The sequence below is a fragment of the Muscardinus avellanarius genome (assembly GCF_963383645.1).
Source record: "Muscardinus avellanarius genome assembly, chromosome: 1".
Classification (NCBI taxonomy): domain Eukaryota; kingdom Metazoa; phylum Chordata; class Mammalia; order Rodentia; family Gliridae; genus Muscardinus; species Muscardinus avellanarius.
The window spans coordinates 236849453-236991177 of record NC_137786.1 but is presented as its reverse complement, the minus strand read 5'-3'; the positions used below and the strand labels follow the sequence as shown (position 1 = coordinate 236991177).

The window sequence follows — 141725 nt, the reverse complement described above, 5'->3', positions numbered from 1 at the left end:
GGACCCTTACCTAATCCCATATACAAATATTAACTCAAAATAGATAAAAGACCTAAATATAAATCTTAAGACTATAAAATTTCAGGAGAAAATCTGGGTCATAAAACCTCACAACATTGAAATTGGCAGTGATTTCTTGTATATGATTTCAATGGCACAGGCAACAGAAGAGTATACAAACTCCTTAAAAAATAAAAAAAGTATTGTATATCCAAAGACAATGTAAACAGAGTTAACAGTTACTAATAGAATGGGATAAAATATTTCAAATGCTATATCTGAAGGTATATTAATATTCCAACTAGAAATCCTAAAAATTAACAACAATAAAGGCAAACAATACCATTTAGAGATAGGTAAAAGACTAACATAAATAATGAATCTCCACAGATAACCAATCTTAGTTGTCTGTTGGATGGAAACTCTTGTTTCTCTGGTTCTGGTGTGTGTTACCTATTTCTTCTTTGTAGTTAATGTCTTTGAGTATTTTCTCTAGTGCTGGTTTTGAAGACATAAATTCCTTCAGTTTCTGTTTATCATGGAAGCTTCTTATTTCTCCATCTAATTTTATAGAAAGTTTTGCTGGATAGGAAATTTTTGGCTGGAAGTTGTTTTCTTTCAGAGTTTGGAATATGTTACTCCAAGCCCTTCTGGCTCTCATGACTTGGTTTGGGAAGTCTGGAGTGATTCTAATTGGTTTGCCTCTGAATGTCACTTGTCCCTTTGTTTTTGTTGCCTTTAAGATTCTCTGCTTGGCTTCCACATTGGTCATTTTGACAATTATGTGGCGTGGGGATCCTCTTCTCCGATCCTGTCTAAAGGGAGTTCTATAAGTTTCCTGGACCTGTGTATCAAACTCTTGCTCTGTGTTTGGAAAATTTTCTGCTATTACTTCCTTGAAGAGATTGTTGATCCCTTTGGTTTCACTTTCTTTTCCCTCCTCTATTCCAATTATTCTTAGGTTAGCTCTCTTAAAATGGACCCATATTTCTTCAATGTCAGATTCCTGCTGTCGGATATTTTTTTCTAGATTAGAAACTATGCGTTCATTTTTGGAATATTCATCTTCTAAGAGCAAGATTCTGTTCTCCATGTGGTGTAATCTGTTGTTTGTGCTTTGAATTGAGGCCTTTACTTCATTAATTGCATCCTTTATCTCTCTTTGGCTCTCTCTGAATTCTTTTCGAAGCACCTCTATTATTTCTACAGTTATTTTCCTTATTTGATCTTCTTGAAATCTCTGATTTTCTGTTTTATCGGGTTCTGATGTTGTGGGGTTGTGGGCATTCATTGCTCCATTGTTATTCCTCTTTCCCATGATTTCGGAAGTTTGTGCCTTCTCTGGGTTCTTCCCTTGGGTCACTACAACTTCACTTAAGGTGCTCTGGATTTCGAGTCTGTGGTATCTCAGTCACCACTACTCCTTTACTGGGTTGTATCACAGAGTCTCCGACCCAGGGAGTCGATAGAGGCTGCTTTAAACTATGGGGGGTGCCAGGTTGCACGTTCTCCTATGGTGTGATATCTCTGCCACCGCCCCTCCCCCACTGGGTCAAGTCCCAGGGAGTACAGTACTGGGATTTCTCCTCTGTGGCCCGCAATTTGACTCACTGTTCTTGAGTACGCAGATGTAGCTGTACTGGACTCTGTGAATTCGCTGCTGCTGCCGCCAGTGGCAATATGGTGCCGTTGCTACACCCTCGGCCGTGAGGCTGGCGTATTTCTTTTTGGTTTTGATTTCCACTCTGAATCCCTGCAGCGTGTGCTGAGCTCAGCCACTGGGAGCTTTAGATGCTCCCTGCGCCGAAAGATCCCTCCTGGCTGTTCCGCAGCGGGTCACCTCGGCTTGCTGTAGCCGTCCAGTAAATTCGCTGCTGCTGCCGGCAGTATGGCACTGCTGCCGCGTCCTCGGGCGTGAGGCCGGTGTATCTCCTCTGTGGCTCTGAGCTCTGTTCTCAGTCCACTTTCTCTCTGGAGCCTGGTGATTTTTTTGTTTCTCTGGTGATGGTGTTTTCTGGCTATGAAAGGCTTTGATTTTGTGGTAATGGAGATTGGTTGTTAGCGGGGCTCTTAAGCCCCGCTTTTCTCGGTCGCCATCTTCCCGGAGGTCGTATTTCTATCTTTTTAATAAACTTCTTTAAATCTTCATCAAGAGTCCAGGCTATTGCATACCTATCCTTAGCTCAGGATAAGAACCCACACTTTTTATCTTTTTGTGTTTTTGAGGGGGATTATTCCCAGGGGTCCATCAAGTTCCCCCAGATGGTAACCCTCACCCCCAAACCATAACATCTTCTCTCAAAACTGTAAAAAGTTTCACCAATCCTTGTTAATGAATGGAGGTCAATATATAGCCTGATTTCCAGGTAATGGCTATTAAAACATTGTTAAAGTTATTTTGTTAGAAGTTGTACACCCATAATGTTAATGGACAATTACACATATACAAAGAAAATAAAAAACAAAACTATTAGTGACAAAACAAATCTAGTTATAATAATAATTCTAATAATATTTGAAATAAACACGTCCCCATTTGAATTTGACTTCACACATACATGGGTGCGTGTGTGCATGCGCACACATACACACACACATACAATCTTTAATCTGGGTGGCATGATTTGGAATACCAAGTATATAAGCACCTCTAATTATCTTTGCTTAAAGATGGTCATAATACGTTTAGGAAAATAAATATAAACCTGAAAAAGGCTATCACTATTACTAATAACAATCTTTGCTTAGAGGCACCAGCTTGGTAAAGTTTGCATTTCTAAGCTTTGCATTTCAGAGGCTACTTGGTAAACACAAATATGTTTAATTTAAGAAACCAGTAATAACATCACAGTCACACCCAAGTTAAGATATATTAACTTAGCATTTACTTTTGGAATTAAATTCAGAATTCATGACTCAGTAGGACAACTATAATTACAGGTCTGTGTAGGTGAATGGCATTGGCAAAAATCAAAGAATAGCTCTAGACCTTTTCTAAGTTTAGGGACCGGTATGAAAAATCTCTAATAGGCTGATTATCTGATGAGTAATTGTATTTTTCTATACAATAATATACTAAGGCATTTCTTCAATAAAATCAAACAGATTATAAACCAGGTCTTAAGTGACAGCAACATTTGAATGGAACTAGACTACAAATGGTATAAGTTTAATAACCTCATTGGCCATTTTGGGGTAGGAAACTCAGTCAGAGGATTACAAATATTATTAGAGATTTAGACTTAAGACAGAAAAAGGTAAGAATTCCCACCCCCCATCCCTAGGTACCTGCAAGTGAGGAGCAGACAGACAGCTTCCAAAGGAGAAAGCTGTTTCCTAGGCAACCTAGAGTAGAGACCTGGCGCTCTTCCTGAAGTCAACAGGTCAGTCTTCCAGGGCTAGTAGAGGGCTATGGAGGATGGTTTGTAACCTAACTGCCTTTCCTGCTTTCTGTATCTTGATCATGCTAGGTGTAATAAATCTTGTGCTTAACCCTTCCCTGTCCAAATTGGGAGATGGAGGGTATAAGAATCGTGGTGTCCGTTGTTTGAGGCTCAGTTCCATGATCATTGTCAGCTGGGCCATTTACTGGTAAATAAGATACCAGTTCATGATTTTTGGCTTCTGGTTCATGATTTTTGGCTTCTGGTTCATGATTTTTTCATAGGAGCCAGGGGGAAAATGAGAGTCTTGAAATAGTTTTATGCGATTTAGTGTCAGATACATATACACCGCATGAAGAGATCACTTATAGGTTACCCTACATGTATATAAAACCCATATATCAGCTGGGCATGGTGGGGCACACTTGTAATCCCAGCATTTGGGAGGCTGAGACCGGAGGATTGCGGTTCACGGACAGCTTCAGCTACTTAGTGAGGCCACCGCAAATTAGTGAGACCCTGTTTCAAAATAAAGAATAAAAAATAGGGCAGGGGTTGTAGCTTGGAGGTCAAATGCCCCTGGGTTCTGACCCCAGACCCGCAATAAATAAATAAATAAATAAAACCTATATATCTAACTTTATATGCTCTTACGTTTTGAAATGCAATTTACTAAGTACCCTATAATCATGATAAGCTGGGAATGCTTGTAATACCAGTATTTGGGAGGCTGAGACAGGAGGATTGTAATTTGAGGACAGCCTCAGCTACTTAGTGAGCCCAGACAAGCCTCATCCTGACTTGGGGAGGAGGGAGGCCGATTTAAAGCACTAGGGTGACCAGCCCCCTCTATGTGCTTGTCTGGAAAAATCTTCCCATTTATTCCCCATCCAACCCCAGGGGTTGTACCAGTATTGGGAATGGCCTAGGAAGATCTGAGAAAGCTCTGACTATTAATAAATATATTTCAAAAATAGGTCACAGTCGGGTGTGGTGGCACACGCTTGTAATCCCTGCACTCAGGAGGCGGAGACAGGAGGATCATGCAGGTTTGAAGCCAGCTGTGCTGGCTTAAGAGACCCTGTTTCCAAATAAAAATACAAAAAGTAGGTTGAGAGTGTAGCCCAGAGGTAGAAGGGCTTCCAGGAACCCCAGTACCACCAAAACAAACAAACAAACAACAACAACAACAACAAAAAATAGGGTCACAGAAGACGAAGCTCAGAGTTGTCAGGACTTGGTTACTGCTCGGGGTCAGATAGCTGTTGTAATGCAAATTAACCTAGCTAAAGGTAATTAACAAGTGGAAAGAGAAGGGGAGCTAGGACTTCCTCATTCTAAAGACAGGCTTGCATGATAACTGGCATCTAGTTAGGAGGGGATCCACTTTCAGGAAAGGAGAAAGCTGGGCGTAGACCAAAGTTCGGTGGGAAAATTAAGAGGAGGGACTTTACCTAGGTCAGAGTTGTAGGAAAACGCAAGATGGAGGATGTTGTGTCTATGAAAAGCCTGTTCCGGGTTTTGAATTTTGGTGATTTCGTTCAAAGCACCCCCTCGTGTTACCTTTTAGGTTAGCTAATATGAGGTACCTTTAGCTTTCCTGCTTCGGGGCTGGAAGAAACCTCCCAGTGGCTGCCCCTGAAGGGGAGTTTGTTCAGCCCTCCTGCTCTGAGGTCTGGGATCTGTTCTTGTTGGGCTTTGTGAACAAAGGAATGGCTAAGAGGTTACGCAGCTTTAATACAGACGGATGACAAAACGGGAGGAGGAACGAGTGGCTTTGGGTGGTGTCAGAGAGTGAGGCTGAGGGGTCTTCCCAGGAGCTCCCCTCTACCCCCTCGGCCAATCCAAAGGACCATGAGTGGAGGCAAAATTTCGTACCCACTAAGAACTCTGAACTTCTCTCACAAATCTTGCTGGGGCCTCCAAATGTTGTGTGCAGGTTTAGGGAGAAATGAGAGACTCAAGAGTCCAAGGGGAAGTGCCAACTGGAGCCTTTATTAGCTGGCCAGTGGCACAGCCCTCTGTCTAGAAATCTGGCTGGTGGGGTGCGCCGTCTGCCAGGGAGAGGGGCTCATAAAGGGGGGGAAGGAGAGAAAAAAACCACATGCAGGTGGCCGTGGGATGAGATAGCAAGCAGGCCATCTTACAGAAGCAGAGCTGGCAGGTATCTCTATCTTAGTTGGCAAGAGCTTAGTGTCCCAACTTTGAGCAGCACAATTTACTTTTGTACAGTGGGGAAGAGAGGGAGGGGGCGGTCAGTGAAACAGGGTAGAATGGCAGACAGAAACAAAATGGCGATAGTCTTGCTGTTACAGGCACAAGAATGTGTGGAGTCATCTTGAATGTAGCCAATGACAGCGAGTGCAGAGGTTAAACAGGTTTAACACAGAATATTTATTACAGATGGAGATGAACGATAAACTAACATTTTTGGAAGCCGAAAGCACGTGGTCAGCTAGCGATGGGCCTCTCCCACGGTTGGCCGGAGGGAAGACACCTGAATGCCTCATTGCAGAGTCATTGTTCTTGCTGCCATGGTTCCCAAACATTTATGGATAATAGTCAAAACAACTGACCTTTCATTTTGTTGACTGACTTAGCATAACATTCTCCAGTTCCAACCACTTCCCTGCAGGTGACACAATTTTGTTTATCCTTATGAGTAGAATCCCACTGTGTGTATATCTCATAAATTGGCAATCCATTTGTCTGTTGGTGAACACCTAGCCTGGTTCCAAAGTTTGGCAATTATGAATAGTGTGTTTGTGTAGAATGTTCAGGAAGAGAGAAAGGTCATGGGCAGTCCCATTAGAGTGGGCTGATTAGCTAGCTCATATCAGCTTCGGCTCTTGCTGCATCCAGAGATTTTTTTTTTTTTTTTGGCCTAAGAAGATAAAATCCTCCTCATACAGCGACAGGCACAAGATGCAAGTTGGTCTTAGAGGCTAAGGGTCTGACCATTCTTGGGTTTTTTGTTAACTTTCATTTTTAGCTGGGAAAAGCAATGACAGGGTCTAGTAGGATGCATTTCCCCATGCCATTGCGCTTTGGAAGAGAGCTATCGTACACTTCATGCCTATGGTTCCACTGTCATCTAATCTGGTACATGTCTTGTTCTCCCACGTGTGTTTGCTCCACAAGCAAAATAGTCACTTCTATTTAAAGTGTGGACAGAATATTTAATCCATTCGAGACAGGCGTCTGTCTCCCTGTATTCAGTTTTGGTAGCAAGGGTCTGTTGTACATCCCTAACCTTTATGAATGTTACTTCTATGGGGGCAGTGGAAGTAGGGCTGGCATCCTTTGGATTTGGGGTCCCCCTTTTTGTAACAGGCTTAGCTGAAGTCCTGTGACATCAGCACCCAGTTGATCCTCTTAAGACTGAGAGTTCTTTTTTCTATATCTTGGGGTTTATCCATTATTATCTGTATAGAGTTACATGGGAAGTTTTGACAATTTGGGGTGGAGATTCCTTGAACTACTTGGATTTTTTTCTTTTGACTCATTTTATCCCATGAGTGAATGGAAGAGTATATGTTTCCCTTTACGGTCATCACATGGCTCTGTGGACCCTCTATCTGGTCCTCTGTCCTTTGGCTATTCCAAGGGGACAGAGATACTTAGCACTACCAGATAATTGCCTCTGATTATGTAAGGAGCCACATGCCAGAGAGGAGAACAAGAGGTACATCAAATTGATTGGCAGTGGGACAACTGGATTTAGTTACATTGACCAAAACTTTGCCAAGATCCCCTTGGAACAAGGGACTAGCCCATGAGGTGAGAGTGTTTAATGCCTTTGTAATGTGACCTTGAGGAAGTCTGGATGAGAGTTGGTCATCTACTATCTTTCTTGGCTAAGAGGTTGGAACCTTTCGTGTGAGTATAATTGTCTTTTGATAATGGGAACAACAGTGTCTATCATGAGTAGGTCCGTAAGTTTCTTTTTTAAAATTTTAATATTTTATTCAAAAGACTTATTTGTTTTGAAGATTTAAAGAAGTTTATTAGAAAGATAGAAATACAGAAAATAGTTACAGCCCCATGCTAAAATGGCATGGTGGGGAGGGTAGCCCGGGCCAACTCACCACTCCCCAAAAAGACTTATTTTAAATGTCTTATTTTAAATTCACCAACCTATCATTATTTTGCTTTTAACATTGCAAATGCAAATTCAGGTGGGAGAGTAACAAGGCAGGTGTCAGAGGAACACTTCCACCGCGTCTCCTAGCACAGGGACACCAGATCCCTCCACCACTGCAGCCTTGAGCGCCAGGCTCACGTGACTGGGCTTTATTTTCCTTTACACAACACTTTTTGAAAAATCACATTTGCAAGGAAGCACCCCTTACAGATAATCTTCCCCAAACCAAAATTTAGTTTAGTACCGGCCAGTGCCACCAGCCAGGAGCCTGCTCTGTAGGTGCCGCGCCGCACATCCCGGTTCCCAACTCTGCTGACACTGTCTCACCGTGCAGCTGAGCGGGCAGGCTGTGCTGACAACTGTCTTATTGCTGAATTGTACAGAATAAATTTTCTTTGGCAACTTTATCAATTAATACCAGGGGATAAATATAAAAGTTTAGATTAGCTTAGGACTTTAGTTTCATGGTAACTCTTTATATGTAATCTCTAATAGAGGAGAGAGTAGGAGAGCCTACAAACATACCTACCGAATGACAAAAACCTGCTAAGTTATCACTACGAAAAGTCTGTTTTATGTACAAGTATATAATTCAACTCAACCTCACCAGTGAAAATAGTAAAATATCAGCTCAAATTCCCCATCAGCTCTTCTGTGATCAGGACTAAAAATAAACGAGGAAACTAACATCAAGTATTTGTCAATTTCTCTGGAACTCTGTTTCATAAAATTCAAAATGACTTAAAATTACCCAGAACTTTATATGAATTCTCACTATAATGCCTCAAAATTTGTACTTAAAAAATATTGATGGCTTATTAATTTTTTTTTTTTTTTTTTTTTTTTTGGTGGTACTGGGGATGGAACCCAGAGGCTTTCTAGTTCCGGGCTATACTCCCAGACCTTTTTTATTTTTTATTTGGAAACAGGGTCTCACTAGTTGCTGAGAGCCTCACTAAGTAGCTGAGGCTGGCTCCGAACCTGCACAATCCTCCTGTCTCAGCCTCCCAAGCGCCCGGCTAGCTTATTAATTTTTAATTATTATTATTTTTTGGTGGGTCTGGGGATGGAACCCAGCAGCATTCGACCTCTGAGCTACACCCCCAGCCCTATTTTTTATTCTTTACTTTGAAACAGGGTCTCACTGAGTTGCAAAGGGCCTAAGTAGCTGAGGCTGCCCACGAACCGCGATCCTCCTGTCTCAGCCTCCAGAATGCTGGGATTAAAAGTTTGTGCTACCACGCCCGGCTTAATTTTTAATTCTTGTTCCACAGCTTAAGCCTATTTTAGAGGCCTGGCACGATTTTTGCCAAGGAATTCCAACAGGAAGCTCAGGTCCAGAAGTTTAACTAGAAAACCCTTCCTATCTAGAACAAAACCACAAACTTAAGTGCAAAGTAAATGAAAATAGGGCCAGCACAAAGTGCAACGTGAGTGTGTTCACAGACCACAGAAAAACAAAAAATTCTGGTCACAAAGAAAACAGGCACATACGCAAACACTTACAGCTGCTGACCAATGAGAAGGGGCTACAAGACGCTAATGCCACGGCCGAGTCAAGGGCAACGCCAGGGCGTCTCTGGAAGGAGCTGCCTCAGAGCTCCCGAGAGCGGTGCCTAGGAGAGGCCCTCCTCTTGATCCATCATGTCCATCTTGGCCAAGAACACTCAGCCAGCGAGTGCTTCGGGATCTCCGAGCCCCGGACTCTGAGGGCGTAGCAGGTGTTCTCCACCTTGACCAGGCTGGGTTTCAGGGTGTTCAGTTTCTTGGAAACCTCCTAATGCCCAGTGTTGCTAATGAAGGAGAACCCGTCATACACCTGGAGCAACAACTGGCTCACTTCCAAGGGCGTGTGAGTCCCCGTGGCCCACGCTGGTGATGCACATGCCATCAGCTCTTGGTCAGGTCGGCCACGCCCATGAGGTAATGGACAGGTGTGACTTTCAGTCTCCAGGTGACAGGCCGCTTATCCGAGCATCAGAGGAGGAAGTCTTGTTTTCTTTCCCACTGTTTTCTGCTGGTTAATTTCATCCATACTGACTAGTGACCGTGCTTTACTGAAGTGTGGGAAGGAGACAGCCTCCACGTATTCCTGCAGGCCTGCAGTGATGGCGCGGTGGAACTGGTGCAGGTCCTCTCCCCACAGCTCCTGCGCCACCTGCAGTATTTTTGTCTGGCACCGTCCAATTTAATCTCCGATTCTGTCAATATTTCTTCCATATCAGGAGCACTACGATCAAGATACTGGGAACTTTCAGAACATCAGCTGGGTGCTTTGATACTGCTAATCCTATGGAGAAGAGAAAGTGTCTTTTGCTCTGACAGTGATGTCGCGACTGAGTTCCACCAGCCTCTCCTATGTGTTGTGCCTCGTGTCCAGTTCCAGCTGAAATGACTTGAAGGCCAGCATCGCGGCGAAGAGGAATTCACTTCCTCCCGTCTCCCCTTTGGCTGTGTGGGAAGTTGTCCTGCTTCTGTAAGAGTATTGAGAGGGCCATCCCATACCCCTTATAAAATTAGGATACAGAAGTAAGTTAAAGTGTCTGGAACTTGTTTTCCTGTTAACAATGTTTCCAAAGTGTGTTTCTGAGCAGCAGCGAATCCACTGGGTCCACTACAGCTCCATCTGTGTACTCAACAACAGTGAGTCAAATTGCAGCCCCTAGAGGAGAAATCCCAGTACTGTACTCCCAGGGACTTGACCCAGTGGGGGAGTGGCGGTGGCAGAGATATCACACCATAGGAGAACGCCCAACCTGGCACCCCCCATGGTCTAAAGCAGCCTCGATTGACTCCCTGGGTTGGAGACTCTGCGATACAACCCAGTAAAGGAGTAGTGGGGTCTGAGATACCACAGACTCGAGATCCAGAGCACCTTAAGTGAACTCGTAGTGACCCAAGGGAAGAACCCAGAGAAGGCACAAACTTCCGAAATCATGGGAAAGAGGAATAACAATGGAGCAATGAATGCCCACAACCCCACAACATCAGAACCTGAAAAAACAGAAATTCAGAGATTTCTAGAAGATCAAATCAGGAAAATAACTATAGAAATAATAGAGGTGTTTCGAAAAGAATTCAGAGAGAGCCAAAGAGAGATAAAGGATGCAATTAATGAAGTAAAGGCCTCAATTCAAAGTACAAACAACCGATTAGACCACATGGAGAATAGAATCTTGCTCTTAGAAGATGATCATTCCAAAAATGAACACATAGTTTCTAATCTAGAAAAAAAAATCCGACAGTAGAAATCTGACATTGAAGAAATATGGGTCCATTTTAAGAGAGCTAACCTAAGAATAATTGGAATAGAGGAGGGAAAAGAAGGTGACACCAAAGGGATCAACAATCTCTTCAAGGAAGTAATAGCAGAAAATTTTCCAAACATAGGGCAAGAGGTCGATACACAGGTCCAGGAAACTTATAGAACTCCCTTTAGACAGGATCAGAGAAGAGGATCCCCATGCCACATAACTGTCAAAATGACCAATGTGGAAGCCAAGCAGAGAATCTTAAAGGCAACAAAAACAAAGGGACAAGTGACATTCAGAGGCAAGCCAATTAGAATCACTCCAGACTTCCCAAGCCAAGTCATGAGAGCCAGAAGGGCTTGGAGTAACATATTCCAAACTCTGAAAGAAAACAACTTCCAGCCAAAAATTTCCTACCCAGCAAAACTTTCTATCAAATTAGATGGAGAAATAAGAAGCTTCCATGACAAACAGAAACTGAAGGAATTTATGTCTTCAAAACCAGCACTAGAGAAAATACTCAAAGAGATTAACTACAAAGAAGAAATAGGTAACACACGCCAGAACCAGAGAAACAAGAGTTTCCATCCAACAGACAACTAAGATTGGTTATCTGTGGAGATTCATTATTTATGTTAGTCTTTTACCTATCTCTAAATGGTATTGTTTGCCTTTATTGTTGTTAATTTTTAGGATTTCTAGTTGGAATGTTAATATACCTTCAGATATAGCATTTGGAAATATTTTATCCCATTCTATCAGTAACTTTTAACTCTGTTTACATTGTCTTTGGATATAAATTTTTTTTAGGGAGATTGTATACTCTTCTGTTGCCTTTGCCATTGAAATCATATCCAAGAAATCACTGCCAATTTCAGTGTTGTGAGGTTTTATGACCCAGATTTTCTTCTAAAAGTTTATAGTCTTAAGATTTATATTTAGGTCTTTTATCTATTTTGAGTTAATATTTGTATATGGGATTAGGTAAGGGTCCAATTTTATTCTTTTTCGTGTAATTATTATTTTTCAACAATATTTAGTTAAAAGATTATTATTTCCACCACCAAATGTTTGTGGAAACCTTGTCAAAAATAACTTGACAATATATGGAAGAATTTATCTTTAGGCTTTTATTTAACTCCAATGGTTTATATATCTGCCTTTAGAACAGTACTACACTGTTTCAATTATTGTAGCTTTATATGGTTTCAAATCAGAAAATATATATCTCTTCTAGCTTTGTTCTTTTTCGAGATTGTTTTGGGTATCTAGAGTCCATATTCCATATTAGGATAGATTTTTTTTCTGAAAAATAAATATATAAATATATGACAGTTTCAACTAAAAAAAGAAGAAAAAATATTCTCTGGTAAGAAAGAAAGCAAAAAGAAATATTGAAATGTTATCTTTATCAAAAGCTTGGTATCAGACAAATGAAACTGTTATGTGAGATTATCATTTTTAATTTTGGATAAATTGCTATAATACTAGATGTCAACCACTAAGCCAAGCATGGGAAGGAGGGATGGGGAGGGAATGGGGTGGGGATCAGGTGGGGGCTGACTGGGCGATGTATGCATGTATGTCTACAAAAGTTTTTTTGTATCCCACTATGATGTATGAATACAGTGCACCAATAAAAAAAAACAAAGTGTGTTTCTGTTAAGAATGTTGTAAAGAACAAGATAGCTGCAAAGAACAAGATGGCTGCAAAGAACAAGATGGCTGCACTTGTCAACCTATTGGCTGTATCCCAATGTGAACGCCCCTTCTGGGACTATAAAAGTGAGGTCTGTTTTGGGCTCGTGGTGGAGCTCCGACCACTTGCTTACTGTCTAAGAGGCTGAACATTAGCTCGGCCAGAAGGAATCATTCCTCTGGTAGCTGCTGGACAATTCCTCTGAATGACAGGCTTGTGAAGGAGACTTGACCCTGGCCTGCCAGTAAGAGCTGCAGCACAATAAACCCTGCTTGATTTTACATCTCTTGTGAGTCCTTCATTATTTGGATTGGTGGGCGATTCTCAGACCCTTCATATGGAGTTTCATTCAGGATAAGCCCCTTCCCCATTTAGCAAACAACTTCCAAGGGGCAGAGGTTTCACTTTTGGATTGGACCTCAGGCTGTGAGACGTCGCTGTAAGTCCTGAGAGTTTGGACAAGGGGAAAAGGCTTGGGCATCAGGACGCTGTGTAAGGCCCAGTGACCCCCAGTTTCAAGGGTGTTGGCCCTGGGCTTAGCCTTTTTAGCCCTGGGACACCTGTGACCGGCATGGGACACTGTGTCATGTTGGGGAGGAAGACCTTGGCAGTGAGACATCACATAAGACCAGTGACCTTCAATAGGAGGCTCTCCGTTTGAGCCTCTTCTTGAAAGAGGAGTTGTGTCCCCTGGGCCCAAGCAAGAGCATTTTGGATGGGGGGGTTACTGGGGTTCTGCCCTTCTACCTCCGGACTACACTCCCAGACCTATTTTAACATTTTTATTTGGAAACAGGGTCTCCTAAGCCAGCGCGCGTGGCTGGCTTCGAACCTGCACGATCCTCCTATCTCTGCCTCCCAAGCGTGGGGATTACAAACGTGCACCACCACGCCCGGCAAGCAAGAGCTTTTTGAAAGAGGAGTAGTATCCTCTGTGCTCGAGCAAAGAAGGAATCCTGGTGTCCAATGAGGAAGTCATCGAAATGATCGATATGCCATCTGTGAATTGGACTCCATTTGGCCTCATCAAGGATCCTAGCTGTAAGTGTGTGAATGTGAGAAGGACTGGTCCGTGTGAATGGAGAGCATGGAGTGAATGGAAACAAGTGATGTGTGTCATTGGAATTGCAATTCCCTTTTTTTTGTTGTATGTTATATTAGAATATAGGTACCAGCAATAGAAATAAGTAAATGTCTTATTATCAGTGGTTTATTATAATTAGAAATTGTTCTTTTAATAATAGTGATAGTTTGCATGCCTAAGTATTTATGATATTCATTTTTATAGATATTGATTGTGATATTAAGGTATTGGTGTTAGAAAGCAGCCAATTTTGGGTGGAGTTGAGCAATGATATCTGTTAAAGTTAAATTCTAACAGTCCACCAGGGGAGTGCACATAAGGGCTGGCACTCCGGATTAGCCTACCTCTGCTACAGAGGGCAGGTTTGCCTGAGACATCGTGGAGGCATACGACACTAGGATAACATCCTGGTGAAGTCCCCTCCTTAATACAGCACACTTGCAGCCCTGACATACTAGGAGAGCCCATCCCAGACTCTGGTTCAGGCAAAGGACTTCTACCAGTTGCCCGGGTGGCTTTCCGACCACCTGCAGCCCTTAAGGATCGGGGGGAGCAACTCGGGATGAAGGACTAGCCACCAAAGTCTAAAACCATACCCCTAGACTCATAACTCCTCCACTCAATTTGGCCAGAAATAATAAGGGTTTTAGTTATAACGTTTTACAAATATAGTATTAGAAATTTTAAAAAGAATCTAGAATAAGTTGTTTGGTTTTAACAATGAGACAAGCATATGTTACTCTCAAGGGTCTCATCCTCTCCCACTTCTCTGAAGTGCAAAAGGAGGCTCGGAAATAGGGCCTGGCTAACAAGAAGGGTAAGTTTGATACTCTGTGTTCGGCTGAGTGGCCATCCTTTGGAATTGGGTGGCCACCACAGGGATCATTTTCCCCCGACCTAATTTCTAAGGTCAAGACCATCATTACTCGTCCTAGTAGCCAGGGCCATCCCGATCAGTATCCATATATTTTAGTCTGGGAAGATTTAATTCCGAAGCCTCCTTCTTGGCTGAAGCCATTAATACAAGCTAGTAGCACTCCAGCACTGGTAGTCCAGGAGAAAAAGGGACCTCCAATGACTTTAATATTTATAGAGAGAAGTCTTCTGCCCCAGTGCTTCCAGAAAGCTCATCTCTAGACCTTGAGACAGTTGGGCCACCTCCCTATGCCCAGGCAGGGCAAGCAGCTGGTGGGGCCATTCAGGCAGACCATGCACCTAGTGCCGTAGCTAGACCCTCCTCTTCGGCATCTGTAGCTCAGAATCAAGACAGAGATCGTAGACCACGAACTAGGGGGCTCCATAGGCAGGAAGGAGAACAGGAGCCCACCTCCTCAACACAAGAGGAGGAAGTCTCGGTTCTCCCAGTTCATGCTATTGGGCAGGGGGGGACCAGAGGAGGATCAGCATTATCAGCATTGGCCTTTCTCCTCCAGTGACCTCTATAACTGGAGAACTCAAAATCCCCTTTCTCTGAAGATCCTAGTGTCTTATAGGGTTATTAGAATCTATCATGCATACCCATTGCCCCACCTGGGACGACTGCCAGCAGCTGTTGAAAACACTCTTCACCACAGAAGAAAGGGAATGTATCCTCAATGAAGCTAGAAAGAATGTCCTCGGCGCAAACGGGAGACCCACAACACTTCAGAATGAAATTGATGATGCCTGCCCCTCAAATGCCCAGATTGGGACTTCAGGGAAGAACGAGGTAGGGAGCATCTCCGAGTATACCGCCAGACTCTAATGACCGGTCTCCAAGTGATGCCAGACAGCCTACAAAAAATTTTTTAAGGTAAAAGCTGTTATTCAAAGAGAAACAGAAAGCCTGGCCGCATCTTTAGAATGCTTGTATGATGCTTATAGGCAGTATACCCCAATAGATCCAAAGGTAGACATACACTGATCAGCTGTTATACTTTCTTTCATTAGTCAGGCAGCCCCCAATATCAGAAAGAAATTGAACAAACAGGAAAATTTTGGAGACTTAACTGTGGGAGAAATGATGCAAATAACAGAAAAAGTATTTAACACCAGAGAGACTAAGGAAGAAAGGAAGGAAGGAAGGAAGGAAGGAAGGAAGGAGAAAGGAAAAAGAAAGGATGAAAGAAAGATTAAGAAAGGAAGATAGAGAGGTTCAGGAGAAATTTAGAAAAGAGGATCGTGACTTTCAGGCAAGGGAAAACAGAAAGCAGCAGAAAGAAGTGGCTCGAATTTTTTTGGCAGGGGTCAAGGATAGAGATAAATATAAGCCAAGGAACAAAAGCACATCATGTTAGGATCTCAGGAAGATAATCTGGGGTAGACATTTCTTGAGAGCATTTAATGGAAATGATGTGAAAGGAAGGGATGAATTAGAGGAGGAGAGGGGTAGGATGGAGGTGAGTGCATTAGAAGAGAAAGCCAGTGGCCCACAGCAAATCAGCTGGTGTTGGGCACACTTTGTCAGGATGGAGTGTGCATGTGTGGGCAGGTGTGAGGGTAGAGGATGAGAGTGTGTGGGGACAGGCTCTCAGCAGGATAATCAATGGCACATGCTCTACAGTACATTTTCAGAAGGTTTTTACTGAATGGAAACATGAAAGATGAGGGAGTTATGGCTGTAAGGAGATAGAAATAAGCCATGGCTTGGGACAACACGGACATGATCATGGGTTTCAAGGTGGAGCATGCCCGGATGGCAGTGTTTCTGATGCGAAGATGCCTGAATGTGGTGCAGCAGTGCCTCTGGGGGATCTGTCATGAAAGGAGTGCAGTTAGGAATCTACAGAACCAGTAAGAGAAGTCACAGATGGCGCAGAAAGGACGTGGGTACGAGGGTATGCCTGCGCCTCTGCATGCAGGGGAGAGTGAAGCTGGAGACAGGATCAGAGGGGTCCAGGAGATGGAGAGGAGGTGAGGAGGGCCGCGTGCTGAGAGCATGATGAAGGAGAGGTGGTCCAGTGTGAAAAATGAATGAAAGCGCTGAGAAAGGAGCCCGGTAGCTGGGAGAGGAGAAGGCTGCTGGGGGATCAGGGAAGGCACCGCACAAGGCAACATGTACTTAGAACCCAAAGGGAAAGAGCAGTGGAACAGACTAAAGTCCTCTTAGCAGGAAAAGACTGAGGAGGTTGGGGCTCAGCTCCCCTCCCCGAGTCTTGGGTAACTTGAATGGTGGAGGGAAACCAGTGGGATTCATGGTAGATACTGGAGCACAATATTCAGTGTTAAACCAACCTTGGGGAAAACTAGATAGTCAGAGAACTAGTATGGTTCAGGGGGCTACCGGATCAAAACTCTGCTTTTGGACAAGGGACCGGACTGTTAATCTAGGAAAATGCCAGGTCACTCATTCATTCCTAGTAGTTCCTGAAAGCCCAGCTCCACTATTGGGAAGAGACTTACTCACTAAAGTAAATGCTCAAATTCTCTTTGAGCCTGAAGGAATTAGTTATTGATGGAAAAGGCCAGTAGCCTACTTGTCAAAAAGATTGGGTGCAGTAGCAGCTGGGTGGCTCCCATGCCTCTGCATCATTGCAGCCATAGCTGTTCTTGTCAAAGATGCAGACAAGTTGACTTTTGGACAGAATTTGCAAATAACAGCTCCCCACCCAGTGGAAGGAGTTTTGAGGCAGCCTCCAGGCAAATGGATGACAAATGCCAGGCTAACTCATTACCAGGGACTGTTGTTAGATTCACCTAGGATCACCTTCACGGATCCAGTGATCTTGAATCCAGCCACCCTGCTGCCCACACTGGACATGCAAAAACCTCTTCATGATTGCACAGAAGTCCTGTCTGAAGTTTCCCAGGTACAAGATGTTCCACTGCCCAACTGTGAGTTGCACTGGTATACAGATGGGAGCAGTTTCGTGCACGATGGACAACGGCGAGCGGGGGCAGCAGTGGTGAGTCAAGAAGGAGCGGTAATCTGGAGCAGTGCCTTACCCCCAGGAACATCAGCCCAAAGAGCTGAATTGGTGGCGCTAGCTGAGGCTCTTGAAAGAGCTGAAGGAGAACGCGTCGACGTGTATACCGACAGCAGATACATGTTCAGAACTGTGCATGTGGATGGCGCCATCTACCGGGAGTGGGGATTCCATACTTCGGACGGCAGAGAACTCAAAAACTTGGCTGAAGTACAGCGGCTACTTAACGCTGTGAGTAAGCCAAGAGCTGTGGCTGTAATGCACGTCCCAGGACATCATTTCCGCTAACACCCCAGAAGCAATCGGCAACCGATGAGCGGACGCGGAGGCCAGGAGAGTGGCAATAAAAGAAGACCTGGCTGAAGTACAGCAACAACCTAACGCTGTGAGTAAGCCAGAGAACATCATCACCATGGCCGCTATGAATCTGCCCCTACCAGAAGTGCCGTCATTGCCGCCTCAGCCGAACTACTCCTCAGAGGATTGGACTGAATAAAAACGCATTTACAGACTAAGGGTCCTATAAATTCCAATGAGTGGCAAAGAGACTGCGATGAAAAGCTGATTTTGCCACAAGAACTAAGACATTTTCTTCTCACCAATGTTCACCAGACATCCCACTTGGGCTGGAGGAAATTATTGACTCTGTTCTCTGCAGCACAGATCCGGTTTCCCCATCAAAACAAAATAGCTCAGCAGGTAGTAGAACAGTGTGTGAGCTGTATCATGATGAAGCCGGCTTTGCAGAAGAATCCACATTCAGGTACTCGGATACGGGGGAGGGCCCCGGGAAGAAACTGGGAGGTTGATTTCACTGAGGTACGGCCAGGCAAGTTTAGGTATAAGTATTTACTGGTGTTAGTGGATACTTTTTCGGATTGGGTGGAAGCTTTTCCTACAAAGAGGGAGACAAGCCAGGTAGTAGCTAAAGCATTATTAGAAGAAATAATCCCCCGGTACGGGATCCCAGAAATAATAGGGTCAGACAACGGCCCCAAATTATCTAACAATTTTAGATAATGTTTGCTGTCTAGGGTCCAGCAAACAATTTGGCCCCTAATACAGGCCTATCATAAAAAAAGATAACCTTCCAAGCCTGGAACATGAAACAGTCCCTGGGGATATGGTATGGGTCAAGCGATACCAATCAAAGACTCTAGAACCAAGGTGGAAAGGACCTTATGTTGTCCTGTTTGCCACTTCTACTGTTTTAAAGCTTGATGGGATTGGACCTTGGGTAGAGACTGTATTTAATGGAAAATCAAGCCAGGAGATAACGAGGGCCCTTCCAAGTGCCATGGAACACTTACTGATGATTAGGATTCAAGAGACCACGAGAAAAAAAAATGGGTTCTTTGCTTGCCCCGGGTTTAAAACCAGGGAGTGGAAACGGAAATGCGGGGGAATACGAGACCTGTACTGTGCATCATGGGACTGTGTTATTGCTAGTGATGGACAAACTAAATGAAAAATAACTCCAGGCCTTATATAAATGAATTTTATTCACCCCTATGTCAAAAATTCAGCCTGGAAGGATAATAATGTGGTCAAGATCACCTTCACTGATAAAGGTAAATTAGAAACTCAGTGGGTTCACGGGCTAACCTGGGCTTAACGCTCGACCAAACACCCCGGCGTGGGGTTGTTCTCCAGATACTTGTTAACATAGAACCAGCTTATGGGCCCGTACCAATTGGCCCAAATACGGCCCTCAGACCAGCGCCTGCCCCCACCTCTAAGATCAATAGTACCATTACTATGCCCCCCAGACCCAAATGGATAGACCCATTGTGGGGTATGCTTAAGGCCATGTATAATACTTTAAATCAAATGGCCCCAAACCTTACTGAATCCTGTTGGTTGTGTTATGAGTCCATGTTACCCTTATATGAGGCCATAGGCATAAATAGGACCTTTACTATAAACTCTAAAGCACCCTCAAACTGGAAGACTCAGCCAGTCAGATTAACTATAACCAAGGTAGAAGGCCAGGGAACTTGTATAGGTATAGTCCCAGAAAATAAAGCAAAACTTTGTACCTCCATTGTCTCCTCCCCCACCTGGGGCAATAGTGCATGAATATTCCCTAAAGGAAATATGTGGTGGGTGTGTTCCCTTACTGGAGTCACCTCACATCTTTCTACTGCAGTTTTCAATGCCTCTCGGGAGTTTTGTGCCCTGCATGCTTTACTATCCTGGAAGCACTCTTTTCCAATATTGGGATACAAGAATTCAATGGAATCAACAGGGAGGGCACAATTCCATCCGAGTCCAGAGAGAACCCACAACTGCCATCACTATTGCCGTTCTATTCAGCATAGGCCTTGCCAGGGCAGGAATGGGTATTGCATCTATGGCCACCCCAAAACAAGGATTTACCTCCCTAAGGGCAGCTGTAGATGAAGATTTAGACCACATAGAACGATCTATCACCTCCTTAAAAAAAAATCTCTAACATCTCTATCTGAGGTGGTCCTCCCAAATCGACGAGGATTAGACTTGTTATTTCTAAAGAATGGAGGGCTCTGTGCAGCTTTAGGAAGAAAAAAATGCTGTTTCTATGCTGACCACACGGGAGTGGTGCGAGATTCTATGTCTATACTAAGAAAAGGGTTAGACAAGCGTAGAGAGAAACGCGAATCACAAGAAGGATGGTTCAAATCCTGGTTCAATTTCTCAACATGGTTGGTAACCCTCCTCACAGCCCTTGATGGGCCTTTAATTATCCTACTTCTCCTGTTCACAATAGGCCCATGTATCCTAAATAAGTTAATAAGCTTTGTAAAGGAACGCATTAACACCGTTCAGCTTCTGGTCCTCAGGCAAAAATACAATTTACTCCCTCCCACTGAGGATGGTTCCTCAGTATGAATAAGAAAAAGGGGGGAATGTAAGAGTGTTGAGAGGGCCATCCATTCCCCTCATAAAATTAGGAATATAAGAGTACTGAGAGGGCCATCCCATTCCCCTCATAAAATTAGGATATAGAAGTAAGTTAAAGTGTCTGGAACTTGTTTTCCCATTAAGAATGTTTCCAAAGTGTCTGGAACTTGTTAAGAATGTTTCCAAAGTGTGTTTCTGTTAAGAATGTTGCAAAGAACAAGATGGCTGCAAAGAACAAGATGGCTGCACGTGTCAACCTATTGGCTGTATCCCAATGTGAACGCCCTTCTGGGACTATAAAAGTAAGGTCTGTTTTGGGCTCGTGGTCGAGCTCCAACCACTTGCTTACTGTCTAAGAGGCTGAATGTTAGCCTGGCCAGAAGGAATCATTCCTCTGGTAGCTGCTGGACAATTCCTCTGAATGGCAGGCTTGTGAAGGAGACTTGACCCTGGCCTGCCAGTAAGAGCTGCAGCACAATAAACCCTGCTTGGTTTTACATCTCTTGTGAGTCCTTCGTTATTTGGGTTGGTGGGCGATTCTTGGACCCTTCACTTCCTCTTCCTGAACCCTCCAGATCCTTCCTTCCTGCTCATGTCGGCGGGCCTTGGCTGAGACGCGCGGAAACCAAGGCTGAGGAGCTAGCGCTGGGCAGCGGCCAGCGTGGGTGCCACGGAGGGCGCGGGCCTAGGGGCGCCCTGCGGCAGGTGGCGTCTGTGCACGCCAGAAGCACGCTCGCTGTCCTCCTCCAGCCGCGCACGCTTTTGGCCGCGCACACTTCCGGCCAGACGCCAGCCCTAAAGTTTCTTTCCAGACCAGTTCCCCTTGTTTTTCTTCCAGGGTTTAAGCGTAGTCTCTGGATGGACTAAAAATTCAAGAGGCAGGGTCTGGGCTAGAAGGCCCTTTTGTTTACGAGAAGATAGAGCAGAGGACAAGTCCAGCAGCACATCGTTTTTAAGGAAGCAATCTTTGGCTCTAAAAGTATGCAAGTCAGAGGAGTATACAAAATAGAGGAGATAGGGCAGTCCACGGAGTATTTTGTCTGTTGCTAGCCTTATGTCCTCATGAGGTGAGATTCAGATTCTGAAAAGAGCAATTGGGTGGCACTTTGCCCAGGTTAGTCTAGAATCGATTATGAGTTAAGTTGTCCTTTTAATGTCTCATTTATTCTCTCTGCCCTGCTGTATGAAGGGCAGATTTGTGGGAAATCCTAGAGTTAACGTAAAAAAAAAAAACCCCAAACTATAATTCCCCTGTAAATTGCTACCAAGACAGATATGATGTCTGGAGAAACATAGTTTAGGGCACTCTCCATCTGTTTTATCAATCAGATAATAAAGGGCTTGATCAGCCTGAGGACCCTGAGGATGACCAGATAGCCAGAAACCACCTTGGGACTACTGAGCTGAGATCATCCTTGCTTACCTCCTCTAGACCACTCCTCACAAAAGTCCCCTGAAAAAAGAGCCCTGCACTCCCCAAAGGGCCCCTCTCTCTCTTTAAATGGCCTGCATTCTTTCTTAAATGTGTACTTCCTACTTTCCAATAAACCTCTGTCTATGTCTCTGGCACCTGCTCAAATTCTTTCCCAACACATTAGCCAAGGATCCCACTGATCTTGAGTTTCTGAGTTGAGGAATAGATTTGTTACCCCCAAGATCTTTGGCCCCCAACATGGGGCTACAGATCAGAGATATCAGCTTTGGTGAGTTCACTAAAATGTTATTTTTCTCTCCTTGTTAATTTTTTTTGAACACTAGGACAAAAGGCAGAGAGAGAGGAGGGGTAGCTCTGCATTGTAGCAGCTGTTGCCCCTCCCTGCCTGAGAGCCTGTGCAGCACCTGGGCTCTGATTTTTACATTTTAGAATTGATAGTGGAACAATTTATTTTTCAATACTGGCACATATAAGACCTCATTTATATCTATTTGCTTTAATTAAATAATTTTTTATTTTTGCATAAGAGAAATACAATTGTAAGATAATAAGCCTATTTTTATGATTGTTTTGAGGGACCTACTACTACTGTTTCCTCAACTTATAAATTTCTAGAACTCGTCTTTGATTTTTGTCAATGCTTTTTTTCTGTGGTGCTGGGATGGAACCCAGGGGCTTTCTACCTCTGGAATACACTCCCAGACATACTTTATATTTTCTTTGGAAACAAATAGGGTCTCACTAAGTTGCAGAGGGCCTCACTAAGTAGCTGAGGCTGGCTTCGAACCAGCGCAATCCTCCTGTCAGCCTCCCAAGCGCGGGGATTACAAGCGTGCGCCACCACGCCCGGCCTGTCAGTGCTCTTAATGTACATAGATTTGTAATCTTACTGAACCATGGGTTCGAGATTTTACTCCAATAGTAAAAGTTAATATATATGTTAAAACCTTTATATAACTCTGATGGTAATTATTACTGGTTTCTTTGTAAGTTAAATATACTTGTGTTTTCTAATTATCTTCTTAATTCAAAACTTAAGAAAACACTTTACTAAGCTGGTGTCCTCCAAGAACAGATTGATGATAATGCTAGGCTTTTTTTTAGGTTTATATTTGTGGGTTCATAAATTCTATTAGGACGATGTTTAAGCAAAGATACTTAGAGGTGCTTAAACATTTGGCACTTCAAACTATGTCACTATGATAAAAATGGGCTGTTAATAACTATATATATTTATGCAAACATGTTAAAATTAAATGGGCATTTATTTATATAATCTAATATTATCAGAACTATTATACAAATTGGATGTCCCTATAATAGAAGTTCAGTATAGGAATCTGGTGTTAAAGTACCTCAATCTTTACTCTCCAAACTTGATCTTTTTCCTAGGCTTGTCTCTCCCAAATTTTGGGGAAATCTGTAGATTCTAGAGTTAACTAAAAGAAACCATAATTTCCCATGCTTTGTTAATAAGACAGATTCAATATCTTGAGAAAGATATAATTTAGGGTACTCTCTAGCTTTTATGTCAATCACATGATAAAAACCTCGATTATCCTGAGAACCCCAGGAATGACCAGCCCAGCAGAAACCACCTCGGGACGACTGAACTGAGGCCAGCCTCACCTGCCTCCAACGACCTTCCTACCTCTCAAGGAAGTTCTGTATATAAAAAGAATCCTGCGCTCCCCCAAAGCGCTCTCTCTCTCTCTCTCACTCTCTCTCTCTCTCTCCCTCCCTCCCTCCCTCCCTCCCTGTTGAGATGGCTCACATTCTCCCTTGAATGTATATTTCCTACTTTCCTAAATAAACCTCTGTGGCCCTGACTGATGCCTTTTGCAGTCCTTTTCCATCACGTTAGCCAAGGGCCCGCCAATCCTGAGTTTCTGAATTGAGGAATCAACCCATTACCCCCAACAGACTCACCCACACCAGGAGCAGGAGCTCCTGCCAGGCCGTCGCCAGGACAAGGATCGCAGGAACCTTGCAGTGCAGCCTAGCACAGGGGTGTCTCCCATTAAAAGCCAGGGGAGCTTGGCCTCGTGGCACAAACCTGTCTATCCCAGTACTTTTGGGGGCTCAGACAGGAGGATGGGTTACCAGCCAGCCCCAGCAAACTCTCGGCAACACAGTGAGATCCTGTTTCAAAATTAAAAAAAATAATTTATAAAAGGGCTGAGATTGTAGCTCAGAAGTAGAACATTCTGAGGTTCAGTCCCTAGTATCAAAACAAACAAGCCAAATGTGGTGGTGCACGTCTGTAATTCCAGCATTTGAGAGGCTGAGACAGGAGGATTGTGGTTCACAGACAGCCTCAGCTACTTAGTAAGGCCCTTTGCAACTTAGTGAGAACCTGTTTTTTAAAAAAATAAAGAATAAAAAATAAATGTAAATGGTACAAATGCTATGGAAAATAGGACGGCTGTTCCTCAGACACGAGCACAGTCACCACACAGTGAGACCATTCAGCTTTTACTCCTGGGCATATGCAAAATAATTGAAAGTGGAATTTTTTTTTCTTGGTACTGGAAGTTGAACCCAGGGATGTTCTGCTCCTAGCTACATCCACAGCCCTTTTAATTTTTTATTTTGAAACAGTCATGCTGTACCAGTATTGGGAAGAGGCATCAAAATGTATTAATGTATCAGTACTGGGAAATATTTTCAATTTTCAAAATATATCTTCCATAGTAAAAAAAAAAAAAGAAAAAGAAAAAGCCAGGAGCTTCAAGAAAGGGCTGCACATTTTCAGGCGCCAAGGGTAATTAGTGAGAGAATAGAAGAAGCCCAAAAGCCTAGGGTCTTTTTACATTTCTAAGAGAAGTGAACTTCTTCAAGTATGGAGGGAATTCCAGACTCTAGGTAAGCAAATTAACACGTTTTGGAGTGTAACAAAAGGCGTGGGGTCTGTGTCAGAGATGGTGCAGGTCTACAGGGAGGAATCTCCATATCAAAAGACCTGCCCTGGAGAAAGGACGGATCTAGTTGGGTCAGAAGACTGGTTATAAAATACTCTGTATGCCGGCGTGGTCGCACGCTTGTAATCCCCGCGCTTGGGAGGCGGAGACAGGAGGATCGCGCTGGTTCGGAGCCAGCCTCGCTGGCTTAAGAGACCCTGTTTCCAAATAAAAAAATTTATAAAATAGGTCTGGGAGTGTAGCCCGGAGGTAAAAGGGCTTCCAGGAACCCCAGTACTACAAAAAACAAACAAACAAACAAACAAAAAACAAACTCTGTATCCAGGAATCTTCAGTGACTTCTTTTCAAGTCATCCCACTGTGATGACATCACCCTTCTTGGCACAGTGCTTACTTTAATCTATATTCTATCTTTCTAGCTTTGTAATAATAAAGTAGCTTAAGCCTGCAGCGTTCAGACTAGAGGTTTTTTTATACCTAGTCCAGAACAAGAACCCGCAGTTACATCTCTCTCACCGTAACTGGAACAGTTTCAGGAGCCCAACAGGGTCCCCGGAACAGTTCCCTCAACCGTAAAACACTACATTGCAGAGGCTGGTGTCAAAACTGCGATTCTCTGGTCTCAGCCTTTGTATGTTGGGATTACAGTTACAAACACTCATGTTCATAGACACGTTATCCATAACTGTCTGAAGGCGAAGGCGACCCAGCTGTGAGTGGGTAGAGTGTGGAAGCAGAAGAGACTCCATTGTGTCTCTCCTGAGGTTATCCTGTAACTAAATCACCCCAAGCCCACTTCCCCTCCTGTTTAAGCTGCTAATCTAAAGTTTAACCTTGTACCTCTAGGAATGGCCTAACTAATTACAGCAGGGAGGACCACTCCCCTGCCCTATGCTACTGGCTTATCTCACTCCCTGAAACTCCTGTGTTTTGTGGTATCCCTCCCCCAACAATTCCTCCACCCTCTGACCTTGGATGGAGCCTAGGCTGCAGATACCAGCAAAAGCCACGCCCTCTCGGCATCTGCATTCATCGCAGTTAATAGGCAAAATCTCAAAGTGAGAAATAAGCCCCGAGAGAAGGTGTGCTCGCTGGCCAAAAGCATTTTCCACTTTTAGATATTCTTGCATAACTATTATTCTTCTAGTATTCCTTTAACTCCCTATACGAATTGCTCCGGTGATGTGAGAACAGGACTATAAAAAGAAATTGAGTCCATGGAAATAAATTCCCTAAAAATTTGTCTAAACGTCCTTGGCTCTGCTCAATAATAATGAAAAACTGGCCAGAACTCAGATGCTGTGATAAGCACTCCAGCTGCAGCAATCACAACTATCACTAATTTAGGTTAAGCCATTAACTCCGGTAAGGTAGCTCAGTTTAAGGTAACTTTGTTTACCCTTGAGATCCTGCCTAGAGACAGAGAAGATAAAAACCTTGTGTGTGACCTTAAAGCAATTTAGTTGATAAACAACTTAGTTGCCCAAATACAATAGACTCAAGGAGAAAGAATGTTGACTTTTACCTCAGTATGAGCATTCCTGGAGACAGAGAGACTGGCCGCATGGTTAGAAATGAATATGACAAAATAAAGGACAGACGTTCTAAGTATATATGTATGAAGGAAAGGAAATACCGTAAGAGTAAGAAAAGCATTTTTGCATGAAGAAGAGCTTATCATAAGAAAGTCCCAACTGGGAAAGAAAGGAATTAGAAAGTTAGAAGCAGGTTGCAGAGGGTTTGTGACAGGGAAGTGGATTATTAAAGATGAGTAGGCTTTTAATAGGCTTGTTGTCTAAAGAAGAGTGTTCAGCAGTTAAGGAAATACATCTGACAATTAAAACCAAGAACTTTGTGGTGTTGTTTGTGGTATTTTGTCTGCCAAACTGTGTTGTGAGTATGCTTAAGCTTTCAGATTTAGAAGATAAGATGCCAACACCTGAAGAAACCCTATCACATCCACCTGAATCACCACATCTCCCCACACTTGCTATATGAACTGAGCCCAAAAGATGGAAAGTTCCAGGAAAAGTTAAAGAAGATTCCCCGAGAAGCCCCCAAGCCTTGGGCATGCCTGTTTATTCTGGGAGGTCGCCCCCTGGAACTTCTTATCTGCAAGACCTTGGAGAAGATCAGGAGCTAAAATCTCGAAGATCAACAGCCAGCTGAAGGACTAGTTTTATTACCTTTGTTTACATGTCATTCATTATTATTTCACAGTGATTACACCCACCCCCTTTTTTCTCTTATTATTAACTTTACTGGTGAAGGGTATAAATTTCTTGGGGTTTTTGTAATAAAGTGTCATTGGCTCAAGAAGCCTTTGTCCATGTCAGATTCTTCCAAAAGCGTCGTCATTTAGGGACCTAAAGAAATTTTAGTCCCTAAAGGGAAAGAATCGCTGCAGACAAGAGGCTGCAGAACTTCACCTGCCTTTTGCCCCATCTTTCTGAGGATTTGACCGGGAGCGGACAATCACGACCCCGACTGAGTTTAGTCTGCAACACTAGGCCTCGCCCAGCACCTGACCATACGCTAACTTGCGAGCTTTCACTTCTGAAAACCTGCTTGCTTATCCCTTATAAGCCCCTAGCCCCAGCCAGTTGGGGTGCCCCTCCGGTCTGATTTTAGACTGAGGGCTCCCCCGCTGGCCGGCTAATAAAGGATTCAACTTGCACATTCCCTTGGACTCTAGAGTCCCGTTTCTCGCTAACTCTGCATACAACAGATGAATGAATAAGCTAGGTGGGTCCCTCCTTCTGCTGCCGTGTGATTCGGACATATAGGGGAGGACACTGTCTGCCAGCACCGCGGGATTGTGATTTCTATACCTGGGAGGCTGAGACGGAAGAATCCCAGGTTTGAGATCAGAACATGGTGACTAAGAAAGACTCAGCAACTTAGTGAGATCCTGCTCAAAAAGTAAAAAGACTTGCCGGGCGTGGGGCGCACACTTGTAATCCCCACGCTTGGGAGGCGGAGACAGAAGGATCGCGCTGGTTCAGAGCCAGCCTCGCTGGCTTAAGAGACCCTGTTTCCAAATTTAAAAAAAAATATAAAATAGGTCTGGGGGTGTAGCCTGGAGGTAGAAGGGCTTCCAGGAACCCCAGTACCACCACCAAAAAAAAATAAATAAATAAATAAAAAGTAAAAATGGTTTGGGCTGGAGAGGTATAATGCCCCTGGATTCTATTCCCAAGAAGAAATTCTGATACGTGCTTCATGGGTGCTGATAAGTTGGGTCCTGCACGCGTGTGACTTTGCATCACATGACCTCTGCTCGGGCGGGGTAGCCGAAACCCCCGCGAGAATTGGGCATTCCTGTGAGTAAACCCCCCATCTTGCGAGATGCATACCTTGAGAGGAGAGCCCGCGTCCTCTAGCTTTGTACAGGCGCGCGGGCCCCACGGTGCCTCGCCCTGATCCCCGGGAGAGCCGTGCAATTAAAACTTTACATTCCACGTGTACCGGACCTCTCTCGTGTTTTTCACACTCTGCCGTACTCACATATTTTTTATTTTACTTCACATTTTTTATTTTACTTAACATTTGATGCCGAAACTCGGGAGGACTTTTGGGTCCCTCTCCCCCCCTTTTTTTTCTCTTTGTATTCTTACTCTCTTTTTGAGCCCCGGACTCTCCGACCCGCCAGCAGCTCAACTGTGAGGTCCCGCACCAGCACTCCACTTGCAGGTGTTGCTCCCACCGCCGCCGCGGCCACCACCGCCGGGGCGTGCAGACTCTGCTGGCTGCCCACCTGCCCCGAGCCAGGCTCCTTGGGGGTGCTGGCGCCAGCTCTGTCCGCCGACTGCCTGTGTGGGCCAGGACCTCTGCCTGCCGCTTGGACCTCCTAAAACTGCCATTCCAGCTTGGCACTCCAGTCACTGCCTGGACCTCTGGCCGTTCTGCCCCACCCGCCCTGAGCCAGGCTCATTGGGCAGCCCACAGCTGACTTCGGCGGCTGCCACAGTGGCCACTTCGGTGGTCACTGCTGCTGCTCCGTTCCGCCCGCCCTGAGCCAGGCTCACTGGCGGTGCTCCTCGGGGCCCAGCCTTAGCGTCTGCCATGTGCCTGAAAGCCACTTTGTCTCCACGCCGCAGGCCTGGCAAGCCATACCACCTGTGCGCCCCCGCTGATCCTGCCCGTGCCGGCCACCAGTGCTGTCCACACCAGACACTGGAGCCGCGTGCCCCGGATCCACCACGCCCCCAGCAGCTTCTCAGCGCTTCTGCTGCAGCAGGCGCTGCCCAGCAATGCTTCACTCCGGTAAGCTGCCTCCTTCCCTTGGTTAGCAGACTCTGGACGTGGGTCTTCCGGTTCACTGGAACCCCGAAATCCAAGCGCTTGGTGACCCCCTGTCCCCCAGTCCACTGGGACCACCCTCCAGATGACCAGATCACCCTCTGGGTTTTTGAGAAGGGTTGGAGACGTCCTTCCCTCTCTAGACCCCCGTGTCTGAACGATTTGAACAGGGAGATCGGGGACGCCCATTTCCTGTTCTTTGTTTCCGCCCACGAACCAATAATGGGAAGTCGAACCTTTATACTAGCAGATGCCCTGAGCGCCTGTCTGGCCTTGATAGAGTTGGGAAATGAGTTGCGATGGCCCAGGAACAGTTAGGAACTTTTCTAAGCGGTCTGGTATCCCTCCAAATGCTCTCCCCCATCAGCTGCCATTTATTTTCCCGCCAGCCGCCATTTTGTGATGGCGTGTAGTCACTGCCTGGTGACGTCACAGTTGCCATCTTGGCCCATGCAAGACTGCAATTTTGCTGGGCGGCCTCCTGGCTGGCTCCGCACAGTCCTAACCACACTCGGCTTCTGGCTCCCTTTCTGGCCTGCTCGGGCGCGCCCTAGGTGCTATGGGAAACGCTGGGGCCGGGGTGGGGCCGGGGCCACACCCTCTGGCCGCCCATGGGGAGTCCATGTTGCCATTCTTGCCGGGCACCTGCCCCGGGACGCATTCTGTGTGTGTGAGTGTAGGTTCGTCGCAGCTGACAGAACCTTAACATGGCATCTAAAGTTTTAATTCCAGAGAAACAGGTGGAGAAGGAGTGTACACTCTGACTTTGCCAAAAGGCAGATCCCTGGTAGCTGCCCTTCGGCTGACAGTGGCGGCTCAGCCCTCTGGAGCACCACCTAGGTGTGGAGGACTGCAAGGACGACTACCTCCAGGAGCCTGCCTGAAGTGGGGTGAAGCCACGCCCACCAATCAGACTGTGCCCGGCATGTGGCCAGGAGGGCCACTGGAACAGAGCCCTTGGAAAAGGGTGAACCCCAGGTGCCTCAACACAGGGGGAGCACCTTTCCAGACCCGGCCCTGCCACTGGCCCTACTCAGCCTCACTGAAGAATGACGGCTCCTGGATCCCTCAGCCTCCATCCTCTTTGCCAGCTCAGGGTAGCTCCCCAGGTAGTGAGTAAGCCAGTCTCCTTTTTGGTCGCCTGCTCAATCTCACGATTTGTTTTTTTTCTTTAATAGCCCTCACCTGTTCAAGCCTCCTCAAGCGCACATCACTAAGCTGTCCAGGGTAACCTCCAATTCTCACTGCAGCTATGCACCCACCTGCCCCCTTCCTGCGGACTCCGACTTCTCCCAGCCTGGGGCCCCTGACGACGCCCCTTGACAGCAGGAAGAAGCTAGAGGGTCCAATCGTCATATCTTATCCCTACCACCAAAAGGCCGGGATGATAAGTTGGGTCCTGCACTTTGTGTCACATGACCTCTGCACGGGCAAGGGGGGGCTGAAACCCCCGTGAGAATTGGGTGTTCCCGCGAGTAAACCCCCATCTTGCGAGATGCATACCTTGAAAAGGAGAGCCCACCTCCTCTAGCTTCGGACAGGCATGCCCGCCCCACGGTGCCTCGCCCTGATCCCCGGGAGAGCCGTGCCATTAAAAATTTACATGCCACGTGTACCGGACCTCTCTCGTGTTTTTCACACTCCACCGTACTCACATATTTTTTATTTTACTTCACATTTTTTAATTTTACTTAATAGGTACACCTTTCAGCCTTGAGAGCATGGTGCTGAGAGGAGTAAGCCAGTTGAGAAGGGCAGGTACAGCGTGGTTTCAGCTGTGAGTCAGCAGATCCAGAGGCAGACAGGAGGATGGAGCCAGGGGTGGGGAAGGGATGGAGTCAGTGCTTATGGGCACTGAGTTTTAATTTGAGAACTCATGGAAGACCTGAAGGTGGACCCTGGTGATAGTGAAAGAAGCTGTGGGACTGTTCAATGCCCCTAAGCTGTGCATTAAAAGTGGCTTAGATGGCTTTACATGGAGGACATTGTATATGCTAAGCATGTTGTGTTTGTGTTGGGGATGGAGCCTAGGGGTAGAGCCCTTGTCCACGTGTCCCAGGTCTGGGTTACATGCACACACACACACACACACACACACACACACACACACACAAACACACACACAAACACACACAATTGTGAAATGTGTCCAGGGAAGGAGCTGGAAGTCTCCACCCCAGAGCCTGTCCTGGCATCCCCCTGCTGCAGGGTCACGCCCTCCTCTGGTGTGTGAATTGAGAGCCATCAGTTCTGCTGTCTCTTGCTGGATGGTCAGTGCCTGAAGTTCAGGGGCCTCTGCAGGACACCCTGGTGGTGAGAGGCTTGGAGTCTTAGCTTTAGCTCCTGCCACAGATGTCTGAAAGCACTTCTGGCTCTGCAGAATGTGGCTGCCGCTGTGCGAGCCCTGGGCCTCCTGGGGAAAGCCGTAGAGCCTCAGGGGTCAGTCAGGAAGCCTCAGATGAGGATAGACCTGGAAGTCTCTCCCGTGGCTTCAGCTCTCCTCCCTCCCCCCTTCCTCCCTGCCCTCGGCTGCAGAGGCAGCAGGGAGATTCCTGCTCACTATCCATGAGGCACTGCACATGATTTAATGGTGGGCCTAGGACTCTGAATTGCCCTGGGACCATTGGGACAGGGGTCTTGGAAGGTGGGCAAGGATTCGGCTGAGGGACAAACAGACACAGACAAATCAAGGATGTTGTATCTGAGTGTAATTTGCAAGGTAGTGGGCAAGGAATATATACAGTATAAAGAAGTTGATTACATCATTGGATAACTTTGGCTTACATACAAGGTATTGTTTTTAGATCAATGGTTTCTATCCACAGTCTAACTAGGATACCCATCACTGCACACGTCTCGATTTGGCAGCACACGCTGACCAGTTACTAGACTTGTGGTACAGCATTTTTCCTGTATGAAGTGATCAAAGCTATAACTAGAAAATATCGTTAAGATTTCTTTTTATATATTTTTCATATATTGTAATAAGCTCCTTTCCATTATATATATTTGAATATCTATTCATTCTATTCCCAAACATTGTAAAAAACCAAGTCCAACGTAACCAGGGAGTCTTGTACGGCCTCCTTTTCCAGTAAGTAAACACCTTCTTTTTTTAATTGTTTTGTTATGCTTTACTTTTGGGCACTTGTCGATAAACGCCAAACCGGTCTTGCTCTAGTTAATTTAAAATAGGATACCTTTTTACCATTAATGTTAACCCATCTATCTCCTATCTCTGTGAACTCCAGTAAATGGTACCGATTAGCTCCTTTCCCCCTAGGAGGTTGCCGCAGCCTATTCCCCATAATGTCAGCAGGACCAGACTTAGTCATAGTAGTGGGAGGCGTGGGCCTCAGCCTCCTTCTTTCTTCTAACTGCTTAAGCTTTTTGTATGACTAAGTTCTCTTTTGGGCTTTCCTGAGGTGTATCTTGCTGTTGTAATATATCCACTAATGTCCTGAAGTCCCCCTTTTTCTTCTCTAGCCAATTTTATTACAGCTTGGAGCAAGGCAGGGGGCGTTTGAGGGCTCAGACATATTACCAGAAAAATTATCTTCCACGGAATCAGTTTCACCTGTTCCTACTGTCTTGATTCCGGGACCTCGTCCTGCATTCATACATTTTAAATCCATTTTCCAATACGGGTACAGATCTGTCTTACAGAAGGAAGTTGAGGGTTTTAAAGTTTGTATTAAGGAAAGACTCAAAGTTATGCCAGCAAAGTAAACCATACGTGGCCATTCTGGCCACACGAACGGATAAAAAATTGTCATATCACCAGAGCCTAAAAATACAAAAGAAAACCCAATAAATAAAAGGAGGTATCTATAATATTAGGTGATATTATAATAAAGAAAGCTAAAAGAAAGAGAAAAATGCTTAAATTTTAAGTAACTTATAAAGGATGAAATGTATGATAACGCTTAAATATGTGATAATTTTGGTTACAATGAAGACAAATTATTATGTTGCTACGGTTCTCTGATTTTAACCCCTTTGGAAAGATACCCAGGAGTAGTACAGCCGGATTGTATGGTGGATCCATTCCCAGTTTTCTAAGGACTCTTAGATATTCTGTGTCTTTTCTTTCTCCTTATGAAATTCATGACTGGTTTTTCTAGGTCTATGAAAAATGGCATTGGTATTTTGATAGGAATTGCACTGAATCTGTAGGTCACTTTTGGTAGAATGGCCATTTTGATAATATTTGTTCTTCCTCTCCATGACCAAGGGAGATCTTTCCATCTTCCAAGGTCTTGTTTAATTTCTCTCTTTAATGTTTATAGTTTTCATTGTAGAGGTCTTTTATGTCTTGGGTTAGGTTTATTCCTAGGTATTTTATTGGTTTTGAGGTTATTGTGAATGGAATTGTTTTCTTTATTTCTTTCTTTGTGGATTCATTGTTGGCATATAGAAAAGCAACTGATTGTGTGTGTGTGTGTGTGTGTGTGTGTGTGTGTGTGTGTGGTACTGGGGGTAGAACCCAGGGGCTTTTCTACCTCTGGACTATACTCACAGACCTATTTTATACTTTATTTGGAAACAGGTTCTCACTAAGTTGCTGAGAGCCTCACTCAGTAGCTGAGGCTGGCTTTGAACCTGTGCGATCCTCCTGTCTCAGCCTCCCAAGCGTGGAGATTACAAGCGTGCGCCACCATGCCTGGCTGCAAATGATTTTTTAAGGTTGATTTTGTGTTCTGCCACTTGGCTGAATTGGTTAATCAGGTCCAGTAGTCTTTTGGTTAAGTTTTTTGGGTCTTCTAGATATAGGGTCATGTCATCTGCAAACAAGGATAATTTTAATTCCTCTTTTCCTATTTGAATTTCTTTGATATCTTTCTCTTGTCTTAATGCTGTGGCAAGAGTCTTGAGAACTATATTGAAAAGGATTGGTGATAGTGGGCATCCTTGTCTTGCTCCTGATTTTAGAGGGAATTCTTGCAGTTTTTCTCTGTTTAATATGATGTTGGTTTTGGGTTTACAGTATATTGCCTTAATGATGTTGACATACATTCCTTCTGTTCCAATTTTCTGTAGAGTTTTTAACATGAATGTGTGTTGGATTTTGTCAAATGCTTTTCCAGCATCTATTGATATGATCATGTGATTTCTGTTCTCAGTTCTATTTATGTAGTAAATAATATGTATTGATGTGTGTATGTTGAACCAGCCTTGGTTATCTGGGATGAAATCAACTTGGTCGTGGTGCACAAATCTCTTGATATGGTATTGAATGCATATAGCTAGTAATTTGTTTAGAATTTTTTTTTTGAAGATTTAAAGAAGTTTATTAGAAAGAAGATAGAAATACAAAAAATAGAAATACAGCCCGATGCTAAAATGGCTTGGGGGGGGGGACTTGACTGAATAACCCTTGTTTAGAAATTTTACATCTATGTTCATCAAAGATATTGGTCTGTAATTTTCTTTTCTTGAGGAATCTTTATTTGGTTTTGGTATTAATGTGACACTGGCCCTGTAGAAGGAATTTGGAAGAATTCCATCTCTTTCAATTTCCCGGAACAAGTTGTGAAGTATTGGGATTAGTTCTTCTCTGAAAGTTTTGTAGAATTCAGCTGGAAACCTGCCTGGGTCTGGATTTTTCTTAATGGCAGAATTTTTATTGCTGTTTCTATTTCTTTGCTTGCTATTGGTTGGTTTAGGCTTGCTATGTCCTCTTGGTTCAATTTAGATGGGTTATATGTGCTTAGAAATCTATCGATTTCTTCCATGTTTTCCAGTCTATTGGAGTATAAATTTTCAAAGTAGTTTCTGATAATCCTTTGAATTTCCCCACTGTCTATGGTGACGTCTCCTTTTTCATTTTTGATTTTAATTATTTGAGTTGATTTTCTCTTTCTTTTGGTTAGGTTGGCCAGGGGTTTGTCAATCTTAATCTTTTCAAAGAGCCGGCTTTTTGCTTTGTAGATCCTTTGTGTTGGTTTTTTAAAAAATTATTATTCTCTATTTCATTTGTTTCTGCTCTGATTTTAATTATTTGCTGCCTTCCGCTGGCTTTGGGATCAGACTGTTGTTGCTTTTCTAGGTCTTTGAGCCGTGTCATTAGGTTGTTTACTTGACGACTCTCTGTTCTTCTTATGTGGGCAATCAATGCTATAAACATGTTTTGAATTTGCTGGTGCTTGCTTTGTGGCCTAGGATGTCATCTATTTGGGGGAAGGTTCCATGGGCAGCTGAGAAGAATGTGTACTCTGCTGTTACTGGTTGAAATATTCTGTATATTAGGTCCATTTGGTTTATAGTTTTCTTTAGCTCTGAAGAGTCTTTACCCATCTTTTGCCTTGAAGATCAATCTAGTAGCGTGGGTGTGCCAGTAGTACCCAATAGGCCTATACTTCTAAAATCACGACGGCCTATCTCCCCACCTGAAATTTCTGTGATTTGTGGTAAACTAAAGAATCCCTCCCAAGAGTCTGATGCTAGGCGAAGCCCAGGCATTACCCAGCACCAGACCAAAACAGCACGGTCCTGCATGTCAGATAAACTTGTAAACCTGCTTGCTTATTTTAGTGCAATAGAGGAATCACCCATTGAAATCAAGCTGGCGATCTGCGGAGGAGAACACCAACCAGGTTATTAATAAAGGCTTAATCAGCTTCCTAAACCGGCTCGTTGGGCGGGTTGCAAGCTGTGTGGGAAGGGACGGAGGAGTCATGCGGTCAGCAGAGGAGTCATCCAGTCAGCGGGCAGAGCCATGCGGTGGGGCAGAAGTATTGATTTTTTTTTTTTTTTGGGTGGTACTGGGGTTCCTGGAAGCCCTTCTACCTCCGGGCTACACTCCCAGACCTATTTTTACATTTTTATTTGGAGACAGGGTCTTCTAAACCAGCGCTCGCAGCTGGCTTTGAACCTGCGCGATCCTCCTGTCTCTGCCTCCCAAGCGCGGGGATTACAAGCGTGCGCCACCACGCCCGGCAAAGTATTGATTTTTAGAGCGGAGGACGGGGCTGGGGTGGGGCTCGTGGAGTGGGAATGCCGATTATCCTGTAACATGAGGAGTCTCACAGTGCCTGGAGTCGGTCTCATGGTGTTTGGGGTCTCACGGCATCTCCGCTCCGGCTAACGGGGTTCTGTCTCCTGTCCCCACTGCAGGGTCCCATGGGGAAAGGAGGGACCTGACAAATATTCTCCATTACAAACCCCTACCCAGGCAAGTCAGTGCACCCCTCCAGTCAGATTTCTAGACTGAGGGGACTGCCACTGGACATTGCATTTTGCCATTGCACAAGGACACCCCCGGGAAAACCTTCCTCGATGAGAGGCCAGCCGAGATGGTCCGGCAATCTTGCTAAAAAATAGGTACATTAAAGTTTTTGTAATTGCAAAAGTAAAAAGGATGCAAACTGGAAAGAAAGGAGAAAAAAATAGTTTTTTAAAATTTAGAAACTTCAGGCTGGGTGTGGTGGTGCATGCTTGTAATCCCCCCCGCTTGGGAGGCTGAGACAGGAGGATCGCACAGGTTCGAAGCCAGCCTCAGCTACTTAGTGAGGCTCTCAGCAACTTAGTGAGACTCCGTTTCCAAATAAAATATAAAATAGGTCTGGGAGTATAGCCCGGAGGTAGAAAAGCCCTGGGGTTCCACCCCAAGTACCACCAAAAAAAAAAAAAAAAAAAAAAATTTAGAAACTTCATTATATTCTGCAAGGTGTGCTCTTTCTTAGGTAAAAGCCCTTCGTGGACTGTCCCTTTAATGCAGTGGCCCGTCTGGCCTGTTCTTTCTTAGGCTCTAGTACTCAATAGGCCCATCCATTTAGAATCACAATGTCATATCTCCCCAGCTGAAATTCCTGTGATTGGTGGTAAACAAAGGATGCCTCCTAGGTGCCTGACCTTGGGTGTAGCCAAGTCATCACCCAGCACCCTCCCTGACCTCGAACCCCATGTGACCAAGCAGCAAGAGAGCACGGCCATAACCTCTGTAAACGTGCTTGCGTATTTCAGCTGGATTGTCCCTTTGTGATTTTCTCCCTTACAAACCCCTACCCCTGGCGAGTCGGTGCACCCCTCCAGTCAGATTTCTAGACTGAGGGCTCCACCGCTGGCCAGCTAGTCAAGGCTTCAGTGGGCACGTTCCCTTGGACTCTCAAGTCTCTCATTTCTCGCTGAACCTGCAGACAATAGTTTCTTCTTCAGGCCGGACAGAGTGTCTCAGGCTTGTAATTCCAGCATTCAAGAGGTATAGCCTGGAGGATTGCGGTTTGTGGACAGCCTCAGCTACTTAGTGAGGCCCTTTGCCCTCAGTGAGACCCTATTTCAAAAATAAAAAGACTAAAAAAAATAAAAATAAAAAGGCGGGGGTGTAGCTCACAGATACAGTGCCTCCGGGTACCATCCCCAGTACCACACGCAAAAACTTATTCTTCTTCCCCCTGAAGCCATTAATGATTTATTAGACAGCCTTAAAGCGGGAGGGGATGATAGGCAAGGGAGGATCTGGCTGCTCCAGAATAAACCAGAAATGTTATTCCTTTTTTATATATATTTGTATTGGTGCATTGTAGTCATACATCTTAATGGAATAAAAAAATTGTGGAGATATACATGCACACATCACCCAGTTAGCCCTTGTCTAATCCCCATCCGGTTCCCTCCCCGCTCTCCTTCCCATGCTTGCTTTAGTGATTGACTTTGATGTGTTTAAGTACATCCTGTGCTTTAAAGAGTTTCCATCTTCCCCCCTCCCATCCCCTCAGATAGGTGTCGCCTTATTTGCAGATACTTGTGCATTGGTTTGATAGTTTGGTTTTCATTCTTTTGGGTAAATACACATAGGTGGTATTGCTGGATCTTACGGTAATTTTGTTTTCATTCTTCTGAGGATTTTACATACTGTTTTTCAAAGTGGCTGCATTAATTTGCAATCGCACCAATAACGTCTTAGAGTTTCTACTTCTCCACATCTGATCAATTACAGTTTATCTCTTCCTCGGAAGTCCTTCTTTTATTTTCCACACTGATTCCCATTTGCTGTGCAGCAGGCCTGAGCCTGAGCACCGGTCTCGCAGCTTGGCAGGCCCAGCACCAACCTCGCAGGCCCCGGCACCGTCCTCACAGGCCCCATCACCGGCCTCGCTGCTCGGCAGGCCATGGCACCAGCCTCGCAGGCCCCGGCTCCGGCCTCGCTGCTTGGCAGGCCTCGGTCCCAGCCTTTCTGCTCAGCAGGCTCTGTTTTCGGCCTTGCTGGCCCCGATCCCAGTCTCACTGTATGGCAGGCTCTAGTCCCCGTCACTGTGGGCAGGGTGTCTACAGAAGTTCCCCTTTTTTCCATATATTTTTCTTTTTTAAAATATATTTTTATTGGTGCATTGTAGTCAAACATCTTAATGGAATAAAAAAACTTGCGGAGACATACATGCACACATCACCCAGTTAGCCCTTACTCAGTCCCTACCCCATTCCCTCCCCCTCCCTCCTGCCCATGCTTGGTTTCGTGATTGACTTAGATTTGTTTGTTTAAATACATTCGTGGGGAGCCATTAAGGTTTTCCCCTAGATTAATGTTTCTGACTCAGCTGACTGTCCTTCTCCCAGAGTCAAAAAGGTTTTGGGAGAATATTAAGTGGTGATGACACAAGGGTGCTGATGATTCATCTGCCTGTAGTGTATGTGCTTTGGATTGGTCTGTATTGTATTCTGGTGGTGATGGCACGAGAATGTTGATTGACCTGTAGCTGTGTATGAATACCTCTGGAAAAACAAACCCAGCGTCGGCGCAATAAAGATGAGATTGACTCAGAAGTAGGCGTCGGCCAGGAGCGTTGGCGAAATAGAGAATACTGACCCAGGAGTAGTCATCGACCAGTAGGAAATATTGACCCAGGAACAGGGATCGGCCAGTAGATATAGTAGGCTGGAGGCTCCCCCACGTTAGAATTAAAAATTCTTCATCCTCACGCCTCTCTTCAGAACCCGTACTTGTGCCGGCTGGCTCCGGCATGCTTTAAAGAGTTTCCCTCTTCCCCCCTCCCATCCCCTCAGTTAGGTCACCTTAATTGCTCCTCCATAGGGCCCCTTCTTCAACCAGAGTTCCTCCTATTACTCATTTCTCCCTAGTTTTTGCATAGTAGGGAAAGCATCTGGTTTCTTATATTTCCCCGTAGATGCTCTAATTTTGTTCTCCTTTATGGCTGAGTAAAATTTCATTGTGTACATATCCCATAGTTTTGTAATCCACTCATCTGTTGATGGACGTCTTGGCTGGTTCCGTAGTTTGGGAATGATAAACTGCATCTATGAACAATACTCATGCATTGGTTTGGTGGTTTGGTTTTCGTTTTTTTGTGTAGATACCCATAGGTGGTATTGTTGGGTCATATGGTAAGTTCCTTTTCATTCTTCTGAGATCTTCCATGCTGTGTGTGTGTGTGTGTGTGTGTGTGTGTGTGTGTGTGTGTGTGTTTTACTGGGGTTTCTGGAAACCCTTCTACCTCTGGGCTACACTCCCAGACCTATTTTATATTTTTATTTGGAAACAGGGTCTCTTAAGCCAGCGAGGCTGGCCTCAAACCTGTGCAATCCTCCTGCATCAGCCTCCCAAGCACGGGGATGACAAGCGTGCGCCCCCACGCCCGGCTTTCCATGCTGTTTTTAAAAGTGGTTATTTAATTTGCAATCCCACCAATAATGTATTAGAATTTCTACTTCTCCACACCCAATCAATTACAGTTTATCTCTTCCTTGGAAGTCCGTCTTTTATTTTCCACACTATTTCCCATTTGCTGAAATCCTGACCTCCAGGAGGTGAGTGACTTTGACGAGATGATCCACTCACACCCTATTTTTTTTTTTTTTGGTGGTACTGGGGGTGGAACCCAGGGGCTTTTCTACCTCCGGGGTATATTCCCAGAACTATTTTATGTTTTATTTGGAAACAGGGTCTCAATAAGCCTCAGGAAGTAGCTGAGACTGGCTTCAAAACTGTGTGATCCTCCTGTCTCAGCCTCCCATGTGCGGGGATTACAAGCATGCGCCACCACGCCCGGCATATATATTATATATTATATTATATTATATTATATATATTATATATTGTATATATATTATATATAGTATATATATAGTATACATATATAGTATACTAGTATATGTGTGTGTATATATATATACATAGTATGTATATATATATGTATATGTATATGTGTATATATATATATGTGTATATATATATATATATATATATATATATATATATATATATATTTTAGTCGAAGAAAACAGTATGTGTCTTTTGCAAAAGCTGGGAGCCCAAATACCTTGTAGCTGTGAATTTTGTCTCCCTTCCAAAGGCGAAGATCCACAGCTTTACCACAGAGAGGCTTAAGCTCAGACTCTCAGACCCCACTGACACAATGAGCAGCAGCTAGCAAAGCTTTTATGTGGTTAGGGTAGGGGTGGGGGAACTACTTTGCTACATGATTGGGTGACTTCTGAGCAAGGTTGGTCTGGCAAAAGGGGATTGGGCCGTACTGACTATATCAGCTTAAATGTTTTAAGAGCAGGTGTTTGGGTTTCAACAGTCAGTACTCAGCTGGGCTAAACAGCCAATTCTTAGCTGACCAAGGTCAATCCTGGCTGCAGCTCTTGGCTGATAGCTTAGAGACAGAGAGAAGGATTTTGTTCTGCCTTAGTCTTATTGACAATTTACAGTTGTCAGGGTTGTTCCTTCCCCCTAACTCTTGTAAAAGGGCCCAATCATGGGTCTTGGATATCAACTGTCTCTATGGGTTTGTATCGTGACCGCAGAACCAATAGCTGTACTGCATTTACTAGTGGGTTCTTTTTGTTAACGGGGTTTTTAGGGGATTGGTCTGGTCTTTGACGAGCTGCCATCGCCGTAGGTCATCCACCTCGGTGTGGGGTCAGCAGGTTGAATGTGGGTATGATGAACCCGGGCAGCGATCCCGTTGACTTTGACTGCAGTGGGTGTGGTCAGGATCACAAAGCTGGGTCCTTTCCAACGTGGCTCGAGGGTTTCTCGGCGATGTCTGCGTACGAAGACTCAGTCTCCTGGCCGATAGTTGTGAGGGGTTGGAGGAGAAGCTGCTTCATATATAGCTTTAAGACGTGGCCACAAATTTTTTCTGGCATGAGCTATCATTTTGAGAGAATCAAATAGTTGTTGATTATCAAATTCAGCAGCCAATTCGGCTTTTAAATTAGGCAAAATGGGTGGTGGTCTCCTGAACATAATTTCGTAAAGAGTCAAACCTAGTATATAAGGCCTAGGGGGAGAAAAGCCACCCAGTCCCCGCCAGTCTCCATGGTAAATTAAGTAAGGGTCTCCTTTAGAGTTCTGTTCACACATTCTACCTGTCCTGAACCCTGGGGCCTGTATGCACAATGTAATTTCCAATCTGTCCCCAAAATTCTGGCTAATTCTTGTGTTACCTGAGAGGTAAACGCTGGTCCATTGCCTGAGCTCAAGAGTATAGGCATACCATGCCTTGGGAAGATGTCTTCTAGTAATTTTTTGGTCACCGTCTGGGCCGTCTCATGTTTGGTAGGGAAGGCCTTGGTCCATCCTGAAAAAGTACCTACCAAGACTAAGAGGTATTTATATCCATACTTGCCAGGCTTAATTTCAGTGAAGTCCATCTCCCAGTGGGCTCCAGGCTTAGAACCTCTCAGCCAGGTTCCTTGTTCTTGGGTCCATTATCTGCGTTGTGAGTCTGCAGCTTGGGCACTTGCTAGCTATTTGTTCACCAAGTGGCCTAAGGTTAAGAACCTTCAGGCGAGCTTTGCGTCTTCTGTCTTCCTGATTCCCAGATGAGCAGATCGATGCGGGTGAAGGAGAATTCTTGTGCCAACCACTGGGCAAGATTATTCTACAGTCTCCGGTCAACCATCAGTCTTTAGGCTTCTGAACCATTGGAAGTCTGTGTATTAGCTTTAGGTCTTCTGGGCTGTGTTCAGGCAAGTCTGGCAGGGCAGGGTGCCAGGGTTGCAACGTCAGTGCCACCATGGTTACGAGTTTTTATAGAGCTGCTTCTTTGACCAGAGAGGCAGTGACTGCGATGATTCACAGACAAGGGGCCCACTGCCGGGGTCCAGCCCTAGCAAGAGTGGAGGCTCGTGTGTTGGTGAGAGGAGAGCCGAGGTCAAATGAGAGAAGAGCTGTCACCCGAGACCAGGTTCAAGCTTCTCTGCTTTATTCAGGATTTGTTATAATATATATATATATATATATATATATATATATAATTTTTTTTGCACAAAAACAAGGACATAGCCATGCAAGCAGGAACTCCAAGGACAGGAAAAGTTTTATTTTTTACAGAGTGCAGAGCAGGGTGCCAGATATTTAAACAATCATAGAAAGTATGCTTTGTCTCACTTCGCAAGGCCGACTTGAACTCAATCTTATACATTGGCCCAAACTAAGGTCAGTTAGAACTTAATCTTTGGCCCAAACTTTATCCTTGGGAAAAAATCTTTGCTGCCTGAGTCTCTCACAAGCCGCTACCCATCAGTTTTAGTTATAATGTTTATACATAAAATTCCAATTATACATATTGATCCAAATAATCCTAAAATAATTCTTTTTTTGGTGGTACTGGGATTCCTGGAAGCCCTTCTACCTCCGGGCTACACTCCTAGACCTATTTTATTTTTGGAAACAGGGTCTCTTAAGCCAGCATGGCTGGCTTTGAACCTGTGTGATCCTCCTGTCTCCGCCTCCCAAGCGCGGGGATTACAAGCGTGCACCACCACGCCCGGCGCTAAAATAATTTTTTGAAGGAAATGCTAAACATACATCATGGGGGATCTACGCGTTTGCGGGTCCCCTAATCGAGCTTTGTCAAGATCTGCATGAGACGCTCAGCTGCCACTGGGCCTAGCTTCTTCAAAACATAGGCCACAGGCCTGTTCCAAGGCCCAAGGGTCTGCGTCAGGACTCCCGCGGCTACCCCCTTCCTCTCAGCAATATTAGAGATGGAAAGATTTTGTTAAGTCTGGAAGTCTCAATGCCGGGGCAGACAGGAGAGCCTGTTCAATCTGGGAAAAGGCTTTTTCTTCTATCTCAGTCCACGTAAGTGGCGCTTTATCCTCGGTGGCCTCATATAGGGGTCAAGCCAACTCAGCAAAGCCAGGGGTCCACAGACGGCAGAATCCTGCTGAGCTCAAGAACTCTCACACTTCCCACCTGGAAGTAGGGGCTCGCCCTTTCTTTCTTTCTTTCTTTCTTTCTTTCTTTCTTTCTTCTTTCTTTTTCTTTCTCTTTTTTGCAGGTCTAGAGAAGGAACCCAGGGGCATTCTACCCCCAAGCTACACCTCCTGCCCTATTTTTTATTCTTTATTTTGAAACAGGGTCTCACTAAGTTTCAGAGGACTTCACTAAGTAGCTGAGGCTGTCCGCGAACTGCGATCCTCTGGTCTCAGCCTCCCGAATGCTGGGATTACAAGCGTGCGCCTCCACGCCTGGCTGGGAGTAGGGATTTTCAAAACAGTCCTTTTCTGGCTTCAGATAGCCATTTCTGTCCTTCGTTTAGTACATATCCCCAGTTGGTTACCTCTTTTTGACATATTTGTGCCTTTGTAGCGGACGCCCTGTAGCCCAGTGCTTCGAGCGTGGTGAGAAGGTTCTCTGTTCTCTTTGGCAATCTCTGGCAGTATCGGTATCGGCGGCTATTAAGAGATCATTTGCATATTGTGGGAGGGTGGCATGGGATGTTCTCGCCGGTGCTCACTGGAATCCTCGTGTAGGGCTTCGTCAAGGATGGTAGGCGAAGTTTTGAATCCTCGAGGTAGCTTTGTCCTATCAGTAGGCGTCGAAGTTGGCGTTCTCTCTCCCGCTGTGTCGGCGGTCACAGCCAGCAAGATCCTTGCCATGTTGTGATTCTGTTTCTCATTTGTTACAGTTACAGCCCTAACCTGTCTATCCTCAGGACTTTATTATTATATACCTTTTGGGCCACTGTCAGTAATTTCTGTAAAGTCTTATCTGCCAATCTATCTATTTTCTGTAATTTTTCTCTAATATCTGGAGTGCCCTGGTTTACATGGGCCATAATAACCGCAGACTTATGTTAGGAGCTTTTTGGATTCATACGAGTGTAGGCTCGGAAGACCTCCATAATTCTCTCTAAAAAAAAGTTGCAGGAGACTCTGTCTTTTCCTGTTGTATATTATTTACCTTAGCCAAATTAGTGGGTCGCCTGGCTGCGGCCCTGAGGCCCCATTAGAGTCTGGTGGTGGACCCGGAGCCTCTCCTTACCTGCTGCGGTGTTACGGCCCCAGGTTGGTCTGATCGGGAAACACCTTCGTCTGTCACAGCTTGGTTGATTGTTGGAGTCCCATCAATGCCCGGAACCAATTTTCGAGCTTCGGTCTGAATTCTCTTTCTCTCCTTGGTGGTGAAAAGAATCTGTAAGAGCTGCTGACAATCATCCCCGGTGGGCTTGTGGGTAAACGCTGCAGACCCGAATAAATCTATTAACCCCCCTCCCCCCGGTTTCTCAGGAAATTTAGGGGCCTGCAATTCCCAGTTATATAAACTGCTGGTATCAAAGGGCCAATGTTGCGTTGGCTGGTTCCCTGCCTCATCTTGGGGCCCCACAGCCCGCAGGGGAAGAAGAGTGGAGTCAGCCGCGGTGGGCTGTCTTGGCTACTCTCATGGTGCCCTCCTTCTGGTGTGTGTGGGGGCCCCATGTGGGATTCCCTGTGCCTCTCCTGGGGTCCCCTCTTGTAGCTCTGGACCCCCAGCAGTTGGGGGTAGTTCGTAGGGAGGGGTTTCATAGAAAAGATCTTCTGCAGTGCCGCCCTGCAATATGCGATAAAGCAGGGTGAAGGTTTTCTTGCCGTCATCTTCGCGGAGCACAAGAACCATCTCATTAGAACGTTTAAGAGGTAAGAGCGGTTTGAGCCAGGAAGGGGTCCTCAACCAAGTCCTGCCGGGTCATGATGTAAGGGACCTGACTGCGGTGCCCCCGCAAAGGAACAGGACTTCCTTTGCCTTGTAGATGGTGGGCAGATCAAAAGTGCCCTCTGGTGGCCAGCCCACACCAAAGGTCGGCCAATCACTCCTGCAATAGACATTCAAATGGCCTTTTTTTAACTTTTAAACTTAAATTTCTTCCCCTGGTCTTCACATCCTTAAAATTATCCAGAAAAAGAGATATAACAAAATGGCGACTCCAGAGCTGCCTGCCTGCCAGCCCCACTGCGGCACTGTGCACTCCGGCCTGGGGCTGGCCACCAAGCAGGTAGGGGCTGAGGGGGTGTCGTGGGGGCCAGCAGCAGTGGCTGCGGAGGAAGGAGAGAAGAGGAGGGAGGAGGGAAGCGGAAGGAGGAGGAAAGCGGAGGGTCAGTCGCAGCAGCCTCAGTCAGGGTGAGCTCTGGGCCAAGCAGATGGGGGGGTGTGGCCCCTGCCGGGAGCCATGGCCACTTCACACCCCCCCCAAGCCTGCACGATGCGGGAGATGGAGGAACAAAGGAAAATTCAGAGAGGAGAGAGGACGAGCGCTCTCGCAGATCTGGACCTAGAAAAGAATTACAGGCAAGATATACCCATGAAAAACAGGCAGATGACGATGAAACTGAATGGGAGAGGTCAGCGTTCCACTCGCATCCTATCCAATGGGCTCGCTGTGCCCAAGCCTGCGGAGAAAAGAAAAACAAATAACAAATAGGACCTAACCATGGAGACCGGAAGAAACATCAGGCGCACACACACACACACAGACACACACACACACAGTGACACAAATTAACCAATCCTCCTGGTGCTCACTCCGGGAGGACCCGCTTCCTCTCCTACCAAACCAAAAGGGACCTGCTCCCTACCAGGTGGGTTGGGACGTCTCCCGGATCCCACGGCCTGGGGTTCTCTGGAGCATCCACCTAGACAACCTACAGGCAATTTCCAAAAGGGCCGACAAGAGAGAAGACAATGTAGAAACCACACCACCAAGACAACAAAACAAGTCTCCTTACTGATAAGTCGGGTGCCTCCCCCCATGTGATCTTGCAGCTGGGATGGGAGGCGGAACCCTGGAGGTGGAAATATCTCGAGTCCAGGTGCTTCGAGACTCCAGGCCTCGGGAGACTACAGATGTTGTCAGAGAATTGGCGTCCCCACACTTAGTCCCACCCCCTAAAATACGGCTTAAAAGCAGAAGTACTTCCAGCCGGGTGGGCGACTCAGCTGCCAGTCCGGACGGCGCAGCGTCACTCTCCGGGAGGGTGGCTCGCGGGTCCCTCCCCCGACCTGCTGACCTCCCTCCGAACCCCAAAGGGGCCGAGGTGCCAAGTTCTTTGATTCTTCTGATTAAAGGCAAATTTTTCCGAGACCTCGCTGGCTGCTTGCCTCCTTCATAATCTCGATCTCCGCAAATCTTTATATCTGGTGCCGACCCTGGGACGATTATTTTTTATTATTAGTTTTTACCTCTCTGACCCGCTGCCGACGCCACCTCAGCGTGCTCCATGCAGGCGTGGCTGGAACCTCCACCTATAAGACTGCCTCCAGTCCAGTTGCTGCAATCGCTCTTGCTGCCTGCAGCCGCAGTGGGCACCTCTGCCTGCCTACCTGCCAGCCGCCTGGCCATTGACCGCTGGTTGCCAGGCCACCAGTGCTGCACACCCTGTGCCTGCCATGGCCACAGAAACCGCCAGCGCCTGCTCTGCCTCACCGACTGCCTGCACGGGCCGGGACCTCTGCCTGCCACTTGGACCTCGCACAACTGCCATTCTGGCTCGGCTCCGTTCTGCTCGCCCCGAGCCAGGCTCGCCACAGCCCGGCCTCGGTGTCTGCCACGCGCAGCTGCCGCGTGCCTGGCAGGCATTTTATTTCTGCACCATGGGCCTGGCAGCCGGAGCCACCATTTTAATTCCATGCCACCCGCCCAGCAGCCGAGTCGCTCGCCCCGGCTCCACCGCGACCTCAGCGTCTTCTCAGGCTGCTGCCGCAGCCGGCGCTAGCCAGCAACACTTCGCTCCAGTAAGCTCCCTTTCCCTTGGCCAGCGGGTCCTGGCTTCTTACTGCTGTATCCCAGCCAGCGAGAAAAACTTCCGTCATGCCACACTTTATTACAGGTTCGAACCTGGACCCAAGCGCATGTGTCTCCACATCAGCGGCAAAGGTGCCGTCTGCAGTTAACAACCCCCTCGAATAGCATCGTGTTACAAGGTCATTAGTCATTTCCATGGTATCAGCCTGGACATTCTCAACATTTACAGCTTGTATACTTAAAAGCAGCCATAAGCCACACAACTGACATGGGAACGGGGTCCCACATCTAGGGTATGTTTACCCAGATGCTGAGGTGGGAGATAGTGGGGATGTGTGAGCGGCTGTGGCTATCATCTCATCTCTCCCAAGGACTGCCCGAGTTGTCTTATAACTGTTAATTAAATAGAGGAGATGAGGGAACGCAGGCTTGGGAACGGTGTTTTAAACTAAGCTATAATATCTTAGACAATTTTGAAATTTATAACTTCTATGTTTAAATTGCCTGACAAAGCATAGATGTTTAGGGGTTTGCAGGGGCTCACAGAAGAGGGTCTTTTATCTATGGAATGTTTGTTCAGACACAAGGGAAGTGGAGCTGGCTCCGGGCTGGCGCTTCCTTACTCCCACCCGGTGCCTGGTTCTTCTCTTAAAACTGTTAAGAGGAAGACGGGCTTTAAGATGGAGTCAGCATTGTTTATGGCTGGGCTAAAACTCTATTGAAGTACAATCTCTAAAGGTAGGCTAGTTCATCGGTCCTATCTTAACACCTCTATACTATTAATTCAGACTAAAACCTAAGCATTTGATTAAAGGCATATCATAGCATTTCTTCACTTTAGAGCAACTTATACAGACAATTAACAGGGGCCTGGGGCAGAGGATCCCTGATCTGAGGTATGCAGCCTGGACACAGGGGATTGTTAAAACTTAAACTAAGCCGGGCGTGGTGGGCACGCTTGTAATCCCTGCACTTGGGAGGCGGAGACAGGAGGATCGCGCTGGTTTGAAGCCAGCTGTGCTGGCTTAAGAGACCCTGTTTCCAAATAAAAATATAAAATAGGTCTGGGAGTGTAGCACAGAGGTAGAAGGGCTTCCAGGAACCCCAGTACCACCAAAAAAAAAAAAAAAAAAAAAAAAAAAAACCTTAAACTAAGCCTTAATACCTAACTTAAAACAAAACACTTGAAGTAAGGTACAACATTACCTCCTCTCTGGACTTGGGTCCTCTGCTGGTCCACTGGCACCCCCAAAATCCAAACATTTTGGTGCCCATTGTCCCCCGGGCGGCCAGGCCGCCCTTTAGTCATGTAGAGAGTGGAGACATCCTTCTTGACCATGACCCCTCGTTTCCGGACGCTAAGCAGGATTATTGGGGACGCCTGTTTCCTGTTTTTTGTTCTCTCCCGCAAACCACGTATGGGGAGCCAATCTTCCAAAATCAATTCCCAGTCCTCACTGGGTCTTGTTCTTGTTAATCTTCACACTCCGGGTTTGTCAGGGGAATTGTGTCCCGAGCAGCTAATTTTTCCTGCACAAAGGTCTGGCGTACTTACAAGTTAGGTAATGGTTCATGGTGGCCGGTATTTGGTAGTCTGGATTTTAGGCTATTGGCTGATCTCGGTAACTTTTGCAAAAGGTCTGGTAAATGGTTGGAAGTTCTTTACGTGCGGCTTTTCTTTGTATGCGCTCCTGACCGGAGCAGCTGCAGTTCCTTGTATGCGCTCCTTCCTACCACCCGTGCTCTATTGCCCGAGTCATGCGGGCGGGGGAGTCCCACCTGTCACTGTCGACATCTTGTTCATCATGTGGCAGCTCACAGGTGCCACCTGGAGGTCTTTCTGGGTTACAGGCCCCATTTTCTGAGGATCCTGACCCACAAGCTCTCTCCTCACCGCCGCGGCCACCATGTCATCCCGGGGCAGCCTCCCATTCTAACCCACTCCTTTCTTCCTCACCTTCTCCCTTAAGGGACCAACTGTTACCTCCCCTCGCCTTCCCCTGTAGGTCACCATACCTGTTCCAGAGACCCCCCTTCTCTCTTGGCCCCGCTCCGTGAGGTGGCCGGTGCAGAAGGTATAGACCGCATCCATGTTCCTTTTTCCCTGCCTGAGCTTGCTCAAATTTAAAAGAAACTGGGTTCCTTTTCTGCCAATCCATATAGTTTTATTAAAGAATTCCAAGATATCGTACAAGCATACGCTCTAACTTGGCGGAGTCTTCATTTTACTTTAACTTCTGCTTTAACTCCAGATGAATGTGATCGTATTATAAAGGCTGCCTGGGAGTGAGTGGGCCAACCAGGGTCACCTAACCAACCCACAGCTCCCTACCGGAGCAGCTGCAGTTCCTTCCGAGGACCCTCACTGGAATTATACTGATAGGGGTGAGGGTGTAAAAAAGAGAAATCACATGATACTACGCCTTCTTGATGGCATGAGGGATGCCTCCCATAAAGCGGTTAATTATGATAAGCTTAAGGAAATCACCCAGGGTCCAGATGAAAACCCAGCTGTTTTTCTTAATTGGCTGCAGGAGGCTTTTACCTTCTGTACCCGCTTACATCCATCTTCTGAGGCAGGCTCTGTAATATTGGCATATCGTCTTGGGGATCCCAGATGAGCCCCCAAATGTAACACCCAGTTTGAGGAGTCCCCAAAGACCACCAAGAGACCGTCACCATATGCAAAAGCAAAGAGCCTTTATTCGGGCATAAACTCAGATTCTCAGACCTCACCAACGCAGCAGATCCATACCGAGAGCCCTGAGCAGCAACTAGCAAAGCTTTTATGGTGGTTAGGATAGGTAGGGGTGGGGGAACTACTTAGTAGCTACATGATTAGGTGACTTCAGAGCAAGGTTGGTCTGGCGAAAGGGGATTGGGCCATACTGATCACATCAACTTAAACTTTTTAAGTGCATGTGTTTGGGTTTCAAAAGTCAGTATTCAGCTGGGTTAACAGCCAATTCTTAGCTGACCAAGGTCAATCCTGGCTGCAGCTCTTGGCTGATAGCTCAGAGAGAGAGAGAGAGAAGGATTTTGTTCTGCCTACGTCTTATTAATAATTTACAGTTGTCAGGGTTGGCCAAGCCTACTTTCAGGGCGATTTCTTCAAAAATTCAAGGTGGATTGGATTGGATCTGTCTGCCTCTCCTGAATACTGGCCGCCACCTCCACTGACATCTTGGTCTCTCCTCTTCAATACTTTTTAGTAAAAGAAAACAGTACATGTCTTGCGCAGAAGTCGGGAGCCCGAGTACTTAGCAGTAATGGATTTTATCTCCCCACCGAGAGCAAAGGCTCACAGCCTCACCACTGAGAGCAGGATCTGCAGTGTGAGTGTACCGTGGCCCCCAATGTGGCACAGGGGAGTGCGGTGGCCAGGAGTGCTGAGCACGGCTGGGTACCCCGGCCCGGTCATGCTGGGCTCCCTCCAACGCGTCCCAAACATCTCTCTTACAGTCTGTTGTTAAGCGTTCTGAGCATGTGCAGCAGCAGCAGTCTACTTTCTGATCTCTTCTGGAATGTTCTTCCAAAAATCACTTTTCTTGCGGTGGTGGGCGCCACACTGCCATATTGCCCCTAATCCTGCCATTTCCCACTCTCTCTCTTATATTTTAGATAGGCAGTCGTGACTGGAAATGTCTCTGTATGTTGTCCCAATCAGATATTAAACCAAAATCTGTTGTCTAGGGTTTCTCAGAGGAATACACGTCCTATTCAGGCACTGCCAACTGTGCTGCTGTGGCCGCAGTGTCGCTGTGGCCGTGGATGCCAGCATCTCGGCTGGAACTATTAATCCTTTCCTTTCGGGTCCCATGTGCAAATTTATCAAGGGCTCTTGTCAGGACCCATTTGCATAAGAGAGACCCTGACTTTCCTAGTCTCCATCAGAGGTACTAAGGAATACACTTTCTTCCTTTTTTTTTTTTTTTTAAGTCTGGGCATTCCTTTAAAAAATGGCCCTCCCTTCTACCCCAGTCAGAGTTATCTTTTCCTTTCTGTTTTGAATGGTCCCTGAGTCTCTCCTCCCTTTGGGGGTCCCTGGGTTGAAAATCTTTATCTCTAGTTTCTAGACCCATTTTTCCCCTGGGTTACTTGTTCTATAGTGGAGAGCATTATTTTTGTGCCGGTATTGAGAAATGGCTTCAAAATTTATTTGAAAATAGGTTTGGTATTCATTTCAAAAATATAAAAAATAGTCAGACCTTGGGTGATGCACAGGCACTCAGGCAGAGAAGGAGCCCTGCCGAGTTCCCAGCACCAAAAGTGATTAGCAAGAGCACAACAGAGTTGTGGCCCAGGGCCTTTAAGAGACAGGTTTACCTAAGAAATAACTTCTAGCAGATAGGCTGAAATTCTCCAAGGATTTGGGAGGATGGTATAGGTCTTTGTCGTAGGGGGGCAGATATCAGAAGGGGGCAGATACCACATTCCGGTCTTAACAAAGACCTGGGCCTACACCTGCATCAAGGTAGGAAGAAGGCTTTGGGCCCCCATAATCATAATTCCCATAATCATAAAAAAGGGGCCTGCGTGGGTTAATGGGCGGGCTCACCTAGGTAAGAAGACTGTTGTTTGGCAAGATGAAGGATAATGAGTCTTTATAAAAACCATTTGGTATTCAAAAACTTCAGCGTCTTGTTTTCAAGTCCCTCCACTGCATTATTTTCTCTAACACGGTGCTTTGTTCTGTCCCTTCTTTCTGCCTTTGAAATAATAAAAACTGCTTACGCTTACAGCAGTAGAGTTCTAGCTGTTCTTTTCTACAAATTGCTAAGAACAAGAACCCTCGGCCACATCTCCCACCATTACATTTTAGCTTTTTGTTTTTGTTTTTCTTCACCCCCCCCCTCTCTCTATATATATATATAGATATCATTTGAGCTTCCATCAACAATTCCTCTAGGGGCCAATCTCCCCAGTTTTCTCACTTTTGTAGCTTTCTTGCAATGTCTGGCCAACTTTCAGTAACAAGATGTAACTTAAGCATTCCCTACCCTGGAAGGTCCTCTGGGTTTAACCCAGAATATTTCCACATCTGATTCCTCAGTCTGTTAAGAAGATCAGCTAGCCCTACCTCCCTTCCCTGCTGTACAGCAAAAGCCTTAGTCATGTTCTGGGACTGCGGTATGGATTCTCTAATCCCTGAATTATTAGTTCCCGAAGGTCCCTCATATGGCTTCTGGGTTGTTATTCCATGGGCTCCTGACTGGGACACTTAACCTCAACAGCTAGGATGTCAGGGTCTGCTGGGCACTCATGTTCCCACGTGGCTGCCCGTCCAATGGCTGCCCTCTCCTCTCCAGGAAAGAGGATGCCAAGTGGACATTAGTTCAGTTCATAGATCTGGAGCCCTAGAAATTGATGTAGGTAGTCTGTGACCTTGGGGGGTCCTCTACAAGAGTCTTGGGGTCCTTGCTTAGAGCTCCAACCTTGGAACTAGTCAGGGGGATGTTTACAAACCAGGGAAACGTCTTTAATATAGAAGAACCTGAGGCTAGTCCTTTTTAGAAGGAAAAGGGAAGCTTTGAATATCCTGTTTACCTTGCTGAACCTTTCTTCTCAGGCGAGGAAAAGAGGTACCCAGTGCCTCATCGGGGGGCTCTGAGGTCACTGCAGTCCACTCAGATGCCCTCCTTTCTCTCCCTCCCTCCTCAATGAAATAAGGACAGCCTGTTGATCCCTGAATTATAGGAGGAGGTAAACATTCAAGGGGTCCCAACTGCCATTTTTGTACCAGTATTGGGAAAGGGCTTCAAAATGTACCAATGTGCCAATATTGGAAAAGGGCTTTAAAATGTATTAATGTGCTGGTATTGGGAAATGGTTTCCAAATATATGTGAAGATAACTTGGGTATTAGAGTGATTAGCAGGAGAATAGAAGAAGTCCAGGGTGTTTTACATTTCTAAGAGAAGGAAACTTCCCCAAGGCGGTGGAGGAGGATGGCTCCTGAGGAAGCCCAGGGTCTTTCACATTTTAAAGATAAATGCAAGGGTGTGGGGGATGCCATGAGCCTCCAAGAGACCCCAGACTCTGATAATCAATTAACACCTTTTGGGGTGTAACCAACAACTTGGGGCTGTGCCAGAGACAGGGCAGGTCTACAGGAAGGAATCCCCACATCAGAAGACCTGCCCCAGAGAAAGGGCGGATCCAGTCTGGTCAGAAGACTGGATATAAAATGTTCTGGGTTCAGAAACCTCCAGTGACTTCTTTTCAAGTCATGCCACTATGTCACCCTTTATGGGACAAAACTCTGTTCTATCTTTCTGTCTTTGTAATAATAAAATTGTTTAAGCTTGCAGAGTTCGGGCTAGTGTTTTCTATACACAGCTCAGAACAAGAACCCGCAGCTACACATCTCACTGGAACAGTTTTAGGAGCCCAACAGGGTCCCCGGAACGCTTCCTCCCACCGTAACAATTTTGCCCTTGTTTTTTGTTAATTTCTGCTTTCATAGGGAATAAGATTACAGGTCCCTTCCTCTAGCAGAACACATAGTCTGTTCTTCCTGGGTAACAGGACTTTTATCATTGACATATTCAATTAACAATTGGCAAACCCAATCCTCACTGGAACCAAATTTTGGCCAGAATACCAATGGTTTGAGGATAGGTTATTGTGATCAAATAAAAGAGCTGTATTTTGCCGGGCATGGTGGCGCACGCTTGTAATCCCCACACTTGGGAGGCGGAGACAGGAGGATCGCGCAGGTTCGAAGCCAGCCGCGCTGGCTTAAGAGACCCTGTTTCCAAATAAAAATAATATAAAATAGGTCTGGGAGTGTAGCCCGGAGGTAGAAGGGCTACAGAAATCCCAGTAAAACACACACACACACACACACACACACACACACACACACACACACACACAGCTGTATTTTATCATTTGGCGTTTCTTTTCTCCTAATACCCTGGGATTCTCTCTCAAGACATACGCCCCGGGGGACTTTCTGAAGGAACTTTGTTTACTGCTTCCCGGGCACCTTCCCTCTGGATGAAGAGGTCGTATTTCCCGTCTTGGCTGGCCTAGTTGTAGAACCTCAACTAGATACTTGGCTGAGACCTCGTCTCCCCCTGCTGAGGTTTTTAGTATTCCTTCCCAGATGTTTGTCTTTCTGTCTCCCTTGTGGGAAATATATCCATGGTAGGTGCTTCTCGGCGGGCCAGCTAAAGCCCCTGGCTGGCTCCCCCGACAGGCGGCCCTCTGCCATGTGGAGTGTCACGGACATAACAGAACGGCAGAGTCAGTCCTGCACCTGCTGGGTCTCATATACAACCTTCCCTTCCCAGCCCGGCCTTCCTGGGAGCCGTGAACCGCACTGGATTCTTGCCTGAGACCTCGCCCCCTCTGCCGGGGTTTCTGGTATTTCTCTCCCAGCATTCTTCATCTTCCTCTGTCCAGCTCTCTCGGGGAGGCAGGCCAGTTAAATCCCGTTAGCCGCCTCTGCAGAGGAGGCCTGGTCCCATATGAAGCGCCAAGGACACACACTCGCTCGTTCAAGCACACACACGCAGGCCCCCAAGATGCCCCGACCTCCCGGGTGTTACCTGCTTCTCCCTGGAGTGCTCACACCTGGGTCCACGTGTGGAATTTCTGGTCACCGCAGAACCTGTTAAGGTCCTTTCCACGTTGCTTCACATGTTTTGCCTGAAGGCTTGTCGCCCGCTCCAGAGATGGCGAGTTCCCTTCTCCCCAAGGCTACTGCAATAGGGTGGCAGGATCGTCTCCCTTAAGAAGGAGGGATCCTAACCACCTTGTGCCCAACTCTGTGCCCAGCTTTGGGTGCCAAATTTGTTAGAAACAAATGTCAAGACAAGGTATGTGTTTGAAAATTGCTTGGCAAGATGATTTTATTTTTTGCAAAAAAGGTGCTTGCAGGCACGCGGTGGGTCTTATATCTCTGACTCGAAGTGCCTGCTCTGAACTATCGGTGGGAGTTACAGCCTCACATTCTACCCAGGTCAGCTGCAGGGGAAGGCCGGGGAGGCCGGACACCTGCAATCTCTCAAGAGATGCTAATTTTTCGAAGAAATGTAAGTCCCACTGGGCTCCAAAATGGCGGTTTAAGTTAAGCTACTCTTTTGACAGAAAAGAAAAGATAGAATTATTTTCTTACATAGGTACGTTTTTCTCTTTCGGTGCTGGGCATGGAACCCCGGGCCCTGGGCACGCTGAGCTGCAGCTCAGGCACAGGAAGGGCTTTCTTGGGCCTGTCCCCTGAGGGCAGCCAGTCCCTTCTAGAAGGTTCACCTACGCCCAATTCCCACCGCCTGGGCCTCCTGAATAAGTGGTTCCCCGCTGCAACCCCTAAGACTGGCCAGGGATCCTGGCTTGGCCTTCATAGACCTCTCTCTCTCTCTCTCTCTCTCTCTCTCTCTCTCTCTCTCTCTCTCTCTCTCTCTCTCTCTCTGTTGCTAGTAGGAAGGCTAAGACGCAGTGAGAGGGTGCCTGGGTGGAGTTCTGCGCTCGGAAGGCTGAGGGCCAGTCTGCCAGGTCTTTCTCCCTCCAGCTCGCTCCCTCTCTGCCTCAGCTACTTCCTGCAGGATGGAGAGTCCAGTGAGACGGACAGCACTGCTGCCTGGCTTCTCCGGCACAGTGTGGAGCCACCCACCTCTGTCTGGCAGTTGGGGTGGCCCCAGGCGCCCCTGTGTCTGGCTCTGGTCTCAGGCCGGCCTGGCAGTGTGGCTGAGGTCTGAGGTTGGGGGGATTCAGGCCCCTGGTCAGCTTTTTCCAGCCCTTCCTGGCCCAAGACTCGCAACCTGCGTCCTTGTCAGTTCGAAAGCAGCTGGAGGGACATTTCAGCTGCCACCCCTCCTCCCAAGGTGCACCCCAAGTTTGCCCCCGGAGGGTCCTGTGCATCAGCCCAGCTCAGCAGGAGCAAAAGAAGAGGCTCCCCCCTGGGCAGACCCATGCCACTGGTCTTGTCTCCCTCTGCCCCACAGCTGGACGGGCATCTACTTCAGCGTGGGCGGCCAGTCACAAGCCGTGTCTGTCCCGCTTTCCAGTGTCCTCTGGGCTCCTCAGAACCACGTGCGGGGCTAGGAGGAGGGCTGGGATGTTTGGGGCCTCAGTCACAGCCCAGGGCCTGAGCCTGCACCTCTCAGCCCTGTCTGGGAAGCCAGCCCTGGCCCCTCTGTCCCTAGATGTTCCAGCTGCCACACCGGGGGCGGGGGGGGGGGGACACAGAGGAGGCCGGCCAGCCAGACCAGAAGGGAGTGGATGCCCAGCTCTGGCCACCCAGGTGGGCAGAAGCACCAGTCGGTCCTTCTCTCTCTATCATCCCCAACGTACCAGCCAGCCTCCCCCTCCCTGGGGGATCCTCTCCTGATGGGCCTGATGGGTGTTATAATTTGAATCTGGAACATTCCCCCTAAAGCTCATATGTTAAAAGCACAGTCTACAGTGTAGCAAGGTTCAGGGGTTCAGAGATGATTGGATTGTGAGGGCTATAACCTTATCAGCAGATTAGTCCATTTGATGGGCCAATACTTTGAATGGAAGCCGGGCGTGGTCTTGTAATCCCAGCATTCGGGAGGCTGAGACCTGAGGATCGCGGTTCGCGGACAGCCCCAGCTACTTAGTGAGGCCCTCTGCAACTCAGCGAGACCCTGTTTCAAAATAAAGAATAAAAAGTAGGGCTGGGGGTGTAGCTCAGAGGTAGAATGCCCGTGGGTTCCATCCTCAGTACCGCAAAAGTAAAATAAAATAAAGCCAAAAGGGCTTGGGGGTGTTGTTTAGAGACAGAATGCCCCTGGCTTCCATTCCCAGTACCGTAAAAACAAACAAACAAACAAAAACAAAAAACAACAACCTTGAATGGACTTACTTCAGGGTGGCTAGTAGCTAGGACGGGGCATGCGTGGAGGATGGGTCACTGAGGCCTGGCCTGGGGACGGATCTGCCCAAGCCCTTCCTCTTCCCCTCTGCTTTTTGGCTGTTGTAAGCTGAGCGTGTCTTCCACCACGCCCTGCCGCCAGGGTGTGTCTCCTTGGAGCGGCTGACTGTGGACTGAACCTCGAAAGCGTTAGCCAAACAAACCTTTTGTCGCAGTGATGCAAAGTGAACACGCCAGGTGGGGAAAATCTGTTTTATTTTATAGCTATCTTTAAAACCACAAAGACCGTCGGGTGTGGTGGCGCACGTTTGCAACCCCAGCATTCAGGAGGCGCAGACTAGAGGATCGCGATTCCCGGACAGCCTCAGCTACTTAGTGAGGCCCTTTGTAACTCAGGGAGACCCTGTTTCAAAAAGCAAAAAGACTAAAAAACAGGGCTGGGGTTATAGCTCGGAGGGACAGTGCCCCTGGGTTCTATGCCTAGTAGTGAAAAAAAAAAAAAACCCTACAGATACATTGTTTTCTTTATATGAAAACATCAGGACAGACCTCTATATTATCTGGAGAATGATTAGATGTATTCTCCCAAAGAGAAATGCACCCATCCCATGTCTCAGTGAGGTTGCCTGGGGGAAAAACTCGCATCTAGACTAATTCCTAAAAGAGTACCACTCCACCACTCTGCCAGCTTGGGGTTCAAGGACAGATGATTCATCAACTCGTGTTCCCGTACCCCACAAGCGTGTCCACACGTGTACGCCGGCCTAGCACCATCTGTCCTAGCTGTGTGCTCTTAAGGGTGGGCAGTAAGCCAGGTGCAGTGGCGCACACTTGCAACCCCAGTACTTGGGAGGCAGAGACAGGAGGATCGCAGATTCAAGGGGAGTCTCAGCAAGCAGTGAGACTCTCATCAACCTAGTGAGACCCTGTTTCAAAATAAAAAAATAAAATAGGGCTGAGGGTGTAACTTAGGAGAATGCCCTGGGTTCAATTCCCTAGTACTACCACCAAGAAAAGAAAAGAAAAATAAAAGGGTGGGCAGGAACCTCGCACAGGGTCTGTGGTCTGGGCCCTGCTTCCTTCAGGGCACTCCGGGGCTCCCGTGCCCAGGGCGCCCACTCATTTCTGCGGTTGAGGGTGAGGAGCGGGCTCGGTAGAATCAGAGCGAGGGTTGGGCTTGGCAGGCCAGCCTGGAGTTCCCCTTTGTGGCAGAAGGGCAGTGATCTTAAAAAAATGGGTTGCAGGGCACAAGTTGTGCCAATATCCCTGTCCGCCCCTGCCCGGCCCTGGTGGCTCCCTGGACTGCCTCCGTGGACCGCACCCGTCCTGTGTCCTCCGCGGGCTCCCTGGCTGTTGACAGGCCCTGGATCCCAGCTGCTCCATGGGTGGGCCATCTCCGCATTTCTCTCCAGAGGACATCCTGCCCTTCCTGGGTCTCTTGCTTGGTACCACCAGCCCGCCAGCCCCACGCTGGTCTGGAGTCTGTCCCTGGAAGACCCCCCGCACTTGCAGAAGTCTCCCAAGAAGAGAATACCCAACAGGTGTGTCCATTTATTTCAAGGCATGGAGCTTACACGTGTGCCCAGGTCAGGGAGAGGGAAGACACGAGAAGATGGTACAAAACCTGGAAAATGGAAGGATCGGTTACAGTCGAGATGGTACCCACGAAGTTTAAGGCTCCAAATGTAAATACATGTAGATGCTTACACACGCGCGCGCGCACACACACACACACACAGGCGCACACGCACGCACATACACACGCACGGTGCCATTGACGCAGAAACTGGGGCCAAACGCCAGAGCCTTACAGCTGCTCGTGGCCGCCCAAGATATTGCAATTACATGGATTAAAAAAGTGTAAAACGAATGGGAAGACTGTGTCGGTGCGGGCAGCGTGGCGGCTGGAGCCTCCCCGCCCGTGGGGCTGCGGGCTCTGCCCACGTGCCCACACCAGTGGTGGGGCGCCCACCCCCACGGCAGCAGGCCCGTCTGGCCGGGCAAGGAGGGTCCGGACCTCCCTGTATTGGGCTCCCTCCAAACTGGGCAGTGGCAGAAGAACACCCCAAGTGTCTTCCCCGGGCAGCCCAGCCTGCCCGGAGCTCCCAGGGTGACCCAGCAACGTGGGCGGGGCTCAGGAAGGCAGTCTGCCCACCTGGGGGCTCCTGGGAATTTCTCACTCACTGCTGCTAGGGCGTGGCTGCCCCTCCCGCCCCCGAGTCCACCGATGCCCCACGGCACGCGGGGGAGGAGGCGCCATGACCGGGCGCGTGCCGCACTAAGGAAGCTGCATTTGGCTTTAGCGTTAAGGCCGGTGCTGGGCGGCGGCCCCGCAGGACAGGCAGGGCCCCCAGAGGGCCTGGCACACCGGGCCGCAGCGCCCGCTTTCCTCCTGCTCCCGGGCCTCTGTCACAGTGGCCTCGCTGGCCGGGCCTCTCTGCCTCCTCCGCGGAGCTGGCTTAAAGTGCTGGGTGCCCGGCAGGGAGGACCAGGCTGCCGGAGCTCTGCAGGTGGCACCGCTGCCCCACGGGCTCTTATTTGAGGATGTAGTTAATGAAAAGCTGGCAAGTGAGGAACAGGGAGAGCAGGAACCAGGAGCGGGGGCTCTGCAGGAGGCCTGGGGCCGGCGCCGTCTGCACCGCGGAGCTCAGCACGGCCGCGAGCTGCCTGCAAAGACAGGGACAGAGATGTGCCGGCCACCATGGCCGCCGTCCCAGCCCAGAGCGCAGGGACAGAGCGGAGCTGGAGACTGTGGCCTACGCCTGGGGCATGGCTGCAAAACAGGGAGGGATGTGGAGGGACCGTCTTGGGGAGGACCTGGGCGCTGGGCTTATGGGTACATGTTCTTGGGAGAGGGGGCCATGGCTGGGGGGCTGGACCTCTGGCACCCTCCTTGCCACCCTGTGGTGACGGTTGTTGTCTCCCCTCTCCCCAAATTCACGTGTTGAAGCCCTAACCCCTGCAACCTCAGACTGTCTTTGGAGACAAAGCCTTCGAATGAGGTTAAGTTAAAATGAGGTTATCAGGGTGGGCCCTAAGCTCCTCTGACCGGGCTTTTCTAGGAGGGTCAGGACACAGACAGGACAACCAGTGTAGACACAGAGAAGACCCTCTGTGAGCCAAGCCGAGCTGCACAGAGAGGCCTCAGCGGGAGCCAGCTGGCCGCTCCCGGCCCAGGGGTGAGACGGCGACTGTCTGCTGTTGAAGCCGCAGGGCTGCGGTGTCTGTGATGGCCATGGGAGCAGCCCTGGGCGCTGCCGTGTGTGTCTGCTTTGCTGCAGAAGCTCCGAGCTGGCTGGCTCTGGACCCCACGCCTAGCAGGAGGCCCCTTCTTTTCTGCACAGCCTGGCGTGGGCACGGCTTCCATGCTGGGCCACGGGCAGCTGCGTGGTTGGCTTGAGATGCCGACTTGGGTTGACTCGGGGAAACCTACGAGCTGGCCCGGCACTGCTGCGGGCATCCCGAGGCAGGGCCTGAGCGTGTGGACACGTTGGCATCTCTGCCAGCAGGGTGGGTGGCCTCCTCTGTCTCCTGGAGCTGGTTTGCACTCCGATCCTCCTTTTTTTTTTTTTTTTTTTGGGGGGGGTACTGGAGATTTAACCTTCTGAGCCACACCCCCCCCAGCCCTAGTTTATTTTTATTTTGAAACAGGATTTCACTAAGTTACTAAGGCTGGCCTCAATTCTGCGATCCTCCTGTCTCAGCCTCCCAAATTCCGGCATTACAGGTGCATGCCACCGTACCCGGTTCCTCCTGCTCTGGGACACCGGACTCAGTTCTCTGGGGACTGAGAGTCACACGGTCCTCTCTGCGGGTGTCCTGGAGGCTCAGCCTGTGGGCTCCTCAGCTTCTAGTACCTGGGAGCCCAAACCATTACCCGGCCTGGTTCTGTCCCTGGGCACCCTGATGACCCAGGCCTGGTGCCAAGGAAGGAAGGCCCTACTCGCGGGCCTTCGCAGTCCCCACACTGGTATCCCTCTCCTCCATGCCCACTCTGATAGGCACCCCCTCTCCCTTGACCGGTCCTCCTGCCAGGAGCCAGGAAGGAGTCACAGGGACAGTAACAGCTCCCGAAGGCTCGCTGGGTGCCTGCAGCCGGGAGACTGGCCTGGACACTGAGCGGGAGCCTGCTCTGGCCCATCTCTGCAGCGTCTGCTAAGAAGGTGGCTCCTGCTCACCAGGGTCACAGAGGTGGCTCCAGACATCCTGCCCGCTCACCCAGCCGTGCCTGAAGGCACTCTGCACAGCACTGCTGGGGTGCGGCGGTGAGCCTGGGGGTGCTCTGAGGGGTTGTCTATACCATCTCTGAGCTGCCACCTGTCTCTATGCACCTTGGGGTCCCACCCGGGACCCCAGACTTAGGCCACGGCCCAGCACCTTCCTCTCTCCAGGCCCCTTGTAATCTCCAGCTCAGAGTCTGCCAAACGCTAAAAGCTCTGCCTTATTCCAGACACTCCCCTGGCAATGCCCAGCCTGGCCAGGTCCTCTCAGTGTGACCAGGCTCACATACTGGGCCTCCCTCCCGCCTGCGGTGCCAGCATCCCGGCCTACCTGTGCAGCTCCTGCTGGGCATCCCGGATGGACAGCACGGCCTCCTGCAGAGCCTGCAGCCGCTGCGCCTCCCTCCGGCACCGCCGGCACGGGCTCTCGCTGCCTGGGGGTGGCACCGGGGGAGGGGGGATGGAGAGCCGAGGTGAGCTGGGGTGGCTGTCCAGCGTGGCCCCCGCCCCACCTCGGTGAGCAAGCCGCAGGCACAGAGACAGGGCTGAGGTACTGGCCCAAGGAGACCAGTGGCCGGGGCGCAGCTCCTCCACAGCAGAATCAGACACAGCTGGGGAGACCCAGGCCACCAGTGACGGCCAAGGGGCAGAGCTGGGGCAGGACAGGGCAGGGCCACGAGTGCTGCCTCTGCAGCCGTTCTCCCCTCTGCCCCTGGCCCCGGCTGCCCCCTCACCCCTCCTCGCTGCCCCAGACTCAGGGAGGGCAGCGCGCTCTGGGAGGACCACCGGGGCAGGAGCGCAGACGAGCTTCTACTGGGGACAGGGCCCCACACCCCGTGCAGGCAGCTCTCTGGCCCTCACCGGCCTGCAGAGGGGCCGGAGACAGAGGCCAGCCCCGCTCACCAGAGACAAAGTCCTCATCGGAGAGCTCCGGGCAGGACTCGGGGGTGGAACCGCTGCTCTCGGTCATCTGGCTGTGGCCCGAGGGCTGGTCGCTGGACTTGCGATGTCTCCGGTCTAGACCGGGCCTCTGCGGAGAGACGGGAGGCCTGTAGCTGGGAGCTCGCACGCGGGGCACACTTGCTAGGGCAGGGCAGGGGAGGAGGGGTCCCGAAGCTTTGGAGCTGGGCAGAGGCAGTTTGACTCTGCCCCGGCATGACTGGGCCTCACGACCTCTCTTAGGCCTCAGCTTCCCCAGAGCTGCTGCCCCCTCTGCCAGCCAGCTGGCTCTGCACGCGCTGGCACCTGGGTGGCACAGGTGGGTGCCATGCACATGTGGAGCGTGTGGGCCTGTGGCACCCGGTAGAAGCTCTGGGGGCACCTCGGGCAGCCTGTAGCCATGCCTTGTGCAAGGAATCTCCCTCCTACTTCCTCCTGAAGCCTCCCTGCTTCCCAGCCTCAGATGTAGACAGTGCCGGCTGTTCCTTTTCCTACCCAGGTAAACCTCCATCTATAGAAAAGCACAACGTAAAGCCGTGCGTGGGGGCGCACGCTTGGAATCCCAGCGCTTGGGAGGCGGAGACAGGAGGATCGCGCAGGTTAGAAGCCAGACTCGGCTACTTAGTGAGGCTCCCAGTAACTTAGTGAGACCCTATTTCCAAATAAAATATAAAATAGGTCTTGGAGTGTAGCCCAGAGGTAGAAAGCCCCTGGGTTCCATCCCAAGTACCACAAAAAAAAAAAAAAAAAATGCCGGGCGTGGTGGGGCACGCTTGTAATCCCCGCTCTTGGGAGGCGGAGACAGGAGGATGGCGCTGGTTCGGAGCCAGCCTCGCTGACTTAAGAGACCCTGTTTCCAAATAAACAAAATATATAAAATAATAGGTCTGGGAGTGTAGCCCAGAGGTAGAAGGGCTTTCAGGAACCCCAGTACCAAAAAAAAAAAAAAAGAAAAGAAAAGAAAAAAGAAAGGCCCACTGTGGCTGCGAACATGGTGGGGGGTTGGGCAGTAGTCTAGGCCCCAGGAGAGCTCTGAGGAGTGCACACACGTTGATCAGCGGGCTGCCCTGAGAACAGACCACCCGCAATCCAGGCAGCCTGGGTCCCTCGCCGAGGAGTCGCCGAGGAGTCGCTGGGAGGTGAGACGGCAGGGGGTGTGGCAGCGCGCGAGGCTGGGCCACACCGGTGGCTGGGAGGGTCTGGGGACTGCTGACCTCTAGGCCGGAGCCCGGGCTGCCCAGGAGGCGGGTCTGGCGGGCCATGGTCTCCCGCTGCAGCGTGTGCAGGATCCCGTCCTGTTCAAACTGTGCGATGTCCTTCAGGGGGTCCCAGGGCCTGTGGCTGCAGGGGCGGGGGGGGGGGCATCCGTTGGCAGAGGCGGAGGCCCTCTGGGAGGGGCTCTTTCTGGGCCAGCCCTCTGCCCCCCAGGGTGACCGCTGGCCGGGGGGCTCTGTCCGGGCCTCCCTGTGTGCCGCTTCTCCGGCCCAGCCCCAGGCGGGCCGTGGCTTACTTCTCGTATCTGTAGCGCCACTCCTGGGTGAGCGGGTCCAGCTGGAACAGCTGCGGCTTCCAGGCCTCGAGGTTCTGCTGGCGCGCGCAGGCCTGCTGCCTCTGGGCCTCCTCCAGCACGAACTTTTCCTCGGTGGCCTTGTGCTGGTCGCCCTCCCGTATGGCCCTGGTAACATGCTGCCAGAGCCTGCAGGCGGGGCACTGGCCTGAGTGGGGGTCCCGGGGACCCCCCCCCCCCGGCAGCTTGAACAAGGCTCCCGCTGCGCCGGAGGGAAGGGAAGTGCTTCCTCGGCTGGTTGCCCTGGTGACGGGGCGCTGGCTGCCTAGCAGGAGCCCGTCGCCCGGGCTCTGTATTCTTCCTCCTAGACATCTCTTGCCCGTGTTGAATTCCCACCTCCCAGCGGCCAGCTGCTGCAGGATCCCCACCCTCCTGCCTGCCCAGCCTGGACGGTGGGGTCCCCTGGGTGCCGGGCGGGCCTCACCTCTCCGACTCCAGCTCGGTCTGCTTCTCAAACAGCACCGTGTGCCGCTTCAGCCGCTGCCCGCGGACCTCCTTGCTCGGGGTCCAGAAGAGCTCGGTGTTTCCACTGCCTTCCTCCTTGATAAACACATCTCTGTCCTGCCCCAGGGGGCCGGGCAGGGTCAGAGCGGCTGGCCTGTATGACCACTGACCACCCTGGCTCCGGCTGGGCTTGCCCAGGGCCAGCCTTACCCAGTGTCCAGTGAGGCGAGCCAGCACCTCCGCTCCAGATGTGATCTTCCCCGAGATCTGGTTGATACTGCTGCTACCCCCAAAGAAAGGCTGTAGGGGGACCGGGACAGGTGGACACCCAGTGAGCGGAGAGGAGGCCCCGTCCAGAGGCGCATCCTCAGGGGTCCAAGGCCGCCATTCTCATGACCATGGCTGGGAGGAGACCCACCGCCGGAGCAGGCCACCCTCACCCAGAGTCAGAGTCAGAGTCAAGGTCGCCTGGCTCTGCTCTGTGGCCCGTGGACAGCCCCTTCCCCTCTCCGGGCCCCATCTGTTCCATGAGGAGATAAAGGGCTGCTCCCCTATGTGTACTTGTTCGGGAAGCTCTCCATGGGGCACAGGGGGGACCCCCAAAGCCTCGCTCCCTCCCTGGCCTGAGCTCTGGCCCCACCTCCCCGGCTTTGACCCGCTACCTTGAGCTTAAAGTCGAGCTCTGCTTGCAGCTTGGTCTTCTCGCAGACAATGGTCACCTTTCCCCCAAGCTCCATGGTCATGGTGCCGTACAGGATCCCTGAAAGGCAGCCAGTGTCGGGGCTGAGACCCAGGAGCACGGAGCCCCGTGAGGCCCATGTCGGATCCCAGGAGTGTGAGAAGGGGGATCCACCCCTGTCCACGCCTTTGCCGGCTCAGCGCCTCTGGGAGTCCCTGGCCAGGTCCCAGAGCCGCTGGCCCTGTGACACATCCATCACTGGACACGTTGTGACCTCACGCTTGGTCCCAAGGACAGGCTTCTCCCTGCTGACCGCTGGGTCCCAGGACAGCACCTGGGACAGGTTAAAAAATCACTACATAAGCCGGGCGTGGTGGCGCACACTTGTAATCCCCGCGCTTGGGAGGCTGAGACAGGAGGATCGCGCAGGTTCGAAGCCAGCCTCAGCTACTGAGTGAGGCTCTCAGCAACTTAGTGAGACCCTGTTTCCAAATAAAATATAAAATAGGTCTGGGAGTATAGCCCAGAGGTAGAAAGCCTCTGGGTCCCACCCCAGTACCACACACACACACACAAATTACTACATAGCCAGGCATGGTGGCACACGCTTGTCATCCCAGTACTTGGGAGGCTGAGACAGGAGGATCATGGGTTTTTACCAGCCTCAGCTACTTAGTGAGGTCCTCCGTAACTTAGTGTGACCCTGTTTCAAAATTAATAATAAAAATAGGCTAGGCTGAGCGTGGTGACACACACTTAATAATCTCAGTACTTTGGGAGGCTGAGACAGGAGGATCATAGGTTCCTAGCCAGACTTAACAACTAAGGCCCTCAGCAACTTAGTGGCTACTTGTGGTCCTGGGGGGGGGTGGAATTCTAGATGCTCCTGGGTTCAGAGCAGAAGGAAGGACACACGCCAAGCTCAAGGGTGAGGACGGACACCAGGAGCCAACTGCGACCCCCGGCCAGACGGGACAGTCTGAGTATAAGCAGGACGACAGCAAGGTGTTCTGCAGCCACCAGTCCCCACTCCATGACGCAGCAACAGGGAGAGCTCATCTGGGGGAGGGAGGGAGAGGGGGGAGAGGGAGGGAGGGAGGGGGAGAGTGAGAGAGGGAGGGGGAGAGGGAGGAAGGGAGGGAGGGGGAGAGGGAGGGGGAGAGGGAGGGAGGGAGGGGGAGAGGAAGGGAGGGGGAGGGAGGGAGGGAGAAGGAGGGAGGGGGTAGAGAGAGGGAGAGAGAGGCAGAAAGAGACAGACAGGGAGGGAGAGAGAATGTATGTGTGCTGCCATTTCTCTCTCTTTTGTAGTACTGGGGATGGAACCCAGGGACCTTCTACCTCTGGGCTACACTCCCAGCTCACTATGGTGAACCAGGAAAGATTCCCATCAAAATTACATCATCCTGTCTTGGGCCAGAGGGAGCCAGAGATGGTCCCTGGGCCCTGCCCACACCTGGAGTTCTGTGAGCGTCCTTCCTCCTGATGACCCCATCCACACTTGGCTGTTCCCACCCCAGATCTCTGTCCCCAGGCCTTACTAAATCGAGTCATCCGCTAAACCAATATTTACTCTTTTTTACTGGTACTGGGGAGTGAACCTACATTTCTCCTGTCTCAGCCTCCCAAGCACTAGGATTACAGGAGCGTGCCACCATGCCTGGCTGAACCGATATTTACTGAGCATGTTTTAGGGTTTACTACTATGGGCAGCGGGAATACAGCAGCAAAGGCATTAGAGTATTGTAATTAGTTATGAACAGTGAGTAGACATGAACTCATCAGGTGTAACGAAAGCACACATAAATGTACCCCAAGGCTTATCAACTGTAACAAACGTATACACCAATGCTCATCAATTATAGCAACTGTGTACACTACTGTTAATCATGGGGAAGCAGGGTGTGTGTTGGGGATACGTGGAAACTGTACCTTCTGCTCCTTTTCTGTGTATACCTACAAAGCTCTAACAACAGCCTAGTAGTTAGAAAATAAAGAAGTCCAAACCTTGACACCGTAGAGAGACTTTGAGCCCCCAAGACAGACCACAAGCACAGTCACAGAGCAACGCAAAGCAGGGACAGGCCAGTAGCTGTCTGATCCCAACCAGTGGGGGCCGAGGGGGCAAAAATACCATCTACCTGGGACGACACACGAGGCCTTAAAAAATTAACAGACAAGTGAGGTACAGTAGGGCTGTCTTCAACAAACAGAAACAGAAGGGGTTGGCGCCTGGTGCCGTCTTTGGGGGGCCTGGCCGCGTCCTCAGGGCGGCGCCACCTCTCACCTCTGCAGTGGGCGTAGGGCATGGTGAGGGTATACTCCTCTGCACGGCTCAGGAAGGTGAGGGTGGCTTTTCCATCCAGCAGAGCTGACAGCGAGTTCCCTGCAGAGACAGGGAAGAGGGACCCTTGAGTGCCGACAGCCCCTGGCGCCCGGGGCCATCCCGAAGCCACAGGGCCTGAGCTCCCTCCCGAGAGAGCCCAGAGCCTCCAGCTGAGCCACCGTGGGTGGGTGAGTCACTTCACCTCCCTGGGCTTCCCTGGAAAAGGTGCCCACTTTCAGCTGAAGAGGGCCAGGTCCCTATGCCAGGTCTGCGTGCTCTACCACCCACATGGTCACTGATCACGAAGACGGGCAGGGACGTGCAAACAGCTGCCACTTGGGAGGGCCTGGGTCCACCGGCTCCCGGAGCCTGGTCCCCCATTTGTCCCAGCCCAGGAAGCACCTCGGGGAGCCCCTCACCGTAGAACTTGGACTTGGCCATGATGCTCCCGCTGATGCTGAAGCCGTCCTTCCGGTTGCTGACGTGGAAGGCAGACACGGGTGGGTGGTGGGACACCTGTGGGAGAAGGGCGGCTCTGGAGGTGACCCCACGGGGGAAATCCTAGGGGGGGCCCAAGCCTGGCTTCAGAGCCCTCTCGGTCCTGGGAGCAGGTGGGTAGCTTTCCTGGGGATCCCAGAAAGTGGGGCTGGGAGCAGATGGGAATCCCTGCGTCACCCCGAGTGTCCACCTGGGAAGCCAGGCATGCCGTCCCCTCCCTCACAGCTGCCACAGCCGTGGGCTGTATCCACCTTCTCAGAGAACCCTCGTGAGCAGTGGCTGGGTCTAGAGCCCTCCTGGGTGGCAGAATTCAGGGCCACCGAGAACCCCATGCGCAGGGTCAGGTGTGCCCTGCCGCTGCGGGGCCGCCCGGGGCTCTGAGCTCACACCCCGGGGTGGGCTCTTGCCTGCTCTGCTATGTAGAAGGTGTGACTGTTGGTCTGCGGGTGGGGCCAGCAGCAGCGGAAGGTCTCCCCCAGCACGGGGTTGTAGGGCTTCTTGATTCCCTGCGGAATTCAGAGACGCGTTGGAGGGGCCAGGTGGGAAGGGGCCGGGCCATGGCCCCAAGCAGGTGTGGGCCAGGGGATGGTGTGATGGGCTGCCCGGGTCTCTAGGAAGGGGCTTGGATCGCCACCAGCACCTGGGGTTGGCACCCATCTCTGCTCGGGGACACATTCTTTGCCGTGGTTTACACCCTGGGGGGTCACCTCAGGGTCTCCTCCTCTCACAGAGGCTAGAGACTCCACTCAGCTCACACGCCCCCTGACTTTGGGTGCAGCCCATGCATGCATGACCTGCTCAAAGTGCAGCTTAGGGGGCACCGGGCAGCCGGGAGACCCTCTCTACCCAACCTGCTGTGGTCCCTCCGCCCTCTGGGCCTCGGTTTTCCCATCTGCACAATGAAGAAATACATCCAGTGTTGGTTTGCAAACTCGTGTCCAGCTCTGCTGTGAGCCGAGTCCTGGCTTGGGGTTCTCCGAACAGATCCCAGGAGTAAGAAACTAGCAACAGGTGCCCTGATGCCAAAGGCACCTTGAGGCTCTGGGTCAAAAGCCTGTTTCTGCACGTGGCCGGCTCTCCAACATGGCCCGAGGTTGCTATCTTGGGGCGTATGGAAGGGTCCAAGATGGATCCTTTGGGGATGGGGACCACCCTGGAGGCCTGGCCTGAGCATCCAGGGGGCCCTTCCATGGGAAGTCAGGGCACTGCCCCCATCTCCGAGGACCCGGCCCATGGTGGGCCGACCAGAACCCTTCAAAGCCGGCCCAGGGACTCAAAATGGTCGGCGGTCGAGGGCTGATGCCAGAGCGTGGGCCGAGGCCCCACCCTCCCCACCCCTCTGCTCACCTTGGGCTTCTTGTAGAAGCCAGACAGGTACCACCGCAGCACAAGCTTGATGCGGCTATAGGCGTTGTCCTCCGCGGCGGCCCTGCAAGGGGGGGGGGGAGGGAGCTCTAGCTCCAGGTGGGGTCCCTGACCACCCCCCAACCCCACACCATCCCCACCTGCACCTACTGAGCTGAAACAGGCTATCTTGACCCTGGGGCTCTGGATATGGATACATCACTGCCTCTATCCTGCCAGGCAGCCCCCAAGCAGGGTGTCCCCCTCCCCCAAGCAGGCAGCCCCTCCCCCTTCCCCAAACAAGTGACCCTTCCCCCTAAACAGAGGATCCCCTCCCCCAAGCAGGGGACCCCTCTCCCTCCCCAAGCAGGGGCCCCATCCCTCCCCCAGCAGTGGACCCTCCCCCTCCCCCTCCCCCAAGCAGGGGATCCCATCCCCCAGAGGCTAGGGCAGCAGCTGCAGGGACCCCCTGGGCTCTGCCCGTACCCCTCCCCAGCCTGCGCAGCAGCGGCAGGGCTACGGCCACCCTCGGGCCGGGCACCTGGAGAGCAGGTCTGCGTGGTAGTAGTAGTCGGAGAGCTTGTTGAGGAAGGAGCGGGGCTCCAGGACGAAGGTGGGCAGCACCACGCGGGACAGGTCCATGCCGGGCCGCAGCTGCCGCAGCAGCGTCCACATCAGGCTCTTGTTCTCCTCCGACACCGTCTCCACCTGGGACAGCTCACCTAGCTGTGGCAGAGCGCCGTGGTCAGGCACGGGGGATGCCGGGACGGCGTGGCCAAGGGAGCTGGGGTGGGGCGCTGCGCCTGACCATTTTCCGGGGACCTGGGCCTGGCCCTGCAGCCGCAAGAGCCCGGCTGGAGCACCTGTCCCTTCTCCCCTGCCCAGTGTGTCCGCCTGCCTGGAGGGTGCCCCCCCAGGCCTGCTTTGGTCCTTGTATCAGCCCTGCCCCTCCAGCTGGTAGACCTGGGCCCTGCCTCCCGCCTGTCCTGAACCCTGAGGCAGGGGCACTGGTCTCACAGCCCAGCTATGAAGGCCTCAGCCCCTCCAACCCTCACAGCCGTCCTCTGAGGACAGGGCTTTCAGCCTGCTCCTCTATTAAAAAAAATTATCTAAAACAAGTTTTTGAGCCGGGCATGGTGGCACACGCTTATAATCCCAGGTTTTAAGAAAGGCTGAGACAGAAGGATCATGGTTCGCAGCCAGCCTCAGCTACTTAGTGAGGCCCTCTGCAACTCAGTGAGACCGTGGTTCAAAATAAAGAATAAAAAATAGGACTGGGGTGTAACTCAGAGGTAGAACGCCCCTGGGTTCTATCCCCAGTACAGCCAATAAATAAATAAATAAATAAAGTTATTATTATTATTATTATTGGTCCATCTTATTTCTGTTTCTTGTAACTGAGCAGCTGCGTGGTCTGAGGTAAGTCATTCAGACGCTTACAGACGAGCCGGGGGTAAGCGGGTATCTCAGAGACGGGGAGAAACGACATGGAGCTTGAGACTCTGGGAAGTTTGCAGCGGAGACAGATGGAGGCAGAGAGGGCGTGAGACCGCCCGGCGGTGCCGCACGCACACCCCGCCTGCGCACACACCGACGTCTCAGATCTAGAGAGAGGAGCTGGGATGTATGCGGTCATCGCAAAACGGCCTGGAGAGTGGTTTATTGCTGCGATTACTGCTGTTACTGCTGGTTGTACTGGGACCCAGGGACATTCCACCTCTGAGTTACAGGGCCAGCCCTGTTTTATCTTTTGGCCTTGAAACAGAATTTTTCTACCTACGCATTTGCTGTGCATTGGTCAAGGCTGAGATCCTCCTGATTCGGCATCCGAAGTACTGGTATGAAGGCACGCACTCCCAGCTTTTGTTATTTTTATTTACTTATTTATTTGCTGTACTGGGGATGGTACCCAGGGGCATTCGACCTCTGAGGTACACCCCCAACCTTATTTTTTTATTCTTTATTTTGAAACAGGGTCTCACTGAGTTATGCAGGGCCTCATTAAGTAGCCGAGGCTGTCCGCAAACTGCGATCCAGTGCTGGGATTACAAGCGTGTGCCACCACGCCCAGCTAGTTTTTGTTATTTTTATTATTTTATTTTATTTTTTTGCAGGTTTGGGGATGGAACCCAGGGGCATTTGACATCTGAGCTACACCCCCTGCCCTATTTCTTATTCTTTATTTTGAAACAGGGCCTCACCGAGTTGCAAAGGGCCTCACTAAGTAGCTGAGGCTGTCCGTGAACCGCGATCCTCCTGTCTCAGCCTCCCGAATGCTGGGATGACAAGCGTGTGCCACCACGCCCGGCTTTTTATATATATATTTTATTTGGAAACAGGGTCTCACTAAGTTGCTGAGAGCCTCACTAAGTAGCTGAGCCTGGCCTCGAACCTGTGCGGTCCTCCTGTCTCAGCCTCCCAAGCACGGGGATTACCAGCGTGCGCTACCACGCCCGGCTAGTTTTTGTTATTTTTAAACCGCTATTTATTTATTTATTTATTTATTTATTTATTTATTTATTTATTTATTTATTTATTTACTGTGGTAATGAGGGTTGAACCCAGGAGCATTCTGTATTCTACCTACAAAATATACCCCTGGCCCTATTTTATTCTTCCTTTCCGTCCTTCCTTTCTCTTTCTCTCTCTCTCTTTTTTTTTTTTTTTTGGTCCTAGGGATTGAATCTAGAGGTATTCTACCTCCAACCTACACCTCCAGTCTGATTTTATTTATTTGGAAACAGGGTCTCACTAGGTTTGCTGAGAGCCTCACTAAGTGCTGAGGCTGGCTTTGAACCTGTGATCCTCCCTTCCCAGCCTCCCAAGTACTGCGATTACAAGCGTGCGCCACCACGCCCGGCTTATTCTTTATTTTGAAACGGTCTTGCTAAGTTGCTGAGGGCCTCACTAAGTTGCAGAGTCTGGCCTTAAACCTTGGATCCTCTTGTCTCAGCCTCCCAAGTACTGAGGATTACAGGTGTGCACCACCACCCCAGCTTTTGTTTTGTTTTGGGTTTTTTTTTTTTTTTTTTTTTTTTGGTGGTACTGGGGTTTCTGGAAGCCCGTCTATCTCCGGGCTACACTCCCAGACCTATTTTATTTTTGGAAACAGGGTCTCTTAAGCCAGCATGGCTAGCTTCGAACCTGCGCCATCCTCCTGTCTCCGCCTCCCAAGTGCAGGGATTACAAGCGTGCCCACCACGCCCGACACCACCCCAGCTTTTAAACCACCTTACTGAAGGATGGTTGGCGTATCAAAACCTGCAGATATATATATATATATATCCAGATGTGGGGGCGATAAGTGTCTCCACGAAGCCTTCACTATGACCGGTACCAAAAGCTGACCCTCAGCCTCCAAGAGCCCTCACCGGATACGGGGTGGGAAGTGGGGGCACCCTGGACGCCTGCCCCCTCTCTTTCCCATGACATACAACCCTCGTCGTGGCTGCCACAGACCTACTGGGCGGTGTCTAAGTCTTTAGTTTCTTTCCTGTCTTAGGTATGAGGACAGGCCTCCGTCTGCCCCTCCGCAAACCCTCAGGTGAGCAGAAAGATCTAGAAAGGGGTTCAGATCTGGGGACACCCAGGACACAGGGGCTCTGCGGTGCTTGTGGGGCAGGGCGTCCAGCAGAGACCCTCTGCCGTGGGAAGTTGCCCTGAGCTGTGGAGCCCGGGCAAGGCGAGGCCCCTCTCCCTGGGACCGGTGGGGTGCTTCAAAGCCAGAGGCCAGGGCACGGCCGGGCTTGCCGGGGACCCCAGAGCTTCTATCCCTTCTGCTGGACTTGGGCTGGAGGAGGCCAAGGTGTGTGCAGCCCGGGGACTGATGTCCTCTCCTTCATGGGGGTCAAGCGGCCTACCCAAGGTCACTCGGTGGGGTGAGGCGAGCGGGGTTTGAACTCAGAGCTGGCTGCCCTGCCTCTCTGTGCAGCAGTGGAGAAGGCCTGGTGGACAGATGGGTGGGCAGCGAGGGATGGGCAGCCCCAGAGGCAGGACCGTGTCTGACCCCCAAGAGGAGCTGTGAGGGAGAGTCTGCCCAGAGCTCAGCTGGGGCCCGGGCCGGCCCTGGGGTTCATGGGGGCGGCTGTCACTGTCGGGAACCCCGACTCATTAACCCTCTTCTTCTGGCCTCCACCTCCTGCTCCACCGAGAGTGCCCTGGGATGGTCCCCACCCCACTGCTGACCCAAGAGTCCCCGCATCTCACCCCGCCTGCCTCGTGGCGCTGCAGGTCCTGTGACACCGGCCCCCCAGCCCACTTCCCTGCACTCCTCTGTGGAGCTTTGTCTGTTAGACCCTGGAAGCTGGGGTGCCCTGGACCCCTCTGCTGCCCCTCCATGCCCCAAGCCCGGACCCTGGTGCAGCAGCACCTCCCTGGGACCTCTAACAGGCCCTAAATGTCACGTGGGTGCAGGGTCTGGTCCTGCGCTCTGTCTGGCCTGCTCTTTCTCCAGAGGTCCGTCTTCCAGCAGCACCACCGGGGGGCAGGGACCTGCCAGGCGGCCCCCAGGGTCACCCGAACCCACCCAGACCCCCATTTCAGGTGCCCTCTGTGTTCTGACCACAGCTCCCCCACCCAAAGCCCAGCAGTGGCTTCCCCAATGCCCACAGCCTAGGGCTCTTGTGTCCTGCACCGCAGGCAGCCCAGCCTGGGTGGGAGGGCAGCGGCGCGGCACGGCACACTGGACGGCTCTCTGCCCTATGAGGCAGCCATGGGGCCTCACCAGAGGCCCAACCATGGGGCCACCCAGCCTCGGACGGCTAGCCTCCAAACTGTGAGGTGAATAAACCTCTTTTCTCTATACAGTACCCAGCCTCAGGTATTTTGTTACAGCAACAGAAAACAGACTAATACAAAAATGATGTCTTAAGGTGATGGGACCCACCCACACCTCCTTTTCCTGCTAAAACAGGGGCTGTGCCATTGACCAGAGCCTCAACCTTTCTCCTGTCCTCTTGCCTGGATGGGAACGGTCACAGAGCCCCAGCCCCAAACAGCAGCCAGTTCTTAGCGAAGTCCGGCTTCCCTGATGCGTCCTCGCACTGCCTAGCAGGCTGAGATCCTTCCTTTGGGCTCTCCTTCCCGACATGCACCACGATGCCCACAGCGCGTTGCCGTGGCGACTCGGGCAGCCCAGCTCTGTCCTCTACGGCAGTGGCCCTGGGATCGGGCGCTGACACCTCTGCACCCCATCACAGCCCTCCTCCGTTTTCCTTTCTTACTGGCCCAGTTCTCTGTGTTTTGTGTGTGTTCGCCAGCTTTCTGGTACTATGACAAGTAGCTGGGGTGATGAAATTATAGTGCGACAAGGTTTACCTAGGCCTCTGGTTTGGGAGGGTGGGGCCTCGGCTGGCCCCGTTGCTTTCGGGCCTGTGGGGAGGCCGCTCATTGTGGCGGGAGTGTGGGGGGAGGATGGTGCTCACCCCATGGCCGGGAAGCAAAAGAGAAAGAGACCCTCTCCGAGGGCACGCCCCAGGACCTAAAGACCTTCCCCTGGGCCCCTCCCGAGGCTCGGCCCCCAGTATCACCCAGCCGGGGGTGAGCCCTTGGACCAAGCCCACAGCAAAGGGCCTTGGCAGTCCGAATCCAAGCCACGGCACCAGGATCCCTGCGGATGCCTGCTGGGTCAAGTGGAGGGCAGGCCCATCTGGTCCAGGGCCATCTCCCCTGGACAGGGCAGTGTCAGGAGCGGGCAGGTTCCCAGGAAGTGAGGTCCCCTCCTGCTCAGCACTGCCTGGGGCCGGTCCCTCCTGAACTCTCGATTCTCCCATGGGGGACTTCCAGTTCGAGAGGGTGCGGCCTGTTTACGGAAGGACTTCTATTCTTTTTTTGGTGGTATTGGAGATATATATATATAGTGTGTGTGTGTGGTACTGGGGATGGAACCCAGGGGCATTCTACCTCTGAGCTACACCCCCAGACCTATTTTTTATTCTTTATTTTGAAACGGGGTCTCACTGAGTTTCGGAGGGCCTCACTAAGTAGCCGAGGCTGTCCGTGAACTGCGATCCTCCTGTCTCAGCCTCCCGAATGCTGGGATGACAAGCGTGCGCCACCACGCCCGGCTTGGAAGGAATCCTAACCCTTCATCTGCACACCAGCTGGGCACTGTGCACCTGCCTCACCCGTACGCGGCCGCTCTCACCTCCCCGAGCTCCTCCTGGGCCTGCTCCACGTAGGTGGTCCCTCTCCGAGGCCCCCCGGGGCTCTCCGACTGGTCGCTCCCGCTCTCCGTCTTCCGGCTGTGGTCCTGGGTCTCCGCGTCAGAGTCCTCTGCGTTCTCTCGCTCCGACTTGTCCGAGAACGCGTCATTCTCCAAGTGGTTGTCCAGGGGGGACCCATTCATCCTGGAAGGTGGACGCGACGTGGGGGACTGGACACGGGTGAGCCCCAGCCGTGCACACCCACGAAGGCCCCCCTGGGGACCCCAGCCGGGTACAAGTCCTCCACCTCCACTCGGGTATGGGGGGTGCTCCCTCTCCCCCTCCCGCCTATGAGGCCCCCGCCCGCCCTGCCCAGCTCACGGGAAGAGGTCCTGGTCGGGGTGGATGGTGGCAGAAGCGGGCAGCCCGTAGAGCGAGGAGGGCGAGGCGTCGGGCGAGGACCCCGGCTCGCTGTCGCGGCCCTGCCTGCAGGAGCTCAGCCGGAGCAGACTGGAGCAGCGCAGGGCCAGCTCCAGGGCATCCAGCCAGCAGCGGCCTGGGGACAGAGGGACGCCTGGCCTCAGGAGGGGCCCAGGGGGCACCCTGTTCCGCTCCTCCAGGAAGACCACCTTCTCTTCCCACCCCATCCATCAGAGCCCTGTGCCTGTGTGGTGGGGGGGGGGGTAGGGGGACAGGCGTCGGGAATCCTGGGTAGCCCTGGCTTTCCTTCAGGGGACCTCACAGGGTGCGCATTTTCACGCACTGATATCAGAGACAGGCGCCACGGCCGGGATGGGAAGGGACCCCTCCAGGTAACATGCCCTGCCCTCAGATGTGAGCCTGCAGTTTCCCATGAGAAGGAGGGAGACGGGTCCCCCTGAGCCGGAACTGCGCCAGGGTGCTGAGGCTCCTGCGGGCCTGAGTGGACAGGAAGTGGTGGACAGGGGTCACGACAAGGCCCTGCTGTGGAGGGCCGCTGCCCAGGCTGGATGAGCCATGGTGGGCACCCTGGACCCTGCTGGGGTGAGGCCCAAGCTCAGACCCTGACTGGCAAGAAGGGTGGCCAGGGCCCTGCAGGGGGCTCAGAGCAGCAGCACGCCACTGTGCCCTGGGTGTCAGTGTGCCCACCGTGGCCCAGATGCCCTGCTGTGGCCAGCGGCCTTCCCACCGAGAGCGTCTCAGGGCCTATAGATGGCGGGTACGTAGGGTGTCATGTGGCGAGGGGGCTCTGGCTTAAAGAACGGTGAGTGGGGATGGTTTTAACAGGGAAGGGCCTTGGGACGCTGCTCTGGGAGCCCAGGTTCCTCCCCCTAACTCCAAGGCCCTGCTCTTGGTGGAGACCTCAGGGCCGCGCTGTGACTCTCAGGGGAGGCCTCTGAGGCGGGGGCTCCTGGGTCTCTGGAGCTGCCCGTCTCGCAGGGGGGCATCTAGGGGCCTGCTGGCGTTTGCTGCAGGCTTGTGGAAACAGAGTAGCCCCGGCCTGGCTGAACATTTTGTGGGAGTGGAAGGGGGTCCTGTGGGCGGATGCTGAGTTGGGTATGGCCCTGAACACGTGTCTCTTGTGGTTTCCGCAAAGGACTAGACGTCGTGAATGTTTTACATCCTTTGAAGCCTATTCCAAGGCTCCTCCCGTTCCTTCCCCTCCTCCTCCTCCTCCTCCTTCAGGAAGCCCACCCTGATAGCTTCAGGGGCTATGGACACCCTTCCTGCCAACCAAGGACTGAGCTCGGGCTCCAGCCCGGTCTCCTTGTCTGGTGGTTTGCTGATCACCTCCTCCCCACCCCCAATTGCAGACTCCCCCGGGCACGGGCTCCCGTCCACCCCCAGGGCCCGGGGCATCAGGCAGAGTGCGGGAAGGTGGTCATCCTAAGGAGCTTGGGATGGCTGGGAAGGGAGTGTGGATGACGCTGACCACCAGGGGGCGACCGGCACCAGCACACAGGGCACCTGCTAGAGACTGCAGGGGGCCTGCGGACCCCAGCAGGACACGCCAGCCCGGAGGGCCTGGGGGAGCGGCCACGCCCTGGCCGAGGGTGGTCGCTGCAGGGGCCTCATCCAGGCGCTCTGAGAGCTGTGGCCGCAGAGCAGCAACCGCGTCTGAGAGTCAGACACGTAGGCGCTCACGGTCCTGAGAGTGACCCAGGCTGCCTGTGCCTCAGTGTCCCCGCCTGTCCCATCACACGAGTAGATCCTGTCAGCTCCTGGCCCCTGGTGTGGGGTGGAGCTCAGTAACAGTTACACCCCTAGCCCTTTTTATTTTGAAACAGGGCCTTGCTAAATTGTTGAGGCTGGCCTCAAAATGCAATCCTCCTATCTTAGCCTCCCAGGTGCTGGGACGACAGGTGCACGCCACCACAGCTGGCAGGTCCTTGGGTTCTTCTAGCAGGATGAGAGCTGACGAGCCGTATTTCACTCGTGGGAGGCCCAGGGGGTACCAGTGTGAGGCAGGCCTGCCCACGACTTCAGGTGGCCTCCTTGGGTGATGGCGGAGGGCCTGAGCTGTGTCCTGGCTACAGCCTGCGAGGGCCCGCGTCCGGGGTGGTCTCGGGAGACGGGCTGGAGCACTCACCATCCAGCTCCGAGGCGGCCCTGAAGATCAGGTAGCTGCTGGGGAGGGGCTGCGTGATGGAGCCCACGCTCTCGCCTTTGGGGCCCTGGAGAGCAGAGACCCGTGGGGTCAGCGCCTGGCCGGGCATGGCCGGGGGGCGGGCGGGTGGGGGCCTCGCCCTCTCCAGCTCTGAGCATCTGATTTCAGGGCGGCCAGTATCAGCACATGCAAATCAGGAGGCCCGGGGCGTCTGAATCTCACGGAAGCAGTGAAGAGCTTTTCAGGGTAGGCATATCCCATGCATAATCTGGGATGTGCTTATAAAAACCGTCCCGACGTAGGACGGTCTGACACACGGTGCGTGGACTTTGCCATGGTGTGAACGCGTGATCATCTGACCACGTTTTGTACTTTCAGCTCAGCACTTGTGAAAAAACGGCACGGGACAGTCGACACGTTCTAATTTTTTTTTTTTTTTTTGCAGTACTGGGGATGGAACCCAGGGGCATTCTACCTCTGAGCTACACCCCCAGCCCCATTTTTTATTTTTTTATTATTGAAACAGGGTCTCACTGAGTTGCAAAGGGCCTCACTAAGTAGCTGAGGCTGTCTGCGAACCGCGATCCTCCTGTCTCAGCCTCCTGAATGCTGGGATGACAAGCGTGCCCACCACGCCCGGCTCAACCCGTCCTGTTCTCACGAGATGAGCTCTGTGCGAGAGGATTCTTCCCGGCTGCGGGCCGATGCCAGTACTGTGCGCTAAGCACCCTCAAGGCGGGCGAGGCCAAGCAGTACCGTTTGGTCAGTGAGCTGTGCTAAGTACTCTTTTGGTATGGGTATTTTTGCTGAATTTATCTAAAAGTGTTCTCATCATAAAGTGAGAAGAAGCAGCTTTACTTTAAAAAAAAAAAAAAAAAAAAAAAGCTCTGGCCTCTTTGAAATTCAAACGTGCCTGGGCGGCCTGGACTTTCCCTCGGCCCTGGACAGCCCTGTCCTCCCCTCTGGACAGCGGCTAGGGAGTGAGGAACCACAGTGTGGATTCACCCACGCCGTCACCGTCCCGAGGCCCGCCCTGAGCTCCCCAGCGAGGGCCAGTGGCCGGGTCTGATCCCGGGGCTCGGAGGATCAGAAGACCCCCCGGAGGCCTTGGGGCCCGTGGGAACACCCCATTCTGGAGCCGTCCCCGCCGCTGTCGCCCCGGCAGAGCCTCCTGACCCCGCGGGACCCCTGCCCTCCCCCCGGGGTACCTTCACGGCCCACACGGACTGGTCGAGCGGGTGGAAGAGCTTGAAGCAGAAGCCGTCCTTCTTGGAGGGGCGCTCGATGAGCTCGCAGCAGTGCAGCAGCACGGTGCCCACCCACTGGCCCACCTTGGGGGTCTTGTAGATGAGCAGCACGCCCGGCTTCAGCACGCACCACAGCTTGGTCCAGCCCTTCAGGGTCCCGCGGATCTGGGGGGGAGCGAGGCGGCCACTGAGACGCCCGGGTGCCAGGGCGGGGGCAGCGGGGGCCCCTCTCCACCTGCATGTTCTCTCCTCCCATCCCTCTGGGGCATGCCCGCTGTGCCCAGGAAGGGCTGGTACTGCCCGGCTCGAGCAGAGCCACTGTTAATGAACCCAGCACAGAGTTCAGGGCCTGTTCGGGGGTCTTTCGGTTTTTATTTTTCTTTCTTTCTATTTATTTATTTATTTATTTATTTATTTATTTATTTATTTATTTATTTATTTATACTGGGGATTGAACCCAGGGGCATCTTACCTCTGAGCTATACCCCAGCCAGATTTTTTACTCTTTATTTTGAAACAGGGCCTAAGTAGCGGAGGCTGGCTGTGAACCTAAGATCCTCCGGTCTCAGCCTCCCAAGTGCTGGGATCACAGGCGTGTGCTACCACGCCTGGCTCCCCTTTCAGTTTTTAAAAGAAGCCCAGACTTGATGGAGGACCCAAAGAAGTAGAGGGCAGCCAGGGGGAGGTTCACAGAGGCCAAGTTCAAGGTCATGGCCCCCCCAGGGTCCTAGGAGAAACCAGCAGTAAGTGGTGTCAGCTGGAATCTGCAGCTTTATACATTCTGGAACTTTTTTTTGAGGGGGTACTGGGGATTGAAACCAGGGGCATTGCTACTTCTGAGCTACACCCCCAGCCCTTTGCATTTTTATTGTGAAATAAGGTCTCCCTAGGTTGCGGAGGCTGGCCTTGAATCCGCAATCCTCCTCTCTTAGCCTCCCGGTACTGGGGTCACAGGCTTCTTTATTCATTGTAACTCAGTGTTCCCTTTTTACCTCGTTTTCTAGTGGGACAGGAGGCTAGCACAGTAGTCTGACCCGTGGCCATTTGTTACAGCGCTGACCCAGGCCGGCAGGGACAGATGCGTGGACCGTCTCCCACACGGCCGCAGACCCCCCCCCCCCAGGCCCCGGGAAGCCCGGCAGCAGTGCCCGCCTACCTTCAGGCTGTCCGCCATGATGACCACGCTGGGGTCCGTCAGCGCGCTGAACAGCTGCTTCGTGGCCCGCTTCTTCTCTTGTCGGTAGTTTTCCTTCTGCGCCTGGGTCCGGGCACGGTGGGCGGTCAGCAGAGAGGCCCAGCTGCGGCTCCTCGCACCCACTGCCCAGCCAGATGAGGCCCAGGCAGGGAGAAGGCAGCCGGTGTGGAAGTGGGGGTGGGGGTGGCGGATGCCCTCCCTGGCCTGGGCCCCCTCCCCTGGGGGTATTCAGCGGCAGGCCCACCCTCTTCCCCTTCCCCGTCCAGGCCCACCTTGAGGGTGTCCTTCTTGGAGGCCCTGGCTGTCGGGGACACGCACTCCTTATCCGACCCGTTACAGAGCTTGTATTCTGCCTGCAAGACAGAGGCCTGAGTCAGGGGCACTGTGCAGCCTGGGCTGCGGGGGCCACTCCGTGGAGAGGTCGGAGAAAGGCGCTCCTTCCCCTTGGTGCCCACTACCCCCAGGGTGCCCCGGGGGTGGCAGAATGAGGGCGGCTGAGGCGAGCCTCTTCTCTGGGGGTCTGTACTAAGCACACGGCAGGGAAGAAGAGATCCCGGCACACACAGGAACTACGGTTATGGGTAGAGGCTAGAGCAAGGCGTGGGCCGTGACGGGTGGGCCTGAATCCCCCAGGACTGACCCCCAAGGAGCAGCAAGGTGAGGGCTCTGGTCGGCCGAGGGCAGCAACCCAAGGGCCTGGGAGCTGGAAGGGGCCACTGTCCTGCAGACAGAGAAGCGGAGGCCTGGGGGAGAGTCGAGACCCAGAACCAGCCCTGGAGGTCACAGGGTCTGGGATGGTAGACCATGGCTGCGTCCTGCCAGCAACCGTTACTGTTAGACCTGTTACACCGTTGGGCTGCCAGCAGTGGCTTCACAGTTTTAAGCGGTCAAGGAAAAAAAAAAATTAAAGGAATAGTATTCTGTGAGATGTAAAAATTACATGAAATTCAAATTTCATGCTAGGCATTGTAGTCCAGGCTTGTAATCCTAGTACTTGGGAGGCTGAGGCAGGAGGATCTCAGGTCCAAGGCCAGCCTTGGCAACTTAGGGAGGCTATTTCAAACTAAGCAAGAAAAAGGCTGGGAGTGTAGTTCAGGGGAAGAATGCCCCTGGGTTCAACACACACATCCTCCCTCTCTCTCTTCTCTCCTCTTCTCTCTCTCTCTTCTCCCCTCTCTCTCCTCTCCCTCTCTCCTCTCCCTCTCTCTCCTCTCTTCCTCCTCCTCCTCCTCCTCTTCTTCTTCTTCTTCTTCTTCTTCTTCTTCTTCTTCTTCTCTCTCTCCCTCTCTCCCTCCCTCTCCCTCCCTCTCCCTCTCCCTCTCTCTCATTTTGCTGAGCACACATTCATAATCCCAGTATTTGGAAGACTGAGACAGGAGGATTTCAGGTTCAAGGCAAGTTCCAGCAACTTAGCAAGACCTTTACCAACTTGGTGAGAACTGTTTATTTAAAACTAAAATAGGCCTTGAGGTGTAGCTCAGAGGTAGAACGCCCCTGGGTTCAGTCCCTAGTACCACATTCAAAAAATTTCAGGCCGAGCGCGGTGGGCACGCTCGTCATCCCGGCACTCGGGAGGCTGAGACCGGAGGATCGCGGTTCGCAGACAGCCTCAGCTACTTAGCGAGGCCCTCTGCAGCTCAGTGAGACCCTGTTTCCAAATAAAGAATAAAAAATAGGGCTGGGGGTGTAGCTCGGAGGTAGAACGCCCCTGGGTTCCATCTCCAGTATCACAAAAATAAATAAATGAATAAAACTAAAATATCTCTGGAGGGGTAGCTCAGAGGTAGAATGCCCCTGGGTTCAGTCCCTAGTACCACATTTAAACAAAACTGCAGTGCCCGTAAATAGTTTTCTTGGAGCGGGGCACGGGAAGGCTCCATGCGGGTGGGCATCGGCTGGGGCCCTCGTCCCGGGCTGCCCAGGATGCTGGCTGGCCCAGCTGGCACCGGTGCAGGGCTAACGGGTGGCGATGCCGCACACAGGGTGATTCACGGCCCAGGAGGGACGGAGTGGGCTGGGAAGGGATTTCGTCATGCCACGCAGAGCAGGGTACAAGTCGAAATGGAGGAATTGTTGCTGGAATTTTCCACTGAGTATTTTCAGACCCCAGCTGATCCTGGGTGAGTGAAACCGCAGAAACGACACTGCGGGGAGGCCCTGGCCTTGGCCCAGGGGCTAGGGAGCGGGCGATGGAGGCCGGGCCCCCACCAGCACACAGAGCTGTCGGGGCGAGGGTACTGTGCTCGGGCTTTACCCCCACTGCTGCTGCAAGCACGTCCAACGCGCCAGCTCAGCTCACGGCCAGCAAACGCGTTCTGCAGCGGAGGAGACTGCGGCACAGAGAGGTCCAGAAACCTGCCTGAGGTCACGCAGCTCGTAAGGACAGAGAAGGGACCGGACGCAGGCTGCCGCACTCCAGTGCTGTGCTCAGCCACGTGAGAACGTTCTAGATCACTGGAAGAAAGGGACAAAGGAGGGGATGGCTGGGGGTCCTGCCCTGGCAGCGGTCTTTGCGCTGCGGTCATGATGACGAGGATCCAGGTCCGCCATATGCTGGACCCTGGCCAGGGGCCAGGCCTCGGGGCCCAGGCTGATGGCCCCCAGCTCCCTCCTAGGAGTCCTCTGAGCTGGGTGCTTGTGCACGGTACCCACGGATGCCGGGCGCTCATGCACAGTGCCCTCGGCTGCTTCAGCACCTGCTGCTGCCCTGTCCGGAGCACCCTTCCCTGGGCCCGCGAGCGGCTCGCCCACAAGTTCAGCTCGGCCCCCGGGCATCAGACCCCGTGGCCCGGTGCGGGCTTCGAGGCCTTAATCCACATCACCCGTTTCAAAGATGGCTCGATATTCTCAATTCTGCAGCGGAACGTTCAAAGTAAACGATAGACGCGGCTCCTCAAAGCAATCCAAGTATGTTAGCGCTTTGGGTGTTTATGTTTTATTTCTGTGTGTAGTACTGGGGATTGGACCCAGGGGAGCTCTACCTTCAAGCTACACTACTCTGGCCCTATTTTATCTTAAAATAGTTTTGTTGTCGGGTGTGGTGGCGCACCCTTGTAATCCCAGCGCTTGGGAGGCTGAGACAGGAGGATCGCGCAGGTTCGAAGCCAGCCTCAGCTGCTTAGGTGTTCAGCAACTTAGTGAGACCCTTTGTTTCAAAAAAAGTATAAAATAAGTCTGGGAGTGTAGACCGGAGGTAGAAAAGCCTCTGGGTTCCACCCCCAGCATTACAAAATAAAATAAAATAAAATAGTCTTGCTAAGTTGCAGAGGGCCTAGGTTCTGAAGATGGCATCGAACCTGCAATCCTCCTGTCTCAGCCTCCCAAGTACTGAGATGACAGTACTGGCTTTTTTTTTTTTTTTTTAACCTTTTCACTCTGTGTCCCAGGCCCACCCGGGGCTTTGGTAATTATAGCCACAGAACTGTGTCTGTGGTCAACTGTTACAGTTACACCCCACACCCTGGGGGGCAGGGCTACATTCTGAATAAATAAACAGGTGCTAATTAGTTTAAATGAAAACAAATAACTTGTGAACCTGCTGACAATTCCTGCCATCCAACCTTCCCTAGATGGCTGAGTGAAGCTGTGCTGTTTTAGACAACAGAGGACCAGAGAAGGCCGATGGGGGACAGGGCACCCCCTGCCCCTGCGGGGCAAGGCCACTTGGGGTGCTGTCACCGCAGCTCCTGCCCACTGCTGCGGAGAGGGCGCCCCGACTCCTCCTCCTGCGGGCTGTGCCGTGCACCCCGCCAACGCGCCGGGTCCCCTGGTCACCCCGGCCACCGAGTCAGGCCCGGTGCCTGGGCCCCTGAGGAAGGAGCGTGGCGGCTCAGAACTAGGGGTTGCAGAGCCTGGCTTGATTCTGTAACCTCTAAAAATGTCTGAAAATACAATTTAAAACAACCTGCAGAGTGAGACAAAATATTTGCAGATCAGACATCTGAAGGAGTCTAGGATTCAGAATATATAAAAAGTTGTAACAGCCGGGCGCGGTGGCGCACGCTTGTAATCCCCGCGCTTGGGAGGCTGAGACAGGAGGACCGCGGGTTCGAAGCCAGCCTCAGCTACTTGGTGAGGCTCTCGGCAACCTAGTGAGAGCTTGTTTCCAAATAAGAAATAAAATTGGGCTGATGGTGTAGCTTGGAGGTAGAATGCCTCTGGGTTCAATCTTCAATAACACACACACACACGCACGCACACACGCGCGCACACACACACACTCACACGCACGCACACACACACACTCACACACAAATGGCTGAAACATCTTATATGTATGAGACCATGATGAGAAACTTTTTTTTGGTAGTACTGAGATGGAACCAGGGGCTTTCTACCTCCGAGCTACACCCCTGCCCAGTTTCTTTATTTTGAAACAAGGTCTCACTGAGTTGCAAAGGGCCTCACTAGGTAGCTGAGTGTGGCCTCAACTGTGATCCTCCTGTTTCAGCCTCCCAAATCCTGGGATTACAAGCGTGCGCCACCACGCCCAGCCTGAGAAACTTCTTAATACCCAAACAAGCACTGGGAAACATTGCCACACGTGGTGCTCTCTCTAGCCTGGTGGGGGACAGGCAGGCCCAGGCCCAGGGGTAGGCTGGCTCGGGCTGGCCTCCTGGGCTGATCTCAGGGGCTCTCAGACACTTCCTCGCGAGTGACAGGTGAGGAAGAGGTGCTGGCTCAGTCACAGTGTGTAGCCAACGCCACTGCGCAGCCCCTCATCAGGACCAGCCAGGACCTCAGCGTGAGATCTCTGGGAGAGGGAAGCAAGGGGGTAGCCCCGCCCCCACTGCCCCTAGACCAAGGGCTCCCCAGGGGCCTGTGTGGACCACAGCTCTCGTGTCCAGGGGGAGCGTCCTCCAGCCAACGAGGGTGTGCTTCCCTGCAGCAGGGACACCTGTCTTCTTTCCTAGGTATTTTCTGAAAACCCTAGCACCCACATCCCTTCTTGAGTCCCTTGATGCTGAGAAGGGGGCTTTAACAGTCCTGTTGGGCAGGCCGCCTCGGAGCAGCGCCATCCCTGAGCCAGGGGCCCTGATAGCTCCTCCCAAGGCCTGTCTCTTACCGGTGGCACCTTTGTGGCGGAGCCTGGGGTCAGGGGCTCTTCCTCCCTCGGCAGCGATGAGCCATTGGGCTCCATGTCCTTTCCTGAAAGAGAGCCATCAGTTGGGGTGAGGACCGGGGCGTGGCCAGCCCAGACTGTTACTCAAAGTGGAGGTGGGCGTGGCACAGCCTCCACACAGGGAGGAAGCTGGGGCGGAGCTGCAGAAACCAGCGCCCTGGGTCTGTGTGGTGTGACTAGGGGTCTGCAAGCGCCCAGTTTCAGAGAGGAGCTCATATCCAGGGGCACAGGCACACCGGGCTCAGGGTGGCGGCCCACGATCCCTCTGGGAGGTGGCCAGACCCTATCCTTGGTCCCGTCACAGCTTGGCTGGGGAGGAAGGAAGGGGCCTGAGGCATCTGCACCCCATCCTGGGAAATGGTCCCTCTTGCCTGGGTTCTGCTCTGAAGCCGGTTTCAGAGACTACCTTTATGGACAGGAGGAGGGGTAGGGAGGCCCCCCGTGTGGACACCTCTGCCCACTTCCTGCGCCTGCTGGGCTGGGTTTACAGCGGAGTTAGGGCTGGAGGGACACTCCTGCGGAAGCCACAGGCCAGCAGCAGGGGTTGCACTGAGGGAGACGGGTGGTGGAACACACACCCACAGAACCAGCTGGAACCCAGGGGCTCTGCAGACCCCTTCCCTGAGCCCGGGAAGGAGCTGGGTGGTGCTGGGAACCAGGAACCACTATCTCTGGAAAAGCCAGGGCAGTGACCCGCAGAGGTGGTTCTGCCCAAAGGTCTCGGCGCAGCAGCCGCTTGGGATTACACAGCGTCCCCGTCCTGATGGGGTGGCGGCTTCACGGGCGACTGAGCCCGGGGCCGTCCAGTACCCCACACCCAGACCAGAGCCTCGGGGGTCAGCAGGGCTCTTTTGACTTCCTCATCAGGCGCTCTCAAGGCGGTCTGGGGAGCTTGGCTTGCAGCCATCGGAGGCCACCTGCAGCGATGTGCTGGGTTCTGGGCTAGGAGGACTTGAGCCCTCAGAGTACCGGGCAGCTGGGGCGCCCCCTGCAGGCTGAGGCCTGAGCTGGCTCTTTGTCTTTCAGCCCGTCTCTGCCCAGGGAACCCATCACATCTTTCATTGCTCTGAGAAAGCCCTCGTCCAGCCTGGGCCCTGCACTGCCTTGCCCAGGGGCTCGGAGCACCAAATCCCCAGGAGCTGACCACCAGCGGGGACCTGCCCTCCCTCCCACGCCTGCCCCGCAGTGCTGCGTGCAGGTGAACATGGCCGCCGAGAGCAAGGGTTGGATTTGCTCAGGGGGGAGGGGGGTTCCCGCATCCTGGTTGGTCTCCATGAGACTTTCCCCACGGCCCTCCCCATTCTAGGCCTTGGCCCCCCGCCGGAGGGCTGAGACTAGATGAGGCAGCCCCTCCAGCCAGCCCTGCAGTGGGCTGGCCGGTGCCCTTAACTCTCCCTCGGGGCTGGACAGGTAACCGCTGCCCATTCCAGGAGGGGTCCTGGCTCCACGAGCCACAGCAGGTGGTGAAGAGGTGGGGCAGGTGCCTCTCACCTCCTGCCCCTCAGGGACCCCTGGAGGGCGAGGCCGTGCCCTCTGGGGTGTGTGGGTGCCTGCATTCCAGAGCTTTACCCACAGTGGCAGGGCAGTGGGCCTGGTCTGAGCCCCTCCCTGTGGACTGAGGCCTGGGACCTGGGCATAGTTTCTGCTAGTGTCCCCAAGGCCCAGAGCAGGTCTGGAGGAGCCGGCAGGGAGCGCTGACGGGCTGTGGCTGCCTGTCCCTGCGGGTAGTGTTGGGGTAACTGTGCCCCCCAAGTGAGAGGTACTGCCCGCCAGAGGACAGGCGGGGGCAGAGGAATGGCTCCGCCTGGCCCCACGGGTCATGCCAGGAAGCCGCCTGGCCCCGCGACCTGCAGACCCCAGCGTGGGGTGTCGCAGACAGGGGCCTCCCGGGTGACAGGGCGCCCACCTGCAGCCAGCACCAACCTGCGCTGATGGGGCCGAGCTCACTCTCGCAGCCCAGGAGCAGGGTGCGCGTGAGCTTCCGGGGGTCGGTCTTCTGTGGGGTGGAGGCTGGAGGACACAGGGAGAAGCGTCGCCGGAGGAAGGCCTCCTCCTTCATGGCGTGGGTGCTGGAGGGCCTCTGGAAGTAAGCAGGACATTGGTCACATCTCACACCGACACCAGGGGCAGTCCTGGTGCCCCACACCCTCCAGGGAAGGGACCGGGGCCCCTTGGGAGGAGGAGGGCCTGAGGGTGGCCGGGGAGCACCAAGCTCAGGCAGCAGCTTTGTCCACAGCTGGCTCCTCCAGGCCAGGGAGGAGAGTCCGACAAAGACATTAGCCCCAGGAGTGGGGCTCATCACTGGATATGGTGGACATCTTCCTCTGAGAACCTCCCAGGCCCCAGGTCCGGGGACCCTGGCCACAGCAGAGGGGACTGGAGAGGGGCCACCGGCCCTTCACTCCTGGTGATGGCGCTCCATGGCCAAGAGCTGATCGGTCCGCAGGGAAGACAAGAGACATCAGACCCGGGGTCCCCAGAGTACCAGGAAGTGCCCGGCAGAGCTGGGTGTCCCTGGGCCCGGCCGCTCCCTCTCACCCCTGGATAACTTTGCTCAAATCTTCATCCTGCCTTCCCTGGCAGGCTGCTATGGCACCCGCGGTGGCTTTGCAGAGAGAGAAGGCTCGGCCGTGCCGGAAGCCAGGTAAACTTGGATCTATGCCCAGCTCGAGAGGTCACATTTGTGCCTCCCACCAAGCCAGGAGCATGGCGGTCGCCAGGGACCCAGGGACAGCCTGTCCTGCCCTGGTCCACCACGGCAACCTCTGCCTCTCCTGCCGGGTCTCATCTCTGCAAGCCTCTGCTCCTCCTCTGGACCAAGGCTGGCTGTGGGCAGGAGGCGGGCCCTCTCCCGGCACCCACCCAGCCCCACCTAAACAGGGTGCTCTCCACCCAACAGAAAGAACCAGCCATCTCAGTCACCTCTTCCCCAGGACACCAAGCTTACCCGGTCTCAGTGGCTCTGAGAAAAAAGGCCCCGCCCTGCACCACAGCCTGGGCGGGGGGCGGAGCACACCCTGGCTTCTAGTCCTGCATCTGTCTGCTCCCGAGGACGAGCTCCTTACAGACCCACTGGCCAATTAACTCCTCATACAACCGCATGGGGATAAGGCCTGCAGCCTCTCTGGGTGGTGGGGCTCCCCACCGGGCCCAGCACAAAGGCCCAGCCTGGGAGTCTTGTAGACTTGGGGCAGGTAGAAGGGTTCCTGTCTACACAGCCTGAGGCTGCCCCCTGGCCATCTGCCCTGGTTCCAGCTGGGGAGCAGGAGGGTGTGGAGTGGCGGCTGCCTTTCTTCTCAGGCTCTCGTGTACCTTCTCCCAGCGCTTCTAGTGACCAGTGGGGCTTCTTAGTCACTGTGCACCACCGTCCACTCATCTATACACCATCCTGTTCCCTCTGTCCCTCCATCTATCTGCTCACTTGCCCGCCCATCCATCCATCCATCCATCCATCCACCCACAGATCTTCCATCCATCCATGCACTTATCCATCCATCCTCCATCCATCTACCCACCCACCTTCCATCCATCCATACATCCATACATACATACACCTATACATCCATCTATCCACCTACCCACAGATCTTCTATTTATCCATCCATCCTCATCTACCCATCCATCCATCCATCCATCATCCATCTACCTACCCACAGATCTTCTATCCATCCATGCACCTATCCATACATCCTCATTCATCAACCCATCCATCTTCCATCTACCCACCCATTCATACATCTATCCATCTACCCACCCATTTTCTATCCATCCATCTACCTATACATCCATCCATCCATCCACCTGCCCACAGACCATCCATCCATCCATCCACCTATCCACCTATCCATCCATCCATCCATCCATCCATCCATCCATCCATCTATCCATCAATCCACATATATATCCATAAATCTATCCATCTGTCCATCCACCTATACATCCATCCATCCACCTGCCCACAGGTCATCCATCCATCCATCCATCTATCCATTAATCTACATATATATAAATAAATCTGTCCATCTGTCCCTCTACCTATCCATCCATCCATCCATCCACCTATCCATCCATCCATCCACCTGCCCACAGGTCATCCATCCATCCATCTATCCATCCATCCACCTGCCCACAGGTCATCCATCTATCCATCTATCCATCAATCAATCCATCCATCCACATATATATCCATAAATCTGTCCCTCCACCTATCCATCCATCCATCCCTCCATCCCTCCATCCATCCCTCCCTCCATCCCTCCATCCATCCCTCCCTCCATCCTTCCATCCATCCATCCATCCATCCATCCATCCATCCATCCCTCCATCCATCCCTCCATCCATCCATCCCTCCATTCCTCCCTCCATCCCTCCATCCATCCATGCCCTTACCTACGATCCCATCTTCTCACCATCATCCATCTGCTCGCCCATTTCTATCTACCCACTCACAGATTCTCCATCCAGCCACTTGTTCATCCACCCATCCTCCGTCTAGTCATCCACCCATCTTTTTACCCATTCTTCCTTCCACCCACCATCACCCATTCACCACCCACCTCCTAAACCTTCCCAGACAGCCAGCCCAGCAGCGGGGTCCTCCTTCCTCCCCAGTGACTCCACAACCAGACACACTGAATGAAGCCTGAATGACGAAGAAATCTCTGCGTGGCGTTTGCTCCTGGCTGTGATGATTGTTCTGCCCACTCCTGGTGTGAACGCCCCCCACACCAAGTGCAATTCAGGTGTGCACCAGGGAGTAGCGGTCCAGGCTGACACCCGCAGACCCCGGCCTGCGCAGAGGGAGGCTGCGGCCCGTGACAGTGGATCTGTTCTGCAGACCTCTGGCCTGAAGGCCACGTCACACACTTCCTAGGGGGAGGTGTTCACGTCAAAGGTAAATCCAGGTCACCTAGGAACAATCCAGTCCCTGTCTTCTCGTCCCAGCCCTCCACACCCCTGAGCCCGTTCTCTCTGCCCTTGTTCCCTACCTCTCTCACCCACCAGGCTCCAACCATACTGGTCTTTTTTATGATCCTCAAAAACACCAATCCTAGCTGGGAATGGTGGCGCACGTGTAATCACAGCATTTGGGAGTCTGAGACCGGAGGATCGCGGTTCTGGGCCAGCCTCAGCTAGTACTTAGTGAGGCCCTCTGCAACTCAGTGAGACCCTGTTTCAAAATAAAGAATAAAAATAGGGCTGGGGGTGTAGCTTGGAGGTGGAATGCCCCGGGTTCCATCCCCAGTACTGAAAAACAAACAAACAAACAAACAAAAAGCACAGCAAGCCTATTCCTGACGAGAGATCTCTGCCCTGGCCTCTCTCCTGCCTGCAGTGCCCCTCGCCCACAGCTCCCAAGACCGGGCCCTCAGATTCTGCAGCCAACAGCCTCGCTGCCAGGGCTGGCCACTCCTTGGCCTGCACGACACATTCTCCACGTAGCTCTGGGGTCCTGGAAGCGCGTGCTGACGTTTCTTCTTCCTTAGTTAAAGCCCCTCGGTGTCTGTCTTGCCCGCTGCTGCCAGATCCCGGCACCCAGCACAGCAACGTTTCCCGAGTGAGGAGCCTGGGGCAGGGCTGTGGCCCCAGATGGAAGGGGTGGGCTTTCCGGGCCTCCGTATCCTCCACGTTAGCCCCTCCGAATCTCTAGATCGAAGGAAGGACTTCAGAGGTGTCTGGGGCTGGTTCTGGGCCAATGTCTACGTTCCTGGCTGGTGGCCAGCCCAAGTATAAGGGCAGGCGTAGGAAGGGTTTGGTGTTTGCAGAGAACCTGGGGTGGCCGAGAATCGAGGTCCTGTCCCCTGAGCACTGGTGGAAGGCAGAGGGAGCCCGTACCAGGAGGGCCTGCAGATCCTGGGGCTACCAGTTGGGGGACTGTGGGACCAAGCTGGGTCCAGTACTCTCCTCCTTCCCGTGGAGGCCAACGCTGGCAGGCGGCCGTGTACCCCCAGGAGGGGAGGGACAAAAGGAAGAGGAAGAAAGGGTGTGTGTATAGGAGGAGGGGAGGGGAGAGAGGAGGGCAGGAGAGAAGGAAGGATAGACAGAAGGACAGAGGAGGAGGTGGGTTGCTGGTTGCTGGTTGCTGGGATACCGTGGATGCTGGGCTACTGTGGGAGCATGGAGTTGCTGCCCACCTCTGGCAGCTGAGAAGCCCCTTGAGCCCAGGCTCTAGCCCCACGGGTCCCAAGTGACTTTCTGGCCCTGGATTCTGCTGGCCCAAGCCTGCCAAGGGCTGACGTGTGGGCTGCCTCCGCTCCTCCTTGACCCAAGGGGCTGGCCTGCACCCGATGCCAACACCACCTCCCTGTCCCCCGGTCACTTCATGCTCATCTACGCACAGGCTAGGACGGCCATAGCCCTCCCCAGCTGCCACGCCCGATGCCTGATCTATGTCCAGCTGTGGTCTCGCCTGGCCCTATGATCTTAAAGTCCCGGTGCGGGAGGGAACACTGCTGGGACAGGAGAGGGAGCCCCAGGCAAGACTCAGGGGACCAAGCCCGGCCCAGCCTGCACGGACACACCTGCATGTGTGCTGTGTGGGCCGGAGCAGGGCTGACCTCCAAGTCAAGTTTCTGCCCAGCGGGCCTCACGGAAGGCCAGCCAGGAGGCAGCAGGACAGGGGGGACCTGTGGCTAAAGAAGGGAGCCCTGGATACACGTGGCCAGCACTGCCTGGCGCCAGCCCAGGCCTGTGGGGAAGAGGGCTTGGAGGCCCGGAGCTCAGCAGGAAACTCCACAGGCCAAGGGCAGGCCGGGAGGCCACCGACCCCCTCCATGCCCCAGTCCAGCTGGCCACCTCAGAGCTGGGGGCCTGACTTGTGCTGCCAGCCATAGGGTGAGGCCAGCCGCTTCTCCTGGAAGCCAAAGGAAGCTTTCTATCCCACCACGCCAGGGTTCCAGGTGGGCCCTGTGGCCCCTCCCTCTGGAAACTAGAAGGTGGTCCAGGACGGACCTACTGGCCCCTCCCTGGACTTGTGGCTACCGCTGTCTATCCAGAAAGCAGGAATTCCAGAGCTGGGGCACACGTGTCTCTGCACCCCTGCCTTGGGGACTGGGTAGGGCGGTTTCCCTGTCCAGCGTGAGCCAGGCCGGGGTCCAGGTGCAGCAGGCCTGCCGCTCACCCTCCTCTTCCACTGGTCTCTGCAGAGTGACTCTCTCCTGGACGTCTCCCACGTGGCTGGCCACCCTGCTGTCTGAGTCCACAGTCAGACCCTGCTGGAGGGAGGGGCAGGCAGCCGGCCTTATGAAGGAAAACTTAGAGCTTGGCTTCGAAATGGAGTGTCCCCGGAAGAACGTCAGTCCAAGGCCGCCGAGCGCTGGCTTCCAGCCACACACATGAGTCTCCTCCAGGGCTTTGCTGGCACTTGGGGTGGGGTCTGGGGAAGGCTGGAGCTGATGCCATAGGGGAGGTCCCTGCAGGGCCAGGAGCGAGGAGGGCAGAGACCTGGATGCCTGGCAAGGTGCTGGCTGTCTAGGCAGGGCAGAGATAAGACGTACCCTCCTGGCACCCCGGGGTCCTGCTCCCAGGCCCACTCCTGACTCGGCCACATCTGCATCCAGGGCTGCAGAATGCCCACAGCCAATGGACACACAGGCTCCTGAGCATGTTAGCTCCTCGATGGTATCCAGAGCTCCCTCGGCTCTTTGGGGCCACAACCAAGATATACGCGTGGGGCAGCCCTGCCCAGCAGCAGGGGCCTGGGCAAGCTGACTGCCTCCCATGCTGACCTCCCCACTGACCACAGCTCCTCCTGGTCCCCGTCCCCAGACTCCCTGTTTCTTCCTGCCCTAAGATTCCACAGCCCCTGGGGGGTGGGGCAGAGAGGGCGCACATGGTGGGGGCACTCGACTCTGGGCGTGGCTACACTGTGTGGGCCAGAGTGGGCTCCTGGGGTCTGGGAGCTCCTCTTATCAGGAGGTGATGTTACCACCCAGAGCACCCCAGGGGAGGCCCCGTGCTCATCAGCGGCATCCCTGAGGGCTCTGGCCTCTGGCGCCTGGGATGAGCTCTCTGCTCCCCTGCTGAGGTTGGCCGGTTGGCAGCAAAGTCTGGGAAGTGGGGACAGAGACCAGCCACCCAAGTGGGACACCCCACCCTGGATCCAGCACGCACCACCCTCCACGGCCTCCCAGGCCTCCAAGTTCGCCCCTCCCTTCACTGCCCAGCAGACGCCCACCATTTTCGGGCCAGAACAATGGGATCCTTGTGGAGAAAGGTCAGCGGGGCCTTATCTGGGCCTCACAGGGCTGCAGGGAACTGTTAGGTTTGGCCAAGGATTCTGAGACAACACAGCCTTGGCTCCCTGTGGGCACCCAGAAGGAACCTTCAGGATCCCCAACCCACTTGTGAAGGAGTGAAGTGAAGGAGAGGTTCTAACCCAACCCCTCCCTTTACCCCGCAGAGGACGGAGGACCACCGCACAGGGCGAAGGGCCCAGCCTACTGGCTTGTGGCCTCAGCTGGGCATGTGTCTCTCAGCCCTATCTGTAAGCTGGGGTTTGCTCTCAGTGGGAGGACATGGCCTGCAGCGGCCAAGTGTGCGCCCATGCCCAGCACCCACGGTGGCTGGTTAATTTCATCACCCATAGCCCAACATGAGAGTGCGGAACGGCTGTGCTGCAGGGGGCTGGAAAGGGCCACCGGGGCTCTCTATCAGTTGGTGGGGGTCAGAAAGTAGAGAGCTGGCAGGCGGCCACTGTCATCAAACCTGCATGACACTTCTGCCTGAGCTCACTGCATCCTCATTAAAGGCTGTGGGAGGAAAAGGGCTCCAAAATCACACTCAGGCTCAGAGATGAAACAATGTAAAGCTATGTGCTCAGCTCTCTGTATGCCCAATGAAGGTCTAAGGAAAGACAGCAGCCATCAGTTAAAGGAGAGCAGCCACTAGCAGCCTTCAGTTAAAAGGACAGCAGCTACCAGTTAGAGGAGGGCAGCCACTAGCAGCTCTCGGTTAAGAGGACAGCAACTGCCAGTTAAAGGAGAGCAGCCACTAGCAGCCCTCAGTTGAAAGGACAGCAGCCACTAGTTAAAGGAGAAGTCACTAGCAGCCCTCAGTTAAAAGGACAGCAGCCACCAGTTAGAGGAGAGCAGCCACTAGCAGCCCTCAGTTAAGAGGACAGCAGCCACCAGTTAGAGGAGAGCAGCCACTAGCAGCCCTCAGTTAAGAGGACAGCAGCCATCAGTTAGAGGAGAGCAGCCACTAGCAGCTCTCAGTTGAAAGGACAGCAGCCATCAGTTAGAGGAGAGCAGCCACTAGCAGCCCTCAGTTAAGAGAACAGCAGCCATCAGTTAAAGGAGAGCAGCCACTAGCAGCCCTCAGTTAAGAGGACAGCAGCCACCAGTTAGAGAAGAAAGTCACTAGCACTCCTCAGTTAAGAGAACAGCAGCCATCATGCCAACATCATACATTTGCATCCAAAAATTTGCTAAGGTTCCAAGGCCAGTGGTCATGGGGACCCTGAGAAGAAACCACCCAGATACTGAGCCACCCCATAAAGACGCTGTAAGTCCATGCCCAGCAACAGCGGCCCTTAATGGGACTAGAGACACAGCCCAAGGAACCAGAAATGTGCCAGTCTGCTGTCTCTAGGCTGGGCCAACTACCTGAGGCTCAAACTGGGCAGCAGAGAAGCCCCTGGGGGAGCAGCAGCCCCTCCAGAGCACCCTGGCATACATCCCAGGTCTGGGGGCTGGACTCCAAGGGGCACTGGAACAGTCTCTTCCCTTGAAGGGCCCAGCTTTCCCCCACACTCCTGCTGTGGGACTTATAACACCTGTAGTACCACCATTTTGTTTAAAGATGTAGAAACCAATGCCCAGAGAGGGAAAACGACTGGTCTACGCTCCAGGGGTCCCTCGAGAGAGGATAGGTCCAAGCCCTAAATTGCCCTTGCACCTTAGAGATGGCTGGAGAGAGGGAGAAAGAGGGCCAGGCTCCAGGTAGAAGGGGAGGGAGTCAGCCTGGCCCGGAGACACTGCCATGGAGTACTGAGCCCAGCAGGGCAGGAAGTGGCGTGGGTGCTGTCTGGATTGCTCCAGGCTGACTCAGCCCTGGCCCTGGCACCTGCCCAGTGGGCCTCCTGACCGGCAGCAGGCCGGCTGCCCCTTCAGCACAGCTTCTCGGCGGCAGGGCAGCTGCCCTGCACATCCTCAACACACTCCCCAGCCCGTTCCAGGAAGCCCCAGCAGGCCAGACCGTGTCACACCCAGATCCTGCCTGTCCCCCCAAACAGAAGGAGACTCTGCACTTCAGACCGCAGCCAGGGGCTGTGTGAGCTGCCAGGGACTTGGGGGGATGAGGGGGAAGAACCTGGGAGACACTAGCCAGGAGACAGTGGGCCCCGGGCCAGCCGTGATGAGCCACGGCATCCTCGGCTGAAACGGGGCTGTGGCCCTGGGCTGCCAGGGATGCCTGGACTCCACTAAAGGCCATATATCCCTGGAGGTGCCGGCATTACCCAGATCCCCCTTTTCCAGCTCTCCCACCCCTAGGAAGTCACCCCCAGAGGCTGCTACCTACCCAGCTCTGGGGGACGGATGGAGAGGTGGAGGCCAGGGAGCGCCTTAGACTGTGTGCTCACCTGGCCGGGCCATCCATCTTCGCTGACACAGAGCAGCCGCCAGTGTGGCAAAGCGGACTGGACAAGACGTGAGCTACAGGGCTAAACCACGTCTCTTGCTCCTTCCCCGCAGGGCCAGGGACCTACAGGCTCCAGGAGCAGGGCCGGGTTAGAGGCCTCTGGTGCCTGGGGGGCTCAAGGAAGGTTCCACAATTCTCCAGACCCCTCTGGTCTCAGTCTCTCCTACAGTCCATCCCATGGGAATTTTCTGGGGCCGTTCCTGCATGGGTGACCCTGCAGTGGGTCTCGGGCGGTAGACCCAAGGCTGGTGGCTGAGCAGCCTGGGAAGCAGCTGGGGTCTGGAGCCTGGGGCCAGCGGGCTGGGAGCTGCTTGTGGCTTGTGGAGGTTGGGAGGCTGCCAGATTGAAGACGGACTCCTCCACAGACCAGGCTGGGACCAGCCAGGAGGAGCCTCTGGGAAGTGGGGTGAGGCTGGGCACCCAAGGGCATCCATCCCCAGCCCAGCACCCAGCGCTGCCCAAAGGCATATGGGAACAGGGTGGCTGGTCCCCAGATGTGCCTCTCCCCCAGGAGGCCTTGCTTCCTAGGAAGGAGCCACTGAGGCCAACGTCCAGCCCCCACCTCTCACCCTGCCCGGAAGGTGCAGGCTGGACGGGGCTGAGTGGGCGTGGCCCGGCCTGTGGTCAGTCACTCTGCCCTTGAGTGGCAGCCAAGCACGCACCAACGCTCTCCCCGCAGCTCCCAGCAGGCTGCAGCATGGCCGCCCTGCTGCAGGAGGGGTCTCTTGAGACACTCCCTGAGGTCCTTTGCCACCCGGCGTGGGAGTGGGCATGGTGTGTGGGGGTCCACCAAACCATCACTGTCCACAGAGAAGAATGTGGTTCCTCCCCGGCAGCAGCCCCTGACCCCCAGGAGGAGGGCGGGGGAGGTGTCGGTGGAGCCCCCTGGCCAGACTTGGGGTAGCCCTAGTGTCTCAGGGAGGGGCGGCCCCTAGGCAGGCTTCTCAAAGGGAGCAGGGTCAACCAGGGCTGGTGCCGCGGCTGGGCTATCCCTGGCCGAGTGTTAACGGTGGGACCTCAGGCAGGGTGGGCCTGTAACTGAGCCTGGGCAGCCTCCCCAGTCGAGGATGCCAGCCAGGGATGTGGAGGCCCAGGGCCATGGCCCAGGGAAAGTCTGCTGGTCCTCTCCTCCTGGGAATCCTCCAGGAGGCCCAGGCTGACAGGAAGGCATGATCTCACATGCCCTGGGCATACGGGAACACCAGTGCTCTGGGTCTGGCCTCGGGGACTCCATCAGAAGAGGGGCACCGAGCAGGCGTGGTGGCACACGCTTGTAATCCCAGCATTTGGGAGGCTGAGACACGAGGATTGCAAAGACAGCCTCAGCTACTTAGTGAGACCTTGTTTCAAAATAAAGAATAAAAATAGGGCTGGGAGCTAGTCGTGGTGGTGCACGCTTGTAATCCCCTTGCTTGGGAGGCTGAGACAAGAGGATTGTGCAGGTTAAGCCAGCCTCAGCTACTTAGTGAGGCTCTCAGCAACTTAGTGAGACCCTGTTTCCAAATAAAATATAAAATAGGTCTGGGAGTATAGCCCGGAGATAGAAAGCCTCTGGGTTCTAGCCCCAGTACCACACACACACACAAAAAATAGGGCTGGGGGTAATTCAGAGGTCGAATGTCCCCTGAGTTCCATCCCCAGTACTGTGAAGAAGAAGGAAGAAAAAGAAGGAAAAAAAGGAGAGGAAGGGAGGAAGGAAGGAGGAAAAGGAGGAGGAGGGCACTGAGGTTGCTGGGGTCCCTGAAGGGGTTGTGTGGGGTACCCTGGCCCCCTTCCCAGGCTCATGCACCCAGGCTGGCTGGGGGATTTCCTTCTGAGAACACAGAAGGATACCAGAAAGATACCTGCCGCCCACGCCTCCCAGCCTTGGGGTTCAGGAACAGGAGCAGCCCCTCACTTTAGGGTCTCCTGCCTGGGGGCCAGTGGGAGGGGCCTCCCGCCTTCCTAGGCAGGGCCGCAGCGGATGTCTCTGATTGGTCCACAGAGCGCATGTCTCTGATTGGTCCACGGAGCTCAGCCCCGCCAGGAGCCCTGGGGTTGACTGTCCGCTGGAGACAGATACCCAGAGTCACCTCTTCTCAACTCTACCTGCCAAGGGCCCCGGGTCTCTGCAGAACAGGAGATACCCAGCCGGGTCCCTGGTACCCGGGGAGCAGCAGAGGGAGGGCTCAGCCCAGCACCTCACATAGAGGCCACAAAAGCAAGACCAGAAATGACGCCCACGGAGACAGTCAGCTTACACCCTTTGTTCCAGGCCCCTCTCAAGCACTTCCTCCTATCAGTCACCGAATCCTCACCCTCCGGAGCAGGGGTGCTGTCTGATGGAGAAGAAAACTGGGGCACCGAGAAGGCAAGTAACCTACCCAAGATAGCACAGCTACTGGGCAGGTGAGGTGGGATCGGTTCCTGGGCTACCCGGTGGGTTGGTAAGTTTTAACATGCCAACTTGACTGGGCCCTGAGGTGCACCAAACAGGGGGAATCTTCCTGCCTGGCGGCCTTGAGCTGGGACATCTGTTTTCTTCCTGCCTTTGGACTTGAATTCAGGCATCAGCTCTCTTAGGTCTCTGGCTTGCCGACGGCTGATCTGGGGCTTGTCAACCCCACAACCATGTGAACCGATTCCCGGAAAAATATCTCAGTGCACGCACACATCCGGTTGGCTCCGTTCTCTGGACACCGAGCACACGGGCCTCCATGCTGGCCTCCTTCCTTTCCATAATTAGACCACAGCCAGGGCAGGGGGGCCACACCAGAGCAGGACAGTGGTGCCAGAGATGGAGCCGCTGGGGCAGACCTGCTCCTCTGTTTCCCCGGGCCTCAGTTTCCTCCTGTGCCAATGGGTAGAAGACAGCACATGCTCACAGGGTCACTGAGGAGCCTTAAAGACTAGGCTTGAGAAGGCCTCCAGCAGTGCCAATGAATGCTGTTATTGCTTACAGTAGCATCAAGCCCTGAAGAAACCTCACTGCCAGGCGTGGTGGCGCATGCTTGAAATTTCAGCATTCGGGAGGCTGAGACAAGAGGATTGCAGTTTGCAGCCAGCCTCAGCTACTCAGGCCCTTTGCAACTCAGTGAGACTCTGTTTCAAAATAAAGACTAAAAAATAGGGCTGGGGAAGCCGGGTGTGGTGGTGCACACTTGGAATCCCAGCATTCGGGAGGCTGAGACAGGAGGACTGCGGTACGGACAGCCTCAGCTACTTAGTGAGGCCCTCTGCAACTCAGTGAGACCCAGTTTCAAAATAAAAAATAAAAAATAGGACTGGAGGTGTAGCTCAGGGGTAGAATGTCCCTGGATTCCATCTCTAGTACTGCAAAAAAAAAAAAAAAAAAAAAAAGGAAAAGGAAAAAAAGAAAAAGAAAAAAGAAAAGAAAGAAAGAAAAAGAAAAAAAAAGGAAACCTCACTCACTTTAGGAGGGCAGCCAAGTGCCAGGCCCTTCCTGGGAGCTGTGCCTCCTACGTGGTATCTGTGTCTGAGCTCTGAGGTCGCTGAGTAGGGACATGTGTGATCACAGGTCTGACCTAAAAAAAACAGACTTCAGCCAGGCGTGGTAGCATACGCCTGGATCCCAGTGCTTTGGAGGCTGAGACTGGAGGATTGCAAGTTGGAGGTCAGCCTCAGCAACTGAGCGAGACACAGCTTTGAAATAAAAAATCAAAAGGGCTGGGGCTCAAAGGTAGAGCGCCCCTGGGTTCGATCCCCAGTACTATACAAACAAAACATGAATGAAACTTCCACAAGAACCAACTATTTAAAATATGTAAGATACATGTCCCAGGGCAGCCCCGCGCTCTCCAGCTTCCGCCCTTGGGCCCAGCCGGCTGAAGCCTCCACCTCGTCTTCCTGGCCTGGTCCTGGGTCAGGTGAGCGGCCCCTCTGCACCCCAGAGTTCCTTCTCTGTAGGGACAAGGTTCTAGACCTGGGAGCAGGCCGTCCCCCAGGAGGGTGCTGAGCAACAGCCTGGGAGTCGTCTTTAGTCCCTGGGTAAACTGAGTCCCGCTGGGACTCTTACGATTCTAGGTTCGCTGAGACTCTGCCGCCCCTCTGTCCTGGCTGCGGAGCGGTCCCCTGGCCCCCACCCCCGGCTGCTCCAAGAGGGTGCGGCACCTGAGTCCCACGGGTGGGGCCACTAGCGCCGTGGGACTCCTCATCCACCCCCGAGGAGCTCTGTAGGGGCGAGTGGCTGCCCCTCGCCGTGCCCTGGACCCCACACACAGTGGGCATACGGCCCCTCACCCACCCCCAGGCCCCGCACACAGTGGGTAGACAGCTGCTACACCCACCCCCAGCCCCAGGTACAAAGGGTGGATAGCCCCTCACCCATACCTCTGACCCTGCACACAGGAGGTGGGCAGCCTCCTCACCCATACAGCAGACCCCACACATAGTGGGTGGACGGCCTCTTCATCCACCCCCCCACCACACACAGTGGGCAGACAGCTGCTTCACTCACCCCCAGGCTCCGTGTATAATGGGTGGACCACCCACACCTCAGACCCCACACACAGTGGGTAGACAGCCCCGCACAACCCCCAGACCCTGCACACAGTGGGTAGACAGCCCCCTCACTCACATGCACCCCAGAACCCCACACACAATGGCTGGGTGGGCCCTTACCTGTACCCCAGGCCCTGCCCCCAGTGAATGCATGGCCCCTCATATCCCCAGACCCCGTACACAGCAGGTGGACGGCCCCTCATGCCCCCAGGCTCTGCACACAGTGGGTAGACGGCCCCCTCAGCTTCATGCACCACAGACCCCCCCACACACACAGTGGCTGGGCCCTCACCTGTACCCCAGACCCCACACACAGTGGGTCAGCCCTGGGCTGTGAGGACCAGCTATGACTGACTCTGCAACTCGACCCAGGGCAGGAGCACTGCTGAGCACCTACTGTGTGCTGTTCTGCTGGAGCAGGCCTCTGGCTCTGAGGCTCGCCTGACTTCTCCCTGTTGAGGCCGACAGGACCCCCAGAACCCCAGGCCCTCCCAGTATGGCCCTGCCCACAGCTGAGGGCCCGGCGGCGCAGCTGCGGGTGTCCGAGCAGGCCAGAGGCGACGGCACGCTCCAGAGCTGTGCATTCCGGGCCCTTCCGGGACAACCAGCTGCACAGTCCTGGGCCTGGCTTCCGCCTCCGGCGCCGCTCCCTGTGGCTTTTAGCGAAGCGGGCTCTGTGAGAGTCACCAAGTGCCTGGCAGCCAAACCTGCCCTGCCAGTTGGGTGGGGCCTGGTAGCACCAGGCTGTGTTCTCCTCCCCGCCCTTCTGGTGGGGCAGGTCCTTGGGGATGCAGAGACTGGCCCACGCCTCCAAACCCAGTCACAGGCCCCGCTGCTCACTGGACCCTTGACCTTGTAGCCCTAGCCCACCATACCCACAGGAGGGCCCAGCTTCTCAGTGAGGTGTGGGCGGCACTCTGGTCTGACCACCTACTGCGGGCCTCAGTACGCTCCCCAGCTGGGGGGCCAGGGCCCAAGACTTGTCTCCACTACCCTCTCCCAGCCCCAGCTGAGCCCCGGGTCTGCACTCTAAGCAGAGAGGCCCCTGTGTCCCCAGGCTGAGCCCTGGGCCTGTGCTCTGAGCAGAGGGGCCCCTGGAACCCTGGACGAGCCCTAGGTCCACGCTCCGAACAGAGGGGCCCCTGGAACCCTGGACGAGCCCTAGGTCTGCGCTCCGAGCAGAGGGGCCCCTGGAACCCTGGACGAGCCCTAGGTCCACGCTCCGAACAGAGGGGACCCTGGAACCCTGGACAAGCCCTAGGTCTGCGCTCCGAGCAGAGGGGCCCCTGGAACCCTGGACGAGCCCTAGGTCTGCGCTCCGAGCAGAGGGGACCCTAGAACCCTGGACGAGCCCTAGGTCTGCGCTCCGAGCAGAGGGGCCCCTGGAACCCTGGACGGAGCCCTAGGTCTGCGCCCCAAGCAGAGGGGCCCCTGGAACCCTGGACGAGCCCTAGGTCTGCGCTCCGAGCAGAGGGGCCCCTGGAACCCTGGACGAGCCCTAGGTCTGCGCTCTGAGCAGAGGGGCCCCTGGAACCCTGGACGGAGCCCTAGGTCTGCGCTCCGAGCAGAGGAGCCCCTGGAACCCTGGACGAGCCCTAGTCTGTGCTCCGAGCAGAGGAGCCCCTGGAACCCTGGACGAGCCCTAGGTCTGCGCTCTGAGCAGAGGGGCCCCTGGAACCCTGGACGGAGCCCTAGGTCTGCACTCCGAGCAGAGGGGGCCGTGGAACCCTGGATGGAGCCCTAGGTCTGCGCTCTGAGCAGAGGAGCCCCTGGAACCCTGGATGGAGCCCTAGGTCTGCACTCCGAGCAGAGGGGCCCCTGGAACCCTGGACGGAGCCCTAGGTCTGCACTCCGAGCAGAGGGGCCCCTGGAACCCTGGACGGAGCCCTAGGTCTGCACTCCGAGCAGAGGGGGCCGTGGAACCCTGGACGGAGCCCTAGGTCTGCGCTCTGAGCAGAGGGGCCCCTGGAACCCTGGACGGAGCCCTAGGTCTGCGCTCCGAGCAGAGGGGCCCCTGGAACCCTGGACGGAGCCCTAGTCTGTGCTCCGAGCAGAGGAGCCCCTGGAACCCTGGACGGAGCCCTAGGTCTGCGCTCTGAGCAGAGGGGCCCCTGGAACCCTGGACGGAGCCCTAGTCTGCGCTCTGAGCAGAGGGGCCCCTGGAACCCTGGACGGAGCCCTAGTCTGCGCTCCGAGCAGAGGGGCCCCTGGAACCCTGGATGAGCCCTAGGTCTGCGCTCCGAGCAGAGGGGCCCTGGCTTCCTGGGCTGAGCCAAGACAGAGGGGCTGTGGTCTGCCTGATGTCCCCACAGGCCTGGGTGTCGAAGGCGTGGTCCCCAGCTTCGTGCTGGTGTGATGTGGGAGCTTTGGAGGTGTGGCCTGGGGGGTGGTCTCGGGTCACTGGGGGAGTACCATGGCAGGGGATGATGGACCCCCCCCCCCGCTTTCTCTCTTTGCTTCCCTGCCCTGAGGCGAGTGGTTTTTCTCTGCCACCTGCTCTTTACCATAGGCCTGCCTCAGCACAGGCACAAAGCAGCAGGACCAGCCAGGCATGGGCTGGGACCTCCACAACCCAGAGCCCAAATAAAACACTCATATATATTCTTTTCTTTTCTTTTTTCCTGGTAGAATTGACCTCAGGTCATTCTACCTCCCTTTTTATTTGAAACAGGGTCTTTCTGGTTGTGAAAGGTCTCGCCAAGTTGCTGAGGCTGGCCTTGAACCTGTGATCTTCCTGTCTCAGCCTCCAGAGCACTGGGATTGTAGGCCCGCACCAACGCCCGGCTAGACCGCTCATCTTTACTAGTTCATCAGCTCGGGTGTTTGTGCTGGTCAGGGCTAGCTGATGGACGCAGGGGAGTTAGAGGGGCCCTGGGGTGGGCACCCAGAAGGGCCACGTGGAGACGGCCGCTCAGAGCCGGGCTGGAACGCAGCCTTCAGCTGACAATGCGGGAAGAGTCACCCTGTGTGCCACGGTCCCACTGGCCACGGTGGAGCCAGGAGCTCCCTTCTCTCCTGAATGGCTCCGCCTTGGCACTCCTCCCCGCAGCACAGAGACCGCCCTCTGCTGCCCCGAGGGGCTGCAAATACAGGATGACAGCTGCCCCCTGTCCAGGGATGTCTAGCCACGGCACACTGCTGGCTCTCTTCCGCCCCTCCCCATCAGAGTCCACCGGGAGCAGCTGGGCCCAGCCCCACGAGCCGTCCTGACCTGGAAAAGCCTCTGAGCCCTGGGAGGCGCTGTCCAGACCCCAGAGGCCTTGTGTGGGGCCCTGGTGACCTAGCATTACTGAGCAAGCACTGGGGCAGAGACAGAGCTGTGTCCCTCCTCTGGGGCATTCCCAAGGACCATGGCCCCTGTCCCTCTGCTCTTCGGCAGATGTGCCCTGGTGGGGTGGCAAGGCCGGCCAATCAAAGAGCCCTGAGGAACACCCAGGTTCCTTGTCCCGGGCTGTCTGGCCTCGTCCCTAGTGCTGAGACATGGAGAAGGGTCCAGAGAGCCCTGATGACCCCAAGTCCCCAAGGCCAAGTCCACTGGGAGAGCTGAAAAGCTCACCCTGTCTTTTCAGCTCCCATCCTAACTTTGGGGCATGATGTGCTGGTCACACTCTGCAGTGGCCATTCAGGCAGCAGCTCCCCGGCTGCCTCGTGAGCAGGTGACCACCAAAAGGAGACGTGAGTGACCGACACCTGCTGCTGAGGCCGGGCCCTGACAGCCCGCCGCCTCGTCCTGTCCCCCGCCTTTGGGGACGCTTGTTGTGCTGGCCGAGCCCTCCGGCCACCCTGAAATGCCTTGCCCGGGAGCAGAGGCATGGGTCCCCTGGGCCACAGCACGATTCCCTGTCACCGTTGACAGGAGTGGTCTGTGGGGACAGGAGGGCTGGCCCATGGGGGACAGAGAAGAGGACTAGCAGGCTCCTCCGAGAGGGGCTGCCTTTCCAGGGCCAGCTCCAGCCAACCACCACAAACCAGTGGCTTGGCCAACACACATTTGATTCTTTGTTTCTGGAGGTCCCGAATCGGAACTCAAGGTTGGTCAGAAGGACACACTGCCTCGACAGGCTCCAGGGGAGGGTCCCCCACACCTCCTTCAGCTTTGGCTCCGGTGACCCTGGGCTTGGGGCCTTCCCTCTCTGTCTCTGTGCCCCGAGCACCCTTCCCCTTCCCCGCTGAAGTCACTGGACTTAGGTCCACCTGCAGACCCAGGATGAGCTCATACCAAGACCCTCACACACATCTGCAAGGGCCTGCATTCCAAGTACGGCCATATCCACAGGTCCCAGGGACAGGGCTTGCGCACTTTGGGGGGCAACACTGTTCACCCACTTGGGGGAGCTGCAAGGGGACTTTTGGAATGGGGCAGGTCGCCCTGGACCCACCCACAGGGCACTGCGTGCCCTGGCTGTGGCAGAAACCCTACCTGGCTCGGCCCTCTACTACCACCTGCAGGCCCTGCTATCCAGGTCCGCCATGGCCCCATCACCCGGAGGCAGGTCCCCTTTGTGCGTCACCCCAACCTCCCCAGAGGGCTCCAGCTCCCACAGAGCCCCACCCCGTCCTGTGCACCTTGTGAGATCAGTTCTCTGGACCCCGCACTCCCTCTGCCATGGGGTGTGCCCAGTGTAGGATCTACAGAGACGGGGGTCTGCACGCGGGGCAGGGGGGTTCTCAGGACACTTCACAGCATCGCACCCCCGCATTCCACACCCGGAGGGACCACTGCATTTAGAGCAACGTGTGTATTTTATAAATGAGGTCAAGGCCGAGCTGGAAGGGGGCCTGTGGTGGGCCAAGCCAGGGTCAGACCCAGGCCCGTGGACCTGCGGGAATGCTCCAGCCAAGGGCACCTGGCGCCCACCACGCACTCATTTGACTTATCACAGGGAAGATGCTGGCTACCCCCCCACCGACCTGGGGTGCACCCCGAGGAAGCAGGGCGGGTCGAGACCCACGGGAATCCTAAAAGTCCAGCCCAGGCCTCAGCATAAAACGTCTCGTGGATCTTATGGTCTGGAGGCGGCCATGCTCAGAAATGGTTCCCTGGGTGGGGTCGAGTACAGAGCGTTCATGTGTGTGTGCATGTGTGTGTGTGTGTGTGTGTGTGTGTGTGCGTGTGAGCGTGCGTGTGCGCCTGTATGTGTCGGCCTCAGCCAGCTGTAGCGTCTTAGCTCTGACCCTCTTTCTCCGGCCTCTGCTCTCTCTCTGCTCCCCGCCCTCGTGCCCCAAGGGCCTGTAGCCCCGGCTCCTGCTGGGTCGACTGTGTAAAATGGACTACATACACTTGGACCAGAACCCCCAGGGCCTGAGCAAGTGAATCACTCTTCCCCTAGGCGGTGCTTGCCAAGCATCTGGGGTTACAGTAGTGGGAACGCACTGAGGGTCAGCAGGTGCAGCTCTGCCTGGGGACAGGAGCATTGCCACCGTGGGGGCTGCGCAGCTGAGGCCGGGCCAGAGCCAGGGGCTTCAGCCCCAGGAGCTCAGAGGACCTGACCATCATTTCTATCCAGGGCGTCCATCTTGCCAGACTTGTTCAGAAGCCATAGGTCTGCAGCCCTCGGGGGGCTCCCAGGCCTGGGCGGGGCAGCAGGATGGACAACTGGGGACCTCACTGCTGCCATCTGATGCAGGGGGACTCCTTCCCTCCGGAAAACCCTCAGTTTTCAAGACCCATGGGGGACCAGAGCCCACTCGGGGGCTGGTGAAGGGAGATGAAGAGGCGTACCCGTGGGAGGTAGAAGGGGGTGTGCTAGCGTATCCCTTTTTCGGATTCGGGGAGACCTTTGAGAGTGGGGGCAGGGAGAGAACACGGGTGGAGATTTCTGCCAGGGCAGAGCCCGGGCGGAGGCATGGAGACCGGACGGCCCTGTATCCACGCACGGCTGCTGGGCCTGGGGCCTGAGACACTGTGTTCTCACAGTTCAGGTGGACAGTGAGGCCACTGTCCCCTCACTAAGTCCTCCTGTCTCTTGTCACCAACCCGCTGCTTAATCCTCTCTGGCCCCTCGATGACCCCCGCTGGCTCTGGGGACAGGTCAGATGGCAGAGGCCGCCTTGGCTCCTCTGCTGCGTGCCCAGGGCCTCCCATGGCCTCCCGCGTCCGCCCCCTGTGACCTCATTTGGTTTCTCACCCCATCCAAGGTAATACCCCATGGGGATACCTATTACAGACAAGGGTGGAGCGGCCAGGGTAGACCCTGGGGTCTCCAGGGCCCCGGGCTCCGCTCCAGCATGGAGGTACTCCAAGGCAAACGGTTCCCACCCTGTTCATCTGGCCTCCGGATCATCTAATGACCCACCTCTCCCAGATCTGTCAATGGGTCACTGCCCCGGACAGGAGCCTGGCAGCCTGGGGAGACAGAGGCAGCTGCGGTCATGCTGGTGGGTTCTGTGTGCCAAGGCCTGAACCAGGGCAGCACCAGGTCCTCGCATCCCCTCTCCCACCCTGACGGCTCATAGCCCCTTCCCAGACACACGTACACATGCCCAGACCACGCCCATACATACACAGAGATCCCATGGATGCAGACCAGCTCACATACACAGACCACATGTACGTGTGCGGGCGCACAGACCCACACATGGGCAGAGATACGCAGACACACACGTCCACATACAAGCAGCAACTGATGGCGTGCCAGGCCTCCGCCCACCAGCCGCACTCTCCTTGGCAAACACTGCCTCCTTTGGGGGCCTGCTGCCCCGGCCTGGAAGAGGCTGCAGGGCCGTGGAGAAGCACCCTGAAGGCCGGGCGTGGTGGGCACGCTTGTAATCCCCGGCTTGGGAGGCGGAGACAGGAGGATCACACTGGTTTGGAGCCAGCCTCGCTGGCTTAAGAGACCCTGTTTCCAAATAAAAAAATATAAAATAGGTCTGGAAGTGTAGCCTGGAGATAGAAGGGCTTCCAGGAACCCCAGTACTGCAAAAAAAAAAAAAAAAAAAGAAGAAGAAGCACCCTGAGACAGCTTCCTCCGCGCAGGAGCAGTGAGGATGCTCCAGGGAGCAGAGTCCTGAGCCCCCGTGGGAGCAGACATGGCTTTTCTTTTTCTTTTTAAAGACTGTTCTTGGTTCCCAGGTACACAGACCTGATGCCATGACAGCTCCCCCAGACATGGGTCTCAGAGCTAAGGGAGAAACCCAGGAGGGCCCCGCGGGGCAGCACCCTGGCACCCAGCCCAGGCGGGGGCAGCACCCTGGCACCCAGCCCAGGCGGGGGCAGCACCCTGGCACCCAGCCCATCTCCCTGGGAGCCGAAGCAGCTCTGGGCCACTGCCCCAGCGCCCCACCCTCTCGGGTGTGGATGGTGAGTTAAGTCTCCAAATAGATAAGTGTGCCTGGAAGAGGAGGTCTTCGCAGACACGTCATGCTGGCCTTGGGAGGGGCTCGGCCGGCCGTGCCCACACTCCAGGCTTCTAGGCCCCAGATGTGTAAGAACTGATTTCTGCCTTTTTAATCCATGCAGTGTGTACACACTAGGATACTGAGGCAGGGGGCTGGGGCCAGGACAGGGAGGAGCCAGAGATGGAGGGGACAGGACAGCTGGGGACACTGGGTACAGGAGAGCCACCGTGCCGCACAATCCCACAGAGCTGGCCCACGCTTCGCTCAAACCCAGCTGCGCTCCGGGCCCCTCCCGGGCGCAGAAACCACCTGTCCTGCCCCCACCCCTTCAAGCTGCCTCTCACGCTCCTCCTGGCGTGCCGCCCGACACCAGCCTGGGGTAAACCCACAAAGAAGACCCGAGACTCCTCAGAGCACGGTCAGTGACGCCGCAGATGCCGGCCTGTCCCCGGGGAGGGCTGTCCAGGCAACACTGGGCCGGACACCTGGGCTTCCCGAACCAGGGGACTTTATCCAGCCCCCACAGGCAGCAGCCCACCCCCTTTACACACTCCCAACGTAAAGAGCCGAGCATGGTGGCGCATGCCCGTAATCCCAGTACCTGAGAGGCTGAGACAGGAGGATCACAAGTTTGAAGCTAGGCTTGGCTACTTAGTGAGACATTTTCTTTTTTTTTTGCAGGTCTGGGGATAGAACCCAGGAAAATTCAACCGCCAAGCTACAACCCCTGCCCTATTTTTTATTCTTTATTTTGAAATAGGGTCTTGCTAAGTTACAAAGGGCCTCACTACATAGCTGAGGCTGTCCGTGAACTGTGATCCTCCAGTCTCAGCCTCCCGGCTGTGAGACTCTGTTTTAAAATAAAAAAAAAAAAAAAGCCGGGCGTGATGGCGCACGCTTGTAATCCCAACATTCAGGAGGCTGAAACCAGAGCATCGCAGTTCACAAACAGCCTCAGCCTCAGCTACTTAGTGAGGCCCTTTGCAACTCAGTGAGATCCTGTTTCAAAACAAAGAATAAAAAATAGGGCTGAGGGTGTAGCTCATAGGTACAATGCCCTTGGGTTCCATCCCCAGCACCGCAATGAATAAATAAATAAATATAAAATGGGGCTAGGGGTGCAGCTCAGAAGCAGAATGCCAATGAGTTCAATCCCTAGTACCACACACACACACACACACACACACACACACACACACACACGTAAGTAGAGAAACCCACAAACGCGGGGCTGGCTGAGCTGCTGAGACGCCGTGCTTGTTACGGGCCTATGGCTGTGGTCTGGCCACCAAGACTCAGCCTGTGGTCTGTCGCAGCCCAGGCCCTCCCAGACTAACGCAGTCTCTGTGCGGAGCCGACTCCTCAGCTCCGGCGTCTGGACGGTTTCCTCACTCCACACACAGTCGATTCCCGGCCCACAGGAGTCTTGCCTGTCTGAACCCTTCATCTTTCTTCCAGTACTGGGGATTGAGCCCAGGGCTCTTCTGCCTTTCAGCTACACCCCCAGCTCAACCTTTCTGATTTTTCATTTGAAACAGTCTTGCTAAGTTGCCGAGGCTGGCCTTGAACCCGTGATCCTCCTCTCTCAGACTCCCAAGTACTGGGATAAAGGTGTGCTTCACTATGCTTGGCCAAAACCTCTGCCTTTTTGTTTTGTTTTGTGGTACCAGGGACTGAACCCAGAGGCATCCTATCTCCAAGCCACACCCCCAGTCCGATTTTATTTCATATTTGGAATCAGAGTCTCCCTAGGATGCTGAAAGCCTTGCTGATTGGCCAAGACTGGCTTTGAACCTGAAACCCTCCGGTGCCGGCCTCCCAAGTGCTAGGATTGTAAGCGTGTGCCGCTCCCCCGCCTCATCAGCGCTCCCTGCTTGCTCTGCAGTCTTGCAGTTCACACAGGGCTTGCAGGGCTCCCAGCCCTGGTCCCACCCTGGAATAGCAGCCCTACGAGCAGGGGCTCGTCCTGAGACTCTGAAACCCCAGGGAGGCGGGCCCTGAGCACACGGCAACTGGGCTCTGATGGAGAACTCTGGAGGGGATGGTGGTCTCCACGGGTATACGTGCCAAACGGTTCTCTGTAACTTCTATGAAGATCCAATATTATGAGAGATAAGTAAATAAATGTGACGCTGATATTATTTGTCTTTTATTCGAAGAGTCTCATTAAGCTGCAGGTGTCTGCCGGCTTTGACCCTCCTACCTCAGCTTCCCAAGCGCTAGGATTATAAGCAAGTACCCCCACACTGAGCAGACATAAATATTTTTAATAAAGAACAAAATTAAGCCAGGTGTGGTGGTGCACACCTGAAATCCCAATAGCTAGGAGGCTGAGATGGGAGGATTGCAGATTCAAGGCCAGCCTCAGCAACTTAGTGAGACCCTGTTTCAAAATGAAAAATGGGTAGGGTTGGGGGGGCATAGCTTGGAGGCAGAAAAGAATGCCCCTGGGTTGAACCCCTACTACAAAAAGTGGGGGGAGGAAGGAAGGAAGGAAGGAAAAAGAACACAGAACTCAGCTATGAACAAACACAGGGGGAAGAAAGCTTTAAAGCAGACAAAGGAAGCCAGCGCGGTGCGCACGCTTGTGATCCCAGCACTCGGGAGGCTGAGACCGGAGGATTGCAGCGTGAGGCCAGCCTCGGCTGCTTAGTGAGGCCTCCGCAACTCAGTGAGACCCTGTTTCAAAATAAAAAATAAAAAATAGGGCAGGGGATGTAGCTTGTAGGTAGAATGCCCCTGGGCTCCATCCTCAGTACTGCAAAAAGAAAGAAGAAAGAAAGGAAGGAAGGAAGGAAGAATAAAAGGGAAAAAGGAGCGAAAGGAAACAGAAATCTCTCCATCTGGGGTCTTGCTGTGACTCTAACAAGCCTTGGGCCTCTCAGCACCTGTTCCCTTCTTTTTTTTTAATTTTTTATTTCTTCTTCTTCTTTTTTTTTTTTTTTCAGTACTGGAGGTGGAATCCAGGGGCATTCTACCTTCGAGCTACACCCCAGCCCTAGTTTTTATTCTTTTATTTTGAAATAGGGTCTCACTACATTGCAAAGAGCCTCCTCACTAAGTAGCTGAGGCTGTCCTCAAACCACGATCCTCCTGTCTTGGTCTCCCAAATGCTGGGATTACAAGCGTGCGCCACCACGCCTGGCTAGCACCTGTTCACTTCTGACAGCTCTGCTCAGATAAGAGGAGACTGGGAGACTGGGAGGGGGAGAGAGACAGACAGACAGAGACAGAGAGGAGTGGTGTGTGTGTGTGTGTGTGTGTGTGTGTGTGTGTGTGTGTGTGTGTGTGTGTGTGTGTTTGGTGGTGTTGGGATGGAACCCAGGGTCTTGCACGTGCTAGGTAAGATTCTGCCCCTGAGCTGCAGCCCAGCCCTGTGAAACAAGTTTCTAAAATCAGGCAGTGACAATTAACAACCCCTCCGACCAGAAGTTAAGAAGGGCGGTCTAGAGCCACTTAGCGCAGGGCCACGGCCCTGCAGAGCGCGGCTCCCTCCAGGCGCGGGGCGTCAGGCGGAGGGCATCAGGCCGGGCCCCCGCGGCTGGCCGCTTCCAGCCCCAGCCCTGTCCTGTCCTGGCGGCCGGCTTTGGGCAGGCTTCCACACCTCTCAGAGTCTCAGTGTCCCCCCTCTGCAAAACGGGGGACGACAGAGGACCTACCGCACGGTGAGGCCTAGAGGAGATAAGCCAACGAAAGCCCTTCCACAAAGTGCAAACGTTATTAAAATTAATCACTGAAACGACCCAACGCATCAGGAAAAGGGCTGGATGATTTCTCAGCACTCTCTAAGGCTGCAGAGTTGAACCTGTGACGTGTTTGGAAAGACTCCTCCGAATGCGGCCACGGCTTTCAAACACCTGATCCTTGGCGGGGTCCACTGTCCTGCCGGAGAGTGTCTGAGGCCCGAAGAAACGACGGGGGCCCCTGATCCTTGGGACCGTTCCAGCTCTGGCCGGCTGGCTGGGGCCTGTGCCACTGGGCCGATGACGCCGGCACCCTAGCCGGCTCAGACCCGGGGATGATGGATGGCTAGTCGGGCACCAGCCAGAGACAAACAGTATGTTCTTTGCGCTTTCATGATTGCAAATAAACAGAAAAGCAGACAGTTTAAAAATAACAAACAGACTGGAAGACAGCTACGAGACTGTGGTTATTCATTCACCTCCCATTTAAACCAGCTGCAGGCTCAGCCTGCGGGGGTCACGCCCCAAGTTGGGACACCTCCTGAGTGACCCCCGTGGCCCGGTGTACGTGGGGACAGGCGTCCACGATGGCTGGTGCAAGAAGGCTCCATCTTTTTATTTTTTCTGCACTGGGGTTCTCAGCAGTGCCTCGTGGACACAGCCCAGACGAGGCCCAGCTATTTGGGAGCTCCTGGGGGCACTCTCAAAAGCACCACGCAGCCACACACCTGGGATGGCGTGTCATCAAAGGCAATTTACCACCACGCCCGGCAAGACTGTTTTTGTTGGTGGCGGTGGTGGTTTTTGGTGGTACTGGGGTTCCTGGAAACCCTTCTACCTCCGGGCTACACTCCCAGACCTATTTTTATATTTTTTTATTTGGAAACAGGGTCTCTTAAGCCAGCGCGGCCGGCTTCGAACCTGCGCGATCCTCCTGTCTCCGCCTCCCAAGGGCAGGGATGACAAGCATGTGCCACCACACCTGGCAAGACTCTGTTTTAAGATTAAAAAAAAAAATAGCCGAGCGTGGTGGCGCACGCTTGTAATCCCAGCATTCGGGAGGCTGAGACAGGAGGATCACAGTTAGCTGACAGCTTCAAGCTATTTAGTGAGACCCTCCACAACTCAGTGAAACTCTGTTTCAAAATAAAGAATAAAAAATAGGGCGGGAGTGTAGCTCGGAGGTAGAATGCTCCTGGGTTCCATCCTCAGACCCACACACACACACACACACAAAGATTTTAAAAAATAAGTAAAATATTATAAAAATACTTATAAAAAATAAGTAAAAAAGGGATGAGGGTCTAGTTGAGATAGATGGCCCCTAAGTTCAATTCCCAGTACAAAAAAAAAAAAAAAAAAAAAAAAGGCCAGCTGGTGGATATCTCTCCCTTTCTACCTGTAGGGTGAGATTTCCAGAGGGCCATGTTGTGGGTGTTGGCTGACACCCCAGTTGAGGGGGCAGCTAATACACGCTCTGGCCTGCTGATCCTGCTGAGAATGCTGGGATGGAGAGAGGGCGGGGCTACGGCGGGAGGTGCTGGTGGAGGCTCCCTGGCCCTGGCCCTGACCAGGCGGGTGGCCCGCGGCTTCCTGCCAGCCCTGTGGCCTCCCCCACAGAGTTCAGAGCAGGTGAGCCTTCAAAGCTCAACCCCCAGCCCGGCTGAGCCACGGCTCCCTGGAGACCACACGACAGTCAAGCCTTGAGTGGGTGGAATCTGAAAATATCTCCATGCGGTCCTGGGCAGGAAAGCTGCGACCCAGCTGCAGACGCCGGGCTGGGCCAGGCCCCCGCAGAGCCTGCAGGCCCCTTGGCCTGACCCCAGCCCTCCCCGCTGCTCAGATCTCAGGGTTGAGCCTATTTTGGTGTTTATAATTAAGAAAAAAAAATTTTTTTCTTCTTTTTTTGATACCGGAGATTGACTCCGAGGGAGTTCTACCACTGAGCTACACCCATATCCCTTTTTTTTTTTTTTGAAATAGGGCCTCTTTAAGTTGCTAAGACGAGCCTTGAACCTGCAGTCCTACCTGGGCCTCCCAAGTACTGGGATTATAGCATGCCTGGCTTAATTAACAGAATGTGTTGGCCACTGAGAGACCGCTGGGGACCCTGGTGAACGCCTTTGAGGGCAGCTCTGTCTCCTGCAGGCCAGGCTGAAGGCAGAGCCTCCCTCTCATGGGATGGGAGAGCCTGGGCTCTTTCGGCAAGACCCCCAAGGCCAGGAGGTCAGCGGTGGACCCCAGAAGGGATCTGGCCACATTCTGATGGGCTACAGATGGCACCCCTGGACCCAGAGGCTGCCCCTTGGCCTAGACCCCCAGCCCAGGAGCCCTGACCGCAGAACTCGCTTCACTGATGGAACGGAAACAAACGGGATGTCTTCCACAGGACGGGAAGCAACTGCGACGGTGTGGGCCGAGCAAGGCAAACAAAGGCGGCCGGCCTCCGTAGCCAGGCCGGCAGGTGGAGCCGTGATGGCTGCACGCGGCAGCGTCTGCAGCTCCTCCGGTGCTCTAAAAGATTCCCAGCGAGAAAGCACGTGAGCAGAACGGTCCGCAGCACCCGCCGGCGGAGGCTGCGTTTGTTTAGGGATCCGTCCATATATAGTAAACGCGTAAAAACCCAGCTGGGAGCTTGCCCTTGGAAACCCTGGACGGGGGCTCTTGGGGAAGGAGTGCGCCAGGCCTCGGCCAAGGGCCGGCTCCCGGCCTTCCTTCTGAAGCACTGTGGTCCTCCGCGCTGGAGGAGGACGAGGCCAACACACAAACCCAAGGATCTTGACGGGGCGGTGGGCTTCGGCTTGTCACAATGCTCAATTATTATTTTTTTTTCAGTACTGGGGATGGAACCCAGGGGCATTCTACCTCCGAGCCGCACCCTCAGCCCTATTTTTATTCTTTATTTTGAAACAGGTTCTAACTGAGTTGCAGAGGGCCTCACTAAGTAGCCGGGGCTGGCTACAAACCGCGATCCTCCTGTCTCAGCCTCCCGAATGCTGGGATGACAAGTGAGCGCCACCACGCCCGGCCACAATGCTTAATTATGCATCGACGTTTTCCTTAAGGAGAGGAGATGGTTCCTCACTGATCTGACAGCCCAAGCCACCTCTACGCAGGCCTCAGGGCCGGCTGGGTCCTGCGCCCACAGCAGGCCTGGCTCCTGGTTTTGGCCGAGTCCTCGAGCATGCCCGTGAGGCGGCAGCACAGTGGCCCGTCTCAGACGAGGAAACCGCGTCCCCAAGCCCTAGAGGCTTGCCCAGGGCCACGCAAGGTGAGGATTCCTGACCTGTCTGCTGGTTACTGAGCCCATGTTCGAACCACCATGGCACCCAGACGGCCAGACAGGAGCACTGGGGAGTCCACACGGGCTGGAAGCCCCCGCCTGACTCGGTAGGAAGCGTGGAGCGCCAGTGGGGACATCTATGAACCCCAAACAAGAGCCTAAATCCACAAACAGAAGCAGCAGCTCTTGACCCACTCAGGGAGGAATGAATGACCCACGCAGGGAGAAAAAGAACGTTTCCCAAGGTAGAGGGAGGCAGGAGTGGGCATCAAGGGGCCCTGATCGAAGGAAGTGGGGCCAGCAGCAGAGGGACCCCGGCCCATGGGAGAGGGGCAGAGGGGGATGAGGGCAGTCAACGTGCTCCACAGAGGTGACGGGCCAGGGGTCCAGAGGAAGAGAGCCAGGGCCTGGGTGCCCAGTGCCCTGCAAGCCTGCCATTCCCATACTCCTTCCAGATGCCAGGCGCTCCTGGGGACACAGAGTGCCCAGATGGAGACAGGAAGGGCAGCTGCAAGCAGAGGTATGGGTGGCGCAGAGCCCCACTGGGTGCCCGTGCCCCAGGTGGCTCTACAGAAGGACCCCAGTGCGCAGTCAGGGCGAGTGGCCACGAGGACACCGGCCTGGATGCCCAAGTCACATCAGAGTGAGCGCCCAGCAGACCTGGCGAGCAGGGACCAGGGTGGCCCTGGCTGGCTGGCGGGGGTCCTGCACACCGCTCCCCTCTGGTCTTCATATGAGAGGAAGGAAGAGTGCACCCAGCCCGCCAGGCCGGGCAGCTGGAGGGTTCTCCTGAGAACAGGGGCGCTAGCTGGTGGTGGCACCCACCGTGAGGGACAGGCTGCTGGGAGCTAGCCAGCCGGGCTGCATGCAGGGAGGCCAGCGCCTTGAGGACGGGGTCCCAGCGGCCCCACCACTGAGGGCCAGACCATGGCAGCCACCTGCTCTTTTTATTTATTTTTATTTATTGACTTATTTATTTACTTATTTATTTTTGCAGTACTGGGGATGGAACCCAGGGGCATTCTACCTCCAAGCTACACCCTCAGCCCTATTTTTTATTCTTAATTTTTAAACAGGGTCTCACTGAGTTGCAGAGGGCCTCACTGAGTAGCTGAGGCTGTCCGCAAATCGTGATCCTCCTGTCTCAGCTTCCCGAATGCTGGGATTATAAGCGTGCACCACCACGCCTGGCTCTTCTTAGTGTGTGTGTGTGTGTGTGTGTGTGTGTGTGTGTGTGTGTGTGTGTGTATTTATGAGAGTATGAGAGAGAGACAGACAGACAGACACTGGGCACTGACCTCAGGAGCGCTACAACCCCAGCCCTTTTATTTTGAGACAGGGCCTTGCTAAATTGCTGAGCCTAGCCCTCAGTCTGCAATCCTCCGGCCTCAGCCTCTGGAGCAGCTGGGATCCCTGGCCTGAGTCACTGCACCCCGCGGCCACATGCCTGAGCACACCGGGGACCACCGCTTGGGTGTGTCCAACAGAAAACAAATCCAATTGCACCTCCAGGAACCTCCACGAGAGCTCACCTGCCCGTCCGTCCAGCGAGGATGACCCACGGTGGCCCCTTGGGTGGACCAGCAGCCGGCCCTGTCCCCAAGCAGCCTTGCCCTCGGGTGCCACACTAGGGCTGAATTTTACATTTCTAGGTCAGTGCCCCATCTTCACACCCCAAACTCTCCCCGCCTGTGTGGCGGGCGCCCTGCGTCCTCTACCTGGGGGACCTGCTCTTCAGGGATCTGCTATTCAGAGGCAGAATCTAGGCCTCGCCGCAGCGGGGGCCACGCGTTCCCGCAGGAGCCAGGCCCGAAGTGGAAAGCCGAGGAGGTGCTGCCGACCCAGGGCTCCCTTCAAAGCTGCCGCCCACGCTGCCGCCCGCTTTCTGGGCCTGGGCTGGTTCTTTTTTCCCTGCCCTGCCCCAGGACTGCAGGAGAGCAAGGGGCATGCGTGGGGGAAGTGGTCATCGGTCACCCCAGGACCCGCTCCTGGGGTCACGGTGCAGAAGCCGAGGCTCCGGGACACCCAAGGAAACACGTTTTCTATGTGAGAGTGGGAGGGGGAAGGGAGGGAGAATCCAGCCACCCAATACTACAGCTTCCACGCTTTTTAAAAGTACTGAAAAAGTTGGGTGTGGTGGCACATGCTTGTAATCCTAGGACTTAGGAGGCCGAGACAGGAGGATCAAGGTTCGCGGCCAGCCTTGGCAATTTGTGAGGCCCTCCGCAACTTACTGGGACCCTGTTTCAAAATAAAGAATAAAATAGGGCTGGGGGTGTAGCTTGGAGGTAGAATGACCCTGGGTTCTATTCCCAGTGCCACAAAAAAAATTAAAATTAAAAATAGTGTCAACTTTTTCCCTGTATTAAATGAAGTGGTGTCCCGGATGTGAAATGGCTGGAAGAACATGACGGGAGCCCGGACACCTGGGCTGCGGGTGGTGAGCAGCCATTCTGACGGTCGCGGGGCCTCGGAAGCTTCTCTCTGGCGCCACTGCGCAGGAGGCCCGGGACCCACAGGCTGGGAGGATGTCAGGGTGGGGGGCCCAGAGAGGGGCAGCTCGGGGCCCTGCCATCTCCCCCCTCCTCCCCCCAAACAGAAGCCCGCAGGCGCCATGGGCTGGGGTTGACCACTGGACCACCCCAGATAGACGCCGGCCCATGTTGGGCTGGAGAAGGAAAAACAGGTGCTCCAGAGCTACAGAAAATGAAGGTAGGTGTGTGTGTGTGTGTGTGTGTGTGTGTGTGTGTGTGTGTGTGTGTGAGACAGACAGACAGACAGACAGACAGGGGATTGAATCCAGGACCATTCTATCTCCAAGCCACATTCCAGGCCTTTTTTTAATTTTAATTTTTTTAATTTTAATTTTAATTTTTGTGGTACCGGGGAAGGAACTCAGAGGCATTGTACCTCCAAGCTACGCCCCCAGCCCTATTTTGAAACAGGGTCTCACTGAATCGCAGAGGGCCTCACTAAGTAGCTGAGGCTGGCCGCGAACTGTGATCCTCCTGTGTCAGCCTCCCAAATGCTGGGACTACAAGCGTGCGCCACCACGCCCAGCTCTTAATTTTTATTTTGAAATAGGGTTTTGTTAGGTTGATGAGAGTCCCATTCATTGCTGAGACTATCCTCGAACCTGCGATCCTCCTGCCTCCGCCTCCGAAGGGCTGGGATTACAGGCGCGCACCACTCCTATGCCCACCGAGCCACGGGATGAGACTTGTGCAGGCCTGTTTTTAATCCAGGACACAGGGCACACCAAAGGCCAAGGCGAAGCGGGCTGCTCTCAGGCCAGCCCCCCTGCCCCAAGCACCAGGCCTGGGGTTAACGAGGTCGCCCTATAACCAAGAAGGGGCAGAGGGAAGAAGGCGGGCTAGAGAGGGGACCACTGGATCCCCAAGCCCCAGGCCAGGGGCCTCATGGATCCGTTCCACCAGGGACAATGAACTATGATCCCAACCCTACGAGTAACGACGCACGTGCTCGGAAGACCAGCTACAAGCTGACCACTTCCCCCGGACTCGCTGCCCCTTCAGAGGTCGGGGGGTCCACCCACGGAGGGGACAGCTCGGCCCAAGGAGCCGGGGATAAAAGCCGTGTTCAGAAGAGGCCTGCAGAGGTGGAGGGGAAGAGTAGGGTCCACCTGGGGTTCTGCACCCAGGAACGGCTAGGGATAGAGCAAGGGGTGGCCCCGGACTGTCCATCCCGGGGACATGAAACGCGGCGGCGGACGCGTGGAAACTCCTAAGCAGTGCCCTCAAGCCGTCTGCTACTCACCCACTTACCCTGGGCTTGGGCTTTCAAGGCCGGCTCTGAGCCCCACGTCACAGAAGGCGAGGGAGGCGTGGAGAAGAAGGAACTTGGCCGGCCAGGCGTCTGGGGAGAGGAATTCCGACACTGTCTCCCTTGGCCTGGCCTCAGGTCCACCGGCCCCTGACGCCATCAGCAGCTTAGGCCCTGGCCAGCAGCCCCCGCCCGCAGCCCCGGGGCCTGGACTAGGCATCGAGAGGCCCAGCAAGGCGTCTCTACAGCCCCAGCGACTGGAATGGCAGCTGGCTGCAGTCCTAACAGCGGTCACTTTGCTGCCCCGGCTCGGCTCTGCAGGTGGCCCGGGGGGGGGGGGGGCTCCCTGCATGACAGGGCCGCCTGCCCCGGCCCTGGTCCCTCCCCCTTTGGCCTGAACCCACGGGATTTTGGATAACTCCCTGGCGCAGCTGGGGGTGAAGTTTGCTGTATCAGCTGGGAATCTGGCCTTCTTAGCACTCTGCCCTGCGCCCCACTGGTCAGCCACCCCACCCCGCTCTCCTGGGGAAGGGGCTCTGGCCACTGTCCAGAGCTTGGGCAGCACGTGGGGCTCTCCTTTCTATGTGCAGGGGGCAGGTGCTGTGATGAGACCCATGTGACCGACGGTAGCCACCCCGCAGCGGGCAGCTTGTGTAGGGGACACTGCTGCCCAGCCTGGCGGGCATCCCTGCATCGCGCTCACAGCAGAGATGGGTACAAAAATCCCACTGTCCAGACCCATGGGCCACAGCCAGAATGAGGCCCAAAGACACACGCCATATATTTACTTATTCTGGTACTAGGGACTGAATCCAGGGGCCTTTGATCTCACACTCATACCCTCAGCCCTTTTTATTTTTCTGCGGTATAAGGGATGGAACCCAGGGACACTGTGCCTCCGAGCCACGCCCCCAGCCCTATTTTTCAGTCTTTTTTAGTTTATGAAACAGGGTCTCATGAGTTGCAGAGGGCCTCACTAAGTAGCTAAGGCTGTCCACGAACCGCAATCCTCCGGTCTCCGCCTTCCGGATGCTGGGATTACAAGTGTGCGCCACCATGCAGGGTCTCAATTAAGTTGCTGAGGGCCTCACTAAGAAAACTGCTGAGGCTGGCCTTGACCCTGCGGTCCTCCTGTCTCAGCCTCCCAAGTACTGGGATTACACACAGGTGTGGCCACACCCCGCTATAACCACAGACCCTTTCCTGGATGCACTGCCGTTTATTCACTCCAGTAGTGGGGCATGCAAAGTCCCACCGGAGCCCGGTATATGGAGCACAGAGCTGTCAACGCCCCCCGCCCGCCCTCCCCAGCCCCCACATGCCGTATTCACCCAATAGGTGGGCACATGCGGTCAGCCTGCAAGTTGCTGCTCCCCCAGGCTGGGCAAGGGCACTGCCTGTAGAAGAAGACACTGATGGTGGGTTTGTCCTGAGCCGGTGAGGGTGGGAAGAAGGCGGGGGCCATGGGCACCCTCTGGCTCCCCCTGGTGGTCCCAGAGCCTGGCTTCCCCTGCTCAGGAGCCCTGGGGGCCAGGCAGTCCCTCCCTGGAGGGCCTCCCGGTAGCCCGAGGCAGGTTTATCAGTCAGTGCTCTTACAGCTATAATCCAAAAGACCTGGCCACGTAAGTTAGAGAAGGAAGGTTTATTAGCTCGGGGTTTTCCCTGCACATACCGGGGTTCAGTCTCTTGAGGCCAGGGCCCCGGATCTCAGTGCAGGGAGACAGGGAGAGCACGGCTTCACTCTCACCTCACTAAGCAAGAGCCAGAGCGGGGGAGGAGCCGCGTGTGTGATCCCCAGGCTGCACCCCGGACCCGCCTTCCCAGCCACACCTCCCGCCCAGGCCACCCAGATAAATCCTTACAATGGACTCAGCCACGGCCGAGATTCCAACCCTCAGGGCTCAACTACAGCAGCTCCAAAGGCCGACTTCGGGGCGCTTCAAGGGGCTGTCCCCTATCTAACTCTAACAAGAGGGGGCCCCGACACACCCTGACTCCCCTTCGGTCTGCCTCTGTGCCGGCCAGGGTCAGGGCGGAAGCAGGAGCCAGCAGAGCAGACCCGTCATAGCCAGGGAATCCAACATCAGGCGTCCTGTGAGCAGCGGCAGGTCCTGTGGCAGAGCGGCCAGCGAGGGCCACGCCGGCGGCCAGTCTCCTACCGGGACAGATGCTGGCGAGGCCCGAGTCAGCGGGAGAGGAGACGGGATGGCTGGTCTCAGTCCACCTTCCTGGGCTGTCCCAGGAAGAGAGAACTTACTGAGTACCAGGCCCTGGGAGCAGAGCCTGGAGCAGATGTTCAGGCAACAGAGATGGAGGCCGGTGGTATTAAGACATTCAGTTAAATGAGAAACTGAGATAATTTCAGATAGAAAACAATGACTCTAGCTACTCTGGGACGGGTGCTTTGGGATAGGAAAAGACGGACGGCGTCTTGAACAGGTAACCGACGGGGTGAGGCCTGATTAGATGAGGCCACCGCATGCAGACCTGCAGACCCGGAGGAGGGCTGCAGGCAGAAACACAGCTGATGCAAAGGCCCTGGGGTAAGGAAGGCCAGGCGTGTGGCTGGTTCTCTAAGGTCAGGGACCAGGACATTGAGGGCCTGGTGGGGCATGGTGAATCCCCAAGGGCTCTTTGGGGACTAGGTATATGGTGTGTGTGTGTGTGTGTGTGTGTGTGTGTATTTTTCTTTTGCGGTACTGGGGATTGAACCTAGAGGCATTCTGCCTCGGAGCTACACCCCCAGCCCTATTTTTTAGTCTTTATTTTAAAACAGGGTCTCACTGAGTTACAGAGGACCTCACTAAGGAGCTGAGGCCGTCTGCAAACCGCAATCCTCCTGTCTCAGCCTCCCAAATGCTGGGATCACAAGTGTGCACCACTGCACCTGGCTTGTGGTTTATATACATATATATATATGAACCACATATATATATATATAGTGTGCGTGTGTGGGGGGAGGGATGGAACCCTTCTATCTCCGGGCTACACTCCCAGACCTATTTTATATTTTATTTGGAAACAGGGTCTCTTAAGCCAGCGAGGCTGGCTTTGAACCTGCGCGATTCTCCTGTCTCCGCCTCCCAAGCGCGGGGATTGCAAGCGTGCGCCACTGCTTGTGGTTTATATTTTTAAAGACCATGCTGGCTGCCGGCTGGAGAAGGGCCGGGCAGGCAGGAATGGAGGCCTGTGAGTGCTTCAGGCAAGAGCGGGCAGTGGGAGGAACTGCATGTGGGGTCGGCTAGGGAGGCTGAGCAGCGCATCAGCTTGGGGTCTCTTACGTTGGAAGCAAAGGCCCCCTGGGTATTCTAGGCCCTTCCCCGCCCGCCAACAAGGCTCACGCTTGAGTAGCAGGGAGCCTCTCCTCATGACCTGGATGACCTTGGAGAGGCTGTGATGGGCAAGGCCACCCCAGGGGCCTGGTTGGGTGGCTCCCAGGCCTCCCTTGAAGGTCTTCAGGCCCCGCACCCCACCCCACAGGCTGTGATTCTGGTTGCAGAATACCCTCTTGGGATCCCCAAGGCAGGGCCAGCGTGCCCACATCCTGGACCTGCAATATTCCTGACCTTGCAGGCGGATTCCCCCGCTGCCTGTCTCCCCCGCCCCCCGCCATCCCGAACCCTGGCCCTGGGGACAGAGCAGGGCCCCCTCGGCTTGGACTCCAGCGCGTGGCCCTTCTGCACTCTCGTGGACACGCTCCAGAGGCCCTGGCTCGGAACCACGCAGTGCCGAGAACGCCACCATCCAAAGTCCAGTCCTCGGCTGTCCCCAGCCCCAGCAGCCTTCCGACCTGCACACTTGTCTGGGCCACGCTGCCCACGCGGCCGGCCCAGCCACCACCCGCGAACCCCGAGGGGTCCCGCCCCCCTGACTCTGAATTCTTTTTCCTTGAACTGCAGGTCATTCAGATCCCCTGGCCTTAAACAACGTGCTTTTACCACCTGGGGAAGCGCTCCACCTGGGCAGAGTCCCAGAATCCACCGGGGCCACGCTCCCCCAAACCCAGCTGCCAGAGACACACAGCAATCTTCAAGCCACTGGCTCGTCACCGCGCGTCTCTGCCCTCCCCCAAGCGAAGGATGTCAGATCCCTATCGGAACTTAGAAAGCTTCCAGGAAGCCTAGATTTCAGGAGAAAAATGGGTCCTGGACATTTCCTGCACAGTAGATACAATCTGGGGGTGGGGGCTGGGGCGGAAGGCGGAGCATCTTAAGGAGCCCCCAGCAGTGCCGGGAATGCCTTCCCCTATCCCAGCCAGCCAGACCACCGGGCCAGGAAAGCACCTCCATCTGCTATCCACAACGCACTGCTGGGGTTCGGGGCAGCACAGAGATCTCCCTGAGAACCCGCCTGGCTGCTGTGTTAAGCAGCCTGGCAAGACAGACCAGACAGACGTGTGGCGCTCGCCTCCCTGGCACCCGGGCCCTGCGTTAAAGGGCCCGCCACCCTGCCCCGCACACGTGCCGGCCAACAATGCGCCTGCAGGTCCAGCGCCTGGAGCCTGCAGGGAACCAGCCAGATGCCACTGTCTGGTCCGCAGATCTCCCTGACCTGCCTGCCATCTGCAAGAGCCCTCCCTTTCTCAGCTGTCAAGTTCAAGGGATCAGCTGGGGCCTGCGTAAACAATGAAGTGGGGTGAACCCATGGCAGAGATGGATGGGGTGGCAGTTCAGCCCGTTATCCTCTGAGGGGCAGGGTTTTTGCTCAGCCTGGGACCTGGGTCTACTCTGGCGCAGACAGACCCAAGACAGCAGTGTTCATTCCGCAGGCCAGGCCCACTTCTCCGGGCCCTGGCGCCCCTTCTTGTCCCTGGTCTGTGAAAAGTATCTCACGACGGCGTGGGCCCCAAAGCAGACACATACAAATCGAACCTCAGGCAGACAAGTTAGTAAGAGCCCAAGACAGTGGAAAAAGAGAAATCTAACCTTGCCAGGCCCTGCTCCGCCCAAGGCGGGTGAGGAAAGAGAAACCCATTGGGCCTGGGGTGTGCTGGGGAATCTACTTACACCCCTAAGAGCAGACCCAAACCCTAACTCCAGCAGGGTTCTGCCAGCAGCCAGCCAGCTGTCTGGGTTGGGCCGGGCAGCTGGGAGACCCAGGCTGAACCTGTGGCTGGAGGGCTGCGCCCAGCCTCCTGTGGGATGCCACCCTCCTTCCTCCACCAGTCCACAGCTGCACAGGACCCTCTGGGAGACTCAAGTCCTCCCACAATACTCGAGGCTCCCTGCCTTTCTTTAGGGGGGCCAGGGGTCTAGTGAGGACACCCTGGGTGGACAGAGGGGGAAGGCACCCCTGCTCTGGGGCCAGACAAAGTCCCCCATGGAAGCCAGGGGGCGACTGGTATGCCACACATCTGATCCCAGCCCCAGGATCCAGACAGCACCTCACCTGCCTCTGCAAACACCCCGCAGCCTCCGCGCTGGCCTGGGGGTGGAGGGAGAGCCCCCCACTCTCACGGTCTGAGCAGCCACCCCCCTGCCTGGTCCTGGCCCCTTTAATAAGCCCCACCAAGCGCAGGGCACGGAGCTGAGCTAGCTGCTCCCACGCCGGCCCCACCCTCCATCGCCACGCGGGCGGGGCCCCAGCGCCGGCCACTGTCGGGGTCCAGGGGGCTGCGTCCAGCCCTGCGCCCGGGGCTGCGGCTCGGGGACCTCGCTGGACGCCCGGCCTGCTCGGGCGCTCCGGGCCTCCCCGCCCCGGGCTTGGCGCCCTTACCGTGCCGCTGCGCTGGCTGCTCGGAGCTCCGGCCGGGCGCGGGGCTCAGCTGGCGGCTGCAGGAAATGCCCGAGGACGGACCCAGCGCGAGGCGGAGCGAGGGAGCGGGGAGGAGGCGGAGGAGGAGGCGGGAGGAGGGCGCGGCGGCCGCAAAACCCGGGCGGATCGCAGCCGCGCGCTGGAGCGGCGCCGCGGGACCCCGGTGCAGCCGTCCGCGCACCTGCGGCTGGGCGTGATGGCCAGCTGGGCAAGACGGCCAGAGGCTTGGCCCGGCAGGTGGAGAGCACCGGGGTCAGTCTTGTGGGGTTCACACGTTTAGGGGTGCGGGAAAGTGCGGTGGTCACAAAGTTACGCACACCCCAAAGCTTGCTCTAGTCGGAGCCTGGGTGCCCCTTCTCCGACCCCCCCCCAAAAAAAATAAAATAAACCTGCCGGCCTCCCATCCCTCAGTCACTAGAAGCAGCCCGAACACCAGAAGGTCCCCAGAACTCAGAGCCCCCTGCCCTGGTCTTCTGTCCGTGCTCAAAGGTACCTGTACCACATTCCACACTTCCAGCTATACCTTCCTCAGGACTGTGGGAGAACGGGCTTCCACGGCTAAGTCCTGTTTCCGTTCCTTCCTCTCTTTCTGCCTTCCCCCAAGATCTCTCTAGACCCCTCTCCTCAGGCTTCTTGCATCCAAAAGGCTCTTGTCCTAATTATTTCAAAGGATGGCCACACAGGAGCAGAGGGGGCCTCCCCAGCCCTCCCCTGGAGGCTTGGTCACAAGCCCCTGGCTGGCCCCAAGCACCTCCCCCCCCCCCCCCGCCAGCTGTGTTCCCAGGATGGGGTGCTCAGGGGCCCTGCCGGGGCCTTCCTACCATCCATTCTCAAGATAGGAACCCTTTCCAAACCTCGGTAGCAGGGCCTGGGCAGGGCCGGAGCCTGTTTTGCAGCTGACAAGTCTCACTCCAGGTTTGCAGGTGCCTTTAGGGCGGAGCCCGAGGCTGGAGACCTTGAGGTATTGCAAGGCCACCTGGCAGGGCTGTGGTTGGGGTGTTCAACTGCCCCCTGGGGCTCCTTCCAGGGCCTGGAGTTGAAGTGGGCCCTTGTGGCCAGCCAATCCCGTCCCCGCTCAGCCCCGGCCTGGCCACCCTGTTAGACCAGGGTGTGCTGAGCACCAACTCCTGGCTCACTGGCTCCTGCCAATCAGAGGGGCCATGGGACCAGGAGGCGGGGGCCACCTGCACCTGCCCTCAGCTAACCCCAGGACCAGCCATGGCTGACCCCATAGTCACCTTGCGAGGTCTCCGGATGCAGAACTGTTCAGACAAGATGCTCAGGGCCATGGTGGGACCGCTCCGTGTGGCCTGGGGCCTGTGGCCTACGCCCCTTCCGGAGAGGGTGTGGGGAATGTCGGTGGAGGGTGGATGGGGACCAGCCGAGGTGCTCCGCTGCTCCGAAGCCGCACAACGCCGGGCGTGGCCGCCTAGCACCCTGTGAGTTGCCAGTTGCTGGAGCCAGCCCCTAGGGAATTGGGGAAGAAAACAGCCCCTACTCCCTGGAGCAGAGGCCTCCGGAGCCACAGCAGGAAGACTGCCAGTCAGTGGATGTGGTGGGACCTCCTCCACCAGGGGCAGAGGTCAGAGGGGACCAGGGGGAGGTAGGAAGGGCCCTAGGACAACTGCAGGGTGGGGGCTAGGGAAGGGGTCTGGACCAGGTTTGGACACCCCTGCCCCCTTCCCAGCCAGATTGGAAGAGAAATGAGGAGCGCGCCACCTGCTGGGCACAGGTGACCGGAGTCCTTTAGGGGCACCGCGGGTGCAGCTGCTTGCCTGGTTTTGGAGAAGCAGAGAGATGGCTGGAGGTAGGTCTGAGTCCTGCGGCGGCCGGCCGGGAAGTGGCTCCTCACTGGGCAGCGACTTGCTTCTTCCAGATCTCAACCTTCTCACCTATAAAATGGACACAGCACAGGCATGGTGACTCCCTCAGGAAACCAGGGCAAAGAGCCGCCGAGCTGGGCAGGGCAGCGGGCTAACAGTGCCGGCTTTGAGGACGGACGCCCTGGGTGCTACTGGGTCCCCGGCAAGTTCAGGCAACCCTATGTGCCCCAGTTTCCTCATCCGCAAATCGCACTCAAAGAGGAATTCCCATCTGGCCAGCTGCTGCTGGTACCCAGGGAGCCACGAGGCTTCTGATGCACTCACTCTGGGTGACCACGGAGGCCGCGAGGCGCACTGTGGGAAGGGGAGGCGTGCACCACCCAGACCACCGGTTCTGAATTGACCATATTTCAGATGGCTATGTCTTTGATCAATAAGAATTTTTAAAAATGTCTTTGCACAGATATAGAGGAGCAGAGAATAGCTCATAGGCAGGGCCGCTGGAAGCCGAGTCTCTCAGGTAGCATCGGGCCATGTCTGCAGACAGTCTTGACTGCCACAATCAGGGGTGCTGCGGGCACCCAGAGGGCAGAGGCCCAGGATGCTTCAAAGCACCCTGTGAATCACTGGACAGCCTCACAGAATGGGGGGGCTCTGGGTGCTTGTGGTGCCCGGTGGTGCACCTGCTCAGGACCCCTCTGACTGCTCGTAGAACCCTTTGTTCTGGGTATCCCAGGGCCCTGAGGCCTCCTGCTGCTGGGCCCCAGACTGTCCCAGGCCCTGAGCATCCCATTGGCTCCAGCTGCTGTGGACACCTCAGGGCAGACTCTTGGGTCCTTTAGTCTGCCCGGCAGCCCTGCCAGGCAGGCTCCGCTCCGCCTCACAGATGGGAGGCAGGGCCAGCAGGTGCCAACGTGGCCCAGACCCCCTGGTAGTCAGGATCGGCTTCCCAGTGGCCTGGCTCCGGAGCTAGGCTCCACGCTCAATTAGTGACACCCCAGGGGAGCCCTGGAAGCCCCGCCCCTCCACAGCACCTGGCTCCCGCCCTGGGAGAGGCTGGGGCACCCATGTCTGGTTGGAGCATGCCCTAGGTTGGACGGTTTAGAGCAGGCACCTCTGAGGAGCCATCCATGGATCTTTGGCCCAGCATGGTCCACCAGGGACTGTGCCAGGCTCTGAGCTAAGCAATGCATTGGTTCGCTTGGGGCTGCCCAGGCCACCCGAGGCAGCAAGGACCTCTGCCCATTTCACAGACGAGGAAACCAAGACCCAAGCAGTAAGGGGAGCAGCTGGACTCAGCCCCTGACTCCAAGAGGGCACCTGTCACCCTGGGCAGCAGTGGGGTGACCAGAGGGGAGACGAGGCCCCAGGGTGCGGGCTTTAGAAGTTCCCTGCTCTAGACTCATTGCTCTGAGTCTCTGTCCTTGGCTATGCAGAGGGGGCTGGCTTCCCCACGGGTGGCTGGGCTAAAGAGAAACTTAAAATTCCGTAGTCTCATCGTGTGCGGGCACCTGGCACTGACCTGGCTGTATCTGCCCCACAAGCTGGAGGCCCAGCTTTGCAGACTTGGTGCAGAGCTGGGCGGCGGCCGAGGCTGACCCAAAGGCCCGTGGGTTCTCAGGCTGCTGGGGGCGGGCTCTCCCTCCCAGCCCTCATGGTGGGGTGGCGGTGGGCCAGGGAAGGGCTGTTCCTGTGACCTCAGCCCACAGTATTTCCAGCTGCGCAGAGCTGCCAGCCATGGGTATTTGGAGGGAGCCCTCTCCCTTCTCCTAGGATGGTAGGGGACTGAGAACAGTCCCAGGGAGGAGCAGGGAGCCCTGAGCACCGCCCCTTTGGGGAGAGTGTGTGGCACCCCCGGCTGAATCACCAGGCCGGGTTTGGGGGTGGAGAGCAGAGGCGGCGGCTGTTTTCTGGGGAAACCTTCAGAATTGAGGTACTCTCCCTTCCGGATCTGGACACCCCCACAGAGCTGGGGCTCCTGGAATAGATCTGTATAGCTCATTCTGGCTTGCCATCATGTACACACACACACACACTCATACGTGCGCGCGCGCGCACACACACACACACACACACACACACACACACACACACCTGTCTTCTAGAAAGACACTCTAAACCCCTGGTTCATACGATCGGAATTTCTCACCTCCCTGGGTGACAGTGCTGGACTCCTACTTGAGAAGACCGAAGGTTCTATTTATAGGAGCTCGCTGGTGGCTGGGGTGGCCCCGTGGGACCGTGTGCACCACTGCGTGGTGTTCACCATGCCAGAAATGCCCGCACTGGACAGCACCACGATCACAGGCCTCATCCTCAGAAGTGGCGTCCAGGGTCATGGCCTCTGCCTGCGGCCATGCTGGGAAGAAATGCCCGGGGGTCCCGAGTGCCTGCCAGCCCCTCGCTGGGCAGGGTAGCTCGTGGTGGGTACTTGTGATTGCGCAAGCCTGTCTGTGCCCTGCAGTGTCTCTCAGGACAGGCTTCAACTCTACATCTGGGTCTCAGAAGCTGGCGGTCTCCTTGCTTGTTCAAGGGCTTGTGGGGCCCTATCTGCCACCGCCGTGAGGTCTGCTCCCGGCTCCGTGCTAAGCTGCAGGAGCAGGCAGACGGGACTGAGGGTGGATAGGGGTCCTGGAGGCTTGTGACTTGGGGTTCCTCTAAAAAATTACCTGCTTCTTCCTGCCCAAAAACGAGCATACACAGCTCCAGCCCAGGCCTGAGGAGAGCCGGGCGAGGATGCGGAGTCTGGAGAACAAGGCTCCCTCCTCGCCAGCACCCAAGGGAGCAGACCAGGGACACCTGGCGAGTGACCCTGTTTTAGGTCTCACCCAGAAGGCCCGGGCCTCCAGTTGAAAGGCGCCAGCCACGGGCGGAGGGGTGACCGCGCTTGTGCCCACTCAGCTGCGGGTGGTGACCTGGCTTCTTGGTGTTGATTCCTTGGGTCTCAGCTGGGTCGTAAGCCGCCATGTCGGGATGGGGCTGAGGACTGTGGCAGGCCAGAGGAGGTCCAGGGCACACACCTGGGGGAGGAGGCTGTGGAGGCGAGGCCGAGCCCTGTGCCCTCCATCAGAGGTGAGGCGTTATCACTCACATCCACCCTCCGGGGAAGGAACAGGCACACGGGCTGTCCACTCTGCTGTGAGCCAAAAACACAGGGCACCAGGGCTAGTTCTGGTTCCAAAACAATAAGGTATGCACCTTCGTCCCAAGAGGACACGCTTGTCCTGGACACACCATGAGGACCAGATGAAGCTGCCTGGACAGGCTGACTGTAAGCAAACCCCACCAAAACCCTGGAGGCATAAAAAAACAGGGCCCCAACCTCACAGCTCCAGTGCAGGACTGTGTGATGGAGGCGGGCGCTGGCTGCTTCTGGCGTTCCGGGGGAGGCTCCTTCCTGCCTCTTCTGGCTACGGTGCCCGCGGCCGCTCCTGGGTTTTCCTGGGCTTAAGAAGCGCTGCTTTGCACGTCCGCCTCCACCCTCACATGGCTCTGGACCTGACCTGTCCGTGTCCCTAGATCTCCACATCCTTCTCCTAATACGGCCACAGTCCTGGGTTCATAGTCCACCAGGATAATCCAGGATGAATTATTTTTTTGAAATCCTTAGCTTAATGACCTCCACAAAGACCTCATTCTTTATCAGGTCACGCTCACAGATATGGGCATATCTTCTACAGTTCAACCCACTGCAGCAGCTGATAACATCAGCATTGCATCGCTTCCCGGGGTAGCGCGGAGCCGGCTATGGAGAGCGCGCCCTCTTTGGCCTGGACGGCTGCCCATTCTCAGTGCTCTTGTGCTCACTCTAAGCAAAGCAGCTTCAGAGCCCTAGAAGCCACTGAGCTGGTCCTGGCTCCGAGCCCCGGGCTGGACACCGGTCCTGGCCCTTAGTAACAGAGGCTCAGGGCCTCCCCCCAGCAGCGGACCCCAAGCGGTCACTGGGGCTGTCCTGGTTTTTCGTCTGCCAGCCAGGAACAACTGGGCATCTCAGAGTGGCAGGGCTTTGGGGCTGGGTTTCCTCCGGGGACCCGTGGCATGCCTCTGGGAGGGCCGCCGGGAAGCTGGCGCACTCTGTCTGGGGAGGGCTAGGGGCTGCAGTCTGGTGTCACGCAGTAAGCCAAGTGGAAAGAACCAGCCGGGGACAGGATGTACCCGAGGAGTGGCCAACAGGTGGGGGGCCCAGAAAAGATGCGGCTCTTCTTTCTGGGGAGCCATCACCCATTACAAAGCCATCCCTGTGGGTCTGTGGGCGGTCCCAGACCTTGCCCCAACCCCAGGCTATTGCCAAATGGTCACTTTCTTGGGAGACTGGGTTTGGTTAGCACATAAGGAGGGAAAGACCTTCAAAGATGACCAAGAGCCGGGCGTGGTGGCGCACGCTTGTAATCCCCGCCCGCACTTGGGAGGCGGAAACAGGAGGATCGCGCAGGTTCGAAGCCAGCCTCAGCTACTTAGTGAGGCTCTCGGCAACTTAGCGAGACCCTGTTTCCAAATAAAATGTAAAATAGGTCTGGGAGTGTAGCCTGGAGGTAGAAAGTCCCTGGGTTCCATCCCCAGCACCACACACACCAAAAAAAATGATCAAGACCTCCAGGAGGAAAGTCACCAGGTCATGCGACAAGACAGTACTGGGGCATACCGGACTCTGAGGCTATTCTGCTACTCTGCAGCAACACCAGGACGCTCTGTGCACTGTGGAGGACCCCGCGCGGCAGTCCTCAAAAGGCAAGACCTAGCCTCCGAAGTGAAACGCCTCGGCTCCAGGGTCCTGAGACCCACCTGTGGGTCTAAGAGGCCAATGATACGAGGATGCTCCTCCCCTTTTCTCCTACATCACGCAGCAGCGCTTTCTTGAGGCTGTGTGTGTGTGTGTGTGTGTGTGTGTGTGTGTGTGCTAGAACATAGGATGGAACCGAGAGAGACGGCTGTGCCAACGCAGAGACTCGGAGTGTCAAACAGTGACACTCTTCTCAGTAAGTTGTTTTGGAAAATATATTTGGTTTTCATGAATGAGGTATCATTTGTGTTAACAATATAATGGGTTTATATATATTTGTTATTATTATTATTATTATTTTATTTTATTACGTGGTACTGGGGATTGAACCCAGGGATACTGGGTTCAAGATACACCCAAGATACACTGCAGCTGGGCGTGGTGGGCACGCTTGTCATCCCCGCGCTTGGGAGGCGGAGACAGGAGGATCGCGCAGGTTCAAAACCGGCCGTGCTGGCTTAAGAGACCCTGTTTCCAAATATGAAGGTATAAAAATAGATCTGGGAGTGTAGCCCAGAGATAGAAGGGTTTCCAGGAACCCCAGTATCACAAAAAAAAAAAAAGATACACTGCAAGATACATCCCCAGCTCTTTTTATTTTTTGTTTGAAGCAGGGTCTCTCTAGGTTCTCAGGAGTCTTGCTACTTGTTGAGGCTGTACTCAAACCCGCAATCCTCCTGTCTCAGCCTCCCAAGTACTGGGATTATAGGCATGCGCCACCATAGCCGGCTGTCCTTGTTACTTTTTTTCTCTGTGTGTGTGTGTGTGTGAGAGGATCACCGTCATCACCACCACTATCACCACCCTTCCGACCACCACAATGCCACCACGTCCTCACCCTCCCCGGCGCCCTACCACTGTTCTGCTCACCACCCTCGACTGCCTGTGGCTGAGCCTCTGGTGCGTCTGGTGCATAGAAGGAGCTTTGTAGTTATTTCTGGTCACCACAGAGCTCTAGCAGGGAGGCAGCGCTACCCGCATTCTGCAGGGGGGACGCAGACGCATTTTAAAGTTTAGTGAGGTCTCTGAACACCAGCTACGGGGCTCCGTGCTCTTTTCCCTCTAATGCTGGGAAGTAACTCACGCTCGCTTGATTTCCGCTCGTTGGTAGCTAGTTGCTAAAGGGCGAGTTACTAATGACAATAGTTCCTGCTGCAGAGTCCCAGGAAGGGCATGTGTACACTCTGACTCTCACAATCACGGAAGGCAGGCTTTAACCGGACACCTGCCTGGGGGCGCTGCCTCCTGTGTGAGCCGTCAACCCGCGCCTGGCCCAGGGTGGCCCTGGGTGAAGCCAGCCCATCTTCAAGATCCCCCAGAGGTGTGAGACCAGCACGAGAGGGTGGGCTCAGCCTGTCGGGGGGCGGCGAGGCGGGCAGGGCAGGGGGAGCACAGGACGGTGAGCGCGGCCTCCCTGCATGTTCTGTTCATTGGTCTGGGGATACTGGCAGCGCCAGCCACTCTCCCCTCCCCCGTCACCTATATATGGAGCATCTGCTAGGTGCTAGGTGCTAGGTGCTAGGTGGTGTTGCGGGCTTGGGGCGTGGCTGTAATGATACACACGAGGCTCCTGCTCACACCTCGCTCCCTGTTTTGGGGGGAAGACAGAGACTCTTGTTTTTCGTGTGGATGCACTGCTTGGTGATGCCACCTGGGGAGGGGTGGGGAGATGGCTCAGGATGCGGGATGGGGTCGGGAGCCGAGCTCTTGGCGAGGAAGGACTCTCCGAGAGAAGACGTGGGAGCGTGGGAGCGGCTGCAGCATGTAGCTCAGCGCAGCGGCCCCGGCAGAGGACGCAGCAGGAGCCCTGAGCTGTGTGCAGGAGGAGGGCGGAGGGCAGGAGGGAGGCTGCGGGGCCATTGCGGATGCTCCCTGTGCCACGTGTGGATTCTGATTCCATTTCAATTGTGATTAAAACCATTTAAAAGCTTCCGAGAAGGAAATGTGGTCTTATTTATTTATTTTGATATTGGAGATAAAACCACAGAGGTGTTCTACCTCTGAGCTACACCCCCAGCCCCTTTCATTTTTCATTTTGAAAGAGGGTCTCGCTAAGTTAAGGGTCTTGCTTAGTTGCTAAGACTGGCCTCGAACCTGGGATCCTCTTGTCTCAGCCTCCAAAATACTGGGATTGATTACCGGAGTGTACCACCATGCCTGGCTCCCTTTCGAGTTTTGTTTTGTTTTGTTTTTTGAAGTAGGGTCTCGCTAAGTTAAGGGTCTTGCTAACTCACTGCAGCTGGCCTCAGATCTGGGATTCTCCTATCTTATCCTCCTAAATACTGGGATTACAGCCAGTTTGCCATGGCGCTGGGCTCTATGGTTTCGGTTTTGTTTATATAGTATTTCTCTTGCTGCAGAAGGACGAGAACAGAGCAGGGAGTTTGCAAAAAGGATCCTTGAGTGGGAGACCGGGAGACGTGGGCCTGTTGAGGTACATTTCAAAGCACCAAAGAGGACATCCACCCACACCTGTGACCTTAGGACAGGAGGAGTTCTCTAGAGAGGGGCAGGGAAGGCAGCAGGGCCTGGAATACACGAGGTTCTGGCTAGTTCTGCCCCATCTAAGTGGCTGGGATCTGCTGGCGCCTCGGTTTCCCCTTGCCCTCCCATGGTAATCATCCCAGCTCTGGAAGGGGTGCTGGGACTCTGCTGGGGTCACGGGCAGGACATGCCTTCTGTGTGGAGGGACATCATCTTCTTCAGCGTGGTCACACGCTGCGTGACCCCGGAGGTCAGCTGGGAGGTCCTCAAGGTCAGAACCTGCACCCCTTTCCCAGCGGGTTCCCCCGTGCCGTGTTCAAGGCAGGGACTTCAAAAGCAAATGTCGGCCGGGCGTGGTGGCGCACGCTCATAATCCCCGCGCTTGGGAGGCAGAGACAGGAGGATCGCGCAGGTTCGAAGCCAGCCGCGCGCGCTGGCTTAGGAGACCCTGTTTCCAAATAAAAATGTAAAAATAGGTCTGGGAGTGTAGCCCGGAGGTAGAAGGGCTTCCAGGAACCCCAGTACCACCAAAAAAAAAAAAAAAGCAAATGTCGAACTGCAAACCACAATCCCTTGTGCACACACACCCCAAAATCCTTGGCCACGTCTTGGCCAGCCAAACCTAGCAACGAGTAAAGAGATGAATGTCTCTACCACGTGCCATTCCTCACAGGAAAGCGAGTCTGGCTCAGCAGTGGAAATCAGACAACGTCCTTTACCACGGCAGCAGACTGGAGAAGAGACAGCCACGTAATAGCTTGGGAGAGGCAGAAAAATATTTGACAGAGTTTGGGAAGAATCACAAGGCTTGGAAAGTTAGGAAAGGCTTTGCGGGGGCCCCAGAACCCAGCAAAGGCATCCAGACACCTGCCCAGCACCATGCTTAAGGCTCAAAGACGCCAGCCGCCTCCCTCAGCCTGGGGCCAAGCAAGGTGTCCCCTCAGGCCTGCAGTCCTCAGCCCCCTGGGGGCCCGATGGGTCTATGGGAGGGTGTAAAAGACATGCCTACTGGGAAGGAAGGAAATGCACCATCTTTATTCGCAACGTACACAAGTGTCTATGTAAAACACCCTAAAGAATCACTAGAGCCGGGCATGGTGGCGCACGCTTGTAATCCCAGCATCCGCGAGGCTGAGACGGGAGGATCGTGGTTCGCAGCCACCCTCAGCTACTGAGTGAGGCCCTTTGCAACTCAGTGAGACCCTGCTTCAAAACAAAGAATAAAAATAGGGCTGGGGGTGCAGCTCGGAGATAGAATGCCCCCGGGTTCATCCCCAGTACCAAAAAAAAAAAAAAAAAAAAGAATAAGTAAAAAAGCTACTGAAACTAGTAAGCAAGCTGAAGATGGTGTCCTGGCGACGGCGTCCTGCCCCACAGCCGGTGTACAAGAGTCACCGGTGTTTCTGTGAATTAGCAAGGAACACTGGAAACTAAATTTAAAAAGTCCTACAGGACTATTACAGGAGCATCCAAGGCGGAGCCCTGGTGGGAAGCTGAAACGGGAGGAGCGAGGGTTTGAGGCCGGCCTTGGGAACCTGGGGACGCCCTCAGCAACTCAGTGACACCCTGTTTCAAACTAAAAAAGGCTAGGGCGTAGCTCAGAATGTCCCTGGGTTCTAGCTCCAGTAATCCTCCCCCAAAAAAAGAACCAAAAAAAAAGAAAAACACACAGTTGTTAGACCACCTGGCACCTGCCCCCGTGCAAGGATCGTTGTGTTTCTATGTGGCAGCAATGAAGGCTTGGAAATCAAAATATTAAAACCCTATTAAAATAGTAGCAAGGTCCTCGAAACACTCAGGGTTAATCTGACAAAAATAGCTAAAGCATCCGCTTGCATCAAATATAAAAGATTCAGGTTCAGAGGAGACCTAGGCAGCCGGGTGCGGCGGCGCGCGCTTGTCATCCCAGCACTCGGGAGGCTGAGACTGGAGGATCGCGGTTTGTAGCCAGCCTCAGCTACTTAGCGAGGTCCTCTGCAGCTCAGTGAGACCCTGCTTCAAAATAAAGAATAAAATATAGGGCTGGGGTGTAGCTCGGGGGTGAATGCCCCTGGGTTCCACCCCCAGGACCACAAAAAAGAAAAAGAAAAAAAAAAAGGAGACCTAGGTAAGTGGAGGGCCAGGCCACATTCATGAGCTGGAGTCCCAGAGCTGCAAAAGCGTTCATTTTCTCCACGTCAGTTCATAGATTCCATAGAATCCCAGTCAGATCCCAGCAGGGTGGAAGTGGGCACGCTGATGCCAGGGCTCGGCACCCTTCCAGCAGGGCCGTGTTGGCAGGAGACGAGGGCGTGGAGCACGGGCAGAACCAAGTCCAGGAACACACGGGCACTGGTTCTCCACAAAGACAGGCAATGCAGCAGGGAGAGGCCAGGCCGCTGAACAGTGCTGTGATGACTAGTCACGCTGCGCAAACAGCCAACCTCAGCCCGTGCTGTGGCCGGGGCCTGGAGACTGTCTCCAAGGACCCCTGTGTTGAAGGCTTGGCGCCCAGCGGTGGGGCCCTTAGGAGGCTGGGCCTCATGGGAGGAAGTGAGGTCACTGGGGCGTGTCCTTGCAGGGGGCACTGGGAGAAGCCCCTTTCTCTCTCTGTCTCTCTCTCCCCCAATCTCTCCTCTCTCTCTCTGTCTCTGTCTCCCTCCCTCTCTCCTCTCTCTCCTCTCTCCCTCTCTCTCCTCCCCCTTCTCCTGTCTTTTCTTCCCTCTCTCTCCTCTCTCCCTCTCCCTCTCCTCTCTCCTCTCTCTCTGCTTCTCTGCTACCACAAGCTAACAGCTCCCCAGGCACACCTGCCCCTTGATTTTCGGCATCACCACCAGCCCAAAGCCACAGGGCCAGCCAACCGTGGAGTGAAAGCTTCCAAACTGTGAGCCAAAACAAACCTTTTTGCTTTCAAAGCAGATTCCCTCAGGCATTTTGTTAGAGTAATGAAAGCTGCTTACACGGCGGGATCTTTCACCCTAAGCCACAGTGACCTCACAGTGAATCACAGACCTCAGAGTGACACCTAAAAGCATGTAGCTTCTACACAAATACACAAGAGAAAAAAAAAATCCCTGTGGCCCTGGGCTCTGCAAGAGTCTTCTAGGCATGACACCAAAAGCGCAGTGTATGCCAGAACATAATGACACTCTGGGCTTCATGAGTGTTGGGGACATCTCTCTTGAAGACACTGGGAAAATCTCTGCAAAACACTCATCTGGCAGGGGACTTGTCTCTGGAGTACGTGACGGGCTCTCAAAACCCTTCAGCCGAGTCAAAAGCACACGAAAGACCCGAACGATCGCTTCCCAGATACACACACGCTGCAGCTAGCTTGGGCAAGTGGCGCTCAAGGCCCCAGCCGCCTGAGTCTTGCAGGTGAAGGGGTGAAGACCTCGGGCTCCCCCCAGGACGGCGAGGACCCGCTCGGCCCCTCGCAGGCCGCTGGGGGGACGCGAGGCCCCATCCTTCCCGGCTGGCCGCCGACGCCAACTGAGGACGCTCATCGTGGAGAAACCCACGTGCCCAGCTCTCCCAGTTTTGCTCATAGTCACTCAAGAGAGAAACAAGCCAACGCTCTCCAGGGCGAGGGACAGACAGCAGGCGGTAAGCGGCACACATCTACGCGGCAGGCGGGACGACGCTGACCCGCGCGCCGGCACACACGCATCCCAGGCAGGCTCTGCTGCGTGCGAGGAGCCCGCGGGGCGTCTCCGCTCCACGAGGCTCATGCCACGCTCCGGAAAAGGCGAAAGTGTAGAGACAGAAACAAGCCAGGCTCCCAAGGGCAGGGGCTGGCCCCACGGAGACTCGGCACCGGTTGCAGAGAGTTGGAACTTCCCTGAGGTTCGCTGCAGCGGGGACGTGACGGTGCACTTGTTAAAACCCACACAGCCACGAGCAGAAAGGGTGAGCTCACGGAACATGGCCTTCTCCAAGGAAAGCCCGTGGCTAGAAACGACCAAAGGACACCCAAGACAGAACGCAGATGTTGGGAATGCTCCAGAGAAGCCCAGCTGCCCCGGGTCAGACCCGGTCCCCCAGGCCACTCAGGTGCCCTGTACTGTCACCCGGGACCAGCTGGGGCCCAAGGCCTCCGAAGATATGGCTGTTGGAGCATGAGGAGGGGCCCACAAACACTAGCCAGCAGCGGACGCATTGGGCCAACTCAGAGGCAGAAATAGCTGCCCAGGGGCCGTGCAGGATGGCAGGCGCTGGGGGGCACAGCCCTCAGCACTTAAGGAGCCCCTGAAAGTGAACATGGAGCCTCGAGCGAGCGTCTGGCAGGGCAGTGACCACGCCTTGTCCCCGGCTGGGCGAGGAGGCCGCTGCCGCTGCTACAGGGGCTTGGCCGCCAACATGGGTCCATCCCTGGCCTGGCCCAGGCGCGCAGACAGGAGGTCGCTGGCCTCCGCACTGGTGGGGCAGCGTGTGCTGGGACAGGCTGGAGGCGGCTCCTCAGCTGACACCTGCCCGGCTGGCCGGGAAGGGTGAGGCACAGTGGCCTGGGGGCCCTGCCGGTCTCCAGGCTCAGCTGCAGGGCGGGCAGGGTGCCGGCCTCCCTGGCTTTCCCAGGGCCTTCTCTCTGCCGCAGTGAAGGGACCCTCACTAGCTCCATGGCTGGGGAGGTAGAGGCCAACGGGGTTACACAGAATGGCGGAATGAGGACTGGATGACTGTGTCCTCCCTGGGAGGCGAGGGCCCACCCAGCACCGCCAGGGCCCGCTCCCTGCTGCTTCCTGAGGGACCCTCAGCTCCTGCTGGAGTCCACACTCCCCAGAGGACAGAGCTGCCCTCCACCTGGCAAGGCAGACTGTTTTGTGGAAACATCTCAGCCCATTCATGCCTGATAGGAATTTGGGATTTTTTTTTTCAGTGCTGGGGATAGGACCCAGGAACATTCTACCTCCAAGCTATACCTCCAGCCCTATTTTTATTTATTTTCTTTCTTTCTTTCCTTTTTTTTTTTTTTTTCAGTACTGGGAATGGAATCCAGGGGTGTTCTACCTCTGAGCTACACCCCCAGCCCTATTTTTTTATTCTGTATTTTGAAACAGGGTCTCATTGAGTTGCAAAGGGCTCACTAAGTAGCTGAGGCTGTCCATGAACCATGATCCTCCTGTCTCAGCCTCCCAAGTTCTGGGATGACAAGCGTGGGCCACCACACCTGGCCCTATTCTGTATTTTAAAATAAGGTCTCAGTAAGTTGCAGAGGACCTCACTCAGTAGCTGAGGCTGGCCACAAACCGCGATCCTCCTGTCTCAGCCTCCCAGGTACTGGGATTGTAAGCGTGCATTACCATGCCTGGCTAGAATTTGGAATTTTTACATTCCCACTTTTGGCCTCTTCCAACTCAAGTCTAAGATGGCGTGGTCCCATAGAACTTTCTGGAATGGCAAAATGTCCTGGCAGCTGCGTGGCCTGATGCAGCCGGCGGCGGCCACATGTAACTGACCAGGACTTGCAAGGCATCTGGTGCAATCGAAGAGCAGTTGAGTTGATTAGGGCCGGTTCAAGCGGCTGGCGGCCGCAGCAGTCAGCCCAGGCCTGGACGCTCTAAAGCGGACAGTCTGCTCGGCTGGCGGACGGTCTCGTGGCCTCTGGATTTGGACAGGTCGCCCGGCCCATGGGTGGGATTAGTCTAGGATAAATCCAAGTTACCCTTTCAGGTGGTGTCAGTGTGGCCCAAGGCAATCTATAGACGGGACAGGATCCCCGTCAAAAGTTCAGTGTCTGGAATAGAAACACACATCCGGAGCTCAAACCCTAACCCACAGAACCAAAATGCCCTTCAGGAACAAAACTGGAGCCACGTGCAGTGGTGCACACCTGTAATCCCAGTACTTGGAGCCTTGAAAGACTGAGGCAGGAGAGCGCAGGTTCAAGGCCAGCCTCAACAACGGACTGACACTCTCAGCACCCTAGTGAGACTGTTTCAAAATGAAAAATAAAAAGGGCCGGGGGTGCAGCTCAGAGGTAGGGTGCAGCCCTGGGTTCAACCCCCAGTAACACACACGCACACACGCGCGCACGCGCACACCAAGTAGGAGCCCAACTCATTCACACAAGCCTGTAATCCCGGTACTTGGGAGGCTGAGACAGGAAGATTATATGTTTGAGGACAGCCTCAGCAACTTATTAAGACCCTGTTTCCAAATAAAAATATAAAAGAGGTCTGGGAGTGTAGAATGGTTTCCAGGAACCCCAGTACCACCAAAAATAAATAAATAAATAAATAAATAAGACCTGAAACTAAAAGACTGAGGAAATCACACAGGGAAAACCCTCGTGCTCTTGACCGTGGAGGTGACGTCTTTGTTGCCAAAGGCGCAGACAACAAAATAAAACAATCAAGTCGAACTTGATCCAAACAGCAAATGCGTGCGCAGCAAAGGTCAGCGTGAACCGAGAATGAAAAGGCAGCCCCCGGAAGGGGAGGAAAGAGACGCAAATCTGCTAAGCACTTGACATCCAGAACCTATTTTGAAAACTCCAAAAATTCAGTAACGACACAAACCGAACAACTTGATTCAAAAACTGTGGGGCCGGGCGCGGTGGTGCACGCTTGTCATCCCAGCATTCAGGAGGCTGAGAAGGAGGATCACGGTTCACAGACAGCCTCAGCTACTTAGTGAGGCCTCTGCAACCCAGTGAGACACTGTTTCAAAATAAAGAATAAAATAGAGGGCTGGGAGTGTAGCTCGGAGGTAGAATGCCCCTGGGTTCTATACCCAGGGCCGCAAAAAAAAAAAAAAAAGTGGGTTCCTTGGGCTGCTAGAACCCCGCCCCAGGTGGAGAGCCACAGAGGACTCAGCTCGGACCAGCCATCACTGAGGTGTGGCCCACAGGCCCAGGACACAGTGCTGGGTGCTTAGTCCTGGGGTGTTCCCCACCCCTGCAGGGCTGTGGGGCGGAAGGAACCACAGGGAGGGACAGCTCGCCCTCACAGCAGCCTGGAAGGTTGTCTGGGATTGACCGCTGCCCCTTCAGGACACGGGAAGTCCAGTGGGTGTGGGGACAGGACCATCCTTGGAGCAAAGGCCGCGCAAAACCCCCGCCGCCGCGGCCTCCGGGATTCCAGCCTCAGGCACCAGGGCTCCCGGGGCAGGGTGAGGGGACCCGCCGGGGATGCCAACCCCGGGAACCCCTGCCCTGGGATCTCGGGAGTCTCCTCTTCCCCTGAGGACCCAGATGGGACCCGACACCCAGAGAGGTAAGGCGGCTAGAGGGGTGTTGGGGAGTGAGGCTCCAGGTGAAGAACCAGCCCGCCCCTGCCTTCCCAGCCCGCCCCCCACAGCCTGGTCAGGGGTGACTGGGCGAGCCCCCAGGCCCAGCGCGGCTCCATCTTCCTGCCGCTGGGCAGGTTCGCTCTTTCCAGCCAGGGGACCTGCAGGCTAGCCCCACCCCCAGGAAATTCTTCCTGGCCACGGGAGGGAGGAAAAGAGGGAGGGAGGGGCAGGCCGCCACTGTCCTGGCAGGAGGGAGGATGGGAAGGAGGACAGGCAGAAAGGAGACCTTGTGCTGGAGGAGGCCGCGTGTCTGTACCTCCGCTGTCCCCCAACCTTGGTCTCCTTCTAACCTGGGTCTCCTCCCCCCAGGCTGGCCCAAGCCTGGCCTCCCGACCTGGGTGGGCCCGCTGGTCAGGAGTGTGTCTCAGGAATCCAGGCGCTATTGCTGAGACCTGCCAGGTGGGGTGGAGTTGGGGTAGCCATAGCTTTTCCTGCAGGGCTGCCGGGCTTCTGGGGCCGCCTGGATCTCTCTAGGAAGCCTCCTGAATTCCCTCATTCATACTGCAGTGTGAAGGATTGCTAGTTTATCCTGAGGCTTTTTTGGCAATCTACCTCCAAGCTACTAGCTACACCCCTAGCCTTTTTTTTTTTTTTTTTTTTTTTTTTTTTTTTTTTTTGGCGGTACTAGGGATGAAACCCAGGGCATTCTACCTCCAAGCTGTATCCCCAGCCCTATTTTTTATTGTTAATTTTGAAACAGGGTCTCACTGAATTGCAACAGGCCTCACTAAGTAGTAGCTGAGGCTGTTCGAGAACCACGATCCTCCTCTTAGACTCTCAGATGCTGGGGTGACAAGCTTGCGCCACCACACCTGGCTCCCCAGCCCTATTTTTATTTTTTATTTTAAAACTGGGTCTCACCAAGTTGCAGAGGGCCTCGCTAAGTAGCCGAGGCTGGCCGTGAACCTGGGCTCCTCCTGTCTCAGCCTCCCAAGTACTGGGACTACAAGCTTGCGCACCACCGCGCCTGGCTTGAGTCTTTAAGAGGCTTGTGTGTGCTTAGTGAGAAGCAAACCCTTCAACACTTTAATCCACACGGAAGGGGTGGGAAGGCCTCCTTCCCCAAAGAGTAACATCTGGGAGGGAGTAGAGATCTTTGAAACCTCTGCCTAGTAGACTATCCCGTGGGTCAGCACCCTCTCCTGGCCCTCAGCCTGCTTGCCCTGACAGGGGGACTTCAGTAACGTTCGTGGTATGGCGTTTTGGGATTGAGTGAGGGCACGCGGGTGTAGTGGGCTCCATGAATCTCAATGGTCA

General features: G+C 54.0%; 1 protein-coding gene and 1 pseudogene across 3 annotated transcripts; both read right to left on the bottom strand.

Annotated features, from left to right (window-relative positions):
• Nucleotides 1-9143: 9143 nt before the first annotated feature.
• Nucleotides 9144-20943, bottom strand: LOC308261680 (translin-associated protein X-like; annotated as a pseudogene). Its single transcript has 3 exons — nt 20905-20943; nt 9802-10001; nt 9144-9771 (listed from the first exon to the last, which is right to left on the bottom strand). The product of its transcript is annotated as a translin-associated protein X-like (transcript).
• Nucleotides 20944-59356: 38413 nt separating this feature from the next.
• OSBPL5 (oxysterol binding protein like 5) lies at nt 59357-125401 on the bottom strand (the record flags this gene model as incomplete). Of its 2 annotated transcripts, XM_080697877.1 has the most annotated exons (22): nt 59357-59489; nt 61374-61476; nt 61946-62072; nt 63196-63322; nt 63492-63677; nt 63973-64109; nt 64203-64292; nt 64655-64752; nt 66956-67054; nt 67414-67510; nt 67900-67998; nt 68840-68921; nt 69378-69562; nt 74982-75183; nt 75361-75535; nt 77549-77633; nt 78775-78978; nt 79970-80071; nt 80281-80361; nt 85074-85156; nt 87054-87210; nt 125351-125401. In XM_080697877.1, the coding sequence occupies 22 exons, from the start codon at nt 125399-125401 to the stop codon at nt 59357-59359; spliced, it is 2703 nt and encodes a 900-aa protein (XP_080554003.1). The 2 variants fall into 2 exon arrangements, with proteins under 2 accessions (XP_080554003.1, XP_080554004.1); XM_080697878.1 differs by lacking the exons at nt 78775-78978; nt 125351-125401 and having other exon boundaries at nt 87054-87189.
• Nucleotides 125402-141725: the final 16324 nt, after the last annotated feature.